The following is a 144,179-nucleotide window of genomic DNA, read 5'->3' as shown; positions in this document are numbered from 1 at the left end:
GCTGCCCCTTGCCTTTATTTGTGGGGGACTACTGCATCGTGCTAGTGCATCTGTCATCAGACAGGTTTTGGGAAGGCTGTATCTGTATGGTAGGTGTTTTTTCAATTTTTCTATGTTAGCCGTTCCCTGTATTTAATAACATTTGTCAGATTGTAATACGATGTTTTCTCACATCGCACTCTTCTGTATTATACGCCAGTGTAAGCAAGCTCTAAGGATAACATTTGTACGACTTCTAATGAAATCAATGACAGATGTTACTCTTTGCGGAGATGCAAGTAAAAGATTTAGAGCAGAGAGATTCAGTCATTGTATTATGTCAGTTGTTTGGTGTTATTTTGTTATAACATATCAGACAGAGACCCATATTTATTAATCTCCATTTCCACTTTGTTCTGATGTACCCCTTGAAGCGTAACCAGTGGTTTCCAGCTGTACAGAAATTACTGGACAGTCAATAAAAATAGGGCACTTTTTCACCTTGTCCGTAAAAAAAAAAATTGAGGCATCTGTGATTATTTTGAGGCTGTACACAAGAAGATGGGTGGAGGGCACCACAAAACATATGATAAGAAGGAAGGTTCACTGTGGGCTTGTAACAGAACATGAAAAAACGGCCAAAGAAAAGATCATGCCCACATATACAAGGAACACCTCCAAACATATATAATATCAAAATATATACTTTTAATTGGCAAAAAAACTTCAAAAAATGCACATACAAACATGCAAAGAACAACACCACAAAACATGTAAAAACATTTAAAATTGCAGGAAATGCAAAGACAACATGCCTATACTGAAATTATAGTCAAATCCTATAATAAGGAAAATGACACCCCACAAATAGTTAGCTTCCCTAAATGAAATAATGACAGAGATCTGACCACAAAGTTAAAGATGCAGTTATAACTGACCACTCAATACTGTGGTGTGGATGTTGCAATACCATAACCACCAAAAAAGTGCATGATGCATGTGCAAACAAGCTACAACCATGTGGAGATCATGGTCCCATGGCACAAAAAAGAGGCCCTAATGAAAATGTGCCAGAAATACAAATATAGAATGAGATTCAAAAACATATATATAATGATGATGACTCAAAAATGTGCACATATGGCCTATCAGGGGAAGGGAGAGGGAGAGCTGAAAGATACAAGAGCCCAAACAACCTCAATCCCATAAAAAAACCCCATCATACCACTGCCATGACCATGAAAAGGACTCTGTTTTGGAAAAAGGGAAGCAACATGTGGATAGGCTCCCACGCGTATCGCCGCCCAGATGGCGGCTTCCTCAGGGAAAAGATATCATGTAATGTGACCATCCAATGCAATGACATATATATACATTTCTAAAGACATAAAGCAATTTCACCTGTGTACGGAGATCAGGAGAAGGAGGTGCGCACATGAGATGCCGCCACCATCTTGTCTGTGTTACAGTTAGAGCTAGAGCAATAAAGTTATTCACAGTAGTAAAGGCGCATGCGTGCGTACCTTGATGAAAATATCCCACTGGTCGGAGCTCAGGGTGCCAAACAGTGATTGCGCAAGCGCCAAAATCGGCAGCCTGCGCACGCGCTTGTCATGCCTAAGAGCTCCCTGTATTGGGCAGAAACTAAACACAAAGAGGAGTGACGATTGCTGCGCAAAATATTTTTGAGCGCTCGTGCACATTGCAATCACCCACATACTCTGGTAAGAACATCTTGTATAGCGGGGGAAGTTGCATATGGTCGATTATTCTGATCCATTATTTTTATGCATAACTGAGCGCCTAGTCGCTAAGTGAGAACGCAGCCCCATTACAAAACAAAACAAAAATTACAAAGATGCATAAAATGCATTTGCGCGAAAGAACACATATACCCAAGCGCCGCGAAATTAATTACAAAGACGGACAGATGCAATTCCGATATTTACACTATGTATACCACACAATGCCCAGCGCTACACCGTCTGTATGGGGATATGAAGAAGACTGAAGAGCAGGACATCGGACGCTTTGTTTCACAGACGCCAAATTCGGCGATCTGTGTACACGTATCACACTTCCGAAAACATAACCATATATACATACACACCTAAAGAGATGCTTGGTGCAAAGACAAATAGTTGCTGCACAAAAATGGAGGGTGTTGTTGAGGCACATACGCACCTCAAGTCCCATTCCCCCATATTGTAATAAACACATTTTCCATAACAGAACATAAAAATACATTTGTAAGGAGTTAAGTATATGGTCAATGAGGACGCGCTCAGCCCTAATGTATTACAGTAGCGCCAAAGAGTTAAAGACATAGAAGGGGAAGTGCAGTATTAATGCCTGCACTGTATGTGCCACACAATCTGTGTGGGAGACTCGTAATGCCATACATAACCAACACGTATGTCCACATTATAAGTACCGTAACCTCCTTAGCAGAGGTATGTAACCATGATGTAATAGATAATAAGCACAGAAAGGAGTTTTTTTGGGGGATTCGCCCAACGCGTCAATGGCAGAATTTTCAAAGATATCCTAACAGGCCAAATTATGTCAAGTGCATGATGTAACATACGCAATGGATCATGGCGAATCCAATGTATGGTATTGCAACACCAACCGAAAAAATAAATATTGTGAAAGGATGAATGGAAAGATATTCAATGAGTACAGATACTGTGATTATATTTACATATACAGAAGCAATTTAAACATGAATAGAGTAACTCCAAAAGTTCCACATATTCTCCAAAATATAAGTGGTTTTTCATAACACAATACAAAGTATGAAATGAGTCTGACTCAGCCATAGAAACCAGAGAAAAGAAGTTCCTCATTCAGTCCATTGGGTGATAGGCTTTTTAAGTTGAAAATCCAACGGGATTCACGACGTAGCAGTTCCTTCGTCCGATCACCCCCACGTATATTGCTCAACACTTGATCCAAAACCATGATCCGTATGCCGTCACACTTGCTCGCATGGTTGTTCAAAAAGTGGGATGCCACAGAAGAGATTGGTTTGTCTTTCTCTTTATCACCTTTAGCTCTGCCGATATTAGACATATGCTGTTGGATTCTGCGCCTGATTTCTTGGCTCGTCTGCCCCACGTAGATCTTCGGACATGGGCAGACCAGTAAATACACCACATTTCTGGATCGGCAGTTGGCATAAATCCTTGTTTCGATTCTTCCTGGGAAAACGGAGAGCGTGAGAATGTTAGTGGCAGCCATGTGAGGACAAATATTGCAACCGCCACACGGGAAGGATCCCTTGAGACGGATCCCCGTCCCCAAGTTGGTAGTTGGTCTCCTAAAATGGCTAGTGGTTAGGCAATCCTTTAAGTTTGGAGCCCTCCTGGCAATCAACCTGGGTGTGTTAGATATATGTGGCCTGAGTTTCGCCTCACTTAGCAATATACCCCAGTGTCTGCTCAGGATGTCATAGATGTCTTGCCATTGGTTATTATAAACCGTAATTACGTTGGTGGACGACATCTCATCCCTGACCTTGGGCTGAAGGAGACCCTGTCTATCGCTATACCGTGCGTTCTCAAAGGCGCGTGATATAGTTTTGTGTGGATAGCCTCGCTCAGACAAGCGGGTAGTTAAGTCCCGTGCTCCTTCTCGAAAATCGATATCGGAGCTGCAATTGCGCCTTACCCTTAGGAACTGTCCCTTTGGCAGGTTTCGTCGCAGATGATGAGGGTGAAAACTAGAGAAATGGAGTAAACTGTTGGTGGCGGTGGCCTTGCGATGAATCTTGGTTTGTATATGACACCCGGACTTTATGATTTGAAGATCCAAGAATTTGACTGATGTTACAGAAATGGACGCTGTGAGAGAGATGTTGAATGAATTAGTATTGAGCGTGGTGATGAACTCCTCACATTCAGCTCTAGTCCCTGTCCATAAAACCAGCAGGTCATCGATGTACCGGAACCATCGAAAAACATTGAGCTTGAAGGCCTGCAATGGGCGCACCCGTGTCTCCTCCCACCAACCCATGAAAAGGTTGGCATAGGAGGGAGCACAGCGTGCGCCCATTGCAGTGCCCGAGACCTGTTTGTAAAAAACTCTATCGAATACGAAGTAACTGTTAGTTAGTACAAAAGATAGGAGGTCCACCAAAAAGGATTGGTGTCTACGATCACCTGTAGTTTGTTTGTCCAAGAAGAACGAAACTGCTTGAATTCCCAAGGCATGGTTGATGCAGGTGTATAAAGAGGTAACATCCATTGTCATAAGCAAGGTATTCTCAGGGATCCTCAAGTCCTGTAGCTGACGGATTAGATGGGAAGTATCCTGAATATATGAACCTAAACGGGTGACAAAAGGTTGCAAAAAATGATCCAGATATATACAGGGTCTCTCATAGAGGCTGCCAATTCCCGCCACTATGGGCCTGCCCGGTGGCTCATATATAGACTTGTGGACTTTTGGGAGCAAATACAGGGTGGGGATGATCGGAGAGGCTGTGGACAGAAACTTAAATTCTCTGCCATCCAGTATGCCATTGGATTTGGCTGACAAGAGCAAGCAATCCAACTTCCTCTTAAACGTAGCTGTAGGGTCAGAGGGCAATACTTGGTAACAAGTAAAGGAAAAGATCAAAGCCAAGGAGGTGGAGCTTAGTAGTTTTGATGCACAAACTGTTGTATTACCATTTCAATTACGCTTAAAAGAAATTGTGGAGGCTTTTGAGAAGGACATCACACAGAGGAAAAAGAAAAAGTTTGTACGAGACAAAGGGGACTTTGACAATCAACAAATTTTTAAATGGACACACCATGGCAACACACGGTTTAGTAAATTTGGCGGTCCAAGTGGACAAAAGCCCACTCCATCGGCGATGGCTGGGGATTCTTCCGTAAGCGATTTTTTGTCCTCAGGCGCAAGCGACCAGGAAAGCGCCATAGAAGAGGTCGCCGGAAACCAGCCCGTTCAAAAGAAGAAAGGGCGGCAATACCAAACATGGTCTCCAGTGCGCAGGTATCCACCGAGGGGCAACAGGAGGAAATAATGGGTCAAACGGAAGAAGGCACCACAGGTAACTTACAAGTCATCAATCTGTCTAAATATGTACTGTCCAATGAGGAAGAACAACTATTAAGGAGAGGGCTATCCTTTTCCCCGATGAAAAAATTAGACAAGTTTACCCTGACTAAAGACGTATATCTATTCTGTCGCCAACTTGTTTTTAAGCTATTGTATCATCAACCTTCTCTTGCAGACTCATTACCTACGGATGAGAGACAGGTCTTTCACGATCTAATGTACCTGTTGGAAGAGAATGATGATTTGGCTATTAGGAGGACAGATAAAAGATGGCATCTACCCACACAAGTTACACCACCACTCACCATCTCTCCTGCAATCCAAATCTTTTATGAATTGGTGAGTCAGGATATTGCTTGTCTTAGATTGAAGAATAAACAAGGGGAAAACCTGGGACACAGGGAAAGGATGGTTTTGGCAGGACTTAAGAGCAATCCATCCTTTGTCATTAAGGAGGCAGACAAGGGGGGCAATATAGTGCTTTGGCCGATGGAAATGTACATTAAGGAGGCTCGTCGTCAACTTAACGACACCAGTTGTTACCAAGTATTGCCCTCTGACCCTACAGCTACGTTTAAGAGGAAGTTGGATTGCTTGCTCTTGTCAGCCAAATCCAATGGCATACTGGATGGCAGAGAATTTAAGTTTCTGTCCACAGCCTCTCCGATCATCCCCACCCTGTATTTGCTCCCAAAAGTCCACAAGTCTATATATGAGCCACCGGGCAGGCCCATAGTGGCGGGAATTGGCAGCCTCTATGAGAGACCCTGTATATATCTGGATCATTTTTTGCAACCTTTTGTCACCCGTTTAGGTTCATATATTCAGGATACTTCCCATCTAATCCGTCAGCTACAGGACTTGAGGATCCCTGAGAATACCTTGCTTATGACAATGGATGTTACCTCTTTATACACCTGCATCAACCATGCCTTGGGAATTCAAGCAGTTTCGTTCTTCTTGGACAAACAAACTACAGGTGATCGTAGACACCAATCCTTTTTGGTGGACCTCCTATCTTTTGTACTAACTAACAGTTACTTCGTATTCGATAGAGTTTTTTACAAACAGGTCTCGGGCACTGCAATGGGCGCACGCTGTGCTCCCTCCTATGCCAACCTTTTCATGGGTTGGTGGGAGGAGACACGGGTGCGCCCATTGCAGGCCTTCAAGCTCAATGTTTTTCGATGGTTCCGGTACATCGATGACCTGCTGGTTTTATGGACAGGGACTAGAGCTGAATGTGAGGAGTTCATCACCACGCTCAATACTAATTCATTCAACATCTCTCTCACAGCGTCCATTTCTGTAACATCAGTCGAATTCTTGGATCTTCAAATCATAAAGTCCGGGTGTCATATACAAACCAAGATTCATCGCAAGGCCACCGCCACCAACAGTTTACTCCATTTCTCTAGTTTTCACCCTCATCATCTGCGACGAAACCTGCCAAAGGGACAGTTCCTAAGGGTAAGGCGCAATTGCAGCTCCGATATCGATTTTCGAGAAGGAGCACGGGACTTAACTACCCGCTTGTCTGAGCGAGGCTATCCACACAAAACTATATCACGCGCCTTTGAGAACGCACGGTATAGCGATAGACAGGGTCTCCTTCAGCCCAAGGTCAGGGATGAGATGTCGTCCACCAACGTAATTACGGTTTATAATAACCAATGGCAAGACATCTATGACATCCTGAGCAGACACTGGGGTATATTGCTAAGTGAGGCGAAACTCAGGCCACATATATCTAACACACCCAGGTTGATTGCCAGGAGGGCTCCAAACTTAAAGGATTGCCTAACCACTAGCCATTTTAGGAGACCAACTACCAACTTGGGGACGGGGATCCGTCTCAAGGGATCCTTCCCGTGTGGCGGTTGCAATATTTGTCCTCACATGGCTGCCACTAACATTCTCACGCTCTCCGTTTTCCCAGGAAGAATCGAAACAAGGATTTATGCCAACTGCCGATCCAGAAATGTGGTGTATTTACTGGTCTGCCCATGTCCGAAGATCTACGTGGGGCAGACGAGCCAAGAAATCAGGCGCAGAATCCAACAGCATATGTCTAATATCGGCAGAGCTAAAGGTGATAAAGAGAAAGACAAACCAATCTCTTCTGTGGCATCCCACTTTTTGAACAACCATGCGAGCAAGTGTGACGGCATACGGATCATGGTTTTGGATCAAGTGTTGAGCAATATACGTGGGGGTGATCGGACGAAGGAACTGCTACGTCGTGAATCCCGTTGGATTTTCAACTTAAAAAGCCTATCACCCAATGGACTGAATGAGGAACTTCTTTTCTCTGGTTTCTATGGCTGAGTCAGACTCATTTCATACTTTGTATTGTGTTATGAAAAACCACTTATATTTTGGAGAATATGTGGAACTTTTGGAGTTACTCTATTCATGTTTAAATTGCTTCTGTATATGTAAATATAATCACAGTATCTGTACTCATTGAATATCTTTCCATTCATCCTTTCACAATATTTATTTTTTCGGTTGGTGTTGCAATACCATACATTGGATTCGCCATGATCCATTGCGTATGTTACATCATGCACTTGACATAATTTGGCCTGTTAGGATATCTTTGAAAATTCTGCCATTGACGCGTTGGGCGAATCCCCCCAAAAAACTCCTTTCTGTGCTTATTATCTATTACATCATGGTTACATACCTCTGCTAAGGAGGTTACGGTACTTATAATGTGGACATACGTGTTGGTTATGTATGGCATTACGAGTCTCCCACACAGATTGTGTGGCACATACAGTGCAGGCATTAATACTGCACTTCCCCTTCTATGTCTTTAACTCTTTGGCGCTACTGTAATACATTAGGGCTGAGCGCGTCCTCATTGACCATATACTTAACTCCTTACAAATGTATTTTTATGTTCTGTTATGGAAAATGTGTTTATTACAATATGGGGGAATGGGACTTGAGGTGCGTATGTGCCTCAACAACACCCTCCATTTTTGTGCAGCAACTATTTGTCTTTGCACCAAGCATCTCTTTAGGTGTGTATGTATATATGGTTATGTTTTCGGAAGTGTGATACGTGTACACAGATCGCCGAATTTGGCGTCTGTGAAACAAAGCGTCCGATGTCCTGCTCTTCAGTCTTCTTCATATCCCCATACAGACGGTGTAGCGCTGGGCATTGTGTGGTATACATAGTGTAAATATCGGAATTGCATCTGTCCGTCTTTGTAATTAATTTCGCGGCGCTTGGGTATATGTGTTCTTTCGCGCAAATGCATTTTATGCATCTTTGTAATTTTTGTTTTGTTTTGTAATGGGGCTGCGTTCTCACTTAGCGACTAGGCGCTCAGTTATGCATAAAAATAATGGATCAGAATAATCGACCATATGCAACTTCCCCCGCTATACAAGATGTTCTTACCAGAGTATGTGGGTGATTGCAATGTGCACGAGCGCTCAAAAATATTTTGCGCAGCAATCGTCACTCCTCTTTGTGTTTAGTTTCTGCCCAATACAGGGAGCTCTTAGGCATGACAAGCACGTGCGCAGGCTGCCGATTTTGGCGCTTGCGCAATCACTGTTTGGCACCCTGAGCTCCGACCAGTGGGATATTTTCATCAAGGTACGCACGCATGCGCCTTTACTACTGTGAATAACTTTATTGCTCTAGCTCTAACTGTAACACAGACAAGATGGTGGCGGCATCTCATGTGCGCACCTCCTTCTCCTGATCTCCGTACACAGGTGAAATTGCTTTATGTCTTTAGAAATGTATATATATGTCATTGCATTGGATGGTCACATTACATGATATCTTTTCCCTGAGGAAGCCGCCATCTGGGCGGCGATACGCGTGGGAGCCTATCCACATGTTGCTTCCCTTTTTCCAAAACAGAGTCCTTTTCATGGTCATGGCAGTGGTATGATGGGGGTTTTTTATGGGATTGAGGTTGTTTGGGCTCTTGTATCTTTCAGCTCTCCCTCTCCCTTCCCCTGATAGGCCATATGTGCACATTTTTGAGTCATCATCATTATATATATGTTTTTGAATCTCATTCTATATTTGTATTTCTGGCACATTTTCATTAGGGCCTCTTTTTTGTGCCATGGGACCATGATCTCCACATGGTTGTAGCTTGTTTGCACATGCATCATGCACTTTTTTGGTGGTTATGGTATTGCAACATCCACACCACAGTATTGAGTGGTCAGTTATAACTGCATCTTTAACTTTGTGGTCAGATCTCTGTCATTATTTCATTTAGGGAAGCTAACTATTTGTGGGGTGTCATTTTCCTTATTATAGGATTTGACTATAATTTCAGTATAGGCATGTTGTCTTTGCATTACCTGCAATTTTAAATGTTTTTACATGTTTTGTGGTGTTGTTCTTTGCATGTTTGTATGTGCATTTTTTGAAGTTTTTTTGCCAATTAAAAGTATATATTTTGATATTATATATGTTTGGAGGTGTTCCTTGTATATGTGGGCATGATCTTTTCTTTGGTTATTTTGAGGCTGTAAAAACGTATACAGAATTTTTTTTATTGGAATTATCATTATTTTAGAGTTTACAATGAATTCAGCGAGGCCCCACACGTACGATCAGAATGTGTCCGGAAGTGTGCATATCTCATACTTATGATCACATGATTACCCCCTCTAACCACTGGAATCAGAGAATACTGACGTGTGGTTCGTGCGCTGTGGGGATTCAAAAGTCTACAGTCACATAGAGTAGAGTGACTGCAGACATTTGCCACAAATCTGGATAGCTCCTTTAACTTTACTTGGTTTCATCTGTGTTTTTTTGCTCTTGACAACATGGTGTTTCTTATCCAGATGTTTTAGCCCTGTTCATCATTTGCAACGTTTTGAAAAGTTCCCAAATTTTTGCACTATTGTACTTTAACGGAGTACAAAATCTGTCTAATGTTATTTTTGCGCAGTTGAAAATATTATGTGATGTTTTATTTATTTTACTCACTTATGTAACACCAATTACAAGTAAAATAGAATGATGTACAATAACAAATTGTAGTGGGGTACCGTGCTAGCCAGAAAAATCCATGTGAATACTTGCAAACATATTATTTTCTGGTTAGCCAATAAAGGTATCACTCCTAGAATACTTCTGTCATCATTGGGCAGAAAAGTATTCACATCGAAGTAAAATAGAATAGTTTTACAAATGACCCCTTGATTTATTTAGGTTATTAATTGTTACGGAGGCCTGAAAAAGGAAATACAATGAGCACCTCAACAGGCTGCTCATCCAGTGAATATTCCTTCCAGCAAATGCTAGTAATGCAGGCCTATTTATTGTATTTCTGTAAAGATCTAATGAGCTCCATGGGAGAGAGTAAAACCTTTTGGCTTTCACACTGTGTCCAAGACCTCTAGACTTCATTTGGTCAAATCTAAAGAAAGAGTAATGGACCGTGAGGTCTTGCTTAATAGACCCAGAATTAACACACTAGCAAGAATTTCACACAAAGCAAACTTTAGGGCAACAATGAATGAATCTTTTGTCATTCTTAAATCGTTTACAAAGACTGTTACAGACAAGTAGTGCTATATCAATGTCACCATGGCAAAACACAGGAAATGTTATGGCAATGCAATACCTTTGTTATTTCATGTGTGCTCCTAATATATCTGTAGATTACCTCCAATTCTACATTTATTCACAAATAACTGTCTTATAAAATTAGTGATGAAACAACGGTCATTTCCAGAATGTGCTTTGATCTCTTCTGGCTTTCATTAATGAGACCAGTCATGTATGGAGTCTTACTGGCGAATAACCATTCTCTCAGAGGAACGCAAAGTATTTAGGGCTAAATAGCACTGGCGGTAATTTATAACAAGAAAGGAGAACATTTTTCTGCCAAATTTGGATATTTTTAACATCATTCTGGGGCCACACGAAATTTTTAACTTAAAAATGATCCTCCTATACATTTGGTCAAACATTTCATTAACCCCTTTCTGACATCGGACCTAATATTCCGCCACATGACCTGGGCCTATCTGACCGTGGACGGAATATTACGTCATCGCGATCGGCCGCACTGACGGGGATGCGCAGGCGATCATCGCCGGGTGTCAGCTGATTCTGACAGCTGACACCCCAACACTAGGTGAAAGACCGCTGCCGGCACTTTAACCCCCAAAACACGATCGCAGCATTTGGAACCCGGCAGAGGGCTGGCAGCACCTCTACTTTTGGATCAGAGACCCCACGGCGTGACGCGGGGTCCCAATCGTTACCATGATGACATCCAGGTCACCAGAGCTAGGAAACTTGGTGATCATGCGCAGTGCATGATCAGCAAGTCTCCCTGTCAGTGCAGTGCTTTCAGCTTCTATGGCATGCAGATGTTGCTTCAACTATATGTTATAGAAGCGATCAGCCTGCAAAAAATGATAGTCCCATAGTGGGACAAAGTAAAAAAGTTAGAAAAAAGTTAAATTTTTTTTTATAAATAATTGTAAAAATATTTTAAAAAAATCAAAATAATAGAAAAATCAATATATATTCTATCTCTAAATAAATATTTGAATAAAAAAAAATAATAAAAGTACACATATTTAGTATCGCCCCACCAGTTAAAACCTTTAGTGAACACCATAAAAAATAAAATAAAAAACAAGGCAGAAAACAATGATTTATCATCATACCGCCAAACTAAAAGTGGAATAATACGCGATCAAAAAGACGGATATAAATAAACATGGTACCGCTGAAAACATCATCTTGTCCCGCAAAACACAAGCTGCCATACAGCTCCATCAGCAGAAAAATAAAAATGTTATAACTCTCAGAATAGTGATGCAAAAATAATTATTTTTTTCTATAATTTTTATTGTATAAAAGCGCCAAAACATAAAAAAGATATAAATGAGGTATCGCTGTAATCGTACTGACTCGAAGAATATAATTGCCTCATCAATTTTACCACACACGGAATGGCATAAACCCCCCAAAAATAGAAATTCATGAATTGCTGGTTTTTGTTCGTTCTGCCTCCCAAAAATCGGAATAGAAAGCGATCAAAAAATGTCATGTGCCTGAAAATTGTACCAATAAAAATGTCAACTCGTCCTGCAAAAAACAAGCCATCACTTGACTCTGTGGGCCAAAATATGTAAAAAATTATAGCTCTCAAAATGTGGTGATGCAAAAACTATTTTTTTGCAATAAAAAGTGTCTTTTAGTGTGTGACAGCAGCCAAACATAAAAACCCGCTATAAGGTCTTTCACACATCCTGATATTTCCGGTACCGCAGATGTCAGTGTCCGTGTTTGTAATACGCGAGGCACAAGCGTGGCATGCGTGTTCCGCATCAGTACCACACGGACGGGCGCCAGGGAAGAAGCATTACAGTAAGCGCTGTTCCCCGGCGCCGGGTGCTGAACACAGCTCTCATCATTCTTCCCTGCTCAGCCAGTGATCGCTGCAAGCAGGGGAAAATGATGAGAGTTATATTTAAGTGATGAAAGAGAGTCGGTGGCGGCTGATGTGACTATTACTCCCATCAGCCTAACGCTGATGCTGCTAATAACAGTGACAGCAGGATCAGATGATGGGGATATTCATATAAACAAATAAATAAATAAATGAAAAAAATGGCATGGGTTTCCCTGTATTTTCTATAACCTGCCAGGCTAAACTCACAGCTGGGGGCTGCAGTCCTCAGCTGTCATCTTCAATAAGGCTTGTTATCAAGAATAGAGGGGTCCTCACGCTGGTTTTTAAAATTGGGGGTCCCCCTTATTTTTGACAACCAGCCTTGCTAAAGCTCACAGCTGGGGGCTGGTATTCTCAGGCTGGTAAGGGGCAATGGACATTGACCCCCAGTTTAAAAATAGCAGCCCGCAGCCACCCAGAAAAGGCACATCTATTAGATGCGCCAATTCTGGCGTTTTGCCCAGCTCTTCCCACTTGCCCTGTAGCGGTGGGGTGGGGCTAAAACATTTTAGTGGTAAAAATGTAATTTATTGTTTCTTCGCTTCGTGGTATAAAATTCTGTGAGGCACATGTGGTGTTAATATGATCTCTGCACCCCTAGATGAATTCATTGGGGAGTGTAGTTTGTAAAATGAGTTCACATATAGGGGGTTTCTGTTGTTCTGGCACCTCAGGGGCTCTGCCAATGTGACATGGCACCCTCAAACCATTCAAGCAAAATCTGAACTCCAATATGGGGACTCTTCCCTTCTGAGCTTTGCCCTGTGCCTCAAAAGTAATAATCCCCTACATATGGGGTATCGGTGTACTCAAGAGAAATTGCACAACAACATTTGGGGGCCAATTTCTCCAGTTACCCTTGGGAAAATAAAAAATTGGATGCAAAAAGATTATTTTTGCCTAATGCCTAATTCTGCATTCAGGACCTGAAATTACGTCACGGCTTGCTGTGATTGGTCGCGTCGCGGTCACATGGGCGGCACGCAACCAATCACAAGCCGTGACGTAATTTTAAAATGCGCGCGTTTCCTGCCTCCCGTGACGTCATGGCTTGTGATTGGTCGCGTCGCCCATGTGACCGCGACGCGACCAATCACAAGTCGGAACGCAATTTTAAAATCCTGAATGCCTAGAATTAGGCATTGAGGACCTGAAAATTACGTCACGGCTTGCTGTGATTGGTCGCGTCGCGGCCACATGGGCGGCACGTGACCAATCACAAGCCGTGACGTCACGGAAGGAAGTAAACGCGCGCATTTTAAGCAAAGAACGCTGCCGGTTCCCTCGGTGAGGTCCAGGCTGCGTCGGAGAGGTGAGTATAGCAATATTTTTTATTTTAATTCTTTCTTTTACACATTAATATGGATCCCAGGGCCTGAAGGAGAGTTTCCTCTCCTTCAGACCCTGGGAACCATCAGGGATACCGTCCGATACTTGAGTCCCATTGACTTGTATTGGTATCGGGTATCGGTATCGGATTAGATCCGATACTTTGCCGGTATCGGCCGATACTTTCCGATACCGATACTTTCAAGTATCGGACGGTATCGCTCAACACTAGTGCTCACCATTAGTGATGAGCGAATAGCATTGTGCTCGGGTCTCCCCAAGCATGCTTGGGTGATCTCCGAGTATTTTGTAGCGCTCGGACATTTACTTTTCCTTGCCTCAGCTGCATGATTTAAGGCTGCTAGCCAGGCTGAATACATGTGAGGAATGCGCTGTTTGTTAGGGAATTCCCATATGTATTCAGGCTGTCCAGCAGCTGTAAATCATGCAGCTGAGGCGAAAACTAAATGTCCGAGCACTACAAAATACTCGGAGATCACCCGCGCACAATGCTATTCGCTCATCACTACTCACCATACATTTAGAAAAGTTCCTTGGGGGTCTAGTTTCCAAAATGGTGTCACTTGTGGGGGATTCCACTGTTTAGGCACATTAGGGGCTCTCTAAACGCAACATGGGGTCCGATCTTTATTCCAGCCAATTTTGTGTTGAAAAAGTCAAACGGCGCTCCTTCCCTTCTGAGCTCTGCCATGCGCCCAAACAGTGGTTTACCCCAACATATGGGGTATCCGCATACTTAAGACAAATTGTACAATAACTTTTGGAGTCTCATTTCTCCTGTTACCCTTGGTAAAATAAAAAAAAATGGATCTGAAGTAAAGTTTGTGTGAAAAAAGTTTCATTTTTTTTAAACATTCCAAAAAATCCTGTGAAGCACCTGAAGGGTTAATAAACTTCTTGAATGTGGTCTTGAGCACCTTGAGGGGTGCAATTTTTAGAATGGTGTTATTTTGGGGTATTTTCTATCATATAGAACCCTCAAAGTGACTTCAAATGTGATGTGGTCTCTAAAAAAAAATGGTGTTGTAAAAATGAGAAATAGCTGTTTAACTATTAACCCTTATAACTTCCTATAAAAAAAAATGTGGTTCCAAAATTATGCTGATGTAAAGTAGACATGTGGGAAATGCTATTTATTAAGTATTTTGTGTGACATATCTCTGCGATTTAAGGGCATGAAAATTCAAAGTTGGAAAATTGCGAAATTTTCTAAATTTTCATTTTCTCACAAATAAATGCAAGCCATATCAAACAAATGTTACCACTACCATGAAGTACAATGTCACGAGAAAACAGTCTGAGAATCAGTGGGATCGGTTGAAGCGTTCCAGAGTTATTACCTCATAAATCAACAGTGGTCAGAATTGTGAAAATTGGCCCGGTCATTAACATGCAAAGCACCCTCAGGGGTAAAGGGGTTAACTTGCCCATAATGTGATGGCTGGAACTGCTTATCTTTGATGAGGCTGTGATCTTGGCTCACAACTGCTTTTTCAGGTTTGCCTCAGTCAACTCTTTAAGATAAATTTTGTAAAGAACTGATCGCAGCAGTAAGTTGTTACAAACATAGATGTATATTACACTGCATGTCTCCTCACAGTGGAAAATTCATCACTACTCATGTAATGTTTATTGAACTCAAGAATTTATAGGTCTGAAGTATACATCACATAGGAGACACTGAGACTGCTCTATACATCTCATAGAAGACACTGATAGTGCTGTAAATGCATCATATAGGAGACACTGAGACTATTGTATATAAATCACAAAGGAGACACTGAGAATGCTGTATATACATCACAAAGGAGACCCCGAGACTGCTGTATAAACATCAGATAGGAGATGCCTACACACACACTCTCACCCATGCAAACTCCCACACATTCACACAAAAAAGCTGTCTCTCTCATACACACTTTCTTTCACTCACACATTCATTCTCACACATACTCATACACACTCTCACAAGCACATTCTTACACATATCCTCTCTCATGCACACAAACTCACACGATATCTCTCTCCTACACACACACTATATCTCTCTTACACACATATATTCACACACACACACACTCTCTTACAAATACAAATTCTGTTACGCACACAAACTTTCACATACTTACACAACATATTCTCTCACATGCACTTTTTCTCTCACACTCCTACACACACATTATCTCTCACTATATATCTCTCAAACACACATTATATCTCATACTCTTTCTCACACATACAAACTCACACTCACATACACCTTCAAACACTCTCTCACTCTCAGTCTCTCTCACACATACTCTCACTCACACTCCCTCTTAAACACACAAACATATTCTCTCACACTGTATCTCTCTGTCTCTTACACACACTCTCCTACACACCCACACACACGTACTATATCTCTCCCATACACATTCTCACACATACAAACTCTGACACATAGTCTGTCTCACACACTCACTCACATACAGTCTTTCTCACAAACACACATTCCAACACACACAGTCTCTCTCACATACACTGCATATCACACACACTCTCACACATTCTCTATCTCACACAAACTCAAACACTCCCTCTCTCATGCAGAAATACACTTTTTCTCTCTCACACACAATCTATCTTCTACTCGCACAAACATACACATTCCCTCACATACATCCAAACTTTCTCTCACATGCACACCACACACTCCATTTCTCACACAAGCACACACTTCCTCTCACAAACACACATTCTCTTGCACACTCTCATACACTCACACACGCAATGTCACAATCTCCACTCTGCTATACAAACACACATTCACAGTGTCTGCCTCACACACTCCATCTTAAGGCCCCGTCTCACATAGCGAGATCGCTAGCGAGATCGCTGCTGAGTCACAAGTTTTGTGACGCAACAGCGACCTCAGTAGCGATCTCGCTATGTGTGACACGTACCAGCGATCAGGCCCCTGCTGTGAGATCGCTGGTCGTGTCGGAATGGCCTGGACCTTTTTTTGGTCGTTGAGGTCCCGCTGACATCGCTGAATCGGTGTGTGTGACACCGATCCAGCGATGTCTTCACTGGTAACCAGGGTAAACATCGGGTTACTAAGCGCAGGGCCGCGCTTAGTAACCTGATGTTTACCCTGGTTACCAAAAAAAACAAACAGTACATACTCACCATCTGATGTCCGTCAGGTCCCTTGCCGTCTGCTTCCCACACTGACTGAGCGCCGCAAAGTGAAAGTGAAAGTACAGCACAGCGGTGACGTCACCGCTGCGCTCTGCTCTCACTGTACGGCGGCACTCAGTCAGAGCAGGAAGCAGACGGCAAGGGACCTGACGGACATCAGATGGTGAGTATGTACTGTTTGTCTGTGTGACAGCTCCCCAGCGACGACTTACCAACGATCACGGCCAGGTCGTATCGCTGGTCGTGATCGTTGGTAAATCGCTATGTGTGACGGGGCCTTTAGACATACATTTCCTCTCACACTCCCTCACACTTTCTTTCACACAAACTCTCACACACTCATCTCACACTCTCACTCTCTCTCACATACATTCTCAGACACACACTCACACATTCAAACTTTCTCTCACACACTTTCTCTCATATACACACACAATCTAATGCTCATACTCTCTCACACACTCTTATACTCGCACAAACATACACACTTTTTCTCACAAATACACTCTCACAATCTCACTCACTCTTTGGCCGGCGTCACACCTAACGTATAAAAATACGGTCCTTTTTTTATGGACGTAATACGCAGAAATGTTCCCTTAACAGTGATCCGTATGTCATCCGTTGGCAAGGTGTGGCTGCGTATTTTGCACATGTAATCCTCCGTATGGCATCCGTTTTTTTCTCGCAACCTTGCAAAATGGACATTTAACGGTTTTGAGGCCTGCAAATAATTTAAATCATCATCAGCAACCCTATTTATTGCCTCTAGAACAGGTGGCAGCCTCCAATCTGGCCATTTTGTTGCTGTGCTTGTGTATTGGTGGTTTGTTGGCAACATGTCAGACTTAGGTTCACCCCAACTGAGCGTGTTCTATACAACTGGGTTTTGTCACGCCGCTTAGACCAGCCATACCCAGTGATAGTGGATCCGAGGAGATGAATGTGCGTCCATCCGCTTTTGAGGCAACGCCTCACTAAAGGCCATTTCCACCATCTCTATGCATCTCTGCGGAGACATCCAGACAAGTTTTATCAATATTGTCACATGAGCCTTGCCACCTTTGATCTTTTGTTGGAAACAGTGCGCCCTGGGATCACCTTTCAGGACACCAGGATGCACAAAAGTATATCTGTTGAGGAGCATCTTCTCCTTACGTTACGGTATGTATTCTTCCTCATACTCTATGCTGATAATGTATCTCTAAATGTCTTAGTTCTGCTTACCAATTTTTTATATTTTATTCTTAATATATCTCAAATCTCTACTCTTAGTAATAAGAATATGTTATTAATGTGAAATTCACATAGCCAGTGTTCATTTTTTTTAAGGTAGTGATAGCCTGGCTTGTTAGTTCCACACACTACTTGTGTTCTATATGAATTGTTTAAAACCTTGAACCAGTTTTAATGTTTTGTTTTTTTAAACATTTGTTTTCTTTTAGCTTCCTTACAACTGGTCTATCCTATGCAGCACTCCATCATGAAGTTTTGATTGGGAAGTCTACAATCTCAGGCATAGTCCGGTCTACCTGTTCAGTAATCTGGTCCCGACTTCATCAAATGGTCATGCCTGAGGCCAAGACAGGAGACTGGTTGCGGATTGCCTGGGGATTTGAGGAGCACTGTTAATTTCCCAATTGTATTGGAGTCCTTGATGGGAAGCACATCCGTGTGCGTAAGCCGCCGAACTCAGGGTCCCAATTCTATAATTATGAATATATGAAAATATTTTTCTGCAGTGTTGTTGGCTCTGGTTGACAGTCATTACAGGTTTATAATTGTAGACATTGGGGCCTATGGGAGTACTGGAGACTCTAGAGTCTTCAATTCTTCCATTATGGGTCGGCAGCTGCGCAATAACCAGTTGGACCTATCACCACCTCGTCAGCTTCCAGGCTCCAATCAAGATTCTGTGCCTTATGTCCTTGTTGTAGATGAGGCCTTTCAATTAACCAGGCATGTAACCAGGACATATCCCCGTTAAAACCTGGGCCACCGGTGTAGAATCTTAACTTGGGCCTATCACGCACACGGCGACTGGTGGAGTGCGCCTTTGGCATTCTTTGTGCCAAATGGCGGGTCCTCCAATCAGCTGAGTGAAGCCAACGTAAGTGAGGTCATCAAAGCATGTGTGGTCCTACATAACTTCACCCAACCTTCATGAATGCTCATCATCTGATGGTGCTGAAGGTGTGTTGGGCAATGTGGGTAGGCTTATACCACATGTGATCCCTCAGCATCGTCTGCTTTCCGGACTGAAAGTATGTGATATTTTCACTAATTATTTTGTGACACCTCAGGGTGCTACTCCCAGGCAAGAGCATGCTGTATCTATGTTGTAAGTTTAAAATGTTTGTGTATATAAATATACTTTTTTCATTTAAGTTGTGTGTTCATTTTCTTTGTTATAGATTTTTTTTCATTTTGTATCTTGTATTATTTTAAGAAGAGACAAAATTTGGCCTCCAACATTGGGTCTGTACAAGTGACCATATTGGGCAGGTGAGTTATAGGATGCCATTTGGGCCTGTTGTAGCCAAGGTTGGTTTTGGGGGAATGGGTTGAGTTGTAGGCACCCGTGGAGGAGGTGTGTCAGATCCATATTGCCCATGTACTTCTGGGTTGGGGTTAACTCGGAGCAGGTTACGGGGTGACAGCTGCCACCTCTCCAAGAACTCAAATACCTCATATGGGGTATTGGGGGGGTGTGCGTGCATCAATGAGGATCTGAATTGATCCTCGCACACGTAGCCTCACCACAAGGGGTAGGAGACGGAGGTACCGGGCCAGACTGCAGGAATATTCCCCCTTACCCTCATCCTGTGCAGTCCTGGACAGGTAATTCAGCACCCCCGTGTCAACATGCCTCCTTGTATCAGAGGCAGGGATCTCTCGCCTAACGCGGGATATTACAGCAGGCTGTTGGGAGGCCTCCAGAGGAACAGTAGGGCTGCTGCTGTTTCCTAGTTCATCAAGGCTGCCGGGTGCTGATGCCTGGCACCTTTCTAAATTGTATGTAAACAACTTTGTATCAAGCTTAAAATGCTCATTCAAACTCACCTATGGCAACTAACAGGTGTGAGTAATATGAAAATCACACCAGAAAATAGATAAAAAGGAAAGAAGTATATTTCATCTTTGCATTATGTACAGTTGTGGCCAAAAGTATTGACACCCCTACAATTCTGTCAGATAATACTCAGTTTCTTCCTGAAAATGATTGCAATCACAAATTCTTTGGTATTATTATCTTCATGGTGTATGGTGTCTTCATCACAACCGAAGGATTGAGGAGTACTCCGGGGAACCTCTGAATAAAATCCATTCTTGCCAAGTATGGAAAAAGTTGTCCAAGCTAATTTTATTATGAGCAAAGAGTCTTTCCATTCTACACAAAAAATGCCATTTCAAGAGACCATTCTTGGATAGATGCAGTGATTCTAGAACGCCAGTGTCTGGGAATGAGATAAACAGTGTCTCAGCAATACTCTGATACTTTGATAGATTTAAAAGACCCTGGTATCATAGAAAGAAGTCTGAATCTAGGGAGTTCTAGATGATGATTCCCTTGTAATATGTTTGTGAACATCAAAGACTTTGCTCCAGAGGCCACTTATTTGAAGGCATTCCCCCAGATATGAAGCATAGTGCCTTCAGCATTTTCACATCTCCAGCATTTATTGGAGACAGAGGGAAATATCTTATGAAGATCTGCTTGGCAACGATACCATCTAGTTATGATTTCAGGCTGTTTTTTTAACCTTGATTATTGGATTGTTAATTATTGTTTAAATAAAATTCATGCTTTTTTTATTATATTTTTCTCATATGGTCTTTTGTGCAGCAATCCTTCATACTTAATTATGGCTAAACCCCCAAGACCAGTATAGTGATTTACAAAAGTATTCGAACTTTTAAACCTTTTCCCACATATCATGCTTTAAACATAAAGATACCAAATGTACATTTTTGGTGAAGAATCAACAACAAGTGGAACACAATTGTGAAGTTGAAAGAAATTTGGGTTATTTTAAATTTTTGTGGAAATTCAAATACTGAAAAGTGGGGCATGCAATATTATTCGTCCCCTTTACTTTCAGTGCAGCAAACTCACTCCATAAGTTCATTGTGGATCTGTGAATGATCCAATGTTGTCCTAAATGCCTAATGATGATAAATATAATCCACCTGTGTGTAATCAAGTCCTCATATAAATGCACCTGCTCTGTGATAGCCTCAGGGTTCTGTTTGAAGCACAGAGCATCATGAAGACCAAGGAACACAACAGGCAGGTCCGTGATACTGTTGTGGAGAAGTTTAAAGCCGGATTTGTATACAAAATGATTTCCAAAACTTTAGATATCCCAAGGTCACTGTGCAAGCGATCATATTGAAATGGAAGGAGTATCATATCACTGCAAACCTACCAAGACCCGGCTGTCCCTCTAAACTTTCATCTCAAACAAGGAGAAGACTGATCAGAGATACAGCCAAGAGGCCCATGATCACTCTGTATGAACTGCAGAGATCTACAGCTGAGGTGAGACAGCGTGTCCATAGGACAACAATCAGTCGTATACTGCACAAATCTGGCCTTTATGGAAGAGTGGCAAGAAGAAGGCCATTTCTCAAAGATATCCATAAAAAGTGTTGTTTAAAGTTTGGAACAAGCCACCTGGGAGACACCAAACATGTGGAAGAAGGTGCTCTGGTCAGATGAAACCAAAATTGAACTTTTTGGCAACAATGCCAAATGATATGTTTGGCGTAAAGGCAACACAGCTCATCACCCTGAACACACCATCCCCATTGTCAAACATGGTGGTGGCAGCATCATGGTTTGGGCCTGTTTTTCTTCAGCAGGGACAGGGAAGATGTTCAAAATTGATGGAAAGATGGATGGTGCCAAATACAGGACCATTTTTGAAGAAAACCTGTTGGAGTCTGCAAAAGACCTGAGAGTAGGACGGAGATTTGTCTTCCAACAAGACAATGATCCCAAACATAAAGCACAATCTACAATGGAATGGTTCACAAATAAACGTATCCAGGTGTTAGAATGGCCAATTCAAAGTCCAGACCTTAATCCAATCGAGAATCTGTGGAAAGAGCAGAAAACTGCTGTTCACAAACGATCTCCATCAAACCTCACTGAGCTCGAGCTGTTTGCCAAGGAAGAATGGGCAAGAATTTCAGTCTCTCGATGTACAAAACTGATAAGAGACATACTCCAAGCGACTTGCAGCTGTAATCACAGCAAAAGGTGGCACAACAAAGGGGTCCGAATAATATTGCACGCCCCACTTTTCAGCTTTTGAATTTCCGCAAAAATTTAAAATAACCAATAAATTTTCGTTCAACTTCACAATTGTGTTCCACTTGTTGATTCTTCACCCATAATTTACATTTGGTATCTTTATGTTTTAAGCATGATATGTGGGAATAGGTTGAAAAGTTCCAGGGGGGCGAATACTTTCGCAAGGCACTGTATATGTGCATCCAGATCTGCTTTTCTGTGCAGGTCTACTTACAATTCACCATTTTGAGATGTGGTTTTCATACCAGTTTGCTGAATCTGGAGCTAATGCACCAAGCTGGCAGACAGCCGCGAGCCACAATTCATGGGACTGCAATCCACATGTGGCTGCCGAGCGACAGGTTGGACCATACTCCGCTTGGAATTGCTGTTCCTCATCCTGGTGAGGGGCCTCGCGCATGCCAGGTGACTGAACGCTGTCCAAGTGACAGAACTTCGGGACTCAGTTAGGTGACACTGGTAAGGGCCACACTTCCGCATGTACTAGTCCCCGGGAAAAAGGTGGGGATAAGTTGTATACATGAAGATGCTAAGAACTATCCCACGGCCCAGGTGGACATGTCCCACAAAGGATGCTCAAAGACTTGTTGCATGCTATTGTTTCCTTCAAGATTTTCCTTTCTATGTACTGGCTAGAGAGAAGGATGTAGTGTAATGATCAGACAGGTGGCAGTGCAAGTGTAGCAGAGCTGTGCATGAGGCTGGGTGTCTGCAGAGCAGTATGGTACAGGTGCAAGTGTTGCATGTTGCTTGTAGTACTAGACTGATTGCATGTTGTAAGCAGTGAGTGCAATATGCATATGACTGTGTGAGTGATGTGCAGGTGGCAGATCATCGCATGTAATCTGTAGATAACAGACCCTTTTAGGCTCTATGTGTTGGCAGATGGTGCCCTGTCCCCCGACTCTGGGAAGAGGGAAAATATGTAGCAAAGCCAGCTAGGCTACTGTTAAATCCTAGCCCTGCAGGTTATGATTAGATGCACTTTACTTGCTTTGACCAAGAACCAGGGCCTGTGTTCACTAGGGGTGTCAGTCAGCTGGATGCAGAGTGTGCTGCTGGCGACTGACCAGCCAAAATATTATCTATAGCTGGGAGAAAGACATGCCAGGATCTCAGTCTGAATGGAGATTACATGGGTCAGCTAGGAAAGCTGAGCAGTCTGTGTTTAAGCTGCAAGAAGCGTGTGGAAACTGCAGCCTGTCTAGTGTGAACTGTGCCTGGAGTTGAACATTTTGGTTTGGAGCTGGAAGCTCAGGCTGAAAGGGGTATCGCGACTGGTGGGATCGTACCTCTTCTATGTATGAAGTTTGCTTGGAGAGAAAGGATTGTAATCTGTTCAGGTGAGACCGCACTGACATATGTGCCCTGCTAAATAAACGGTTTATTTTTTGTGATACCGTTCTGCCCAGAAGAGACTTTTTTGGTTCTCTTGGAGTTTTATGAAGGTAATAAAACTACACTTGCTTGGACCAAATCACATTGCCTTTGTGAATGCTAGCTAATGCCTGAGAGGCTGACTCCCCACAGATCCCACAATCCAGAAGATCAACTGGGACATTTGGACCTTGTTTGTTAATAGGTGATCCTTAAACACACACACTCCAAAATCACCAGTGTAGGCCTTCCCTAATTTTTCTTACATAGAAAGGGCAACCCCAGTCTGATAATGGGTACTCCTTGAGTCACGTTCCATATTTTCCATCAGTATTCGTAAGCCAAAACCAGGATTGGGTGATAAATACAGAAGTGGTGACGTGTTTCTATTATACTTTTTCTCTGACTCTTCCACTCCTGATTTTGGCTTACAAATATTGAGGTAAAACACTGACCAAATACTGCTAGTGTGAACATGCCATTACGTCTCGTGATGAAACTCAAATTAAATACATTAGAGAGTGGCTTTAAACGTTCTTTGCAAAACTAGAATTAAAAGGTAATTTAGTTTAGAATATCTATTGGTAAGTATAGGACCTTCAATTAGATGTAGCGGAGAGCGGCTTCAATAGCGACTCTTCCCCCTTAGCTGGACCCATGTAGAACAGACAGCACAACGACTTCATTGTGTTATCATGTAAAGCTTCAGTTCCTTCTGGTTATACAGAGGGATTAGACACTACAGGTTACATCTGATCTCTGGGGAACTCAGACATTCAACAAATTGTCAACTCCTGCTAATAATGAGGTATTCTAAAAGTGGACAATCCCTTAAAGCACTTAACGAAATAATGTTAACAACTAGTAAAGTGTTTCTGCCTAGTGTTGAGTGAAAGTGGTCACTACTCGAGTTATCATTGGTGCGCCAAGTATGGTAGGGATTGCCTGCCATATACGAGAAATCCCGACATGTTTTTTGGCTGTCCATCAGCTGTGACACATGCAGGGCGGAGACTTTAACATGTGACTCAAGCACCTGCAATACTCTGTGCATACCCGAGCACCAGATGTAAACTCGAGTAGTGAGCACTTGTACTCTATGAATTGCTATCATTTTTATGTCTTTACTACATTGGAACATTATACATTAAAAAGGATGATGGCATTCTAATATAGAAAAGGAAATTATTCATCTTAGGCGGTTGATTTAGTAATTTATTTATATTTGGTACACAAAGTAGGAGATGTATAAAATCAAGAACAGAGAAAACTGGAGGAGATACATACAGCAAACGACACTGCACTTTCCTATTACACTAGTTCTTGTACAAGGGCAAAGATGTTAGCCTTAGTTTCCTCTCAAGGCCTCTTTACCAATTTTATCTGCCTGATTCTTTAAAAATAAATTGTTACAGTAAGTGTAATTTAAAATGTAATAAATATATGCACTGAGAACATAGCACAAGTCAGAAACCAGAATGGATGCTGGTAAAGTTTTCCAAATCATGGAGCACCTGTAGAATGAAATATAATGTTACAGGTTAACTGTGCAAACTGATGAAAAATATGCAATCTATTCTGCAAAATAAGTTGCCTATATATACCGTGTCAATGTTTGGTCTCTTATTCTTCGTTTGGTTCAGACACCGGCTAGAAATACTGTACATTTTTTCTACTAAGTGGAGCTCTGCATCTTTCATATTTTTATCCACATACTCCTCAAGTGTTTTTTCTTCCTCTTCAATTTCTTCTTTCATCTCAAGCTGAGGGGAACAAAAAGAAAAAAAAAAAAAAAAAAAAGAAGCTTTTTCTGCATGTAAAGGAACTGAAAAAACTGCCTTAACCCCTTTATGGACAAACTAAACCATGCAAGAAGAAGTTAAAAAAAAAAAAATTGTTACCAGTAATACTGGATTCCGATCCTCATCAAATGGTGCAAGGCCAGAAATTATTTCCAACAATACCTAAAAATACAGTGTTGAATGAAGTGAGATTTACAAACATTTTGTAGTTACATTTCAGTGATATGTGCAAATATACGATGTACAGTTAGGTTCATATATATTTGGACAGAGACAACATTTTTCTAATGTTGGTTATAGACATTACCACAATGAATTTTAAACAAAACAATTCAGACGCAGTTGAAGTTCAGACTTTCAGCTTTCATTTGAGGGTATCCACATTAAAATTGGATGAAGGGTTTAGGAGTTTCAGCTCCTTAACATGTGCCACCCTGTTTTTACAGGGACCAATAGTAAGTGGACAATTGACTCCAAGGCTATTTCATAGACAGGTGTGGGCAATCCCTTCGTTATGTCATTCTCAATTAAGCAGATAAAAGGCCTGGAGTTGATCTGAGGTGTGGTGCTTGCATTTGGAAGGTTTTGCTGTGAAGTAAACATGCGGTCAAAGGAGCTCTCCATGCAGGTGAAACAAGCCATCCTTAAGCTGCGAAAACAGAAAAAGCCTATCCGAGAAATTGCTACAATATTAGGAGTGGCAAAATCTACAGTTTGGTACATCCTGAGAAAGAAAGAAAGCACTGGTGAACTCATCAATGCAAAAAGACCTGGGCGCCCACGGAAGACAACAGTGGTGGGTGATCGCAGAATAAGCTCCATGGTGAAGAGAAACCCCTTCACAACAGCCAACCAAGTGAACAACACTCTCCAGGAGGTAGGCGTATCAATATCCAAATCTACCATAAAGAGAAGACTGCATGAAAGTAAATACAGAGGGTTCACTGCACGGTGCAAGCCACTCATAAGCATCAAGAATAAAAAGGCTAGACTGGACTTTGCTAAAAAAAACAGCTAAAAAAGCCAGCACAGTTCTGGAAGAACATTCTTTGGACAGATGAAACCAAGATCAACCTCTACCAGAATGATGGAAAGAGAAAAGTATGGAAAAGGCGTGGTACAGCTCATGATCCAAAGCATACCGCATCATCTGTAAAACACGGCGGAGGCAGTGTCATGTCTTGGGCACTGGGTCACTAGTGTTTATTGATGATGTGACACAGGACAGAAGCAGCCAAATGAATTCTGAGGTATTCAGAACCATACTGTGTGCTCAGATCCAGCCAAATGCAGCAAAACTGATTGGTCATCGTTTCATACTACAGATGGACAATAACCCAAAACATAAAGCCAAAGCAACCCAGGAGTTTATTAAAGCAAAGAAGTGGAATATTCTTGAATGGCCAAGTCAGTCACCTGATCTCAACCCAATAGAGCATGCATTTCACTTGTTAAAGACTAAACTTCAGACAGAAAGGCCCACAAACAAACAGCAACTGAAAACTACCGCAGTGAAGGCCTGGCAGAGCATCAAAAATGAGGAAACACAGCATCTGGTGATGTCCATGAGTTCAAGACTTCAGGCAGTCATTGTCAACAAAGGGTGTTCAACCAAGTACTAAAAATGAACATTTTATTTAAAATGATTGAATCTGTCCAATTAGTTTTGGTCCCTTTAAAAACAGGGTGGCACATGTTAAAGGGAACCTGTCACCTCGTTTTTTTCGGTATGAGATAAAAATACTGTTAAATAGGGCCTGAGCTGTGCATTACAATAGTGTAGTTTGTGGACCCCGATTCCCCACCTATGCTGCCGAAATACGTTACCAAAGTAGTCGTTTTCGCCTGTCAATCAGGCTGGTCAGGTCGGATGGGCGTGGTGTCTTCCCCCAGATCTTGCGTAGTTTTCCGTTGGTGGCGTAGTGGTGTGCGCATGTCCAAGGTCCCGAATCCTGCACAGGGGTGTGAAAATAGCAGCGATGTCCGTTATTCCATTGGTGATCGGTGGGCGCGGCCATCTTGCTTTGGCCGCGCGTGTGCAGAAGCGGCGCTCTGCTGGCCGCGGCTTCAGGAAAATGGCCGCGGGCATCCGCGCGTGCGCAGATGGCTATCGCGGCGGCCATTTTCGTGAAGCCGAGATGCGAACTCTGCTTCACGAAAATTGCCGCCGCGCTAGCCTTCTGCGCACGCGCGGATGCCCGCGGCCATTTTCCTGAAGCCGCGGCCAGCAGAGCGCCGCTTCTGCGCACGCGCGGCCAAAGCAAGATGGCCGCGCCCACCGACCACCAATGGAATAACGGACATCGCTGCTATTTTCACACCCCTGTGCAGGATTCGGGACCTTGGACATGCGCACACCACTACGCCACCAACGGAAAACTACGCAAGATCTGGGGGAAGACACCACGCCCATCCGACCTGACCAGCCTGATTGACAGGCGAAAACTACTACTTTGGTAACGTATTTCGGCAGCATAGGTGGGGAATCGGGGTCCACAAACTACACTATTGTAATGCACAGCTCAGGCCCTATTTAACAGTGTTTTTATCTCATACCGAAAAAACGGGGTGACAGGTTCCCTTTAAGGAGCTAAAACTCCTAAACCCGTCATCCAATTTTAATGTGGATAACCTCAAATGAAAGCTGAAAGTCTGAACTTCAACAGCATCTGAATTGTTTTGTTTAAAATTCATTGTGGTAATGTCTATAACCAATATTAGAAAAATGTTGTCTCTGTCCAAATATATATGGACCTAACTGTATATAGTCATCAAATTTATTCAACCCCATCACAAATTAGGTTTATTAGAAATAATTACAAACTTTCTGCTGTTTACAATAAAGCAAAGAAACAAGAACAATTTAAGTAGCTCAACACAAATAATAAAATAACTGATTTCTCAAAATCCAAATACAAAATGCCACTTTTAATGACTACTGCAGGCTCTGAATTTTTCAGACACTCAAGGCAAGCATCTTTATTACTTAAAGGGAATCTGTCTGTAGAATCAACCCTCCTAAGCCGTCTAGATGAGCATGTAGGTAATAAAAAGCTGAATTATACCATACTTTGATATCTGCGATCTGATGTTTTATACCAGAGAAATCTATGGTTTTTCTTATCTGTTAAGGAGCTGTTCTAGGCTATGGGCTGAACACTAATCTGCATAAGACTCCGCCCCAGAGCTTATTTTAAATGAAAGGGGGTGCTGCCAGTGTAAAATGCGTAATGACTGACAGTCTACTCTCAATGGTAATACCAATGGTAATACCCACTTTCATTAAAAATTGGCTCTGGAGGCAGATTCTCGGGGAGATCAGTGCCCTGCCCATAGATCTTAACAGCTCATTTACATATTAAGAAAAATGTGGATTTTTCAGGAACAAGACATCGGATCGCAGATATCAAGGAATTATTTTAGTCACCTTTCTATTACATGCATTCTCAGGTAAACAGCTTAGGAGGGTTGATCCTGACAGATTCCCTTTAATGGAACACCTTTTGAAAATGTAATGCATGGCCAGACACCAGATTCTAGAAATGTTCCTGAGGAATTGCAGCCTCTAGTTCACCAAAATTCTTGTGTTTGTGTGGTACAACTGCTTTCTTCAAATTCCACCAAAGATTTTCTAGGGGGTTAGGTCAAGCAACTAACAGTCAATCCAGAATCTTCCAGAACATCTGAAAAACCGAGTTTGGGTGTATTTTGAGGAATGCTTGTGGATTATTGTCCTGCTGGAATTTCAGCTTCCACATAAAGGAAAGATCATTTCTCTTAGGCCGGGGTCACACTTGAGAGTGCAATGCGAGAAACTCGAGCAAGTCTCTTGTATCAACACCAGCAGGGCCGGACTGGCCATCTGGCAATTCTGGCAAATGCCAGAAGGGCCCGTCTGGTCATGGGCCACATTGCCTGCTACTTGTTAACAAATTGGTGTTCTCAAGATACCCATACTGTTAAGAGTTGTGACCGAGGTATCATTAGAAATATTGGTCTTGTAGTAAATCTTGCCTTCCTCCATCCAGGGTAATATTAGTAATATATCCCATCTGGTGCTTGGGGATGGGGAAAGCTTGGGCCTGTGTGATTTCAAATGCCAGGGCTGAATTTCAGCCCCAGTCCGTACCTGAACACCGGTCACTGCCGCCGGCACTCAGGACTGGAGCGTGCGGCTGCATGTATTTCTATGCAGCTGAACGCTCCACTCCAGAGTGCCAGCGGCAGTGTCGGGTATTGATGCGAGTTTCTCTCACTGCACTCGCAAGTGTGACCCCGGCCTTAGGGTTTGCTGATACTTGATTGAATCCATCTTGCTATTCACATGCTGCAAGTTTCCAGTGCTAGAGCAAGCAAAGCAGAACCCAATGGATCACCTAGCCAGTACTAGGCTATTCTGTAGGTAGGATGGTCTTTCAGTGTATGCTTCCTCCTCTAGACCTACTGCTGATCCAGTTTTAAAATTCTACTTCTGTTTCATCATTCCACGGAATAAAACCCCCAAACATCTGACATATTTTGTATAAGTTTGAGCATATTGGAGACATATTTTCTTGTGCTTTTTGGTCAGTATAGAGACATTCAGCATTTAGTATGCACCTTACTGAGCAATCAAAATTGCCTCCTGATCTTCCTGCAGGTCACGCGAAGGTTTTTGATCACATGCTTCCTAAGGAATATATCAGCAGCCACTGACAGCTTTCTCTTTGTGCCATGTCCACGTAGTATAGCTAAAGTTCATTTAACTTTGAACTTGAGAACTATGCTTCCAACTGCAACTCTAAGAACACAACATTCAGAAGAAGAACTGGAAGATTCTGGATTGGCTGTAACAGTCTTCCAACTTAAACCTCATAGAAAATCATTGGTGGGATTTGATAAAGGCAGCTGAAGCCTAGGAAGAAGGGGCTAGTTTTCCTCAGGAACGGTACCAGAAGCTGGCATCAACCTTGCAGTAGATCATGACAGCCTAAGAGTGTCTACTAAATACTAAAGACATGTAGGGGTTGAACTCTGAGACTACGGTAGTTAGTAAAAGTAGCACTTTGTGTTGAATTTGGAGAACCCACTTGTTATATTAGTTGTGATGAGCAATTTACATTGTTCTTAAAAGACTAACTTTTGCTAATACATTTTCAATGAAGGTTGAATTATTTTGATTGCAACTGTATATTATTCATCTATACAGACACAAAACAGTGTGTACTTGATACATTAGTTATCCATATATATATGTATTATGTGCTGCCAAACAGCCATTATTGTTGGATACATTGGAACATATCTCTGAAGCAGCTATTGCAAAACCATTAAAAGTGAAGCGTGCTACAGTTACTTACCACACCAAAGCTGAATATATCAGATTTTATAGTGACCTCTCCCCGTAGGGCCTCTGGAGCCATGTATGCTGTCGTGCCAACAATTCTTTCCGTCATCATGGTTCGTGCCAGATGTCCAGTAGCTCTCGCAAGACCAAAGTCAGAGATTTTGGGGGTAAAATTATCATCCAGAAGAATATTTGCACTTAAAGAAAAAAAAAAAAATCAACATTGCTCCATAATGAAACAATTTAATTGTAATAATTTCTTTGTGATAATCACCAACCTCTTAATGTCTCTATGGACGTGATTATTTTCATGTAAATATTTGATTCCTTGTGCTGTTCCCAACATAATATTACATCTCCTACTCCATGATAGTGGAGCTGTGTTATTCTGGAAGAAGAAGAAAATGAGTTTCATTCATGTCAGGCACCAACCGTACTTCTACTCACAAAGAATAACATAATGGCCACTCACCAGACAAGCCAGTCGGTCCAGTAGAGAACCATTAGACATGTAAGTGTAAACCAAGCAGTAACTATCACCATCATTGGAGAAGCCGAGTAATTTCACAATGTTCTCGTGATGACATCTAGAGAGTTGTTAAATTAAATGTAAGTATTAATAGGTTTAAAATACCCTGTTGATGCATAGCACATGAAAACCTAGAAATGCCATACTATACAGTACCGTGCAAAGGTTTTTGGAAGCCCGGCTAGAAGTGGTCTTCAAGGAAGAATTTTTGCCAAAAAAAGCCCTACATTGAACATGGAAACAAGGCCAAGAGGCTTAAAAGAAGTCATCCACTAAAATGTGTGGTGGGAAGGTTGATATTAACCTTAGAAATAAGGCTTTCTTCAAATACCTTGCGTTTCCAAATGTGTCTGAGCGGCGCTATTGGTGTCCACTCTTCCCCATCACATGAACAGCTGAAGCTGCCTCTGATGACCGGTGATGTCAAGTCAACGTCTGGAACTGGAAGCTGAACGAGCATCACCGAGGAGGGACCCAGTATCCCTGAGTGACTGGGCTGTGAGAGGAGTTTCACTGCACATCCCAGCTCATAATGGCGCACGCTCTCCTAAACTGCTTTCATTAATAAAGCGCAGCAAGCCCACGTGATGCTGGGCTGGGTCGTGCCGTGAAGCTCCACCCAAAGCCCAGTCACAGGACAATAAGGAGTGTCTATTGGAAACTGAAGTATTGTGGAGGTTGCTTACAATTTGTAGCTGCATTTCGTCAAACTGAGATGGGGATGTGTTTAAGATTAATGGTGTCCTCAATGCTGACATATACAGGCAGAGTCTTTATTAGCAATATCATCAGTGAGGCATCCGATTGGCTCCAAATTTATTCTGCGGCAAGATGACCCTAAACATATGGGTAATGTCATTAACAACCTTCTACAGAATAGGAAAAAAAAAAAAAGGTCCTGGAAGTGATGATATTGCCATAATGGAGCCCTGATCTCAGCATCATAGAGTCTGTCTGGGATAATATATGAGCAAGCCTACATCCATAGAAGATCTGTGGTTATTCCTTAAAGAGGTTTGGAACAACCTCCTCCTGAGTTCCATCAAAAGCTGTGTGAGTGTTCCTAGAAGAACTGATGCCATTTTGATTCAATTTAGATTTCTCTTTTGTTCATTCACGGTTTACTATTAAAAATAAAACTTTTGACACTTCTATCTTTAAAAGCATTCTTACTTTGCAGCATTTTTTCCACACCCGCCTAAAACTTTTGTACAGTACCTTTATTAGCCATGTTTTTTTTGTGCGCACAACAGTGAATTCCTATGACTAAGCAATAGGATTATACTGGATATTAATACTCCAATTTTCCCAGTGCACATATTAGACTATTCAAGATGAATATTAGGCAAACTATTGGGATCATTATATAATAAGGCAAACTAACCATAATTAAAAGAAAAGTTTGCCATGGTATGAGCCATAAGGAGAAGCAACCAAATGTGTTCAAAACACCACAAATGAAAACAAAATTAAAAAGTGAAATTCCAGCCTAAAATAAAACCACCTTTTACTTACCTATTTCTTTTTAATGCCCATAACATACCGTACTTCAAAATAGCTATCCCAAGGTAGCAAAAAAAATAAAACAAATAGATTTGTATAATACAGTGAACAGGGTCTTAAGACATATATTCGATTAATATTGAATTGTAGGGACACACACACTCCATGGCGTACATATATGAAGAGTATGATTGTAGGAGTAAACTTTCTCCTCTAAGTGTGCTTTCACATTGCGTTCTGTGTCCCAGTTGGGGCATACATCTGAAATCCCCCGCAAAACAGGTTCCGGACGCATATGCCGACGGGGCCCAATCGACTCCAATGGTGACGGCAGAGTGAAAGTGCACTCTGCCGTGCACTTTTTTGGGGGAGTGTACGCCTACAGGCAATCTATTGGCCCCGTCAGAGCATGCGTCCACACCCCGTTTTGCGGGGGATTTCGGACGTATGCCCTGACGGGGACACAGAACGCAATGTAAAAGCACCCTAATATACTAGTTTGCAATATGAAGTGCACACTGCAATCATTTAATGGGTTTACTACAGATATGCTATATGTCATACAATAAAAAAGCACCATGGAAAACGATGCTACTATAAAATTAAAGGGTTTGTCCTGGTTCATAGCAAAACGGCTCTCAGGCTGGATCTGCAGTGGCATAATAAAATCCCCTGCTGCCCCAGCGCCACCGCTCTCTGCTATTCTTTGTTTACAGGGCTGCAGTAGTAAATGTCCCATCTACAGTATGTGACCACTGCAACTAATCACTGGGCTCACAAATCATGGCAACAGACAGAACAAGTTAGCTCAACTCAGTTGTTTCTAATAAAACCAAAAAACACTTACGAACAGTAACAAGCAGTTGCAAAAAAATACAGGAAAAATAAGAGACAAAACAGTGAGAGCAATGCAGCCATATATTTAAACTACAAAAGCTTTACGGAATCATTTAAACTACCGCACGGTATACACAGAGGTAGTATTGGTTACATGTACTCACTGAGCCATTGTTTTTATTTCCTGTTCAAACTGATCTTTAAGGTCCTGTAAACTTGCATCAGCAATCTGCGAAAATAGATAATTATGCACTGAGGACATGTCACGTGCTCAAAACAAAAAAACAAAAAAAAAACTTGGAAGTGGGATTATCTGGGACTTTGTTTTATTTATTTATTTTTTTTTTTACTACCGGATTAAGACCTTACAGGCAAACTACAGCTTTTTCTGCCCGGTGCCCATCTCTGCTGGCTCAGAGCGGTCACAGACCGCTCCTGACAGTGATTCTGCAACATCCGGTGACATCAGGTCAACAAAGCATCTTCTGCTCCACTTTGCTCTGTTGACAGGGCATTTCTGTGGGTGTTATGCTGACTGACAGCCATATCCCCACTGCCTAACAGCAGGGTTCAGCTGTCAATCAGCATGACATTGGTAGTTACCCCTCTTTGACAGACAGACTAGATCAGAAGAGGAAGAGCTGCTCGGTAGACCTGAGGTCAAAGGAAGCAGCGGAATCACTGGCAGGAGTGGTCCGTGACACCTTAGTTGACATCTAATTGCCTGTAAGCCCTTAGCTCCACACCTAGAATTCTTTTCTTTAAATACCCTGTAAAAATCCCTGCGATCCCCTGATTCTGACACTTTTTCGTTTTATGTTGCGTCACTCCAATACAGAGAAATGCATGGTTGTTGCTTTTGGAGAGCAGTAGGAAATCGCTGGGCTCAGCATTCATGGCAAGATAGACAGCACAAGTTCTCTAAACCCAGATGTTTTCAAAGGAACCAGACAACACCATAGTAGTCACAACAAGTTGCAGAAAAATAAAAAGACAAACCAGTGGGAGCAATGCAACACTATATTTAACCTCAAATACTGTGTGTAAACCCATGGGACGTTTCGTCAGCATGTTCTCTGGGAGTGCCTTCCTCCAAGGCGCTGTCAATCAAAGCAAAGCAATGATCTAGCAGTCTAAGGGCAGGTGCAGACAAGCGTATTTTTGGTCCGAGTGTGATCTGACAAAACATTAAAAAAAAAATAAATCACAGCCAGACCAATGTTATGCTTTGGGGCACTGCAGATTTTCATTTTTTTTCCCTTGGACAGTGCCTGCCCGAGGAAACGATCACTTAATGCCCGACTTTGATCCGATATTCAGATCGCAATCGGCTCTGCAAGTCAAGGAGGGTGTGGGAAACATTGGACTGCACTCGGATGACATCTGAGTGAAGTCCGATTTCCATGGCCTCATATAATTAAGATGGATACTTTTTTTTCCTCAGTCTTCTGATCCGAAAGAATCGGAGTACACTATAATCACACTCTGTTCAATCTCTGATAAGAGTTTGATTAGAATGACGAGCATAATCGGCCAGATTCTCTCAGATGAGAACATCTACGGCCGTCTGCACCTGCCCTAAGATGCTGCTGAGCTGTTATTAATAGCATCTGGGAGGGAGGGGTGAAGAAGTAAACGCTCATACACTTGAATGGGAAATACTGCAATACTCAGCAGTAACTACTAACAATGTGCTGTTCCACTCTGTATACGGCTTTCATCTGGCCACGGACAAAACAGATATCAGCTGATCAGTGGGGGAACAGGGTGTCAAATTCCCACTGATCTAATGCTGATGGCCAGTCCTTCAGATCACTATGAGAGTCCCAGACAACTCCTTTAACTTATAAAAAGTATCTCAAACGTGCAGTAAGTAGGGATGAGCGAGCGTGGTCTGATAAGGCGTTTTTCGAGCATGCTTGTGTGCTAATAGAGTGTCTGCGGCGTGCTCCAATAATACGCTCCAAGTCCCTGCTGCTGCATGTCTCGTGGCTGTACAACAGCAGTAACACATGCAGGGAGTGCCTAACAAACAGGCCGTGAGACACGCAGCAGCGGGGACTTGAGCGCAGAGTATCTTTGGCGCACTCAAGTACTAATAGCACATGAAGAGTGCTCGGATAACACCTTACCCGTGCATGCCCACTCTTCACTAGTAGTAAGTATATTACCTCTATGTATACAATTTTACCTGTGTAGTGGAGTTAAAAAAAAAAAAGAGGATATAAAACAAAGTATTTTTTTGAAAATAATTACTGACCCGGCTGTGCAAACTTGTGGACACAGACATCAAATTACTGTTTAGTTACAACGACTGCAAATATATAAAGGTGTTGTAACCTGTTATTAAGGGAAGTCTGTCACCCCCAAAATGCATTTTAAGCAAGCTATATCCTCATATAATGGAATTAAACCTTATAAAAATCATACTAGCATTGTAACTATTAGTGTTACAATGCATGAGAAAATAACTTCATTTGCATGCAAATGTATGGCTGGGTGCAACCTTGGCGCGGCCAAGATCTTGGTGCCCTGTTACAACCCCTTTCTTGGGGTGAACTCTGTCTTAAGTGAGCCAGGGTGTGTGCGAGTGCCTGTGACGGGCTGAGCATGCGCATGCAGTGGATGTGCGCTTTCTCCTCCCTGCTGACGCCACTCGCTACACTCCAGGGTGTAACAGTGTAGTGGAGTGGCGTAGCGAAGAGCCAAAGATGAGAAGAAGCCCAGCCACTGTGTGTGCCTGGCCGAGCACGGCGGTGTCACCCGCCGCCTGACTTTAGGTAGCACTCTAAGAAGTGAGCACTGTGAACCAGAAGCACGGAAAGCCCCAAACATGCAAAGTGAGAGGCTGTAAGGGTGAACTCTTAAGAATGCCAGAAGGTGCAGCGAAGCCCTTTCATGTGCAGAAAACTCAAAGTTGTTTTCTGAGGCATCGTACCACTAGCAGATACAGTGCTAGTAGGACTTTTATAAGAGCCAAGCCCCCGGTATCGTGGTATAGCCTGATGCATATTGGGGGTCACAGATTCACTTTAAGTCAGGGAACAGATGATATGACAAGAACTAAGTCACGCAGTGAGAATTAACCCTTAGAGTAAGACAGGATTCTATCATCCCCCTCTATCTAACTCACAAGGACCCGGTTTGAAAAGGCACCCAACCCCAGCAAGGATGAATTATCATTAATTTACATATTTGTTTTGTAATTTAGTAAAATAAAAGAAAGACAAGACTGATACCTACATTTGTTAGCTTTTTCACTGCCACATACTCATTCTTTAAGTGGCCCTGGAAAACCATCCCAAAGCCACCCTCTCCAATCTTACTTCCTCCATTAGAAAGTGGTCGATCATCAAAGTCTCTTGTAATTCTCTTCAGAAAATTAAAGGAAAAAATGCCAAAACCTGCAACATTCCATAAGAAACAGAGTTAGAACCCCTGTGCAATGTGTAAGCACTGTACTTTCCACAGAGTGAGAGAGGATTATACCAGCTATGGCCACAGACCAGCCGTGTGTCCGGGCAGAGCGCGGAGCCCGGGGATTGGGCGCAGGTCACGTTGTGGGGCACTTGTGATGCCACTGCTGCAGTGGTAGTGGGCGCTGGAGCCGGTGAAGGCGAGCAACACGGATTTTATTAATATTAGCTATACAAGGCCCAAGGGCTGAAGAAAAATGCAGAAAATAAAAATACCTTCATTTTATTTGCTTCTTGTAATTTCTGGTAATATTACAGCAACTTTGTTTTTCCTCACATTGTTCCAAGAGCCAGAACTTTTTTATTTTTCTGTCAACATAGCCCTATGAAGGCTTGATTTTTACAGAACGACTGCCACTTTTGGATGACACCATCCATTTTATTAGATAATGTATTTCAAAAAGGGAAAAAAAAAATTCCAAGTGCAGTGAAATAGAGAAAAAGTGCAATTCTTTTTTTGTTTTTTTATTTTCAGCATTTATTATACTGTAAAGGTGACCTGGAAGTGTGACTCTCCAGATCAGTACAATTACGGTGATTTCAAACAAAATTGTTTTTTGTTTTTTTATTTCGGTGGTTTAAAAAAGAAAATTTGTATATTCTGAGATCTGTCATGTTTTCAATATTCACATGACGGAGCCGAGTGAAGGCTTGTTTCTTGGGCCGACATTTTTATTGATAGAATGCTTTGATCACCTCTTAATATGCTATTTTTTTGTGCTGTTGCATTGGCGGAGAAGCCGTAAGTCTGACATTTTGATTTTTTTTTTAAATTTTGCGGATTGGATTAATCATATTTTGATAGTACCAAAGTAGCGATACCACATGTGTATTTATCTAATGTATTTATTTTTTTTAAAGTATTTTGTAGCAGAAGACTTAACCCTGCGATTGCCTAATTGCTTACACTATATACAGAAATACAGAAGTATGGATGTTTACAGCGAAAAAAATAAAATCACAGTCTCCTATGAATGCGAGCTACAGGCTGGCTTTCACAGACGCACCATCATGATATGTAGGATAGCTGCGGAGACACCATCACGTGTTTCTCAACGCAAGCAGTGAATAGCCAGACCTTTCCCCGGGAAGGAACAACCACGGGAAGGGCAGCGTCCAATAAAGGAAAACATCCAATACAGGAAAACCACCTATGCCAAGCATGGTATCCATCCACAGACAGCTGTCTCCACGGTGTTGGATGTTTTGGTCTCCCCGAGGCCAATCATCTGTTCCTTCACAGCCTTTTACTAGGCACTGCTCCTAATAGCCAGATTCCTACTCCACACTGATGAGGGGCAAACACCCCGAAACAGCTGTCTGTGGATGGATACCATGCTTGGCATAGGTGGTTTTCCTGTATTGGATGTTTTCCTTTATTGGATGCTGCCCTTCCCGTGGTTGTTCCTTCCTGGGGAAAGGTCTGGCTATTCACTGCTTGCGTTGAGAAACACGTGATGGTGTCTCCGCAGCTATCCTACATGCATTTGCATATTTCCCATAAGGGATGGGGGCAGTGTTCTGGATCACTGCGTTGAGAAACACGTGATGGTGTCCCCGCGGTGTTGGATGTTTTGGTCTCCCCGAGGCCAATCATCTGTTCCTTCACAGCCTTTTACTAGGCACTGCTCCTAATAGCCAGATTCCTACTCCACACTGATGAGGGGCAAACACCCCGAAACAGCTGTCTCTGGATGGATACCATGCTTGGCATAGGTGGTTTTCCTGTATTGGATGTTTTCCTTTATTGGATGCTGCCCTTCCCGTGGTTGTTCCTTCCCGGGGAAAGGTCTGGCTATTCACTGCTTGCGTTGAGAAACACGTGATGGTGTCTCCGCAGCTATCCTACATGCATTTGCATATTTCCCATAAGGGATGGGGGCAGTGTTCTGGATCACTGCGTTGAGAAACACGTGATGGTGTCTCCGTGGTGTTGGATGTTTTGGTCTCCCCGAGGCCAATCATCTGTTCCTTCGCACCATCATGATAGTCACGGAAGTCTTCAGTAGACCCCGAGTTGTCATGGCAACCAACCTGCACCCTGCGAATGAGTCACGGGCACGCCGATTGGGGATTAGAACTGAACCCACCCAACATGAATGCTGTAAATGCCGCTGTCATAGTTTGACAGCAGCATTTAATAGGCAAAAAGATGCAGCTCCGCTCCACATGGAGCTGTTAGAGGCAGAAGATGGCTGAATATTACAGCCATCATCTGCCAGGAAAGATGTGGGCTCAAGAGGTGACATATGAAGTACTAGTATGTCACATGTCGGTAAGGGGTTATTGACCCCTTATTCTTTCAGTTCTCATTTAAAAAGTATTGAAACAAAAAAAAAAAAAAAAAAAAAAAAAGTTGAAAATTAAAATAAAAAGAACCGATTGTGAAAAGCATTATAGCCAGAGGTATGAATCCACTACCTGCTGTCTCTTCATCATTTTGCTCAGGTTCTGTGCTCTGTAACACAGGGTTGCCACGTTCTGTTTTGCTACTTGTCTCAGAAGTTTGTGGCTTCTGCATTTCATCCATAGGAAGTGTTCGGCAACTGGAGCTTGGTGATGGCTCTGTTTTCAAGCAAGACAATCAAGAAACACAGTATCATGGTAAGATAGATCACGGTCAACTAGTAGTATCTAATCCAAGTTTACATAAAAGAATTCTTGAATAGTCAAATATTAGTAAACTTCGAACTTAAAGAGTAACTTTTTTAGGCTACGTTCACATTCGCGTTGTTGGGCGCAGCGTCGTCGACGGATACCGACGCATGCATCATGCGCCCCTATCTTTAACATGGGGGGCGCATGGACATGAGCCGGTATGCGTTGTAATGAGTTTTACGACACATGCGTCATATTGACGCACAAGACAGGGCGCAGGGAACGCTACTTGTAGCGTTTTCCCTGCGCCAAAATTCCTGCTCCTTACTATCTTATGACTACGCATGCGTCGCAAAACGCGGCATTGTGTACATGCGTTGTTGGTTGCGTCGCCGACGCTGCGCCCAAAAACGCAAATGTGAACGTTACCTTATATGTTAAATTTTGTCCTGCATGGAAAGCTATGAAACTTTTCTAATAAATATATTCGGGGATTTGTATTTATTCCTATAACAAAAATGCATTTAAGTGACTTCTAAACCCCTATTTTTACCCTGTTTATTTGCTGCCTTCAGCAGAGGGCAGGTATGATCTACACTCATTTATAGTACTCGCCTATTTTACGCCATTCATTTCCAAAGCGCTTTTACAATCATTTCCCCTGTGATGATTGGGGCACAAGTCTGTCAGAGAACCTGGAGGAAACCCCCGCAAACCTGGGCAGAACATACAAACTCCCTGCAGATGTTGTCTTTGGTAAGATTTGAAACCGGGCCTCCAGCGCTACCGCGGTCCATGTACAGAATTGTTCCTATTCCTTGACTAAACTAGCAGTTTATTTTGAGAATTCAGGGAAACTGTTAAGTAAAAGTTATAGAGGATGATCTAACAAAGGGTGATCTATGTGGAGACAGAAATAAAGAAATAAGGTCAATTATAGGGAGGAAGGAAGGTAAATGAAAACAGTCTATCCTCTTTATATTCCATAATTTCTATTTAATACGATTTGACCGATAATGCAGACATTATGAAAGGGGATATACTGTACATCATATGCATCTTCATTTATTGTTCCAATGCATCCATATGCCATGGTAAGTACACTCTGCACATAACCTGGACCCAGAAGCCAATGAAATGTGTGGGATTCCTGAAGGGTTTGGGATGTACACTGCTTTCAGACGTCACTAAAAGCCAGATTTGGAAGGGTCAGGAAGCGAGTTTTGACATCTCTCAACCTCCTTGACTGCAGACAGGTCATTTGTCTGTTATGAGTGCCACATTTATTTATTTTATAGAATTAGGTCATTGCTGGGGCAAATAAACAATGATGTAGAAATTACTGGGGCAGAAATGGATGGTAGCGGTAGGAGACCAAAACACTTGACAAGTTCTTTATAATTCAAAATCTCCATTCACTTTGAGCTTACAGCTCTTAAGGAAACCTACATCTCCATGGTAACAGACTACAAACAAACCTACTGTAGTCTGATCCTGCAGTCATACTCCCTTCTATCTGTTCACCAGTTTTTTCTAACCTTAATTGAGCACAACACCAAGAACAGACTACACATTTAGTTTGTAGCCTGTACCCATGTAATGCAGAATTTTATGGCACCTGTAGCACAAAACAGGAGTATATTGTTAGTTCAGACAAGTGTGAAATGAGTTTCTTCATTAGTCACGTTATATGTATTACAACATCTTAAAAAGATAAACCTTCCCAATTTGGCAAAGTCTGCCATTTCCCCCATATCACACACACATAAGTGATATGATTTACTATGAAACTAGCCAAAGTGTACGAAATGTGACATTTATGTAATATACAATCTGAACAGCTCTCCAGTACAAGTTAATGCGATATAAACAAAGAAAAATCCATGAAATAGCATTTTAATACCATATGGAAAAAGTGAAGCAACTGTCAAAAATTCATTCCTCAGCAGCAGGTCCGTAAGGTCTTGTACGGTGCAGTTTGTTGTACCCCAGTCATAAAGTAACTCATGTGTAGGGCTTTTCCCCTTCTGAATGACTCCTTCAAATCGTCTGTAAAATATAGGAAACTGAGTTAATTGCGGATAATCAAGTATTGTACTATACCATGGCATCATGAAGGCCGTATGACTAGAAAATACCACGCATTTATTGTTGTTTTTTTTGCTTTATAAAAAATGTTAAGGAGTAACAAATGGGAGCTGACAATTCCCTATCAGATTCCTGCAAGGAAATGGTCTGTGTAGCAATGCAGCCATATTGGAAAAGGGGACCGAGTACTTCAGATCCACTGTCAACCTTCACTCTGACCCAGTTTTCACCTTCCTGACCAGGCCACATTTTACAGTTCTGACTAGTATCACTGTGTTAATAACCCTGGAACGCTTCAACATACCCTAATGATTCGTTTTTTGTGACACATTGTATTTCATGTTAGTAGTAAATTTAGGCCGATATTTGTGTTTATTTGGGAAAATATTTGAATTGTAAAGTTTTCACCAAAATTAAAATGTTGATGCCCTTAAACCAGATAGTTATTAACTAACATTTCCCACATGTCTACTTTATACAAGAATAATTTTTTTAAACATTTTTTGTTAGTAAGTTAGAAGGGTTAAAAGTTGACCAATGATTTCTCAATTTTTCAACAAAATTTACCAAACTGATTTTTTGTAGGGACCACATCACATTGAAGTGACTTTGAGGGGCCTATATGACAGAAAAGATCCAAAAGTGACACCATTCTAGAAACTGCACCCCTCAAGGTGCTCAAAACCACATTCAAGAAGTTTACTGACTCTTCAGGTGCTTCACAGGAAGAAATGGAACGTGGAAGGAAAAGGAAAAAAAAACAACTTTTACTTTACCTCAATAATGTTGATTTAGCCCCAAATATTTCATTTTCACAAAGGTAACAGCAGATAATGGACCATACAATTTGTTGTGCAATTTCTCCTGAGTACACCGATGCCCCATATGTTTACTACAGGGCTCAGGAGAGAAGGAGCACCATTTGACTTTTGGAGAGCAAAATTGGCTCGACTAAATAGCAGACGCCATGTCGTGTTTGCAGAGTCCCTGATGAGCCTAAACAGAGGAAACACCCCACAAGTGACCCCATTTTTGAAAACTACAACCCAATTTATCTAGATGTGTGGTGAGCACCTTGAACCCACAGGTGTTTCACAGAAATTTAGAACATTGAGAAGTTTGCCCCCACATTTTTCATTTTAAAAAGGGCAACAGGAGAAAACGGACCACAAAGTTTGTTGTGAAATCTCTCCCGCGTACACAGATACCCCACATGTGGTGGCAAACTACTGCTTGGGCACACGGCAGGGCAGGAGTGCCCACTGAATTCTGGAGATCAATTTTGGCTGGAGTCCTGATGCAATGTCATATTTGAAGAACTGCTGACATGCCAAAACAGCAGAAACCCGAAAAGTGACCCCATTTTGGAAATTGTACCTCTAGAGGAATTCATCTAGCAGTGAAGTGAGCATTTTTAACCTTCAGACGACTCACAGAATTCTATAACATTAGGATAAGTAAATAGAAATTTACCATTTTTTTCCCACTAAAATGCTGCTCTGGGCCCAAGTTTCCAATAGGGATAACAGAAGAAAATGCACAGTATAACTTGTTACGCAATTTCTCCTGCGTACATCAATACCCCATATATGCTAGAAAACTACTTTTGAGGCAATGAAAAGCTCGGAAGGGAAGACGCACCATATTTGAGTTCAGATTTTGCTGGAATGGTTTAGGGCACCATGTCACATTGGCAGAGCCACTGACCGGAGGTGCCAAGAACAGCAGAACCCCTCCATAAGTGACCCCATTTTACAAACTACACCCCCAAATACATTCAACTAGGGGTGCATGGAGCATGTTGATACCACATGGGCCTCACAGAATTGTATACCATTGGGCGATAAAGAAAGCATAATTACATTTTTACCACTTACCGTAACTGTGGTTTGAGCCCCAAGTTTTTAATTTTTATAAGGGCTAATAGACAAAAAAAACGGACCTTGCAGTTTGTTGTGCAATTATTCCTGAGTGCGCCAATACTCTAGATACAATTAAGAACTACTTTTCAGACAGTGTAAAGCTAGAAAGGAAGGAGCGCCATATTGTAGTCCAGATTTTACTGTTGTTGCTTGCGGGTGCCATGACCCACTGGAAGAGCCCTTAATGTGCCAGAACAACAGAACTCCACTACAAGTGACCCCATTTTACAAACTACACCTCTCAATTAATTCAGCTAAGTGATCATATTGACACCACAAGTGTGTAACATAATTTTATACCATTGGGCAGTGAAGGAAAAATAATTTTTAAACACAAGATTGTTTTAGCCACAACATTTTCACGAGGGAAAATAGGTAAAAACAGCACCAAAATGTGTCACACAATTTCTGCTGAACGTGGCAATATGCCATATGTGTCTGTACAGTACTGGTTGGCCACATGGCAAGACACGGGAGAGATGGAATGCTATTTGCCTCTTGGAAGAGTAAATTATTGGGATGATTGTGGTAAATTTGTGCGCTGCTGAATCACTAGAATTCCTGAATTATTAGTACATGTGGCTTTATTATTCTGCGCGTTTCAGAGTTCAAGACTCCATCAGGACGCCAGAGGAACAACCTGATGTTCCTGTGGTGATCCTGATGAAGGAGTCTTGAACTCTGAAACGCGAAGAATAATAAAGCCACATGTACTAATAATTCAGGAATTCTAGTGATTCAGCAGCGCACAAATTTACCACAATCATCCCAATCTGTATCTAACGGCTGGTCCTTCCTGGACTCGTGGATCTGCTGCAGCGAATCCTTTCAATGCTTCAATTCAGCTACATCTGGTGAGTTCAATCCTATGAATTAACCTTTTAACTTTCTCAGATAAGACACTATTTGCACGCTTTCCTTCAACAGTTTTCCTAAGAGTAAATTATTGTAATATACAGGGTGGGCCATTTATATGGATACACCTGGGTGGGCTATTTATAAAGTTGGATCCAAAATGGCTGACTTCAAAATGGCAGCCATGGTCACCACCCTTCTTGAAAAGTTTTCCCCCTCCCATACGCTAATGTGTCACAAACAGGAATTGATATCACCAACCATTCCCAATTTATTTTGGTGTATCCATATAAATAGCCCACCCTATAGTTTGTGGACTCCATATACAGAGCCATCAATTGCCAGAAGAGCAGGATCCCCCTTCAAGCGACCCCATTTATCTAGAGTTGTAGTGACAATTATCTCAATGAAGCGTTTGGAAGAATCAGTCCTAGTGCAGTGACACACCCCAGTGCACTTCCATCATGATTTGCATATAACTTTAGCTTCTATGCTAAATTTCCATGATTATAATGTCGGATCTCTATAATGAATGTACTAAGTCACCAGGATTTTGTCACCTATTCTGAGAGCAGCATTATGTAGAGACTGAAACACTCATTCCAGTGATGTGTCACTAACTGAGCTGCTGGCTGCAGTTTTGATAAAATCACTGTTTTATCAGCAGCAGAATATCATTAGAGGACTAAAACCTGCTCTATATAATAACAACCACCCCACTGATTGGTTGCCTTCAACCTATGCACAGTGTACACAGAAAGCTGCCCATCAGTGGTGTGGGCGTGTTACATGCAACGTTGCGGTAGCCGTCTGTTACATCCCGGCACGTTATGGTGCCAGTATGGCTGGTACTTATGTTCTCTAGTGCCGTCGCTCTGGAACTCCCACCTGGGACAATCTATTCATGTCACGTACTCAGTCCTGCCTAGGCCCGTTACCTTCAAGAGTTATAAACTCTGGGCCTTTCTCTAATACATCACAGTTCACCACATAACATTAAACTCCTCTCAAGGGGGAAAGTGGGCAGCATATCTATCGCCTTACATATACACAGCTCATCATCCAGACAACTGGTGGCTTTATCAAAATGACATCACAGCATGAAGAACAGTAAGTTATATCACGCTGCTCTCGGGGGGTAGCAAAAACCTACGTTTTGGAACAGAGGACAACTCAAGAACACACATTTTCCAAAGAATAATTGGAAAAATATAGTCTTATACCTTATATGAAGCTGTGTATATCGAGGCTCTCCTGAAGATTTCCTTATATCCACAGCCAGCTTTTTCCATCCTTCTTGAGGATCAAGAAAATCAGACAACTGGCGGAAAAGTGCAGGACTGAGGTTCCGAACATAAGTGGACGGTGATATGGTCTTACTCATTTCACAATCCTGTAAGAAAAATATAAAGTGTGATCTGGTCATGTAGAAAACACTTCCTGGCTTATAGTACAAAACACCAGTAGGAAGTTTTAGTTATATCTATTTTCTTTACTCGTTTATATAGCGCCATTACTTCCACAGCGCCTTACAGGCTTCATCATCACTGTCCCTATTGGGGCTCACAACTTAAGTTGTCGATTAGTATGCCTTTCACAGTAGCACCAACATGTTCCGGAGCCCCTTACAATTCAGTGAGTACATGTACCAACAAAAGCGGACATTCAAGAGCAACAAGGTAGGAACCAATTCAAACGATGAATTACAGTACTCGTCACAAGAGCTCACAATCTGTAAGAAAAAGGTGTGACAAACAAAGGGCTAGTTCTGATCAGCGGTCAGGGTGTAGTACCCACGCGCCATTTACTCAGACAGTTTCTGACTATGAACACTTATGAAGTAAATTAGGGTTTTAGGGTTCAAGGAGAATGAATTGTTAGGCCGGATTGACATATTAGTGTTTTGCAGTTTGAGAAAGGAAAGGACCAACCGTGGACCTCCTCACGCACACTTGCGGCCACAGACATAAATGAGGCTGGAGAGGTTGGCTCAGGAGACCCGTGGCCAGTTCATGCATTACTGTCTGTAATAGGAGGGAGTGAGAAACACGGATGTGTGAATCCGGTATTATGGAACTAATCAGGTGGTGAGGAATAAGGTACAAGACGGAGGTGAAGTGTTTTAATTGAAAAGCACCTGTGCTCTAGAGGTTATAGTATGGTACAGCAGTTGTATACTGTAATGTGGAGGTTATAGTATAGAATAGAAAGTCAGGACAAAACTAGGTGGCATCAGCCTGGGGCTCAGCCCGCAGAGGGGCGCTGTCAGGCTGCCTTATGCGGTGGTATGAAAGGTCTCTGTAGGGGCAGCAAAATGCTGCTCCCCGGAACTTGGATTTGGCCATTTTTCGAGTCAGTTGTTACACTGTAGAAGGAGCATAGTATAGAGCCTAGACATGATAGGAGGCACACCGTGTGAAGAGGGGACCCAATGTGGAAAGGGACACTTACAATAGGGGCAGTGTGGCAGTTATAGCCAATAAGGGGGGACACTGCGGTGGTTATAGATAATAGAGACAAACGGTGGCAGTTATAGTCCGGAAGGGATATGCGTGCAGGAAATATTTTAAAAAGGAGAAGACTGCGTGGTTGCCATGTACAAGAGAGACAGTCTGGAGGTCATATTTTGGGCAGGGGGTACAATGAGAAGCAATTAGTCAGCAATTGTATACAGGGCTGACTTGATGTTGCAGTTGAGCGATGTACTAAGCTTGGTGATTGTAGCCGCTAATGGTCCACTTCACCCTCACTGCCTTCAAATGTAACATCAGAGAGCAGCAGATCTCACTTCTCACAGGTACAGCTTCATCCGAAGGAAGAGAGAATGCAGGTAACCATTAGCGGCCACTGTTTGGCTGAAGGGCCCACATGACAAAATAGCGTCCCGTTAGACTCGGCACTGGTACAGGCTGTTATTTTATGTGGGGAACAGGGACAAACATATCATTGGTGCAACCTGTGTGCTCCCACAGGGGCCCAACAGGTAACGGGGCTCATTTCTACTTTCAAAGTATGTGCAATTTTGCATTTTTAGTAGCTCTTGGGAAGCAAAGAACTCATATACTGTTCTTGCACAGGGGCCCTTTTCTGTCTGTGTCCACCAGTGGTGGGGAAAATGGTGCTTAAGAAGGGATTGTCAAAGTAGTGGATAACACCTTTAATATATGTATCGGAGGGGCAGCAGACTGAATTTTTGCCCGAGGTGCAGGAAAGCAGAGATTTGTCTTTGCTTATAGTATGGAGGTTGTAGTAAAGTGTTGTATACTAAAGTCTGACCTAGTCTGGAACAGCAGTATGCACTCTGCAGCCCAGGCAGACGGTGTAGTGTACACAGGCAGAGCACGGAGCCTGACCTAGGTAGCCGTACACTCAGCAGCCCAGGCAGACGGTGTAGTGTACACAGGCAGAGCACGGAGCCTGACCTAGGTAGCCGTACACTCAGCAGCCCAGGCAGACTGTGTAGTGTACACAGGTAGAGCACGGAGCCTGACCTAGGTAGCCGTACACTCAGCAGCACAGGCAGACGGTGTAGTGTACACAGGTAGAGCACGGAGCCTGACCTAGGTAGCCGTACACTCAGCAGCCCAGGCAGACTGTGTAGTGTACACAGGTAGAGCACGGAGCCTGACCTAGGTAGCCGTACACTCAGCAGCACAGGCAGATGGTGTAGTGTACACAGGTAGAGCACGGAGCCTGACCTAGGTAGCCGTACACTCAGCAGCACAGGCAGACGGTGTAGTGTACACAGGTAGAGCACGGAGCCTGACCTAGGTAGCCGTACACTCAGCAGCCCAGGCAGACGGTGTAGTGTACACAGGTAGAGCACGGAGCCTGACCTAGGTAGCCGTACACTCAGCAGCCCAGGCAGACGGTGTAGTGTACACAGGTAGAGCACGGAGCCTGACCTAGGTAGCCATACACTAAGCAGCACAGGCAGATGGTGTAGTGTACACAGGCAGAGCACGGAGTCTGACCTAGGTAGCCATACACTAAGCAGCACAGGCAGACGGTGTAGTGTACACAGGTAGAGCACGGAGCCTGACCTAGGTAGCCGTACACTCAGCAGCACAGGCAGACGGTGTAGTGTACACAGAGCATGGAGTCTGACCTAGGTAGCCGTACACTCAGCAGCCCAGGCAGACGGTGTAGTGTACACAGGTAGAGCACGGAGCCTGACCTAGGTAGCCATACACTAAGCAGCACAGGCAGATGGTGTAGTGTACACAGGCAGAGCACGGAGTCTGACCTAGGTAGCCATACACTAAGCAGCACAGGCAGACGGTGTAGTGTACACAGGTAGAGCACGGAGCCTGACCTAGGTAGCCGTACACTCAGCAGCCCAGGCAGACGGTGTAGTGTACACAGAGCATGGAGTCTGACCTAGGTAGCCGTACACTCAGCAGCCCAGGCAGACGGTGTAGTGTACACAGTTAGAGCACGGAGCCTGACCTAGGTAGCCATACACTAAGCAGCACAGGCAGACGGTGTAGTGTACACAGGCAGAGAACGGAGTCTGACCTAGGTAGCCATACACTCTGCAGCCCAGGCAGACGGTGTAGTGTACACAGGTAGGGCATGGAGCCTGACCTAGGTAGCCGTACACTCAGCAGCACAGGCAGACGGTGTAGTGTACACAGGTAGGGCATGGAGCCTGACCTAGGTAGCCGTACACTCAGCAGCACAGGCAGACGGTGTAGTGTACACAGGTAGAGCACCGAGCCTGACCTAGGTAGCCGTACACTCTGCAGCACAGGCAGACGGTGTAGTGTACACAGGTAGAGCACGGAGCCTGACCTAGGTAGCCGTACACTCAGCAGCCCAGGCAGATGGTGTAGTGTACACATGCAGAGCACAGAGCCTGACCTAGGTAGCAGCACACTCATCACATCAGGCAGACGGTGTAGTGTACACAGGTAGAGCACGGAGCCTGACCTAGGTAGCAGCACACTCATCACATCAGGCAGACGGTGTAGTGTACACAGGCAGAGCACGGAGCCTGACCTAGGTAGCCATACACTCTGCAGCACAGGAAGATGGTGTAGTGTACACAGGTAGAGCACGGAGCCTGACCTAGGTAGCCGTACGCTCAGCAGCCCAGGCAGACGGTGTAGTGTACACAGGTAGAGCACGGAGCCTGACCTAGGTTAGCAGCACACTCATCACATCAGGCAGACGGTGTAGTGTACACAGGCAGAGAACGGAGTCTGACCTAGGTAGCAGCACACTCAGCAGCCCAGACGAGGCTGAAGTTAGTTTCTTATTCTGTTTTTTATAGGTTCAACAACAATTAATAATCATCACAATAATAACACACAATGCTGCGAGGTGCCATGACGTGAATACAAAAAAAACAACTACAAAAATTATAAAACTGGCACTTTTTGGAAGTGCATTGAACACCAAGGTGGATTGCTGCTGAGGGGAAAAAAAATCTCTTTATCTTCAGCTTAGCGAGTGTGAACGAGCTGAGTGTGACCTGAGCGTAAGTGTGAACGGCGGTAAGTGTGACTTGTGATTCAGTGACTTTGGATTCACGGAGTTTCCAAAGGGGGAATTACTGAATTGCTGTTTGTGTTTTATTGATACTTTGTATTTATTTTTTATTTAACGTTTCTGTCTGGTGCAATCCCCATTAGGAAATGTGCACCACTGTTGTTAATGCCATCCAGTGCACATCTTGCCTCATGTATGCAGTCCTTGATCAGCCGGTCGAGGGTGCATACTGCTGTGCGAGATGTGAGCACGTTGTGCATTTGGAAACCCAGATTCTGGATCTAAATGTGCAGATGGCAACACTGAGATCCATTGACAATATGGAAAGGAGTCTTCTGCTCACTGAGCAGACGCTCAATGGGATAGATGAGGGGGGGATGGTAGGATGGAGCTGCAGGACAATGGAGTAGCAAGCTGGGTGACAGTTAGAAAGCAGGGTAGGGGGAAGAGTGCCAGGGAGGCTAGTCCTGATCTGGCACACCCCAATAAGTTTGCTAAGTTGGCAGATGGGGGGGGTGCTAGTACAGGGGTAGCACTGCTGCAGCCAGGCATGTCCTCTGAAAACCGGAGGAGTGACTGCTCCAGTAAGGAGGGAAATAGGAGAGCAGGGCAGGCCAGACAGGTGTTGGTAGTGGGGGACACAATTATTAGGGGAACAGATAGGGCAATCTGTCACAAAGACAGGGATCGTCGAAGAGTGTGCTGCCTACCTGGCGCTCGAGTCCGACACATTGCTCATTGGGTGGACAGATTACTGGGAGGGGCTGGTGAGGACCCAGCGGTCATGGTGCACATTGGCACAAATGACAAAGTTAGAGGTAGGTGGACGGTGCTAAAAAACGATTTCAGGGAATTAGGCTGCAAGCAAGGACCTCCAACGTGGTATTTTCCGAAATACTGCCTGTACCAAGCCAGACAGGCAACGGGAGATTAGGGGGGTTAATAAGTGGCTCAAGAATTGGTGTAGGAAGGAGGGGTTTGGGTTCCTGCAGAACTGGGCCGACTTCTCAGTTGGCTACAGGTTCTACGCTAGGGACGGGCTGCACCTCAATGGAGAAGGTGCAGCTGTGCTGGGGGAGAAAATGGCTAGAAGGTTGGAGGAGTGTTTAAACTAGGGATTGGGGGGGGGAAGGGCATTCATTTTATAGCAGGGGAAGATAGTGCAGATAGAGACCTGGGCACAAATAAGGAAGTTGGGGGTGGCAGTGGCATTAGAACAATTAATAATTTAAGAAAGAATAGAGGTACAGAGAAAGATACATAAAATGTATGTATACTAATGCCAGAAGCGTCGCCAACAAAATGGAGGAATTAGAATTAATGTTGTTGGAGCATAATTATGACATGGTGGGGATATCTGAAACGTGGCTGGATGAGAGCCATGACTGGGCTGTTAACTTGCAGGGCTATAGTCTGTTCAGAAATGACCGAACGGATAAGCGAGGGGTGTGTCTATATGTAAAATCATCCTTAAAACCCATCCTGCGTGATAATATAGGTGAATCTAATGAAAATGTAGAGTCCCTGTGGGTGGAGATAAGGGGAGGGGTAAAAAAATAGAATTATTCTTACCGTTAATTCGGTTTCTAGGAGCCTTCCACGACAGCCCAGCCCAGGAGGTTGTCTCCATACCCTAATGGGGGACAGGAAAAACAGGAGGTTAAAAACCCCTCCCACCTCCCATTAACCAGTGACTTACAACTGAACCCATAGCACCAGTTACCTTTTAGGTTCTCAGAAAAATATCCAAGAATGTCGGGAGGGAATTAACGCTGTTGTGGAAGGCTCCTAGAAACCGAATTAACGGTAAGAATATTTCTATTTTCTCTAGTTGCCTTTCACGACAGCCCAGGAGGAATGCCAACCAATTCTGTATTTAGGGAGGGACCACAGCCTGGAGAACCTTCCGGCCAAAGACTAGATCCTGGTTGGACCAGAAGTCCAATCTATTATGTTTAGTGAATGTGTGTAGAGAAGACCATGTTGCAGCCCTGCAAATCTGCTCCGTGGATGCACCAGCCCTTTCAGCCCAGGAGATGGAAGTAGATCTGGTGGAATGAGCCTTTAGGCCTGTAGGTACCGCGACATCCTGAGCTAGATATGCTTCAGTTATGGCCTTTTTTATCCAGTTGGCAATGGTACTCTTCGCTACCTTCTTGCCTTTGTTTCGCCCAGATAAATGAACGAAGAGATTTTGGTCAATTCTGAAGGATTTAGTTTGTTCCAAATAGTGTAATACTATACGACGTACATCCAAGGTATGGAATCTATGTTCTTGCGGATTTGTAGGATTGTGACAGAACGATGGAAGGACTATGTTCTGTGATCGGTGAAATTCTGACACCACCTTTGGAAGAAAACATGGATCAGGTCGGAACACAATGGAATCGTCCCTTATGCTGAGATAAGGTTCTCTGATTGAAAGAGCTTGTATTTCCCCCACTCGTCTTGCAGTAGATATGGCAACTAAGAAGGCAGCTTTGCAGGACAGGAGCTGTGAGTAACAAGAAGATAGCGGCTCAAATGGAGGAGCCGTAAGGCCCTTTAGGACTATGTTTAAGTCCCATGATGGTACAAAGATTTGTTGTTTTGGATAATGTCTTGATGCTGAGACCATAAACCTTTTTATCCAACGATGACCTGCAAGGTCTTGGTCAAAGACAGAACTCAAGGCTGATACTTGAACTTTTAATGTACTCAGCCTTAACCCCAATTCCAGCCCTTTTTGTAAAAAGTCTAATATTTGTGAGATATTAGGGTGGAAAGGGTCAGGATTATAAGGGTGACACCACGAGGAAAACCTTTTCCAAATTTTGCTGTATATAGCGTTAGTGACAGGTTTTCTGGACTTTTGTAAAGTGGAGATCACCGACTCTGAAAGACCTTTAGCTCTTAGTACCTGGGCTTCAACAGCCAGGCTGCCAGTTTGAATTTTTGGGGGTTCGGATGATAAAAGGGACCCTGGAGGAGAAGATCCTCTGACGCTTGTAGAAAGACTGGACCATCCACTTGTAATTCTCTGATGAGGTGGTACCAGCTCCTCTCCGGCCATGCCGGAGCTACCAGGATAGTTGGGAATTGATCGTCTCGGATCTTCCGAAGGGTCTTTGCAAGCAACGGTATTGGAGGAAATAAGTACGCTAGCCGGAACCTCCATGTATGAGCAAAGGCGTCTACTCCCTGAGACTTGTCTCTGGGGTCTAGAGAGAAGTAGGTCTCGACCTGTGCATTCTGACTTGAAGCTAAGAGATCTATGTCGGGAAGGCCCCACCTGTTCGTCAACATCCTGAAAACGTCCGTCTTCAGGCTCCATTCTCCTGGTTGTAAGTCGTGACGACTTAGGAGATCTGCTTGAACATTTACTGACCCTTTGAGGTGTATTGTTGATAATGAGAGATGTTTCTCTGCCCAGCAAAAAAATTCTGCTTGATACAGCTCTCAGGTAGTTGAATTTTGGACTCCCTTGGTGTTTGAGATGCGCTATAGTCGTTATATTGTCCGAGTACACTCTGACATGTTGACCTACAATTAGACTGTTGGCGGCTAGAAGGGCCTTCTCCACTGCCATCAATTCTCTGAGGTTGGAAGAACTGGAGCTTTCTTTCTGATTCCAGTGACCCTGAAATGGGACCTGCGACACAACCGCACCCCAGCCTTTTTGACTGGCATCTGTTGTTACTGTCACCAGTGGATTTTGTATCCAGTCCACACCCTTGAGAAGGTTTGTTTGGATCACCCACCAGGTTAAGGAGGCTTTTACCTTCCCTGGAGTGTATACTCTTCTGTTTAGGAAGTTTGGATTTCCATTCCAGTTTTCCAGAATGTGTGCCTGCAGAACTCTGGAATGGGCCTGAGCCCACTGGACTAACTGTATGCAGGCCGTCATTGACCCCAGAAAAGACATTGCTGTCCGCAGAATAGGGGATCTTTGTTTTTTTAAGTCTAGGACTTTGGATGTCAAGTTCTTCCGGTGATCTTCTGGTAGGAAAGATTTTTGATTTTCCGAGTCCAATAGGACCCACAAAAATTTTATCACTTTTGATGGCAACAGATGAGACTACTTTAGATTGGGTATCCAACCCAAGAGTCGTAGGATGTTCAGAGTTCTGGCAACCCTCTGATTGAAAATTTCGGCGGAAGGACCAATGATTAGAAGGTCATCCAGGTAAGGTACTATGGCGACGTCTTGGTTTCTGATATGAGATACAGCTTCCGCCATGACTCTGGAGAAAACCCTTGGGGCCGAGGAGATCCCGAAGGGAAGAACATTGCATTGGAAATGTAGAATCTTGTGATTCAACTGAACCGCAAATCTCAGATACTTCCTGTGACAAGGATGTATCGGGATATGAAAATAGGCATCCTTGAGATCTATTGTTGCCATATATGAATGAGGAGCTATCAGAGGGATGGCTGATTTTACTGACTCCATTTTGAATTTGCAGTAAGTGATGTATTGATTGAAAGCTTTTAAATTTATTATGATCCGGGCTTGTCCGGAAGGCTTTTTTACCATGAATATATACGGGAATAATGCCCCTTTCCCTGCTCGTTTACTGGGACCATAGAAATTGCTCTCGAGGTCATCAGATCTTGTAATCCTGACATCATCAGTTTTTGAGTCTCCCGAGATGACGGGGAGGTAACTCTTAGGATCCTGGGAGGAGGCGCCTCGAACTCTATAAGAAGACCCTGCTGGATAACATTTACGACCCAAAAGCTGTTGGAGATATTCCGCCAACTGTGAACAAAGTTCGAAAGCCTCCCCCCCACCGGATCGGAGTCATTGTTTTTCTTGCTGTGATTGCTGGGGAATAAGGATATTTTGGGGTTTCCCCTTGGCATAGCTCCATCTACCGGATTTGCCTTTACCCTTAACCTGGAAGGGCTGAGACTGGGAGGCCCGAAAAAAAACGCTTCCTGGGAGGTCTCTGTTCAGGAAGAGTCTTTTTTCTGTCCGTGGCATTTTCCAGGATGTCATCTAATGAAGGCCCGAACACATAGTCACCTTTAAAGGGAATGGAACACAACTTTATTTTTGAAGTGACATCTCCACTCCACATCTTTAGCCAGAGAGCTCTTCTGGCCGAATTTGTCTGGACTAAAGATCTGGCGGCTACACGGATGGATTCCAGGGAGGCTTTTGCAAGAAATCCGGTTGCTCTATGTAAAATAGGCAAGGAGTCCAACACCTCATCTCTCGGAGTACCCTGAGAGATGTGGTTTTCTAATTCCTCCATCCAGCGGAAGAGAGACCTGGCTACACAGGTGGATGCAACATTGAACCTGAGAGCCAAGGTGGAAGTTTCCCAGGATTTTTTGAGTAGACTTTCAATCTTCCTATCTAAGGGGTCCTTTAGCTGGGAGGAGTCTTCGAACGGCTGGGCAGTCTTTTTTGCCACCTTAGCCACCTGAACATCTATTTTCGGGATGTTCCATTTAATTGAATCCTCATCCAGAGGGAACCTGTGTTTAAAGTCTGACGGGGTGGTTAGCCGTTTCTCAGGAAGTTCCCACTCATTATTAATCATATCAATGATACTTTTATGTACGGGAAAACCAAGTTGTTTATCAGTATGTATGCCGAATAACTCATCCTGTATAGACTGAGGAACGGGTTCCTCCTTTAGCCCCATAGTACTCCTCACCGCGGACACCAATTCCTCAATATGTTCAGAAGAAAAAAGGTATTTTCTGATTTCAGCAGTTTTATGAGGTAGGACATCTTCCCATTTAACTGAGGATGACGCATAAGAGCCATCAGATTCGGAGTCAGAATATTCCTGGATCTCTCTTTTCTTGGGAAGTGATGGACCAGGTGAGGGTGGTTGTGGCGGTGGAGGAGGAGTAAACATGGTCAAAGAGGTCTGAACCTCCTGTCTAACCAAGGAAAGTATCTCTTCAATTAGTGAAGGATGTTCAGCCCGGATTATTTTGTCCGTACAGGGTTGGCACAATTTTTTTCTCCCATTTTAAGGGCAGTTTTTCATTACATGTAGCACATTTGCGCTTAGTAGTGGATTTATAGCCAGGCTTGTCTCCCTGAAATGAGAGAGGAAGCAGTATGAGAAGGTATTCTAAAAATCCACCCTTAAATGGGACCAGTCCCTGCCACACTTACTGGGGCTTGGGGAGAACTGGGCTCTGTAGCTGCAGGGCAAGACATATCCATGCTGAGCAGGCTTACCCGAGACGTCTTCTGCAGCTTTATATAGAAAATAAATGCTGCTCCAGCGCTTGGCAATTAGCCGTCCCCTCCCCCTCCGCAGTCCCAGGCAGGCGTGCGAGGATGCAGCGTGCCTCACACACCGTTCGGAAATCCAGCAATCCGGGCATAGTAACGCTCCTGCACAGGAGCGCCGACCCGGAAGTGAAGACCGCAGCACCACGTGACTTCCGGGTCGCCGAACAGCGCACACAGGAGGGGGAGACACCGGAGAGCTCAGGGAGGCCTCCGGGAGGGGATCACTGGTCCGCTTTACCCCCGCAAGGGGACGCAGGAGGACCAGGAATGCGGTCCCGGAATCCAGAGGAGACGGGAGCAGAAAAGGAGGAGGAAGCCAAGGGGCCCGACCACCACTGCCCGGCACGAGATTAAGGTACCACTGCCAGAGCCGGCCGTGCAGATTACCAGGAACCTCTCCATGCCCCATGGGGAACAGGAAAGACACTGGTTAATGGGAGGTGGGAGGGGTTTTTAACCTCTTGTGCTTCCTGTCCCCCATTAGGGTATGGAGACAACCTCCTGGGCTGGGCTGTCGTGGAAGGCAAGTAGAGAAATAATACATTACTGACAGGGGTTTTTTATAAGTCTCCAAAAATAATGGAAGCAATGGAGAATATCCTCGTAAAGCAAATAGATGAAGCTGCGACTCAAGGAGAAGTCATTATTATGGGGGACTTCAACTACAATGAAATAGATTAAGGTAATCGGTTTTTGACAACTAAGAGAGACAATTACCTTTCACAACTGGTTCAGGACCCAACAAGAAGGGAGGCACTGCTAGACCTAATATTAACCAACAGGCCAGACCGCATATCAAATATAAGGGTTGGAGGTCACTTGGGGAATAGTGATCACAAAATAATAAGTTTTCATGTATCCTTTAATAAGATGTGTAGTAGAGGGGTTACAAGGACACTAAACTTCAGGAGGGCTAATTTCCAACGGATGAGAGAGGATCTTGGTGCAATTAACTGGGACGATATCCTGAGACATAAAAATACACAAAGAAAATGGGAGACATTTATTAGCATCCTGGATAGGACCTGTGCACAATATATACCGTATGGGAATAAACATACTAGAAATAGGAGGAAACCAATATGGCTAAATAGAGCTGTAAGGGGCGCAATAAGTGACAAAAAAGAAAGCATTTAGAGAATTAAAGGAAGTAAGTAGTGATGAGGCATTAAAGGGAACCTGTCACCCCCAAAATCAATGATGAGGTAAGCGCACTGTCATCAGGGGCTTATCTACAGCATTCTGTAATGCTGTAGATTTGCCACCGGTGTATCCTGAAAGAGAAAAAGACGTTAGATTATACTCACCCAGGGGCGGTCCCGCTGCGGTCCGGGTCTGATGGGTGTCTCAGGTCCGGTCCCTCCTATCTTCATTCCATAACGTCCTCTTCTGGTCTTCATGCCGCGGCTGCGGCGCAGGCGTACTTTGTCAGCCCTGTTGAGGGCAGAGCAGAGCACGGCAGTGCGCAGGGACAGGTCAGAGAGGCCCGGCGCCTGCGCACTGCAGTACTTTGCTCTGCCCTCAACACGGCAGACAAAGTACGCCTGCGCCACAGCCGCGGCGTGAAGACCAGAAGAAGACGTCATGGAATGAAGATGGGAGGCGCCGGACCGGACCTGAGACACCCATCGGACCCGGACCGCAGCAGGACCGTCCCTGGGTGAGTATAATTTAACGTCTTTCTCTCCTCCTTCAGGATACATTGGAGGCTTATCTACAGCATTATAGAATGCTGTAGATAAGCCCCTGATGACGGTGAGCTTACCTCACCATTGATTTTGGGGTTGACGGGTTCCCTTTAAATAAATACAGAAAATTAAATAAATTCTGTAAAAAGCAAATCAAGGCTGCAAAGATTGAGACAGAGATACTCATTGCCAGAGAGAGTAAAAATAATTCCAAAATATTCTTTAACTACGTAAATGGTAATAAACTAAAAAATAATAGTGTTGGCCCCCTTAAAAAATAGTCTGGGTCAAATGGTGGATGAGGAAAAAGCCAAAATGCTAAATGACTTTTTTTTCATCAGTACAGTTAGTCCTCGGGTTACGCCGCTCTCGAGTTACGTTGTTTTGTGGTTACGACGCCTCATTCCGACTTACGCGGTTTTGCGTCGTAAGTCGAACTACGTGCAGCGGCGGAAGAATTGAGTCCAGTAATGTACACTGTACCCGGTTACATGAGGAAAACGAGTCTCCTGCACGCCATAACACCTTTCATTATGGCTCCCAAACGTAAGCTACACTCATCTGATACCAGTGCATCAAAGAAAAGGAAGGCCATCACCATGGAGGTGAAAGTGGATATCATAAGGCGATCTGATAAGGGGGAAACACCGACAGAAATTAGCAGGTCATTAGGACTTAGTCGTTCGACTGTATGGTACAGTACTGTATGAACGTATGGCCCGACTTAGGTCGACATTCGGTTTACAACGCCGCGTAAGAACGGATCAATGTCGTAAGTCAAGGACTACCTGTATTTACACAAGAAAATTCCATGGCAGACAATATGATCAGTGATAACAAAAATTCCCCATTGTCACCTGCTTAACCCAGCAGGAAGTACGGCGGCGTCTAAAAAACCGCTAAAATTGACAAATCTCCGGGCCCGGATGGGATACACCCCTGAGTACTGCAGGAATTAAGTACAGTCATTGATAGACCATTATTTTTAATCTTTAAAGAGTCCATAATAACAGGGTCTGTACCACAGGACTGGCGTATAGCAAATGTGGTGCCAATATTCAAAAAGGACACAAAAACTGAACTCGGAAATTATAGGCCAGTAAGCTTAACCCATACTGTGGGTAAAATCCTGGAGGGAATTCTAAGAGATACTATACTGGAGTATCTGTAGAGGAATAACCTCATGACCCAGTATCAGCACGGGTTTGATAGGGAATCGTTCCTGTCAGACTAATCTGATCAGTTTCTATGAAGAGGTGAGTTCCGGACTGGACCAAGGGAACGCAGTGGACGTAGTGTATATGGACTTTTCAAAAGCTTTTGATACGGTGCCACACAAAAGGTTGTTACATAAAATGAGAATAAGGGGGATAGGGGAAAATATGTGCAAGTGGGTTGAGAGTTGGCTCAGGGATAGGAAACAAAGGGTGGTTATTAACGGAGCACATTCGGACTGGGTCGCGGTTAGCAGTGGGGTACCACAGGGGTCAGTATTGGGCCCTCTTCTTTTTAACATATTTATTAATGACCTTGTAGGGGGCATACAGAGCAGAATTTCAATATTTGCAGATGACACTAAACTCTGCAGGGTAATCAATACAGAGGAGGACAATTTTATATTACAGGATGATTTATGTAAACTAGAAGCTTGGGCTGACAAATGGCAAATGAGCTTTAATGGGGATAAATGTAAGGTCATGCACTTGGGTAGAAGTAATAAGATGTATATCTATGTGCTTAATTCTAAAACTCGGGGCAAAACCGTCAATGAAAAAGACCTGGGTCTATGGGTGGATGACAAACTCACATATAGAGGCCAGTGTCAGGCAGCTGCTACAAAGGCAAATAGAATAATGGGATGCATTAAAAGAGGCATAGATGCTCACGAGGAGAACATAATTTTACCTCTATACAAGTCACTAGTTCGACCACACTTAGAATACTGTGTACAGTTCTGGTCTCTGGTGTATAAGAAAGACATAGCTGAACTGGAGCGGGTGCAGAGAAGAGCGACCAAGGTTATTAGAGGACTGGGGGGTCTGCAATACCAAGATAGGTTATTACACTTGGGGCTGTTTAGTTTGGAGAAACAAAGACTAAGGGGTGATCTTATTTTAATGTATAAATATATGAGGGGACAGTACAAAGACCTTTCTGCTGATCTTTTTAATCATAGACCTGAGACAGGGACAAAGGGGCATTATCTACATCTGGAGGAAAGAAGGTTTAAGCATAATAACAGATGCGGATTCTTTACTGTAAGAGCAGTGAGACTATGGAACTCTCTGCCGTATGATGTTGTAATGAGTGATTCATTACTTAAATTTAAGAGGGGACTGGATGCCTTTCTGGAAAAGTATAATGTTACAGGGTATATACACTAGATTCCTTGATAGGGCGTTGATCAAGGGAACTAGTCTGATTGCCGTATGTGGAGTCGGGAAGGAATTTTTTTCCCCAGTGTGGAGCTTACTCTTTGCCACATGGGTTTTTTTTGCCTTCCTCTGGGATCAACAGGTTAGGGCATGTTAGGTTAGGTTATGTGTTGAACTAGATGGACTTAAAGTCTTCCTTCAACCTTAATAACTCTGTTACAAAAATGGACATCAAAGTGGGCAGCGAAGGGCATTAATGAAAGGGTTAAATGACTTTGGGCCACTGATCTCACACTTAGAATACACATAGTGATGCCCTGGATGCCCTGCATCAAACCCAGGTCCCGTTAACCTGGCCCAAATGTGTTTTGGGCATCAGAATTGGCATCAAACAGCCAATTTTCACAGATTTGAATAAGTAACTGATGTTTTTAAAGGGTTAAATGACTTTGGCCACTGATTCTGCATTCCTAGTGAGATCAGTGGCCCAAAGTCATTTAACCTCTTAAAAACACCAGTTACTTATTCAAATGGTCAAAATCGACTGTTTGCCCACTTTGATGGCAGCTCTGATGCCCAGAACCCATTTGGGCCAGGCTGCAGGGCACTGGAATTGATGTGGGGCGCCCTGTTCCATACATCTGCACCATACCTCCCAACTTTTGAGGAAGGGAAAGAGGGACGAAGTCAGCGGCGCGCGCAGTGCCCTGCGGCAAATTTTAGGCCACACCTCTGACCACACCCATTTCACAACTAGTCACGCCCCAACCACACCCATTTAGCACTTCTGATCACAATGTTTCATAAACAATAATTATAAACAAAAAAAAAATATGGCCACACATGATGCTCCATACTGTATAATGGCCACACACGACGCTCCATACTGTATAATGGCCACACGACGCTCCATACTGTATAGTGGCCACACATGACGCTCCTTACTGTATAATGGCCCCAAATGATGCTGCGTACAGTGTACTGGCCCCACGTGATGCTCCATACAGTATAATGGGCCCACATGATGCTGCATACTGTATAATGGCCACACATGATGCTCCATACTGTATAATGGCCACATGACGCTCCATACTGTATAATGGCCATTGGCCACATGACGCTCCATACTGTATAATAGCCGCACATGATGCTTCGTACTGTATAATGGCCACACATAATGCTGCGTACTGTATAATGGCCACACATAATGCTGCGTACTGTATAATGGCCACACATGATGCTGCGTACTGTATAATGGCCACACATAATGCTGCGTACTGTATAATGGCCACACATAATGCCCCATACTGTATAATGGCCATTGGCCACACATGATGCTCCATACTGTATAACGGCCACACATGATGCTCCATACTGTATAATGGCCACACAGTTCTCCATACTGTATAATGATCCCACATGATGCTTAATACTGTATAATGACCCCCCTCCTGTATGCATGGCTCATATTCCCCCTCCCCCTGTATGCATGGCGCATATTCCCCCCCCCCGTATGCATAGCTCATATTTCCCCCCCCTCCTGTATGTATGGCTCATATTACCCCCTCCTGTATGCATGGCTCATATTCCCCCCCTCATGTATGTATGGCTCATATTTCCCCCCCTGTATGCATGGCTCATATCCCCCCCTCCTGTATGCATGGCTTATATTTCCCCCCCCCTGTACGCATGGCTCATATTCCCCCTCCCCCTGTATGCATGGCTCATATTCGCCCCCTCCTGTATGTATGGCTCATATTTCCCCCCCTGTATGCATGGCTCATATCCCCCCCTCCTGTATGCATGGCTCATATTTCCCCCCCCCCTGTACGCATGGCTCATATTCCCCCTCCCCCTGTATGCATGGCTCATATTTCCCCCTCCTGCATGCATGACTCATTTCTCTCCCCCCCCCTGTATTCATGGCTCATCTCTCCACCCCACCCCCTGCTCCCATCTTGAATGGCGCGGCTTACCGTCCTCCTTCATCCCCCCTACCCTGTCCCTCATACTTACCTGTTCCTCACCACGTGGCCATCCCTCTCGCTCTGTCCCGACTCCCGGCTCAGCACCTTCTTCCTGCGTGAGCGGTCATGTGATACCGCTCATTAAGGTCATGAATATGCAGGGGGGGGGGGGAATCGGTCGGGAGGTTTATAAAAAAAAACAAAACACAGCAACAAACCTTGCTCAGGTGCCGCCCCCTGCATTGTCCCCGCTCTAGGCACGTAGTGCGGGACAACTAATGTCCCGCCCGGGATCGCGGGGCTGATTGTCAAAATCGGGACAGTCCCGCTGGATCCGGGATGGTTAGGAGGTATGTCTGCACTGTGAGATCAGAGGCCCAAAGTCATTTAACCCTTTCATTAACGCCCTTCGGTGCCCACTTTGAAGCCCATTTTTGTGCCAGTTTTATAATTTTTGTAGCTGTTTTTCAGTGTACTCACATCAGGGCTCCTCGCTGCACTGTATGTTATTATTGTGATGCTTATTATTTGTTGTTGTTACAGTTAAACCTATAAAAACAACAGAAAAGAAAAAAATTGCTGAATAAGAAACCAAGTTCAGCCAGGTGCAGCCGAGGTGGTGCCGAGCTGTCACTCCCACCGAGACCCTACTGCCCACGGCACTCACCCGCTGCCGCCCCAGCACCGACCACCTCCAGCAGTGATGCACGCACACATACGGGACATTTCCGCATCCTCTCTGCTGCTTTCACAAGCGGCCGGCACCCTTTCAGTGCTGCAGCCGCGCTAGTTCCCACACATAATCCGCACAGAGAGCGTCCAGGGCCGCGGCCACATAAACCCGGAGTCCGGCCAATAGTGACTCCATACAGCCACAAGTGTATGGTCACTGTCATTACACATCGTCCTTGTATTACACGCTGACCTGACCCTGTGCCTTTAAGGCGCTCTGGGTGACACAGCCATCTAATTGGTTCCTGGAATCCGTAATGGGCGTGGTCTGCGGGCAGGAAGCTGAGGAGCGCTGAGGATCCGTACAGCAGTCAGGTTAGGTTACACGTGTTTGGTCATTCACAATGTGACTAGTGGACTACAAGTCACAGCATGCATCGCGTCTGGGGTGTCATGTGACTATTACACTGAGGGTTCAAGGTTACACACTTTATTGGTTTGGAGTCTGGACTAATCCAGTCCTCGTCAGCAGTCATCTCTATGGGTCAGCGCTTGTACCGCAGCTTGTCACTGCGCTGGCCAGTGTGCCCATGGATGTGGCCATCGGCGGGGACGTTAAAGGAAAACTATTATGATAAAAAAACCACTGAGCTTTATGTACCATCTCCACTAATGCCCCGGCCTCAGTTGTTTGGCTGCAGCAGTAATGTCACGTAGACAGCACTGCAGCCGATCACTGAGGTCAACAGCTGAAGTAGTCTACACAAGCAGAGCCCCTCAGCCTAGTCATTGGCTGCAGCGCTGTCCATGTGACATCAACGGTGCAGAGATGGTTAAAGTCACGGGAGATGCAGGGAGCGGTTACAGTCACAGGGGAGATGCAGGGAGCGGTTACAGTCACAGGGGAGATGCAGGGAGCGGTTACAGTCATGGGAGATGCAGGGAGCGGTTACCGTCACAGGAGATGCAGGGAGCGGTTACAGTCACGGGAGATGCAGGGAGCGGTTACAGTCACGGGAGATGCAGGGAGCGGTTACAGTCACAGGGGAGATGCAGGGAGCGGTTACAGTCACGGGAGATGCAGGGAGCGGTTACAGTCACGGGAGATGCAGGGAGCGGTTACAGTCACGGGAGATGCAGGGAGCGGTTACAGTCACGGGAGATGCAGGGAGCGGTTACAGTCACAGGGGAGAGATGCAGGGAGCGGTTACAGTCACAGGGGAGAGATGCAGGGAGCGGTTACCATCACAGGAGATGCAGGGAGCGGTTACCGTCACAGAAGATGCAGGGAGCGGTTACCTTCACAGGAGATGCAGGGAGCGGTTACCGTCACAGGAGATGCAGGGAGCGGTTACCTTCACAGGAGATGCAGGGAGCGGTTACCGTCACAGGAGATGCAGGGAGCGGTTACCGTCACAGGAGATGCAGGGAGCGGTTACCTTCACAGGAGATGCAGGGAGCGGTTACCGTCACAGGAGATGCAGGGAGCTGTTACCGTCACAGGAGATGCAGGGAGCGGTTACCGTCACAGGAGATGCAGGGAGCGGTTACCGTCACAGGAGATGCAGGGAGCGGTTACCTTCACAGGAGATGCAGGGAGCGGTTACCGTCACAGGAGATGCAGGGAGCGGTTACCGTCACAGGAGATGCAGGGAGCGGTTACCGTCACAGGAGATGCAGGGAGCGGTTACCGTCACAGGAGATGCAGGGAGCGGTTACCGTCACAGGAGATGCAGGGAGCTGTTACCGTCACAGGAGATGCAGGGAGCGGTTACCATCACAGGAGATGCAGGGAGCGGTTACCGTCACAGGAGATGCAGGGAGCGGTTACCGTCACAGGAGATGCAGGGAGCGGTTACCGTCACAGGAGATGCAGGGAGCGGTTACCGTCACAGGAGATGCAGGGAGCGGTTACCGTCACAGGAGATGCAGGGAGCTGTTACCGTCACAGGAGATGCAGGGAGCAGTTACCGTCACAGGAGATGCAGGGAGCGGTTACCGTCACAGGAGATGCAGGGAGCTGTTACCGTCACAGGAGATGCAGGGAGCGGTTACCTTCACAGGAGATGCAGGGAGCGGTTACCGTCACAGGAGATGCAGGGAGCGGTTACCGTCACAGGAGATGCAGGGAGCGGTTACCGTCACAGGAGATGCAGGGAGCGGTTACCGTCACAGGAGATGCAGGGAGCGGTTACCGTCACAGGAGATGCAGGGAGCAGTTACCGTCACAGGAGATGCAGGGAGCTGTTACCGTCACAGGAGATGCAGGGAGCGGTTACCGTCACAGGAGATGCAGGGAGCGGTTACCGTCACAGGAGATGCAGGGAGCGGTTACAGTCACAGGAGATGCAGGGAGCGGTTACAGTCACAGGAGATGCAGGGAGCGGTTACCGTCACAGGAGATGCAGGGAGCGGTTACCGTCACAGGAGATGCAGGGAGCGCTTACCGTCACAGGAGATGCAGGGAGCGGTTACCGTCACAGGAGATGCAGGGAGCGGTTACCGTCACAGGAGATGCAGGGAGCGGTTACCGTCACAGGAGATGCAGGGAGCGGTTACAGTCACAGGGGAGATGCAGGGAGCGGTTACAGTCACAGGGGAGATGCAGGGAGCGGTTACAGTCACAGGGGAGATGCAGGGAGCGGTTACAGTCACAGGGGAGATGCAGGGAGCGGTTACAGTCACGGGAGATGCAGGGAACGGTTACAGTCACGGGATAGCAGGGAGCGGTTACAGTCACATGGGAGATGCAGGGAGCGGTTACAGTCACAGGGGAGATGCAGGGAGCGGTTACAGTCACGGGAGATGCAGGGAGCGGTTACAGTCACGGGAGATGCAGGGAGCGGTTACAGTCACAGGGGAGATGCAGGGAGCGGTTACAGTCACAGGGGAGATGCAGGGAGAAGTTACAGTCACGGGAGATGCAGGGAGCTGTTACAGTCATGAGGGTAGTCCTGGGATTGGTTACAGTCATGGTGTCGGGAAGGGATCAGTTACAGTCAAGGGGATTGGTAACGGCCACGGGACCAGTGCAGGGATCGGTTACAGTCACGGGGACAGTGCAAGATGCGGTTACAGTCACTGGGGGCAGTGCAGGAAGCGGTTGCAGTCAGTCGGTGGCCCTGGGCGTCCAATAAAAGGAGTTTAAAGTGTAATGGGGAATAAAGTCTGAAGAGTAGTAATGTTCGTGACACCACCTGTGGTACTCGGCCAGGGATGGCCGACGCTGCTTAAAGGGGTCCACTGGAGCTGATGGTATTGCAGCAGAGGTGGTATATCTCCCCACAGGTAGAGCTTAGTCCCCAGGGCTCCAGGTGCAGTTGGTAAGGATGATAGATGGTGAAATGCAGGAAAGAACTGGAGGACACAAAGTTGAAGTCTCTTTACCTTTTACTCTGATGACGTTCAGGTACACAGGTTACAGGTGCTCTTTGGAATCCGGGCAGCCTAGAAGCGATTCAGAATCCTCCTAGCCAGGTGGGATTGGAAGCCTTCCTTTCTGTGTTCTCAGTCCCTTGCTGCTTGAGGCTTCATACCAGGTCATCACTCACTCTGTCCTCTTAGGTGGACACTACCCGCATGGCAGACTTGGAATCTCCTGGCCGGTTTCTGCTGTGGGGCATACAGTTACCCCCACAACCTCGGACTTCCGGCCTCTGGTTTCTTGCACTTGAACCTGGACGGAGCCCACTCGCAGCTCCACTCCAGTTTCTCTCTCCTCCTGTGCTCTTTCTCTCCTCACTGTCTCCTACAGACTGACTGCTAACTCCTCCTCCAGCCAGAATATATAAGGAAGCTACCCTCAAACCGGGTCTAGAGCTCCCCATTCTGGCCTGGAGTCAGAACAGTGTTGTATGTACGTGTTACCTGTTAAGGGGATCGTTCTCGCTTCCAGGGATAACATCACCCTGCCCGTGAGGAAGGCAATACCACTGTGACAACCGGATTCCTGGGGTGTCACAGGAGCGGTGCAGGGAGCGCTTACAGTCACCGGGACAGTGCATGGAGCGGCTACAGTCACTGAGACGGTGCAGGGAGCGGTTACAGTCATGGGGCCGCTGCAGGGACCAGTTACAGTCTCAGGGCGGTGCAATGAGCGGGTATGGTCTCGGGGACGGTACAGGGATCGGTTACAGTCACAGGGAAGGTGTGCGGATTGAATACAGTCGAGGGGAGTGGAGCGCCCGCTAGGACGCTGGGGTACTCAGAACCGGGCCGGTTCTTAAAGGGATGTGTCACAGTGGCAGTAACTCAGTCGGTGGCCCTGGGCGTCCAATAACAGGAGTTTAAAGTGTAATGGGGAATAAAGTCTGAAGAGTAGTAATGTTCGTGACACCACCTGTGGTACTCGGCCAGGGATGGCCGACGTTGCTTAAAGGGGTCCACTGGAGCTGATGGTATTGCAGCAGAGGTGGTATATCTCCCCACAGGTAGAGCTTAGTCCCCAGGGCTCCAGGTGCAGTTGGTAAGGATGATAGATGGTGAAATGCAGGAAAGAACTGGAGGACACAAAGTTGAAGTCTCTTTACCTTTTACTGTGATGACGTTCAGGTACACAGGTTACAGGTGCTCTTTGGAATCCGGGCAGCCTGGAAGCGATTCAGAATCCTCCTAGCCAGGTGGGGTTGGAAGCCTTCCTTTCTGTGTTCTCAGTCCCTTGCTGCTTGAGGCTTCATACAAGGTCATCACTCACTCTGTCCTCTTAGGTGGACACTACCCGCATGGCAGGCATCTCGAGCCTTTTTACAGGTGTCCCTTCTCGTGGTGACTCCTGGCTCTAATCTGCTGCTGTGCCTTCAGGTGTAACTGTGGCCAGGAGACTTAGAATCTCCTGGCCGGTTTCTGCTGTGGGGCATACAGTTACCCCCACAACCTCGGACTTCTGGCCTCCGGTTTCTTGCACTTGAACCTGGAGGGAGCCCACTCGCAGCTCCACTCCAGTTTCTCTCTGCTCCTGTGCTCCTTCTCCCCTCACTGTCTCCTACAGACTGACTGCTAACTCCTCCTCCAGCCAGAATATATAAGGAAGCTACCCTCAAACCGGGCCTAGAGCTACCCCTTCTGGCCTGGAGTCAGAACAGTGTTGTATGTACGTGTTACCTGTTAAGGGGATCGTTCTCGCTTCCAGGGATAGCATCACCCTGCCCGTGAGGAAGGCAATACCACTGTGACAACCGGATTCCTGGGGTGTCACAGGAGCAGTGCAGGGAGCGCTTACAGTCACCGGGACAGTGCATGGAGCGGCTACAGTCACGGAGAAAGGTGCAGGGAGCGGTTACAGTCAAGAGGAGCGGTTACAGTCATGGGGCTGGTGCAGGGAGTGGTTATAGTCAATGGGGGGTATGGGGATCGGTTACAGTCACTCAGGCGGTTGTATTGAAAAGTTTTTAACACTAATTTTCAGATACGGCTATAAAGAAGGCTACTACTTGCGATATAACACAGTTTTATTTCAAAGTACTAAATTAGATGCAGAGAGCTGTTACAATCACTGTGGCAGAGCAGGGAGCGGTTACAGTCACGGGGTGGTGAAGGGAGCAGTTATAGTCACGGAGGCGGTACAAGGATTGGTTACAGTCACTGGGCCCTACAAGGAGCAGTTACAGTCACGGGTGGTGCAGAAAGTGGTTACCGTCAAAAGGAGTGGTTACAGTCAGGGGGCTGATGCAGAGATCAGTTGCAGTCACGGGGGTGGTGAAGGGAGCTGTTACAATCAAGGGGGTGGTACAGGAAGCAGTTATAGTCACAGGAGCGGTACAGGGATTGGATACAGTCATGGGGCAGTGTGGAGATCTTTTACAGTTACGGGGCGGTGCGGGGAGCAGTTACAGTCAATAGTAGTGCAGGCAGTGCTTACAGTCTCGGGGGTGGTGCAATGAGTGGTTACAGTCATGAGGGCGGTGCAGCGAGAGGTTAGTCACTGGTCACTATACTGTGAGCGCGGCTGTAATCACTCACTGACTGACATTCTGCTGTCGGTAGTATGTGTGTGTGTGTGCAGAGCAGTCTGTCAGTCACTGTGCCGGGGTGTGAGGTCAGTGCAGTCACTGTATAGTGAGTGATTATAACCGCTACCTACACTGCCCCTAGGACTAGAAGTGTGCAGCTCTGGGGAGAATAAAAACAACATTTTCTCCCTGTAGCTGCTGCTCCAGTAAGTCCACCAGACAGGACCTGCCTGCAGAAGACCACTGAATCTGTAATGTTTCTGAAGGTGACGGGTTCCCCACAGAGCTTTTAAAAACGCAACAGATTTTCCACTGTATATTCACTTGCAAAAAATCCGCTGCATTTTACAGTGCTAGTGACGTGGGTGAGATTTTAAGAAATGTCATGCACATGCTGCACAATATATCTGCTGCGTAAAGTGAGAGGAGCTGTGGGTTTATGTTGCAGAGGTAGGTGCGAATTTCCCCCTTTGCAGCCTCCCTGCACCTTTTTGGCAGTGTTACTACAGCAGTATATACCTCCGATGCTGATGGTCCATGGATATGTTCTGTGGGAGAGAACACGGCCGGGAGCGTTAAGGGGCTTGCTCCAATATTAAATATCTTATTCACTGATCAGATTGTAGAACAAAATCTTGTCAGTATATACAGTATGCTGCTAAGAAATAGCTTCCTTGTAGTGTGGCGCCATCGAGTGTTCACAGTGTGTCGCACGTGTCTAGTGTGTGCATGTCTATCTGAGGCAAGTTGTTTGGTCTGTGCACTGTAGGTGATGTCAGGGAAAAGAGCTGAGTTGCACTGAGTACCTATACCATACCTTGGCTAAGGCCACGTTCACACATTCAGTATTTGGTCAGTATTTTACCTCAGTATTTGTAACCTAAAACCAGGAGTGGAACAATTAGTGGAAAAGTGTAATAGAGACATATGCACCACTTCTGTATTTATCACCCACTCCTGGTTTTGGTTGATAAATACTGAGGTAAAATACTGACCAAATACTGATAGTGTGAGCGTGGCCTTAGTAATTTACTTTCAGAGACAAATCAAATATACTAGGAGAATAACCTTCGGCACTCAACAAGTCCACAATGTTGTTCTCTCAGAAAGGATGGATTTATTAGTAGACAGCCGGCAACAAAATAACAGTGTTAAGTCCTTCTCAGTCCCTGGCTTACTAGAGGTAGGGATCCGAGTGAAATGACACGCAGCACAAAAGGTTGTGTGATCATATACAGGGGAAGCCCAGGAGCACGTCTGACTCACTGGACTCTACCCCTCCTTTATATAGAAAAGAGTCATACATTTACAGACATGCGCACAAGCGCTCATATTTCACATCCTTTTACAAAAACAGTCTATACTAGAGATAAGGTACAGCTTCTGGTATGTAGGTAAAAGGTTACCATATCAAGAAGGAATGCGTCCATAAAAGGAAATGTCAACTTTGCTTAAGTTTCCTGATATAAGCCAGATGTCTCAGGAGAAAGACACAATGGATTCTTTCAGTCTGATCTCCACAATTCCCCCCTTTGACATATTCTTTTTTTATTACCACAGGGCCAAAGACAAAGCCTTTATTTTTGGTATTACACATGCACACACTTATATTATTAATAAGAGAATCAAATCTAGTATTAATTCTTCTATCGCAAATTATTTTCTTCTTTAGCAGTATACTAAAATATAAAAACAAAAATTAGTACGGTAATATTAATTAGAATCACTAGAGGATAACATAAGAATAAAGAAAAAAAAAAAAAAAAAAATTTATACTCTTGCATCTATTACACAAAGTTTATCTGTGCATACTGAGATACCCTTGAGCACAATCTGGAATAGTACGTATATGACTACAATAATCATAACTATATGTATTATGCTCTGCATAATCCCAGCAACCCACCCACCGATTCCTCTGAACCAGTTGGCTGGGTTAAGAAAAGAAAAGGTATCTGACCACCAGCTATCCTTATTCTGGTCATTATCTTTGTCATACTGATCTCTGAGTCGTTGTACGTCCTTTAATTTAAATGTCATACTCATAGTACTATTCGGGTCTATATAATGACAGCAGGTGGGTCCGATGATTTGACACATACCCCCTTGTCAGGCAGTTAGGTAATCCAATACCAGGGTATGTTGGTTGACGACTATTATAAGCTGATTCTGTACAGCTATACTAGTGTTTAGTATATCCAATATATCCCAGATCTGATCATCTAAATAATCCGTGGCTCTAACTAATTTATCCCACATTTGTGTTAACATAGGATAAATAAAAATGGTACTAGCAATTTTGTTAGGAATTCCCATTTGTACTATATGTGGCCTCCCCGAGGGACGTGGTGAGTTATCTGCAGCTCTTTTATATAGTGTGTGCTTGGGCACGGCTTGCATATTCACTTGTTTATTTGAAATTATGAATGTAGCTGGGGTTAGGCGTCCTAATGTACAAGTACCCTTTATACCTACGGGAAGCCATTTATATGCTCCTTCTCCGCATATCCAAAATGTACCTTCAGGCAGATCCCATAGAGCTGAGTGCTGCAATACCAATCTGTGAGCCAAATCCACAAATCTAGATACATCCTGAAGCATACACCAAGAGGGTTTTTGTCCCAAGGGGCTACAGTACCCGGCTGCGGGATTTCCACATACAGGCATTCCATTGACATACTCATCAGATTCATTACAAACCAGGTTCCCCGGTTTGCTTGTACAATCGCTTGCATTACCTTGAGGGAACAACTCAGAATGTTCCCAATTTCTATTGTGTATGTATCTTTCCAATACTACAGGTTTGAAAGCATCAGAGGGATCGGCGGTTGTACTGAAACTGAGCTGTAGATTTTCTGTGGGGACCTGTCCTAAATTAGTTAATCCAGTCTTATTCCTAGGTACCCAGGCCCCACCCTTATAGGCCAAATATTGTAGATGTGTACCAGTCCCTGAGAGATTACCCTGCCACCAAGGAAATTCTACCCATCCCACAATTGGTATGGCGATTGTAGTATTCCACAGCCTAGCATTACCAGTTTGGTTGTTGGCCAGGTTGTCTGAACAATTAGGCCAAGCGAATATTTCTTCTGCTGATACGGGAACTGCTAGAAAAGGTATACTTGTGGCTGATACCGGTGAATGGGTACAGATCCAACAATCTGTCAGGGTTTGTGTATTGTTTAACAAGTCATGCACTAATTTTTTATGATGTTGTACGAATCTATTGTTCAAAGGGGCTAGAGAATTCAGTCTATCCCATGCCTCCGTTGAGGTTATCATTATTAACATCAATATCATGAGTTTATACTGCTTTTTTTGCAATGGCTTGCATGTATCCATGATGCCTTTCCTTCAAGCTTGACTGATGTAGGTGTTGTCAACAGGACTTGGAAGGGTCCGTCAAACCTTGGTTCTAGAGCCTTTCTGGTGTGTCTTTTTACATAGACTTGATCACCTGGTTCCAACTTGTGACTTCCTTCTGTGTTGTCAGGATCTGGAAGGGAAGCAAAAACTTGTGCATGCACCTTAGTTAATTGTTTCTGAAGATTTTGCACATAAGAAGTCAATGACTCAATATTTAACACAAGCTGCTGTGGAAAATAACATCCTAAATTGGCAGTCCTGCCAAACAAAATTTCATATGGAGACAGTTTAGTCTTACCCCTTGGGGTATTGCGTATTGAGTAAAGGGCCAGTGGAAGGCATTCTGTCCAAGGCTTTCCTGTTTCAGCCATGGCTTTCTGTATTTTTAATTTTAAAGTTCCATTCATGCGTTCCACCTTACCAGAACTTTGAGGATGGTACGGAGTGTGTAACTGACTTTCAACACCCAACATTTTCAGTACATTTTGAAATATTTCTCCAGTGAAATGAGTACCCCTATCTGACTCGATCACTTCAGGGAGACCGTAACGGGGTATCAGTTCGGCAACTAGCTTTACAGCAGTGTTTTTAGCTGAAGCCTTCCGAACTGGATAGGCCTCTGGCCACCCTGAGAACATGTCCACACACACCAACACATACTCATACCCATTACTTTTTGGCAGCTGGATAAAGTCTATTTGTAATCGCTGAAACGGATAGAGAGGTCGGACGTGGTGCTTCATAGGGGTCTTTGTTGTCTGTCCGGGATTATGTGCCAGGCATATAACGCATGCAGCACAATAGTCTCTTGCGTAGTTGCCAAAACCTGGAGCCAACCAGACTTGCTTTGCCAGTAGTGTCATTGCATTTGCAGACACATGAGTAGGGTGGTGTAGTCCACCAACTACAATCGGGTACCAGGCTCTAGGTAGACATATTAGTCCATCTTTCTTCCAAATTCCCGCTTGTTCTTCTGCCCCTTCCTTTTTCCACCTGTCCCTCTCCTCTTCTCCTGCATCTTCCTGTGCTTGTCTCAGTCTATCTTCAGTATTTTCTGTGGGATTTACAGTATGAACCTGTTGTAAGGGTTTGACCGCTGCTGCTTTGGCTGCTTTGTCAGCCCTATCATTTCCCCTAAATTCCCTAGTGTCGAGTCTCACATGTGCAGCTACCTTAATTACTGCTACTTCTTTTGTTTCTTGTGCAGCCTCTAAGATCTGTTTGATCAAAGAAGCATGTTTTACAGGTTGTCCTGATGCTGTCATGTAACCTCTAGCTCTCCAGATTACTCCAAAGTCAAACACAATACCATGTGCATACCTAGAATCAGTGTATATATTAGCTGTCTGATTCTCAGCTATTTTTAGCGCTTCGATCAATGCTGTTAGTTCTGCTTCTTGTGCAGACTGTTTTGGTAGAAGTGGTTCTGCTTTGAGAGTTTCAGATTCTGACACAACTGCATACCCTGTATGGAAGTTACCTGTGTCATCTGCAAACCTACTACCGTCTATAAACAGCTCTAAATCTGGATTTTGAAGTGGTGTTTCGGATACATTGGGTAAGCCTGCCGTTTCTTGTAAAATGAGCTCTGTACAATCATGTGTGTCTGTAGGGAAAAAATTTGCGTGTGGATCAGTGTCCTTATTCCCCCCTTCAGACTCGAGAGGTAGCAGTGTTGCTAAATTAAGAGTCTGAAGCCTTGCAAATGTGATAGTAGAGGGGAGCAGCAAAGAACACTGTAGCCGCAAATGTCTGGCCATGGAAATGTGTTTTGGTTGGACCTGGTTTAATATCCCATAAACATCATGCGTAGTTTGAACTGTGAGTGGATACTCTAGGACAATTTCTGATGCTTTGTCCAACAATAGTGAGACAGCAACAACTACACGTACACAGGTTGGCGCTGCTCTAGCTACGGGATCTAACCTTGCTGAAAGATATGCAATTGGTCTGTGTTTCCCTGCATGCTTCTGGGTAAGAACTCCTGTAGCATGAGAATCAACTTCTGCAGCCATAAGCTGAAATGGTTTGGTGTAGTCTGGTAGCCCTAACGCTGGAGCTGAAACAAGGGCATCTTTTAATTGTTGGAACGAAATCTGACCTTCTTTTGTCAACAAATAAGGTTCACTTTTTACACAGTCATACAGTGATTGCATTAGTTGACTGGCATGTATAATCCATTGTCTACAATGAGACACTATTCCTAAAAATGCTCGTAGCTGTTTATGATTTCTAGGCTCATTCATCTGTCTTATTGCTTCAGTTCTTTGAGGCGTAAGATGCTTTTTACCTTGAGAAATGCAATGACCTAGAAAGACCACTTTGGTCTGACAAACTTGTAGCTTTTGTCTATTCACTTTACACCCTTCTTTTTCTAGAAAACATAGTAAACTTACAGTGGACCTTTCTGCGGTTTCTAGATCTGGGCAGCAAAGTAGTATGTCATCCACATACTGTAAAATTACTACCTGTGGTTCAGGTTCAAACCTCTGAAGAACTGTTTGTAGAGCATTTGAATAAAGAGTAGGGGAGTGTATCATTCCCTGTGGAAGGCGTGTCCACGCCAACTGTTTGCCCTTAAATGTAAATGCAAACAAATGCCAACTATCTTGGTGTAAAGGAACCGAGAAAAATGCATTTGAAAGATCTATTACAGTAAACACTTGAGAACTGGCTGGTATCTGTGATAGTAACGTATGAGGATTGGGTACAACTGGGGTGATTGGATCTAGAACTTTGTTTATTTCTCTTAGATCATGTACCATACGATATTTGGGCATAGAACCCTTATCAAGAGTTCTCTTCTTGACTGGATACAGAGGAGTGTTAGCAGGTGATTGTATCTCTACCAAAACTCCTTTCTCTCTATATCCCTCTATCTGTTTTGTAATCGCTAATTCCTGCTGGGCACTCACAGGGTATTGTCTGAGCTGTGGGAGAACAGTTCCTGGTTGCACAGATAATTTTACAGGAGAAATATGCAATAATCCCACATCAGTGTCACCCTGTGCCCACAGTGTTTCTGGGATCATTGAGAGGTCTAGATCTGTAGTGTACTCTTTTTCTTCAGTATAATCCTCAAAAGCCTGAATTCTGACATATTGTTCTAATGATTCTGCATCATCAGGGATAGTCAGCATAACTGTGCCATCTTCCCTAAAATTGATGTTAGCTTCTAATTTCTTTAGTACATCAGTTCCTAACAGACATGTTGGGGCACCTCTGGCATACAAAAATCTGGATGCAAAACATTTAGGTCCTAATGAGACCTCTAGGGGCACAGTATATGGCAGTGTTCGAATTACCCCATCATAACCCTCAGCAAAAGTTGTTTGTTCTGAAATATCTTCCGGATTCGGAAGAAAATCTTGATTCAAAATTGAGGAAGTTGCACCTGTATCTATCAAAAATGGAATCTCTCTCCCCCCCACATTCACCTGTATCATAGGTCTTCTAGCTGGTAGGGAAGTTTGTAACACATCGAGTCAATCTGAATCTGGTATGGGACCGTCTATGATGGTAGATTTCTGCTGGTTGTCCGTTTGGGGAGGGTTATTTCTGGGAACAAATTTGCCTGACTTTATATCTGCCAACTTCTTCCTGCACTCTCTTTGAAAATGACCTGGCTTTTTACAGTAGTGGCAAGGAAAATCGTGTCTCACTCTTCCTCCTGTATTAGCTTGTGCTATTCTAACAGGCTTACGATTCTCTCTCATATCCATGGCTATTCCTAAACATCGTTGTTTCACAATATTTGGTTGTTCAATTGTTCTCCAATCTGGAGTAGAGGATTTAAATTTTTCTCTGATTTTCGGATCTAGCCCCTCTATTAATTGTTTTGTAAAAAGTCTCCTTACTGAAGCATCAGTCAAATCCAATCCTTCATCCCTAAAGCTATTTTCTAGTTCTTGACTATATTCTTCAATACTTTGCCCAAATTTCTGCATAATCACACCTGTAGACCCCCTTTCCCTCTGTTTTCCTCTCATGAAAATTATTAATGCCTCTGTGAACTGGGTACCTGATGCTTCTGTCTGTAAGGCACCCCCTTCTGCCACTGGTCTATTGGGCTGTAGGTGTGTCAATAATTCCTGAAAAAGTCCGGGGGACATTTTCATTCTACATAATTCTTCCCCGTCCGCCCAGACCCCAGCATGAGTCTGCATGATTTGTTGTATGTATTGTGCAAATCGGATAGGATATTGAGTGGGATCAGGCGCATTATGCAGGAGGGACATACCCTCGGCTGGAGACCATGGAAAATACTGTCGGGTCTGATGATATCTAGTTCCCATTACCCCGTCAGCACCAGGTTCCCTAAAGGGTCTTGGTACTACCCTAACAGGGGCAAGTACAGCGCCATATCTAGGTGTACCACAGGCTAGGCAATCATTTCTCCAATCTGGATTTTGTTGTCCACAGTGTGAACATTCCCATCCTCCTACCCCACCAAGATTGGGATACAAGGCTGGAAATTGTTTTCCTCCTTCTGCTCTTCCAGATGGTACAAATGATTGGGCTTTTGGATCTAGGTAAGGTGGCGGGATTATGTCACAACTTTTTCCCTTCCCCATGATCCATTTGGAAGTGTCTGGATCGTACTTCCAATTCTCCTCTTTAGCTGTTTTTGAGACCTCTATCATACAATGTATGATTTCTTCCCACCCGTTGTCTTTGATAATTCCACCTCGTTCTTTACTCAGTTTTTCCCATTCTGTACTGAACATAAGTGCTTCTGAAATTCCCAATTTTTCTCTTACCCTCCTAATCTGCCTTCTGACTATCTTTCCACATCTTTCCTGTATGATATCTGCTGCTTCCACTTGTCCTAAGACGGTTTTTGTCTGTTTATTTCCCATTTTTCTCTTCAATATTAGCTATTTCTACCCCAGGTGACGTTTGGACAATCACTTACTCTATGGTGATGTCTCGTTGCCTTCTCTCCTAGGGAGCTAAAATATTGAAAGGCTTGTCTGCTCCGTTCTTCCTAACGTGCAGAACGTACTTAAGTGCTATTATGCACGCAAACAGACCCAGCAACACCATACAGATCACAAAACTTTCTGTGTCAGTTAGCATACTTGTCCCAGGCTCATGAAACCGCGTCCTGGGCTCATTCTATCAAACCTTATCCAGAAATGAAGGAGGTTAAGCACTTAATGAGAGTCAAGCATGGGCGGAGGTCTCCCAGAAGGACGCAACCACATGACCCAGTTAGGCTGACTTCCGTGTATAAGGCTTATACCCCAACTATTTCGGCTTATTTTTCTACGCACTTTTGCTCTTCTTTCACAACATACCACAACCTTCACACTGTTCACACACTGCCAGGGACAGGACTCATAAATCTATACAATATGGTAACCCGAGTTTTATAGGTATCTACTCACTACTAGACTAACCCAGCGTGACACGGCTCATAGAGATCTTTCGGATAATACAGGGCAGATAAAAGAGAACTAATAATGTCTCTTACCTGGCCAGGTTTTTCAGTTCATTTGCCGTCCATTATCCCAGATCTCCGTTGTCCGTATCCGCAGGTAAATCTCGAGCAAATACTCTCACCTCGAGTCCCTGTTCGGTGCACCAAAGAAATGTTAAGTCCTTCTCAGTCCCTGGCTTACTAGAGGTAGGGATCCGAGTGAAATGACACGCAGCACAAAAGGTTGTGTGATCATATACAGGGGAAGCCCAGGAGCACGTCTGACTCACTGGACTCTACCCCTCCTTTATATAGAAAAGAGTCATACATTTACAGACATGCGCACAAGCGCTCATATTTCACATCCTTTTACAAAAACAGTCTATACTAGAGATAAGGTACAGCTTCTGGTATGTAGGTAAAAGGTTACCATATCAAGAAGGAATGCGTCCATAAAAGGAAATGTCAACTTTGCTTAAGTTTCCTGATATAAGCCAGATGTCTCAGGAGAAAGACACAATGGATTCTTTCAGTCTGATCTCCACAACAGACATCAAAATTCCAACGTTTCGGCACACTCTGCCTTTTTCAAGGAAGTCTGTATATGATTAGTAACGTGCATAATATGTCACCTGCCAATATGGCATACGGGAAAGCAGCGTTACTGCAGTAGATGATGTACCGGCGTGCGTCCAGTGGCTCAGGGCGCACTTCTAGCATCACATCCCTGTCTGCGAATTGAGATACTGATTTGGCTTTCATCCTAAGTCATATTGCACGACTCGTTAGACGGTTGATTGTGACTTGTAGGATCGCTACTTCCAACAGGTGGCGCTATAGAGTTAAGTCCTCTTTTTCTCAGAAGAGGCAATTTGCATCTTGACACAAGAACACTCAGCTTACACGGTTTATGTTCTTAGACCCCTAAAAGTGGTTGTCCTTGTCCACTACTCAGACTAGCCCTTCTTACATACTAGATTTCCACCCCACCACCTTTCAAGCGATGTCGACTCCCAATCTCCCAGGGCTTGAGTGACATTGTTATGTGACGTAAGCACTACTGCCAGTCATTGGCTGCTGATAGGCTGCAGTTGTCACACTTTCTTTGGACATCCAAGGTTCATCCGAAGGAAGTGTGAGTGAAGCTCCTCATTAGTGACTTCTTATTACCTGTATTCTTCACATGGTATAACAAAGTCACATGAGCCCTGGGAGAACCGCCAGCACTATCACTGGAACGGCACTGAAGTGATGTATGTGGTCAGCGGTGTTCCACACTGCTGGCGCACCAGAAGTGGCACATGTGGTTCATCATGCTTTGGGGTCCCCCGTTTTTCACCAACAGTGCCTGCATGCTGGATTTGACACATGCGGGTCACCAAATTCTGCGGTCCACTGACCAGTAATGCAGCAATTGTGAAAGTGATTACATTGCACCCATAAGAGGTCCATTAGTCAGGTGACCGGAAATAGAGGTATTGCCCGGTAGCTTTCCTATTTAAATGGATCTACTTTAGGGACATATACTCAACAGGAGGCCTTGTATATGCAACACCCACTAGAGCCGTGGGGTACTTGGAAACCAGGTCAGACGGTTCTTAAAGGGGTGGTCACGGCAGCGGTGACCCGGTCCGTGGTCCTGAGCGTGCAATGAAAAGGGATGGATGATGGAAAGGACTAAAGTTTATATAGGAAAAGGGGATTATTAGTGACGCCACCTGTGGTACTCGGCCAGGGATGGCCGACGCTGCTTAAAGGAACCGCTGGGGACGATGGTGATGCAGCTGGGATGGTTCTGCTCCCCACAGGTGGAGCGGGGGCCCCAGGGCTACCAGAACAGTTTATGAGGGATGGTGTACGTTGGAGTGCAGGAATGAGGGTGCAGGAATAACTAGAAGACTCAAGGGTTACAGTTTCCTTTACCTTTAATCCCAGGTTGCAGGTGCAGTCCAGGGCACAAGTCACAGCTGGTGATGGAGATCCTGGCAGCCTGGAAGCAATTCAGGATCCATGTAGCCACGTGGGGTTGGAGGCCTTAGAAACACTACCCGCATGGCAGGCAGCTTGAGCCTGTTCCAGGTGTCACTCCCTCATGGTGACTCCGGGCTCTCGTATGCTGCTGTGCCTTCGGGTGTCCAGTGGGGCCAGGAGGCCTGCAATCTCCTATCCTCTGGATTTGGTTGCGGGATCTGCAGTTCCCACACAGCCATGAACTCCGGTGTCCAATCTTCGGCGCTCAGTCCTGGGGTGAACTCAGTCACAGCTCTTATCCCACAGATTCTCCTCACTTCTTGCCTCTTCGTCCTTCACTGTCTGCTCCCTGACTAACACTAACTAACCCTGCCTCCAGACCAGAACTTATAGGGAAGTTCCCCAGAAAACCAGGTTAGAGCTCCCCCTTCTAGTCTGGAGTCAGGAAAGGTGTTGCATGCTGATTGTATTACCTGCTAAGGGCATCCCTCTTGCTTCCAGGCATGGCATCACCCCCCCCCCCCCAGAGGAAGGCAATGCCACTGTGGCAATCGGACTCCTGGGGTGCCACATATACTGCCTGATGTAGCCGAATCCTCCATCCTGGCTGCTATATCCCCGATGAGTCCCAGGTGGGATGAAACGCATGTGATACTGCTTCTGGCCAGCAGAGGGAGCCAAATTGCTGTGAATGCAAGGAGACCTGACAGCGATGCAGATTTGTGTGTGAGAGCCCATTCACTTGCCAACTCTATTGTTTAAGGTACCGTCACATTTAGCGAAGCTGCAGCGATAGCGACAGCGATGTCGATCGCTGCAGCGTCGCTGTTTGGTCGCTGGAGAGCTGTCACACAGACCGCTCTCCAGCGACCAACGATGCCGAGGTCCCCGGGTAACCAGGGTAAGCATCGGGTTGCTAAGCGCAGGGCCGCGCTTAGTAACCCGATGTTTACCCTGGTTACCAGCGTAAAAGTTAAAAAAACAAACAGCACATACTCACCAGCGCGTCCCCCAGCCTCTGCTTCCTGACACTGACTGAGCTCCGGCCCTAACAGCACAGCGGTGACGTCACCGCTGTGCTTTCACTTTCAGTTTAGGGCCGGCGCTCAGTCAGTGTCAGGAAGCAGAGGCTGGGGGACGCGCTGGTGAGTATGTGCTGTTTGTTTTTTTAACTTTTACGCTGGTAACCAGGGTAAACATCGGGTTACTAAGCGCGGCCCTGCGCTTAGTAACCCGATGTTTACCCTGGTTACCAGTGTAAAATATCGCTGGTATCCTTGCTTTTGCTGTCAAACACGGCGATACACGGCGACCTAGCGACCAAATAAAGTGCAGACCTTCTAGCAGCGACCAGCAATTTCACAGCGGGATCCAGATCGCTGCTGCGTGTCAAATACAGCGATATCGCTATCCAGGTCGCTGCAACGTCACGGATCGCTGGCGATATCGCCTAGTGTGACGGTACCTTTAGGGTCTAGTAAGTGCAATTCTTTTTTTTGTCGGGGGGGGGGATTCTGCTTACTTTGGGGGCTAAACAGTAAATAGAGAATAATACATTTAAAAATGGAAATTCAATTATAAATACTGTATGTATTTAGCCAGTAGATGGCACCACATACAACAAATAAATAGGGAAAGGAATGACCATATAAATTACTGTAATAACCCTGAGTGGAGTATTCATCAAATGATATACAGCCATGAATAAATTATAACAGGATATCACTTGTATTAAATATCACAAAAGGTTAAAAACAAGAGGACTACTTTATGATTTAATCATGGCTATACCTAATTTGTGAATACCGTACATCTGTTTAACATTTTTACTTGTACCATAGACCGGTATGGTAACTGGATACTTTTTTTCCTGATTCCGCTTTTCTTGATGGTATAGACATCCACGAATTGCTGTGGCACAGTTCATGTAAAAATATAAGACACCCCCTGAAAATAAGCTCTAGCTCATTTTTCGGTCCAAAAAATATAAGACCCTGTGTTATTTTTGGGAAAACACAGGCAGCGGCAGGGATCTTAAGTTAGTGGCACTACTTCAGCATTGGAATAAAAAAAAAACACTGGAGTGGTGCTTTAACATGACGTGAGTACATACAGGTATACAAACCAATCATATGCTGATCTTAAGTCACATGATACCACTATGCAAATTTATTTAAAAAAAAACTTTTTACGTGAGGGCTATATACTAGCATTTCTCAGTATTTATCGATCATTCTTAACTTTATTTTTCTGGTTTTAGATTGTTTATTAATAAAATGGAGGAAAGACCCCTGGACCTTGGCTCTCTTTCCTATATCAATGATCACACTGGCTTTTATGGAACCATTAAACATTCTCCAGCTGACTTTGTGGTAACAGAAATTGATGTCACTGGTCAACTCGTTACAGAAGTCTACACGGGAGTAACTGAAGAATTACAAACACAGCAAAGTAATGAGCAAAACCTCAAAAAAGCCAAACTCTGCCCAAATCCTACTAAGACTAAAGACAAAGCTGATGGAGCTTCCAGTGATAAATGTGAGGCTGTGATTGAAAAAGTTGATAATGTTCTGGAGGATCAGGAGCTTCCCAGTTGTGAGGAAGACCAATATAACATGCTTAACACTTTGTTGTGTCTAGATGTACAAGAGTCCCTCTTTGACTTTGCTTCCTCGGTAAGATCTGCCTTCAATTCGAATGAATCCAGAGGTGAGCATTGTGAACTTTCTTTGGGCCTATTTCCGGACAAAAATGTCAGAGCCAGTCTCCACAGTGCTGTGCGTCAGACATTCCCATTCCTCCTTACTTTTACCAGAAGCACTGAGGTTCTCGTAAAACCAAACCAGGATTACCAAGAGCTTTCCTTGCTGACGTCTGAAGAGGAAGCAGACAAATTCTTTGCGTTTTTAGATGCAAAAGTAGAAGACTCCAGGTTTGCATTTCTTCCAGATGTGTGTAAAGAACATAGGACATCTGTGCATCATTTCATCAGTAAAAAATTCGGGAAGCTGGTAGAAACCAAGTCTTTTTCCGAGAAAGGTGCTGATGGACTGCAGAAAGTGTGCATAACTGTAAGATTCAGGGAGAGGAAGGGCTCATCTGGAAAGAGACACCGATCAGAGGAAAATGCTGAGATATTTACAGGTAGGAGTTACTCCGCTGCTGCGATTTTCATCACGCAGGACCACATCGTCAATTTTCTCTCAGTGGAAAATGTGTATTTTTTTCCATTATTTTATAATATATAAATGTTAATTTTTTTTTTAGCTTTTACTCTTGAGAAAGAGAACCTGGAAACTCTAGAAGCTCTTGGATACTTGGCCTCTTCACTAGGAGTCCTCCCTTCAGACTTTAGCTATGCTGGTATTAAAGATAAGAAAGCCATCACGTACCAGTCGGTGGTTGTGAAGAAAGTTACTCCAGAGAGGTGCAATATTTTTCTTCTTTTTCTATATTATTTGCATATGATAATCTGAAGAATATTACTTCAAGATGTACATTATGCTTTCAGCAATCCTTATTGTCTAGTCTACGGCAATTTGATCTCGAGATCACATGCGACATAGCTAAAGCTCCAGTCACTTTACACTATTTATCTGTTTAGAATTTTTTCTTCAGGCTACGTGAAGCAGAAGGATTACTAGAAAAAAAAGGGATGAAGATTTATAATGTACACCCTACTAACCAGCACTTACATCTTGGTCAGTTAAGTGGAAACCATTTCACCATTATTGTGAGAGACGTAAGATGTCACATTTGTGATAAAACGGAAGACCTGAAGAAGAGAGTTGATGAGGCAGCTCATAACGTCAAGGTATGTTGAGTGGCACAAGTGAACTTTCTCTAACATCTCTAACTTATAATAACTCTGACAGAACTATTATTGAGCAATAGTGTTAATATAGTAATTAAAAACTATAAGGTCTTTCATTGCTGTTTACTTCTACTAGTTGCAGTAGAGAAATTGATTGTAGTAAATCTAGTCCAATATCTACCTTAGTCTACTTTCTTTCCCCCCCTGACAACGCTTGAGAGAAACGAATAAACTTGCGCTGGAGTCATTCAGTCAACATTACTTTTTTAGTTGAGTGTTGCTTGAAAATGTATTTTCATCTGTCCAATATTATCTTATCACAGTTGTTATATTTTGTTTATAGCATTTTCACTGCTTTTGTTAGCTTGTTTGCTAGTGCAGTTCTTTTCCAATGTTGGTACCAGGCAGGAGGGCTTATGAATATATTCTTTGTTCCCTTATACCATTATTGTGTGATATTTTTAGCCCCCTATAGAGTGATGGTCTCCATTTCTATCAATTTAATTTTCACTTTGTACACTTTATAAGGGAAGCTATTGTTTTTTACTACATTCTGTAAAGTACATGTGATTTTTGCATTTTTGTATAGGTTGTCTTGCATAATTATTTAGGCAATCTCTATAGGATGTTATTTATATAGGTGCTGGGCATGGCTTTTTTTAGGTTGGCATTTCTTACATTGTGGTCTACTTTGGTTATCACTAGATAAGGGAGATTCAATTTACAAGACTCTGTTGTATCGTCTAGTTCTAAAGTCTCTGCTGGATGAGAGGCCTCCGAATCTCCTTACCTCTCGGCATTCCATGCTCTTTATTCCAGACTGGTGTGGCATTGTGTGTGCATCACACCACAGTGAAGACATTGCTGAAGCCTGGCTAGGCAGAAGAAGAACCAGTAATGCTGAGAGGTAAGGAGATAAACAGGCCGATGGACCAGAGTCCTGCGAATCGATTCTCCCATCTTAAGTTATCACATGTAGTAAACAGCTCAGTTTTCTTAGTTTCAACTTCGACACAAAATGTTTGTAACTAGAAATTTGGAGATAAATGAGAAAAGAAACGGAAAACATATTGCTGCAGTTGTTTTTTTATTTACACAATCTGGGATCATGTACAATGGATATAAAAAGTCCACAATTACCTGTTAAAATGCCAGATTTTGATCATGTAAAAAAGTCATACCAAGAAGAATAATTTCAAAATTTTCTCCATCTTTAATTTATGTACAAATCCGTTGAGAAACAAACTGAAATTCTTTTGTGGGAGAAAATAAAACTAGCAAAACTAAGAAGAGGTTGAAGTGTGAACACCCTCTTATAATTGGGGATGTCAATCACATTTAAATGCATGTTAAATAGTAGTGAGTACACAGCTGCCATTATTTATTGTGATTGTGATTGACCCCATAAAGTTTAGCTGCTCCAGTAGGATTTTCCTGATATTTTCTAAATTACATTTTACAGCAATAGTCATGGTCCATAAACAGCTTACAACACAGCAAGTGAATCTCACTGGTGAAAGTTATAATCCAGGAGAGGGGTACAAAAGACTTTCTAAAGCATTAGATAGCTCCAATGAAACAAAATCTTAATAGCCCTCATCAGGGGTTGTAAGCTTGATAAAGACTGTGAAGGTCGAAACATTGCTTTGTGTATGGAGAAAAAAAACTTTTTGATTATTTTACAACCCCTGGTGAGTGCCATTGAAATTTTTTTCATTGGATTGTTTTGAGACTAGTGTGTTTTGGTCTATTTTTGACTGTCACTTATAACTGAGTGAGATGCAGATAGTTTTACTTTTTTATAGTGTGTAGAATTAGAAAAATATTGTGTATAGTACTATATATAACTCAAAAATGTGTAGATTTGTCAAAAGTTTTTGTTTAGGTTAGGTAGTCCTAAATTGGTAGTCCAGATTGCTTTAGCCAAGGATAACTTACAGACTTTTGCAGTGCTACAGTTTTAATTTTAACTTGTGTTTTTAGTAAGACCTTCTCTTTTTTCACATGATGTCTTTCTTATTAGCATATTTGATACACTGAAGTTTCATTGGAATCTTTTTATTGTTTTTATTTTAATTTTAATCATGTCCAAATAAACTTTTTACATTTTAACTGGTCATTGTGCCGGAAACATATCCTTTCCTTTTCCTATGGAAGAATTGTATTTAGTCTTATTGCCATATTGAACATTATTTTACTAAGTATCTCTGAAGCCTTCGAAATAATTCCAAATAGTGGCCAGAACACAAAGGGGTACATGAAAACTCTTTTGTTTGGATGAAATCACATTTGCTAAGCCATTACAGTTGTATGTGTTACAGAATATCTTTTGTTTTTCTTTCTATCATTTCAGAAAAGAGGCTTTATAAACTATTATGGACCACAAAGATTTGGGAAAGGGCAAAATATGCAGTCACATAAAATTGGATTGGCTTTACTGAAAGAAGAAATGGTATGTACCATCTTGCTGCTGTTGAATTTCTGTAACTCCTTTACCTAGCTCTTTGTTTTTTTAAAGCTGATGCAAATTAGAGTTCATGCTCCTGACAACTCTCTATGCGCCCTCTTCCCTTCTCTCAGTGTCAGACATACCAGGAGGGAAGGGCGAAGTTGTACCCATATCTCCAGAGTCTATGGACGAACGTTTTTAAAGTCTTAGGCCTCTTTCATGCATCCTGATATTTCCGGTACTGGAAAAAACAGTACTGGTGCTGTCTGTGTGTTACATATGTGTGTCATAATTGTGACATCTGTGTGCCATCCATGTGCTGTATCAATGTGACACGTACCGGCGCCAGGGAAAAGCAGTACATATAGTGCTGTTCCTAGGCGCCGAATGAAGAATGCAACATTCATCAATGTCACCTAGTCTCCCTGGCAACACTGATGAAACTTGTAGTCAGCACGGCCGTCAGTGTATTGCATGAATAAATTAAATTTAAAAAAAAAACGGCGTGGGGTTCCCTTCATTTTCCTAATCATCTGTTTGAAAGCCAATGGCTGGGAGCTGATGTTAATATTCTGGCAAGGGGGCAATAGCCATAAAGGTGCCTATGCTATTAATAACAGCTCAGAGCTGCTTGCTTAGGCTTTACTGTTTATTATAGTGAGATCACCCTCTCCCCCACAAAAAAAAAAATGATGTGGAGTACTCTTATATCTACTAACCAGCAAAGGCTAAACAGACAGCTGTGGGCTGATATTAATAGCCTAGGAAGGGGCCATGGATATTGGCCTGCTCCCAGACTAAGAACATCAGCCCTCAGCAGCCTCAGAAATGGCGCATGCATTAGATGCATCCAAATCTGGCACTTAGCCTCTTCCCACTTGCCCTGGTGCAAGTGGGGTAATAGTTGTGGGGTTGATGTCAGCTTTTAATTGTCAGCTGACATCAAGCCCATAGGTTAGTAATGGAGAAGTGTTTATCAAATGCCTCCATTACAAACCCCATAGTCATATTTTAATAAACAGCCAGAGTAAAGTCCTTTATTTGAAATAAAAACTTCTCACACCCACTTTTATCCATTTATTCAAGAAAAAAGAAAAGTTATACTCACCTTTCCACCAATAATCCATTAATGCCCATGTCCCACAACGATCCGGATAGTATGGTGAGCAGTCACATCAGTGATGCGACCGCTCACCACGCCAGCTGAAAAAGTGAGCTGAGCATGAGAACACGCCTGCATGCAACCGGTAATGACATCATTAAGGTGACTGCCGGTCACAGGCAGCACTTCTCACACTCAGCTCAATGTGTTCCTGCTGGTGAGGTGAGCAGTTGGGTCACTGATGTAAACTCCCACCAAACCATCCAGATCTTCTTGGGACATGGGCGTTAATGGGTTATTAGCATAATGTAATAATTATAGGGGACAATTCAGGAGACTCTTTGCGTGGAACAAGACAACAGGACACAGTTTTATAAGTGGTAAAGTTTATATTATCACATGGTGATCCAAACAGGTGCAGAGAGAAACTCAAGTCCACAACACTTGGTGCAAATAATAAACACAGCTCAGCAGTCTATAGGAAACTTTAGAGGTAGATGCAAACAAACAGAAAGTCTATGAAGCACAGTTATTCTTGAGGAAACTTGACACGAATAGATCCTTGACTTAGTCCAGACACAGATAGAGATGCTTATAAGGCAGTTCAAATCATATCTTAGCTCAACCAGGGAGGCCTGGTTAATAGTCTCAGGTTTTGCAGAGCAGCAAACTGCTTACATGTCCAGCAAATGCAGATGGAAGTACCACGAGCAGCAGATGAAGGAGGATTACTGAACACTGGTGTATGCAGCAGGAACTCAGAGCAGAGTGGCAGGATCTCCAACACATGTTCACAGGAGCAGGTGCAAGGCCAGGGAGTAATCAGGAGCTGGATGCAAAGCAGAATAATCTAGCACAGACTGAAGGCTCGGGTGGAGTTTTATAGCAGGAAGACAAGTGCACATGAGACCAAAGACGCCATGTTGGAAAAGGGCAGTAATGCACAAAAGGTAAAAAATGTTCAGAGTCCTGACACATAAAGGTGAGTATAACTTTACTTTTTTATTTTTTGTTGAATAAATGGGTGTTTATTTCAATTAAAGAGCCTTACTCTTTCTGTGTCTTTATTAAATTGGACTATGGGGTTAGTAGTGGGGGTGTCTGATAGACACTTCTTTATTACTAACCCATGGGCTTGATGTCAGCGAACATAAAACAGCTGACATCAACCCCACAACTATTATCCTATTTGCCACCGCACCAGGTCAAGTGGGAAGAGCAGAGGCTAAGCTCCAGATTTGGAGCACCTAATGGATGCGCCATTTCTGGAGCGGCTGAGGGATGATGTTCTTAGTCTGGGAGGGGGCAATAAGCATGGCCCCTTCCTAGACCATTACTGTCAGCCCACAACTGTCTGTTTAGCCTTTGGTGGTAAGTAAATAAAGGGGCGACTCCACATAATTTTTTGGAGAGGGTCTCCCCTATAATATCTACTAATGGCTAAGCAAACAGACATGAGCTGATATTATTAGCTTGAGAACCTTTATGGCTACTGGCCTCTCCCAGAATATTAACATCAGCCCCCAGCTGCCAGGTTTCCCTCAGCTGGTTTTGAAAATGAAGGGGGACCTCACACCGTTTTTAAATTGAATTATTTATTTTACATACGCTATACACAGTCAGTGAGTGCTGACTCCAGCTCCCATCAGCGTCGCCTGGTCTCACTGATCGGAGGGAGACCAGGCAACAATGATGAGAGCTGTATTCAGCACTCGGCGACTGGGAATAGCGCTAATTGTACTGCTTTACCCAGGCGCTGGTACGTGTCACACTGATGACACACAGATGTCATCAGTGTGTCATCAGTAAGCAGGTGTACGGGACGTTTTACGGACCGTGCTGCCGGAGTAAACGGACATGACTACGTGTTTTGCACACGGTTTGTGTGAACACACATGCATGTGCCCAGACCAATAGATTATAACGGGTCTACATGTGTAAGTGTCTCCGGTACGTGTGGAAACTGTTACCACACATATCAGAGACACATATGTGTGAAGGAGACCTTATGTAGAGTAGAGAAAACAGGCTAGAGACAAGGAGGAAAGCACATGCAGGAGAATGTATATTACTGGAGCTTTGATGTTACATGTAAGCAAGTGCAGACAGCAGTATCATGGATATACACAGACCTCATATCCAGCATGTAGGGACACTCCCACAAGAAAAAAATCTGAAACTTGGATTAGGTTGCAAAATTATGTATGCAGAACACATCCAAATAGATGAACAGTGTGGCTCAGTGGTTAGCACTCCACCAAGGGCTGTGGAGTCGTGAAGCCAGACTTCCGACTCCACATTTTCCCTGACTCCAACTCCTGACTCTGTGAGTCCGACTCCACAGCACTGGGAGAGGAGCTTCACTACTGAGCATGGACTTAAGAGCTACACAGATTCATCTCAACTAAAAGCCTAGATCCTTAGATCAAGAACAGAGCAGACATTTATAGGACATTTCAGAACTTTCCCAAATTGTTATAAAAACATTCATCTCATACTGCATTGAACTACTGTACTCAATTTATTATATATTTTAGGAGTCTAAGTCGGTCCGTTTTATACCAACTCTGACTCTAAGAAAATGAACACTGACTCTGACTCAGGCTCCACAGCCCTGCTTGCAGCGCTGGAGTCCTGGGTTCCAATCCCACCAAGAACAACATTTGTAAAGAGTTTGTATGACCGCCCCATGTCTGGTTTTCCTCCGGGTTCCTTCTACACTCCAAAGACATACTGAAAGGGAATTTAGATTGTTATCCCCAATGGGGACAGTGATGGTGATCTCTGTAAAGTGCTGTGGAATTAATGGTGCTGTATAAGAGAGTAAAATACATAATAGTAATGTTTTTGTTAGATCAGACTTTTTATTGATGGTTTTGTTGTGCCATTAGATCTGCATTCATTGAATATCATAATTGTAATGAATGTACTTTGTTGAGTTCTGAATTTAGTCTGACATTGCATCTTATAAAAAGTCTTTTTATATTTTATGTTCAAAAAAGCGGAAGGAGGTGCTACTTCGTAAATATGGGTATGTTTCACAGTGTCTAAAGCTGTACAACAGATTCTGTAGTTCTCCAGTTACAAAGTCATCTAATTTATTTAGTAATTGGTTTTCATTTTAATTCTGTGTAATTGATAATAATGGACCATTCATTAAAATGAAAACTTTAATTTCCAGACAAAGGCTATCAAATTGTTTTTTATCCCTGAAGAAGGTGATGATCCAGTAAATAAAGCAAAAAGATATTTTTCCCAAACCGGTAAGCACTAAATACAGTGTGTGCAAAATATGCTTATTTATGTAATATTTTCTGTATTTTTGTATCTGCTTACATTTATACACCTAATACACACTAGTCAAAGAAATTTGAATCAAGTATGTTCAAGGCTTATACTTGGATTTCACCTCTGAATCTGACAGTGAATTTGCACTAAAGTTCTAGTTCTCTTCCTCTCTGAAGAGAAAATTTGCATATTGCTTTCATAAAAAAAACAGCCTCTTCTAGGCACAAAGGTGTCACCGCAAATAAATAGTTCATTTAGAAGGGTACATATGTCAGTGCAGGCTCACCAGAACGGATTAGAGTCCTTTCTACTGAAGCAAACTTCATATACAGAAGAGGTATGATCCCACCAGTCTCTATATCCCCTTCAGCCTGAGTTCCAGCTCCAAGCAGGCATAATTCCTAGGCATAGTTCACACTGAACAGGCTGCAGCTTTCACATAGTTCTCTGCAGCTCCAACACACAGACTGCTCAACCTTCCTAGCTGACCCAGGTGTTATGATCTGGTGACCTTGGAGCCGCATGAAACTTTCTCTGGAGTCGGTGGAACCTGTACTGACCGCAAATCCTGAACTAACACCGCAACTAGAAGTAGCCGTGGGGTGTGCCTAACAAACCCTAGACACCTCGACACAGCCGGGGGACTAAATACCCCTATAGATGGAAATAGGAATGCTACCTTGCCTCAGAGCAGACCCCCAAAGGATAGGCAGCCCCCCACGAATAATGACTGTGAGTAGGAGAAGAATAGACACACGCAGGTAGAAAACAGGATTTAGCAAAAGAGGCCACTCTAGCTAAATAGGAAAGGATAGGACAGATTACTAGGCGGTCAGTATTAAAACCCTTCCAAAAATATCCACAGCAGATAATACAAAAAGTTCCACAATCTAACTAAAGACATGGAATGTATATCTGCCACTCCAGAGAATTCAACAAGACTGAGAAAATACTGACACAATCTAAGCTGGACAAGAAAACACAAAGAATAGCACTGAATTGTGAAGCACACAGCATGTGTGCCACAGAAAAAAAAACAGACACTTATCTTTGCTGATTTGGCAGAAAGGCAGGAGGAACCAGGCAGAGGTCCAACACCTCCCAACAACAATTGACAACTGGCAAGGACTAGTGAATCCTGCACACCTAAATACCCCAGTCAGAACTGCAATCAGCAGACACACCTGACCAGGACTGCAACCCAGGGACAACTGCATTACCACCTACTACCACCGGAGGGAACCCAAAAGCAGAATTCACAACACCCAGGCAGTCTTCATTCAGAGAGTCCCTGGCATGTCTCTCCTCCAGCAAATAGCTCACATATGGGCTGGTCACTTGCCAGCAGCACACACGACTCAACATGCAGCAGACTGACCCACCTAGTGAACACAGGCCCTGGTTCTTAGTCAAAACTAGGCAGGTTCGTTTAATCAAGACCTGCAGTGATAGGATTTAACCCTGCCGTGCTGTGAAAACTGTAGAAAAACACTGCAAAAATTGTTTTTTCATCATACTGCCACAAAAAAAGTGGAATAAAATCAGATGAAAAATTTGCATTTGTAGATAGATAGGGTTACTGAAAACATAATTTTGTCCAACAAAATTCCAGCCCTCTCATGGCTCTGTTATCGGTCTTATAACCAGCAAACACGCATCTGGTTGCCCTGCATTTACAGACATGTGGCGCGTCTTTTTAGAATGCAGCATATCTGTTTACCTTGTGGCGATGCTCCGTCGCCGCGAGGTAAATCACAGGGCCCTATGTATAGGGTGTGGCGATTCCGGATGTGTGCAATGAACACATCTGGAATCACCGCCCATACAGAAGGGGGCGGAGCTGGTTTTCTGTTCCGTCCAAAGCGCCGTCAATCCGGACAGTGGACATGCACCATTAAAGCTAAATGCGAGGCAGATGTAGGTCCTATATCAGTGGAGCAATGGAGAGAGATTCTAGGATCTGTTCCCATATTATCTCCCTGTGAGACCCAAAGGCTCTCTCAACTATAGTTAATTCACAGAGAACACAAAACTACAACCTTTTTACACAAGATAGGATATGGCCATGATGCAATGCCCTAGGTGTGGGATTGATGAGGCACATTTGATGCATATGTTGTGAGAATGTAGACCGATAGACCCATTTTGGAATGAGGTCATCTCATTGATAGAAAGGGTGTTTGGGGTAAAATTGTTAGCAGATCCCCGTATACAGTTGTGCTCAAAAGGTGCGGAAACACGCTTCGGGGTTTGGCACCACACACTGGGAGGTAAGGTCTATTTTGCTAATCACTTACAACTATGCTGTCTGTCATCATATTCCCCCTCTTCTGAGGGCATGCTTTATACCCTGTGGTTCCTCTTTACTATATTGTAAAACAGCAAGCATATTCTGTATTATTTATTAATCCAAGGTGTTTAATCCTTTATTATTATATATTTAAATTAGGCCATTGGGCCATATGCTTTTTACTGCTCTTAAATAACATAGTATATTACCGTATATACTCGAGTATAAGTTGACCCGAGTATAAGCCAACCCCCCTAATTTTGCCACAAAAAACTGGGAAAACTTAATGACTCGAGTATAAGCCTAGGGTGGAAAATGCAGCAGCTACTGGTAAATTTCAAAAATAAAAATAGATACCAATAAAAGTAAAATTAATTGAGACATCAGTAGGTTAAGTGTTTTTGAATATCCATATTGAATCAGGAGCCCCATATAATGCTCCATACAGTTCATGATGGGCCCCATAAGATGCTCCATACAAAATATGCCCCATATAATGCTCCATACAGTTTATGATGGGCTCCATAACATGCTCCATATTACAATATGCCCTATATAGTGCTGCACAAATGTTGATTATGACCCCATAAGATGCTCCATAGACACATTTGCCCCATATAATGCTCCACAAATGTGGATTATGGCCCCATAAGATGCTCGATACAGATATTTGCCCCATATAATGCTGCACATGGCCCCATAAGATGCTCCATACCGATATTTGCCCCATATAATGCTGCACATGGCCCCATACAGATATTTGCCCCATATAATGCTGCACATGGCCCCATACAGATATTTGCCCCATAGAATGCTGCACATAGCCCCATTTGATGCTCCATACAGATATTTGCCCTATATAATGCTGCACATGGCCCCATAAGATGCTCCATAGAGATATTTGCCCCATATAATGCTGCACATGGCCCCATACAGATATTTGCCCCATATAATGCTGCACATGGCCCCATACAGATATTTTCCCCATAGAATGCTGCACATGGCCCCATAAGATGCTCCATACCGATATTTGCCCCATATAATGCTGCACATGGCCCCATACAGATATTTGCCCCATATAATGCTGCACATGGCTCCATACAGATATTTTCCCCATAGAATGCTGCACATAGCCCCATAAGATGCTCCATACAGATATTTGCCCCATATAATGCTGCACATGGCCCCATACAGATATTTGCCCCATAGAATGCTGCACATAGCCCCATAAGATGCTCCATACAGATATTTGCCCCATATAATGCTGCACATGGCCCCATACAGATATTTGCCCCATATAATGCTGCACATGGCCCCATACAGATATTTGCCCCATATAATGCTGCACATGGCCCCATACAGATATTTGCTCTATATAATGCTGCACATGGCCCCATAAGATGCTCCATAGAGATATTTGCCCCATATAATGCTGCACATGGCCCCATACAGATATTTGCCCCATATAATGCTGCACATGGCCCCATACAGATATTTGCCCCATAGAATGCTGCACATAGCCCCATTTGATGCTCCATACAGATATTTGCCCTATATAATGCTGCACATGGCCCCATAAGATGCTCCATAGAGATATTTGCCCCATATAATGCTGCACATGGCCCCATACAGATATTTTCCCCATAGAATGCTGCACATGGCCCCATAAGATGCTCCATAGAGATATTTGCCCCATATAATGCTGCACATAGCCCCATAAGATGCTCCATACAGATATTTGCCCCATATAATGCTGCACATGGCCCCATACAGATATTTGCCCCATATAATGCTGCACATGGCCTTATACAGATATTGTCCCCATAGAATGCTGCACATGGCCCCATACAGATATGTGCCCCATATAATGCTGCACATGGCCCCATACAGATATTTGCCCCATATAATGCTGCACATGGCCCCATACAGATATTGTCCCCATATAATGCTGCACATGGCCCCATAAGATGCACCATAGAGATATTTGCCCCATATAATGCTGCACATGGCCCCATACAGATATTTGCCCCATATAATGCTGCACATGGCCCCATACAGATATTTGCCCCATATAATGCTGCACATGGCCCCATAACATGCTCCATACAGATATTTTCCCTATATAAGGCTGCACATGGCCCCATACAGATATTTTCCCCATATAATGCTGCACATGGCCCCATACAGATATTTGCCCCATATAATGCTGCACATGGCCCCATACAGATATTTTCCCCATATAACGCAGCACATGGCCCCATACAGATATTTGCCCCATATAATGCTGCACATGGCCCCATACAGATATGTGCCCCATATAATGCTGCACATGGCCCCATAAGATGCTCCATAGAGATATTTGCCCCCATATAATGCTGCACATGGCCCCATAAGATGCTCCATACAGACATTTGCCCCATATGCTGTTGCTGCGATTAAAAAAATAAAAAATTACATACTCACTTCTCAGGCCCCCGGCACTTGCTATATTCACCTGCTCCCCGTTCCACCGCCAACCGCCGCTGTGTCTTCCCTGTCCTCCGCACTGACTGTTCAGGCAGAGGGTGGCGCACACTAATCGCTTCATCGCGCCCTCTGACCTGCGCGTCACTGCAGAGGATGCGGAAGACGCAGCTGCGCCAATGGTGGAACGGGGAGCAGGTGAATATCGCGCACAGCCCCCACCATACTCACCTGCTCCTGGCGCGTCCCTGCACGTCTGTTCCCCGGCAGCTTCTTCCTGTAGTGAGCGGTCACATGGTACCGCTCATTACAGTAATGAATATGCCGCTCCACCCCTATGGGAGTGGAGTGGGGTCCATATTAATTACTGTTATGAGCGGTACCATGTGACCGCTCACTACAGGAAGAAGCTGCCGGGGAACCAGGGATGTGCAGGGACCGTGCCAGGAGCAGGTGAGTATTATTACACAGCTCCGCTCCCCCTCCCCTGCCGACTCCTGGGTATGACTCAAGTATAAGCTGAGAGGGTTACTTTCAGCCCAAAAAAGTGGGCTGAAAATCTCGGCTTATACTCGAGTATATACGGTATTTGTTTGTGCCCCATTTGTGATTATATACAGTACAGAGCAAAAGTTTGGACACACCTTCTCATTTAAAGATTTTTCTGTATTTTCATGACTATGAAAATTGTACATTCACACTGAAGGCATCAAAACTATAAATTAACACATGTGGAATTATATACCGTATTTTTCTGACCATAAGACGCACTTTGTTCATCCAAATTTAGGAGGAAAGTGTGGGTGCGTCTTATGGTAGGGATGTAGCATGTGGGGAGGGGGGCAGCAGCGAGTGGGATCGCAATGATATCCCACTTCAGGAGGCAGAAAAATGTCCCCACTGCCGGGAATCAGCTGTTGGGGAAACCATGTGGTCCCGATGAAGTGCAGTGAATATTCATTAGCTACTCCCCGCCCACCTATCAGCTGAGTGGTGAGCCGGGAGCAGCAAATGATTACTGCACTTAAGCAGGGACACACATGGTTTCCTCAGCGCTGATTCCTGCAGCAGCTGCACATCTCCATGTGTCCAGGGGAGGAGGAGATCGCTGCGTACCTTCCTGGGCTGGAGCTGAGTGCTGTGCAGTGTGCACAAGGAGGACCTGTGATGATGTCAGAAGTGGGTGGGCTGGAGCATCACATGGCAGCACAGAGCCCTCCCTCTTCTTGACATCATCACAGGTCCTTCAGACTCCAACACTAGAATCTGCTGGCTTCCATTACCTGTGCTGTGGAGAGGCAACAAGAGGGAGGGCTCTGTGTGTGCAGCCATGGGATGCTTTTACCTCACCACAGTGTGGCTGGCTGCCACAATTAAGAGGTTAGTCTTTTCAAAACACAATAAAGCACTCTGCCACTCCTTTAGTGAACTATAACTCCCAGCATGTCATAGGATCTGCAGGACATGCTGGGAGTTATAGTTCTCCCATGGGATTTTAAAGCAGCACTCCAGTGTTATTTTGCAGTGCTGGAGTGGTGCTTTCAATATAAGCCCTGTGCCCCCATTCTTATACTCACCCTCCAGCATCTTCATATAGTACTGTACAGACACCACACTGGTCCTGCAGCTTCTAACATAATAACATACTATTATATATAATAACACCACATATAATAGTATGTTATTAAATATTTTACCACATTTTTTTGCTTCAAATATTTTTTTCCCTATTTTCCACCTCTAAACCCTGGGTGCGCCTTATAGTCCGGTGCGTCTTATAGTCCGAAAAATACGGTACAAAAAAGTGTGAAACGACTGAAATTATGTCTTATATTCTAGGTTCTTCAAAGTAGCCACCTTTTGCTTTGATGACTGCTTTGCACACTCTTGGCATTCTCTTGATGAGATTCAAGAGGTAGTCACCGGGAATTGTCTTCCAACAATCTTGAAGGAGTTCCCAGAGATGCTTAGCACTTGTTGGACATTTTGCCTTCACTCTGCGGTCCAGCTCACCCCAAACCATCTCAATTGGGTTCAGGTCTGGTGACTGTGGAGGCCAGGTCATCTGGTGTAGTACCCCATCACTCTCTTTTTTGGTCAAATAGCCCTTACACAGCCTGGAGGTGTGTTTGGGGTCATTGTCCTGTTGAAAAATAAATGATGGTTTAACTAAATGCAAACTGGATGGAATAGCATGCCGCTGCAAGATGCTGTGGTAGCCATGCTGGTTCAGTATGCCTTCAATTTTGAATAAATCCACAATATTGTCACCAACAAAGCACCCCCACACCATCACACCTCTTCCTCCATGCTTCACAGTGGGAACCAGGCAAGTAGAGTCCATCCGTTCACCTTTTCTGCGTTGCACAAAGACACGGTGGTTGGAACCAAAGATCTCAAATTTGGACTCATCAGACCAAAGCACAGATTTCCACTGGTCTAATGTCCATTCATTGTGTTCTTTAGCCCAAACAAGTCTATTCTGCTTGTAGCCTGTCCTTAGCAGTGGTTTCCTAGCAGCTATCTTACCATGAAGGCTTGCTGCACAAAGTCTCCTCTTAACAGTTGTTGTAAAGATGTGTCTGCTGCTAGAACTCTGTTTTGCATTGACCTGGTCTCTAATCTGAGCTGCTGTTAACCTGTGATTTCTGAGGCTGGTGACTCGGATAAACTTATCCTCAGAAGCAGAGGTGACTCTTGGCCTTCCTTTCCTGGGGTGGTCCTCAAGTGAGCCAGTTTCTTTGTAGCGCTTGATGGTTTTTGCCACTGCACTTGGGGACACTTTCAAAGTTTTCCCAATTTTTCGGACTGACTTACCTTCATTTCTTAACCCCTTTCTGACATCTGACGTACTATCCCGTCAAGGTGGTATGGGCCCGTATGACCACCGACGGGATAGTACGTCATCACCGATCAGCTGCGCTCACGGGAGGGAGAGCAGCCGATCGGGGCCGGGTGTCAGCTGACTATCACAGCTGACATCCGGCACTATGTGCCAGGGTGTCAGGAGCGGTCTCGTACTGCTCATGGCACATTAACCCCCTGCACACTGCGATCAGAGATGATCGCAGCGTTCCGGCGGCACAGGGAAGCATCGCACAGGGAGGGTCTCCTACCTCCTCCTCCCTGCGGGCACGGATCCAAAATGGCCGCAGGGGGGGCCTTCCAGGTCCTGCAGGGATGTGGCTTGCAAGCGCCGGCAAGCCTCCTGCAGTGCCTGTGTGATCGCTGATCTGACACCGTGCACTGCAAAGTGTCAGATCAGCGATCTGACCCTATAGCATAATGTCCATCCCTGGGGCAATGTAAAAAAGTAAAAGAAAAAAAATTTACAAGTGTAAAAAAATATATATATATATATTGTTGCAATAAATACATTTCTTTATCTAAATAAAAAAAAACAATAAAAGTACACACATTTAGTATCGCCGCGTCCGTAACGACCCGACCTATAAAACTGTCCCACTAGTTAACCCCTTCAGTGAACACCGTAAAAAAAGACGCTTTATTATCATACCGCCAAACAAAAAGTGGAATAACACGCGATCAAAAAGACGGCTATAAATAACCATGGTACCGCTCAAATCGTCATCTTGTCCCGCAAAAAACGAGCCAGCATCATCTACGAAAAAATAAAAAAGTCATAGTCCTCAGAATAAAGCAATGCAAAAATAATTATTTTTTATATAAAATAGTTTTTATTGTATAAAAGCGCCAAAACATAAAAAAATGATATAAATGAGGTATCTCTGTAATCGTTCTGACCCGAAGAATAAAACTGCTTTATCCATTTTACCAAACGTGGAATGATATAAGTGAAATTCATGGATAGCTGGTTTTTGTTCATTCTACCTCACAAAAATCGGAATAAAAAGCGATCAAAAAATGTCACGTGCCCGAAAATGGTACCAATAAAAACGTCAACTCGCCCCGCAAAAAACAAGACCTCACATGACTCTGTGGATCAAAATATGTAAAAATTATAGCTCTCAAAATGTGGAGACGCAAAAACAATTTTTTGCAATAAAAAGCGTCTTTTAGTGTGTGACGGTTGCCAATAATAAAAATCCGCTAAAAAACCCGCTATAAAAGTAAATCAAACCCCCCTTCATCACCCCCTTAGTTAGGAAAAAGTAATAAAATTTTTAAAAAAGTATTTATTTCCATTTTCCCATTAGGGTTAGGGTTGGGGATAAAGTTAGGGTTGGGGTTAGGGCTTAATTTAGGGTTTGGGGCTAAAGTGAAGGTTAGGGTTGGGGCTAAAGTTAGGGTTAGGGTTGGGGCTAAAGTTAGGGTTTGGATTACATTTACGGTTGGGATTAGGGTTAGGGGTGTGGTTAAGATTATGGTTGGGATTAGGGTTAGAGGTGTGTTTGGGTTAGGGTTTCAGTTAGAATTGGGGGGATTCCATTGTTTAGTCACATCAGGGACTCTCCAAACGCGACATGGCGTCTGATCTCAATTCCAGCCATTTCTGTGTTAAAAAAGTAAAACAGTGCTCCTTCACTTCCGAGCTCTCCCGTGCGCCCAAACAGTGGTTTACCCCAACATATGGGGTATCAGCGTACTCAGGACAAATTGTACAACAACTTTTGGGGTCCATTTTCTCCTGTTACCCTTGGTAAAATGAAACAAATTGGAGCTGAAATAAATTTTGTGTGAAAAAAAGTTAAATGTTCATTTTTATTTAAACATTCCAAAAATTCCTGTGAAACACCTGAAAGGTTAATAAACTTTTTGAATGTGGTTTTGAGCACCTTGAGGGTGCAGTTTTTAGAATGGTGTCACACTTGGTTATTTTCTATCATATAGACCCCTCAAAATGACTTCAAATGAGATGTGGTCCCTAAAAAAAATGGTGTTGTAATAATGAGAAATTGCTGGTGAACTTTTAACCCTTATAACTCCCTAACAAAAAAAAATTTTGGTTCCAAAATTGTGCTGATGTAAAGTAGACATGTGGGAAATGTTGCTTATTAAGTATTTTGCGTGACATATCTCTGTGATTTAATTGCATAAAAATTCAAAGTTGGAAAATTGCGAAATTTTCAAAATTTTCGCCAAATTTCCGTTTTTTTCACAAATAAACGCAGGTAATATCAAATAAATTTTACCACTATCATGAAGTACAATATGTCACGAGAAAACAATGTCAGAGTCACTGGGATCCGTTGAAGCATTCCCAAGTTATAACCTCATAAAGGGACAGTGGTCAGAATTGTAAAAATTAGCCCGTTCATTAACGTGCAAACCACCCTTGGGGGTAAAGGGGTTAAATGAGAAGGTGTGTCCAAACGTTTGGTCTGTTCTGTGTTTTGTTAAAAAGTCTACAAAAATGGCCAGATGAATGATGGAAAGCAGAAGCTTTCTAGAAAAGTGGGAAGCAGAATATCTGTTTACAAATGTAAGGACAGACCTGTTTGTCTTGTTTGTACAGCCAACATAGCTGTAACCAAAGAATATAACATAAGAAGACACTATGAAATTCTCTTTTGCTTTTTCCTGTGCCCAGGAGCTGGGCTGTATGTGACCATGTTCCTGCAAGGCTGGACACATGCATTACACAGGGTCACATTTTTAAGATTATCTTGGGACAGGAACATTTTTAACACATGCATTTGTGGAACTTGCTTTATTTTAAGACCTATTAATTAAAATGTACTTTGTTGGTGGAACAACTCCTTTAAGTTTGTCTCCATATGAAAAAGCTCATTGTTATATTTAATGATAAAGGAAAACGACCTTAATTGTAGACCTTTTTTAATAAATATCAAGTGTAGTGCAGCGGTAGCACATTATGCAGTGATGAGGCAGTGACCCAGCAAAGTTCAAAGCAAAACGTGGTTTAATGTCCAACTCACAGCAATGCACAGTACATTATATTCTCTGGATCGCAGCTGGTAACCATATCCTCTAGATTGCAGCTGATAAACACGCCAGTCCACCTCTGAGACCAGTTTCCGTGGGCGACTGCACCACTGTGTACTCTATGGGTGCCAGGCCTTTCAGCTCCGCTTACCTGTGTTGCCTGCGACTTTGTCCAAGATTTTAATTTTGGCTGTCTATAATTTTGACATCCCTGATCTATATGGAGGTGGAAAGTTTATTTCCATCTCAGAGTAGATTTTTGGTGTATGCAAATAAACTTTTATGAGGGATCATATTTACAGCTTTTTATTGCAACTATTCTATTAATTAAAAGATGTTTGATATTATTTTATGCTTCTGTGCAAATTAAGTTACGAAAAAACATAAAAGACAGAAAATATACATTTATGTGCATATAATAATAATGTATATAAAGTTTGTTAAATGCATGATTTCATATATCGGAATATGTGTACATATATGAATTTGATTATAAACATAAAAAAGAGACCCTCGGTAATATTAACAATGGAGACTAAAGAGAGAAGAAAACTGAGTTATGATCATATTAATGTCTAAAAATAAATACATTTTATTATAAACAGATCAAGATATAGGCAGTGGATATGCAACAAAAAGCTGAAGGAGGCGCATATCATGATGAAAGATAAAAATAAATGTAAAATAGAAAGTATAAAGCATCAAAAAAAGAGGAAGGGGAAGCTAGTCTAGTCTAAGTATCCACATAATACCATGACTTATATATTGTGCATATTAAAGTGCAAGTGCAAATAAAAATGTAGTAATCCATACTATATGATAATCCCCGTATGTTATGGTGCAGATAGATCCAAGTCAGATTAGTGAGCTATCAATATGGATATCACAATGTAGCTCTAAATATTGAAATACAGTGGTAGAGAGGGAACATTTACCTGAGCCTGTAGTTTCAGCCTGTGTGTAAGGTATGCTTATTAGTGATGAGCGAATATACTCGTTACTCGAGATTTCTCGAGCATGCTCGGTGTCCTCCGAGTATTTTTTAGTGCTCGGAGATTTAGTTTTCATCGCCGCAGCTGAATGATTTACATCTGTTAGCCAGCATAAGTACATGTGGGGGTTGCCTGGTTGCTAGGGAATCCCCACATGTACTTATGCTGGCTAAGAGATGTAAATCATTCAGCTGAGGGGAGGAAAACTAAATCTCCGAGCACTAAAAAATACTCGGAGGTCACCCGAGCGTGCTCGAGAAATCTCGAGTAACGAGTATATTCGCTCATCACTAATGCTTATATCTTGATCTGTTTATTTCACTATAAAAATTATTTATTTTTATACATTAATATGACCCCATCTCGGTTTTCTTTTCTCTTTCATCTCTGTGCAAATTAAGCCTTTTTCCTAAATTTGTTTCATATTTGTTTGAAATGCTTCTATGTAATTCACAGGTACACTTTTTCATTTAGTGTTTAATGTTTTACAAGTAAAAAAAAGGCCAGATATTGTAAGAAAATAGGTAAATGAACTTATGCCTTTTTTTCAACCTTACAATATCGTAAACTATTGGATTTGGCAGATTAATAACATGAACTATTTATGACATTCTGCAAACTGAATATGAGATTTTAAATACGGTATATATTTTGAACAAACTGTTTTGCAAGGATATTGCCATCAATTTGTAATCTTACAGTGCTTTAATAACTGTATAAACAGAAGAAGGGGTGTTGAATGTGAAGAAGAGCTCCTTCTTCTCTAAAGATATAAAATGAAATAGCCAATTTTTCCCCTTTGACTTGCTTTCTGAACTCATCACCCACTTTGAAAAAACAGCAAAAATCATTTTTAGTCAAAGCAAAAAGGGCTGCCATCACAGTGAGGTGTCTAATTATGCATCCTTTTATACTATATGTAGAGGGTAGGAGGAAAAAGAAAGATGAGCACTCAGCACAGTGAGGAGCCAGGCAGCCAGACACATGCAGATCGAGCTGTAGCATCTAGCAAATTTATTTCACTGTCTTGCTGGATTCACAGCTACATAGCTCAGTACTGTGGTCTAATGTATTTTCTGCTGCTGTTTCTGTCTGAGTGCTACAAAGAAAGAAGAGCAGGATAAAAAATGTGCTAATATTCATAGTTTGACTTGAGAGTGTAGATTTCTTAATGTTTATCGTTATTTGCTCTTCTTATTTCAGAGGATATTAAAGGTACCCTTCAACTAATGCCAGCATATAAAGTCCGTGAAAGAATGCTACTGCGGGCACTGAATAGATATGGGATGAGTGATGAGGGATGTGTTCGAGGATGGCTCAGTATTCCACATTCCATGCGCATCTTCTACATCCATGCTTATTGCAGTAAGGTCTGGAATGAAGCTACATCTTACAGAATAGCAACCTATGGCTCAAAAGTTGTAGAAGGGGACCTGGTGCTTCACAAGCAGGATGCAAATGAAATCACTTTATTAATTGACAGAGTAAGCTCTTTTTGGGTCATTGTATAAGTATACCGTTTACAGATTTATTTATACTGTGCAAGCCGTAACAAATTATTGATTTTATACAGGTTCATATTGTTACGATGGCAGAGGAAGAACAAGAAGTATATTCTATACATCAAGTAAGTACCGTATATTAATTTTAGGAGTCATCCTGGAGTTCATTACTCTAAATGGCACAATACCTATTCCACTTGCTGCTATTAACTCCTTAAATGCCACTGTGATTTAAAGCTCATAAACCAGTGTGCACGGCGTTTCTCAAGTTAATTGACCCAGCTGGAGAATGGGTCAGCATGATAGCCAGGAGCCTGCTGAAGAACTACTATGCCTACCATGATGGTGGCCCTGTGAAGACCAGCCTGTGCCTGGCATTAATAGGAAATAATGATTTGTACTATTCAGTTGCATGTAAAAGTTTTGGCATCTCTGGTCAAAATTAATGTTATTCTGATCTTAATTAGCTAGTTAGGGCTATGGCTTATTCACTATCATCAGGAAAGGCCAGGTGATGTAAATTTCCCAGCCTTATAAAAAAACAACCTCATCTAACCTTGTGCCAAAAACTGCAGCATTGGGTTCAGCTGCCTAGCACTCTGAAAATGAAAATGTTGGAGGACCACAATGCAGGAGAAGGCTATAAGAAGATAGCAAAGCGGTTTCAAGTTGCCGTTTTATCTGTAAATGTAATTAAGAAATAGCAGTGAACAGGAACAGTGGAGGTCAAGATAAGGTCTGAAAGACCAAGCAAATTTTCAGTGAGCGCTGCTTGTAGGATTGTTAGAGAGGCAAATTACAACCCCTGCTTGACTGCAAAAGACTTTCAGAAATATTTAGCAAACTCCGGAGTTGTGATACATTGTTCTACTGTTCAAAGACACCTGCACAAATATGGCCTTCATGGAAGAGTCCTCAGAAGAAAACCTCTCCTGTGTCCTCACCATATATATAATTCACCTTCCAAAGTATACAAAAGAACATCTAAACAAGCCTGATGCATTTTGGAAACAAGTCCCGTGGACCGATGTGGTTAAAATAGAACTCTTTGGCCATAATGATCAAATATGTATGTAGAGAAAAAAGACACAGAATTTCAGGAAATGAACATCTCGCCGACCGTTAAGCATGGGGGTGGATCAATTATGCTTATGCTTTGGGGTTGTGTTGCAGCTAATAGCATAACATTTCACGGGTAGAGGGAAAAATGAACTCAATGAAATTTCAATACATTCTTGATGCTAACATAACACCATCTGTAAATAGCTGAAGTTGAAAAAGGATAGCTTCAACAAATGGATAATGATCCTAAACACATGTCAAAATCCACGACAGACTACCTCAAAAAGCTCGTTTTTACAATGACCCTCACAGTCCTTTGATCTGAACATCATTGAAAATCATTGAAAATCTGTGGCTAGACCTTAAAATAGCAGTGCATGCAAGACAACCCAGGAATCTCACAGAACTAGAAGAATTCTCCAAGGAAGAATGGATGAAATCCCTTAAACAAGAATTGAAAGACTCTTGTCTGGGTAAAGAAAGCCTTTACTAGCTGTAATACTTTAAAAAAGGGGGTGCTACTAGTTTTTAACCATGCAGGGTACCCAGATGTTTGCATAGGCAGATTTTCCTTTTTCTAATGTTAAAATGTATAAGATGAAAAAATAATTTTATTTATTTTTGCCTAAAATACAAAGTAAATGTGTCGTCTTCAACTTTAGCACTTATAGAAATCAGGTCATCTCAACTTACGGTACTTAACTGTTCACAATAGCAGTAATTTTGACCAAAGGTGCCCAAACTTTTACATGCCGCTGTATACTGCAAAACTGGTATTATAATATATAGTAAAAATGATCAGACAATCGCATATTCAAGTCCTTCAAGAGGTTTAAAAAATGTGAAAAAAATGTTTTCTTCTTTTAAATATAGATAAAAATAACCTCCCTTTCCCTTAATAAAAATGACAAATTCCAAGTCTGAGGTCCAGAGCACTCTGGAAGAGGTTTTCATCCAGGATATCTCGGTACTTGGCCGCATTCATGTTTCCTTCAATGACAACCAGTCGTCGTATCCCTGCAGCTGAAAAACACCCCCATAGCATGATTCTGCCACCACCATGTTTCACTGTAGGGATTGTATTGGGCAGGTGATGAGCAGTGCCTGGTTTTCTCCACACATACTGCTTAGAATTATCACCAAAAAGGTCTATCTTCGTCTCATCAGACCAGAAAATCTTATTTCTCATAGTCTGGGAGTCCTTCATGTAGTTTTTAGCAAACTCTATGCAGGCTTTCATATGTCTTGCATTGAGGAGAAGCTCCCGTCAGGCCACTCTGCCATAAAGGCCCGACTGGTGGAGGGCTGCAGTGATAGTTGAATTTGTGAAACTTTCTCCCATCTCCCTACTGCATCTCTGGAGCTCAGCCACAGTGATCTTGGGGTTCTTCTTTACCTCTCTCACCAAGGATCTTCTCCCACGATTGCTCAGTTTGGCTGAACGGCCAGGTCTAGGAAGACTTCTGGTGATCCCAAACTTCTTACATTTAAGGATTATGGAGGCCATTATGCTCTTGAGAACCTTGAGTACTGCAGAAATCCTTTTGTATCCTTGGCCAGATCTGTGCGTTGCCACAATTCTATCTCTGAGCTCCTTGGCCAATTCCTTTGACCTCATGAATCTCATTTGGTCTGACATGCACTGTGAGCTGTGAGATCTTATATAGACAGGTGTGTGCCCTTCCAAATCAAGTCCTATCAGTTTAACCCCTTAGCGACCTTTGACGCATACGCTGCGTCATGAAAGTCGGTGCCAAAACGACCTATGACGCAGCGTATGCGTCATGGAGGGATCGCGCTCCTGCAGATCGGGTGAAAGGGTTAACTCCAATTTCACCCGATCTGCAGAGACAGGGGGAGTGGTGCTTCAGCCCAGGGGGGGTGGCTTCACCCCCTCGTGGCTACGATCGCTCTGATTGGCTGTTGAAAGTGAAACTGCCAATCAGAGCGATTTGTAATATTTCACCCAAAAAAACGGTGAAATATTACAATCCAGCCATGGCCGATGCTGCAATATCATCGGCCATGGCTGGAAAACCTAACCTGCCCCCACCCCACCCCACCGATCGCCCCCCCGGTGCTCTGTTACGGGGTCCGGTCCCCTCCGTCCGCCTGCCGGCTCCTCCGTCCTCCTGCCCGCTCCCCCCGTGCTCCGGTGCCCCCTCCCTGTGCTCCGGTCCCCCCCCCCGTGATCCGATCACCCCCCCCTACATACTTACCTGGCCTCCCGGTGTCCGTCCGGCTTCTCCATGGGCGCCGCCATTGTCCAAGATGGCGGGCGCCTGCGCACTGCGCCCGCAGAGTCTGCCGGCTGGCAGATTCGTTCCAGATCTATTTTGATCACTGCGATATAGCCTATCGCAGTGATCAAAATAAAAAAAAGTAAATGACCCCCCCCCCCCCCTTTATCACCCCCATAGGGAGAATAATAAAAATAAATAAAATATTTTTATTTTTTTTTCTGCTAGGGTTAGGGTTAGAACTAGGGTTAGAATTAGGGTTAGAATTAGGGGTAGGGGTAGGGTTAGGGGTAGGGTTAGGGCATATGCACACAGTGCAGATTTGGCCGCGGATCCGCAGCGGATTGGCCGCTGCGAATTCGTAGCAGTTTTCCATCAGGTTTACAGTACCATGTACACCTATGGAAAACCAAATCCGCTGTGCCCATGGTGCGGAAAATTCCGTGCGGAAACGCTGTGTTGTATTTTCCGCAGCATGTCAATTTTGTGCGGATTCCGCAGCGTTTTACACCTGTTCCTCAATAGGAATCCGCAGGTGAAATCCGCACAAAAAAACACTGGAAATCCGCTGTAAATCCGTAGGTAAAACGCAGTGCCTTTTACCTGCGGATTTTTCAAAAATGGTGCGGAAAAATCTCACACGAATCCGCAAAGTGGGCACATAGCCTTAGGGTTAGGGTTGGAATTAGAGTTAGGGTACCGTCTCACAGTGGCACTTTTGTCGCTACGACGGTACGATCCGTGACGTTCCAGCGATATCCATATGATATCGCTGTGTCTGACACGCAGCAGCGATCAGGGACCCTGCTGAGAATCGTACGTCGTAGCAGATCGTTTGGAACTTTCTTTCGTCGCTGGATCTCCCGCTGTCATCGCTGGATCGTTGTGTGTGACAGCGATCCAGCGATGTGTTCACTTGTAACCAGGGTAAACATCGGGTTACTAAGCGCAGGGCCGCGCTTAGTAACCCGATGTTTACCGTGGTTACCAGCGTAAAAGTAAAAAAAAAAAAAAAAAAACGTACATACTCACATTTCGGTGTCCTTCAGGTCCCTTGCCGTCTGCTTCCCGCTCTGACTGTCTGCCGGCCGGAAAGTGAGAGCACAGCACAGCAGTGACGTCACCGCTGCGCTCTGCTCTCACTGTACGGCGGCACTCAGTCAGAGCGGGAAGCAGACGGCAAGGGACCTGAAGGACACCGAAATGTGAGTATGTACGTTTTTTTTTTTTTACTTTTACGCTGGTAACCACAGTAAACATCGGGTTACTAAGCGCGGCCCTGCGCTTAGTAACCCGATGTTTACCCTGGTTACCCGGGACCTTGGCATCATTGGTCGCTGGAGAGCGGTCTGTGTGACAGCTCCCCAGCGACCACACAATGACTTTCCAACGATCACAGCCAGGTCGTATCGCTGGTCGTGATCGTTGGTAAATCGTTATGTGAGACGGTACCCTTAGGGTTGGAATTAGGGCTAGGGTTGGAAATAGGGTTAAGATTAGGCTTGTGGTTAGGGTTAAGGATAGGGTTAGGGTTGTGTTGGGGTTACAGTTGTGGGTAGGGTTGGAATTAGGGTTAGGATTAGGGTTGGATTTAGGGTTACGGGTGTGTTGGGGTTAGGGTTGTGGTTAGGGGTGTGTTGGGGTTAGGGTTGTGATTAGGGTTATGGCTACAGTTGGGATTAGGATTAGGGGTGTGTTGGGGTTAGTGTTGAAGTTAGAATTGAGGGGTTTCCACTGTTTAGGCACATCAGGGGTCTCCAAACGCAACATGGCGCCACCATTGATTCCAGCCAATCTTGCGTTCAAAAAGTCAAATGGTGTGCCCTCCCTTCCAAGCCCCGACGTGCGCCCAAACAGTGGTTTACCCCCACATATGGGATACCAGCGTACTCAGGACAAACTGGGCAACAACTATTGGGGTCCAATTTCTCCTGTTACCCTTGCAAAAATAAAAAATTACTTGCTAAAACATAATTTTGAGGAAAGAACAATTATTTTTTATTTTCACGGCTCTACGTTATAAACTTATGTGAAACACTTGGGGGTTGAAAGTGCTCACCACACATCTAGATAAGATCCTTTTGGGGTCTAGTTTCCAAAATGGGGTCACTTGTGGGTTTTTTCTACTGTTTAGGCACATCAGGGGCTCTGCAAATGCAACGTGACGCTCGCAGACCATTCCATCAAAGTCTGCATTTCAAATGTCACTACTTCCCTTCCGAGCCCTGACGTGCGCCCAAACAGTGGTTTACCCCCACATATGAGGTATCAGCGTACTCACAACAAACTGGGCAACAAATATTGGGGTCCAATTTCTCCTGTTACCCTTGTGAAAATAAACAATTGCTTGCTAAAACATCTTTTTTGAGGAAAGAAAAATGATTTTTTATTTTCACGGCTCTGCGTTGTAAACTTCTGTGAAGCACTTGGGGGTTGAACGTGCTCACCACACATCTAGATAAGTTCCTTGGGGGGTCTAGTTTCCAAAATGGGGTCACTTGTGGGGGGTTTCTACTGTTTAGGCACATCAGGGGCTCTGCAAACGTAACATGATTCCCGCAGACCATTCCATCAAAGTCTGCATTCCAAATCGTCACTACTTCCCTTCCGAGCCCCGCCATGTGCCCAAACAGTGGTTTACCCCCACATATGGGGTATCAGCGTACTCAGGAGAAACTGGACAACAACTTTAGGGGTCAAATTTTTCCTGTTACCCTTGGGAAAATTAAAAAATTCTGGGCTAAAAAAATATTTTTGAGGAAAGAAAACACATTTTTTATTTTCACGGCTCTGCGTTATAAACTTCTGTGAAGCACTTGGGGGTTCAAAGTGCTCACCACACATCTAGATAAGTTCCCTTGGGGGTCTAGTTTTCAAAGTGGGGTCAATTGTGGGGAGTTCCTACTGTTTAGGCACATCAGGGGCTCTGCAAACACAACGTGACGCCCGCAGAGCATTCCATTAAAGTCTGCATTTCAAAACGTCACTACTTCCCTTCCGCTCCCCGACGTGTGCCAAAACAGTGGTTTACCCCCACATATGGGGTATCAGCGTACTCAGGAGAAACTGCACAACAACTTTTGGGGTCCAATTTCTCCTGTTACCCTTGGGAAAATAAAAAATTGTGGGTTAAAAAATCATTTTTGAGGAAAGAAAAATAATTTTTTATTTTCATGGCTCGGCGTTATAAACTTCTGTGAAGCACTTGAGGGTTCAAAGTGCTCACCACACATCTAGATTAGTTCCTTGGGAGGTCTAGTTTCCAAAATGGGGTCACTTGTGCGGGAGCTCCAATGTTTAGGCACACAGGGGCTCTCCAAACGCGACATGGTGTCCGCTAATGATTGAAGCTAATTTTCCATTCAAAAAGCCAAATGGCGTGCCTTCCCTTCCGAGCCCTGCCGTGCGCCCAAACAGTGGTTTACCCCCACATATGAGGTATCATCGTACTCAGGACAAACTGGAAAACAATATTTGGGGTCCAATTTTTCCTATTATCCTTGGGAAAATAAAAAACTCCGGGCTAAAAATCATTTTTGAGGAAAGAAAAATATTTTTTTATTTTCATGGCTCTGCGTTATAAACTTCTGTGAAGCACCTGGGGGTTATAAGTGCTCACTATGCATCTAGATAAGTTCCTTGGGGGGTCTAGTTTCCAAAATGGGGTCACTTGTAGGGGAGCTCCAATGTTTAGGCACACAGGGGCTCTCCGAACGCAACATGGTGTCCACTAACGTTTGGAGCTAATTTTCCATTGAAAAAGTCAAATGGCGCGCCTTCCCTTCCAAGCCTTGCCGTGCACCCAAACAGTGGTTTACCCCCACATATGAGGTATCGGCGTACTCAGGAGAAATTGCCCAACACATTTTAGGATCCATTTTATCCTGTTGCCCATGTGAAAATGAAAAAATTGAGGCAAAAACAAATTTTGTGTGAAAAAAAAGTACTTTTTCATTTTTACGGATCAATTTGTGAAGCACCTGAGGGTTTAAAGTGCTCACTATGCATCTAGATAAGTTCCTTGGGGGGTCTAGTTTCCAAAATGGGGTCACTTGTGGGGGAGCTTCAATGTTTAGGCACACAGGGGCTCTCCAAACCTGACATGGTGTCCGCTAACGATGGAGATAATTTTTCATTCAAAAAGTCAAATGGCGCTCCTTCCCTTCCGAGCCTTACCATGTGCCCAAACAGTAGTTTACCCCCACATATGAGGTATTGTCTTACTCAGGAGAAATTGCCCAACAAATTTTAGGATCCATTTTATTCTGTTGCCCATGTGAAAATGAAAAAATTGAGGCTAAAAGAAAATTTGTGTGAAAAAAAAGTACTTTTTAATTTTTACGGATTAATTTGTGAAGCACCTGAGGGTTTAAAGTGCTCACTATGCTTCTAGATAAGTTCCTTGGGGGGTCTAGTTTCCAAAATGGGGTCACTTGTGGGGGAGCTCCAATGTTTAGGCACACGGGGGCTCTCCAAACGCGACATGGTGTCCGCTAAAGATTGGAGCCAATTTTTCATTCAAAAAGTCAAATGGCGCTCCTTCCCTTCCGAGCCCTGCCGTGCGCCCAAACAGTGGTTTACCCCCACATATGAGGCATCAGCGTACTCAGGACAAATTGGACAACAACATTCGTGGTCCAGTTTCTCCTTTTACCCTTGGGAAAATAAAAAAATTGTTGCGAAAAGATCATTTTTGTGACTAAAAAGTTAAATGTTAATTTTTCCCCTCCTTGTTGCTTCTGCTGCTGTGAAACACCTGAAGGGTTAATACACTTCTTGAATGTGGTTTTGAGCACCTTGAGGGGTGCAGTTTTTAGAATGGTGTCACTTTTGGGTATTTTCAGCCATATAGAACCCTCAAACTGACTTCAAATGTGAGGTGGTCCCTAAAAAAAATGGTTTTGTAAATTTTGTTGTAAAAATGAGAAATCACTGGTCAAATTTTAACCCTTATAACTTCCTAGCAAAAAAAAAATTTCTTTCCAAAATTGTGCTGATGTAAAGTAGACATGTGGGAAATGTTATTTATTAACTATTTTGTGTCACATAACTCTCTGGTTTAACAGAATAAAAATTCAAAATGTGAAAATTGCAAAATTTTCAAAATTTTCGCCAAATTTCCGTTTTTTTCACAAATAAACTCAGAAATTATCGACCTAAATTTACCACTAACATGAAGCCCAATATGTCACGAAAAAACAATCTCAGAACCGCAAGGATCCATTGAAGCGTTCCGGAGTTATTACCTCATAAAGGGACACTGGTCAGAATTGCAAAAAACGGCAAGGTCATTAAGGCCAAAATAGGCTGGGTCATGAAGGGGTTAATTAAACACAGCTGGTCTCCAATGAAGGAGTAGAACCATCTCAAGGAGGATCACAAGGAAATGGACAGCATGTGACTTAAATATGAGTGTCTAAGCAAAGAGTCTAAATTCTTATGACCATGTGATATTTCAGTTTTTCTTCTTTAATAAATATGCAACAAATTCTACATTTCTGGGTTTTTTTCAGTCAAGATGGGGTGCAGAGTGTACATTAATGAGAAAAAATGAACTTTTTTTAATTTACCAAATGGCTGCAATGAGAGAAAGAGTGAAACATGTAAAGGGGTCTGAATACTTTTTGCACCCACTGTACATGATACACTGCTGATTTTGCAAGTTTTCCCACCTACAAATAGTAGATAGGTCTGTAATTTTTATTGTAGGTGCATTTCAACTGTGAGAGACAGAATCTAAAAATAGCAACCAGAAAATCACATTGTATGATTTTTAAATAATTAAATTGCATTTTATTGCATGAAATAAGTATTTGATCCCCTGCCAACCAGGAAGAATTCTGGCTGTCACAGACAGACCTGTTTTCTTTAAGAAGCCCTCCTGCTCTGCACTAATTAGCTGTATCAATTGCACCAGTTTGAACTCAGTACCTGTATAAAAGGCATATGTCCACACACTTAACCCTAGAACGCATACCTGGGGCCTCGCAGGCCTGCCAGGCTACTTGTTTTCTATTTTCTGTAAAAGTACTTTAGTTAGAATTTTGAAAATCTAGGTAATCCTCAGGTATATAGTTGTTAGTAATTTCCAGTTATTCAAATATTTTTATGTTACAGACATTTCGGTATAACAACCTTTTTTTGGGACTACCCCATATTCACGCACCTGGGGACTTTTAGGCCTGTACTAGGTTTATATGTGATACTCAGTCTTTTTGTCTGTATTGTTGCTGGGGAAGAACTTTTATGACTCTGATATTGCTGGGAAGAGTGTGGATTCTGCATGACAACATAAAAATAAGAAAAATAAGAAAAAAAAAGAATAAAAATATTACAATGGATAATTACTTTACCAATTTTGAAATTGCCAACTTTTTGCTTCAAAAGCAACTTACACTTGTTGGTACTATGAGGCCAAACCGCTGCGAAATTCCTCCAATCATGAAGCACAATGCACAGCGAACAATCTACGAGAGTGTATTCGATTTCTGCAATCAAGCAACAATGGTGTCTTATAAAGCCAAGAAAGAAAAATCCGTGATATTACTGAGTACAATGCATCTTAATGGAAGTATTGACACCATTGACAGGAAAAAAAACCTGAAATCATACTGCATTATAATAAGACAAAAGGAGGTGTCGGCAAGATGGACAAAATGATTGGAGAGTATTCGTGCAAAAGGCAGACTAAACGTTGGCCTGTTGCCCTTTTTTCCAATATCCTTGATGTGTCAGCCCTCAATAGCTACATTGTTTATTGTCAAACTAATCCAGAATTCCATGCCAACAGGAAAGACAAGAGACGTCTATTTTTGACAGAACTTTGTTATGAACTTTTGATGCCTACTATGATGGAGAGAAGCAGCATGATATGCTTATCAAGGCAAATTATGGAGGCAATGATCCGATGTGGAATACGCTTTCTGGAACATCCAGAGCAAGGAGAAAAAAAAGAAAGCGCTGCTATATTTGTCCAGCAAAGAAGGAAAGAAAATTAGAGCGTTTCTGTTCTACTTGCGGACAAAATGTGTGCAAGGAACATTCAGATGAAAAAATAATATGTGAGAATTGTCGGGGGAATATGTAAAGTTACAAATAAATATTCCTGCACCAAGTTTGCTACAACCAAAAAATGTTTTCATAAAAAAATTGCATATAGAATGCTTATATTTGGCGTGCCCGTTTACTTACTTTTTTGTTGTTTTATGCACATGATTATGTTTTGAAATATACACATCTTAGGCTGTGTTCCCAGTAGCGCTGGGGTTCGCCAGAAGGGGATCCATAATGGATCTGACCTCCTGGTAACTCCAGCTAAGGCTGCCGGAATGGCGGGATTCCGCCAGCCTTAGCTGGGGTCACCAGGAGGTCAGATCCATTACGGATCCCCTCCTGGCGGACCCCAGCACTAGTTGGAATGCATCCTTACCTTGCAATTGTAAAATAAATTTTGAAAAGTATTTTTATTTGAGTTATTCTGTGTTATTTGCACACAGGCCTAAAAGGCCCCAGGTGCGTGAATACGGGGTAGTCCCAAAAAAAGTTTGTTATACCGAAATGCCTATGACATAAAAATATATGAACAACTGGAAATTACTAACAACTATATACCTGAGGAATACCTAGAGTTTCAAAATTCTAACTAAAGTAATGTTACAGAAAATAGAAAACAAGTAACCTGGCAGGCCTGCGAGGCCCCAGGTATGCGTCCGCCAGCCTTAGCTTGGGTCACCAGGAGGTCAGATCCATTACGGAATCCCGTCCTGGCGGACCCCTGCGCTAGTGGGAATGCATCCTTACTTTGCAATAAACTTTGAAAAGTATTTTTATTTGAGTTATTCCATGATAATTGTAAACAGGCCTAAAAGGCCCCAGGTGCGTGAATGTGTAGATTTCTATGGGTATGCATTCTAGGGTTAATCGCACTCCAACCTCTGCACCATGGCCAAGATCAAAGAGCTGTCTAAGGACACCAGGGACAAAATTGTAAACCTGCACAAGGCTGGAATGAGCTACAGAACAATAGGCAAGCAGCTTGGTAAGAAGGCATCAACTGTTGGCATAATTATTAGAAAATGGAAGAAACACAAGAAGACTGTCAATTTTCCTCAGTTTGGGGCTCCATGCAGGATCTTGTCTTGTGGGGTAAGGATGATTTGGAGAAAGGTCAGGAATCAGCCCAGAACTTCACAGGAGGACCTGGTCAAAGATCTGAAGAGAGCTGGAACCACAGTCTCTACCATTAACGTTAGTAACACACTATGCCACCATGGATTAAAATCCTGCAGGGAACGCAAGGTCACACTGCTCAGGCCAGCACATGTCCAGGCCCGTTTGAAGTTCACCAGTGACCTTCTGGATGGTCCAGAGGAGGCATGGGAGAAGGTCAAGTGGTCAGATGAGACCAAAATAGAATTTTCTGATATCAACTCCTCTCACTGTGTTTGGAGTAAGAACACTTCCCCACCGTGAAGCATGGAGAAACATCATAATTTGGGGGTGCTTTTCTGCAAAAGAGACAAGACAGCTGCACCGTATTGAAGGGAGAATGAAAGGTATCACATATCGCAAGATTTTGGCCAACAACCTCCTTCCCTCAGTAAGAGCACTAAAGATGGGTAATGGCTGGGTCTTTCAGCATAACAATGACCCTAAACAAACAGCCATGGCAACTAAGGACTGGCTCCGTAAGAAACATTTCTGTACCAAATATTAAGTTCTGTTTTCCTATTGTATCAAATACTTATTTCATGCAATAAAATCCAAATTAATTATGTAAAAATTATACAATATGATATTTTCTTAAGATTCTATCTCCTCGTCGTTGAAGTGTACCTACAATAAAAATTGCAGACCTCTCCATTCTTTGTAGGTGGGAAAACTTGAAAAATCGGCAGTGTATCAAATACTTATTTTCCCCACTGTTTATATCGATAACTCAAGATCCATCATTAACAATAGGTGGTGGTCACAGCTCACCTCTTCCCCTTCTCTGCACAATGACCTCTTTTCTAGGCATGCTCAGTGTACGTTGCACTCTTTTACAGAAGTCAGTAAGTCATCTCCAGTCTACTATTTCCTTTGATCCATATGGCTGCTGTAAAGCATATTTATAAGTGCTGTTAATAGCATTGGCACAGTGGGGAAAAAAGTATTTAGTCAGCCACCAATTGTGCAAGTTCTTCCACTTAAAAAGATGAGAGAGGCCTGTAATTGACATCATAGGTAGACCACAACTATGAGAGTCAAAATGAGAAAACAAATCCAGAAAATCACCTGCCTGATTTGACAAGATTTATTTTGCAAATCATGGTGGAAAATAATTATTTGGTCATTAACAAAAGTTCATCTCAATATTTTGTTACATATCCTTTGTTGGCAATGACAGTGGTCAAACGTTTTCTGTTAGTCTTCACAAAGGTGGCACACACTGTTGGTGGTATGTTGGCCCGTTCCTCCATCCAGATCTCCTATAGAGCAGTGATGTTTTGGGCCTGTCACTGGGCAACACCGACTTTCAACTCTCTCCAAAGGTTTTCTATGGGGTTGAGATCTTGTGACTGGCTAGGCCACTCCAGGACCTTCATATGCTTCTTGACGGTGTGCTTGTGATCATTATCATGCAGAAAGACCCATCCACATTTCATCTTCAATGCCCTTGCTGAAGGAAGGTTTGCACTCAAAATCTCACGATACATGGCCCCATTCATTCTTTACACGGATCAGTCGTCCTGGTCCTTTTGCAGAGAAACAGCCCCAAAGCATGATGTTGCCACCCCTATGTTTCACAGTAGGTGTTGCATTCTTTGGATGCAACTCTGCATTCTGTCTCCTATAAACACGACAAGTTTTGTTTCTACCATCAGTTCTACTTTGGTTTCATCAGATCATATGGCATTCTCCCAATACTCTTCTGGATAATCCAAATGCTCTCTAGCAATCTTCAGACAGGCCCGGACATGTACTGACTTAAGCAGGGGGACACTCTGGCACTGCATAATCTGGGTCCCTGGCAGCGTAGTGTGTTTCTGATGGTAGCCTTTGTTACAGTGGTCCCAGCTCTATGCAGTCCATTCACTAGGTCCCCGTGTAGTTCTGGGATTTTTGCTTACTGTTCTTGTAATCATTTTGACCCCAGTGGGTGAGATTTTGCGTTGAGCCCCAGATCAAGGGAGATTATCAGTGATCTTGTATGTCTTCCATTTTCTTATTATTGCTCCCACAGTTGATTTCATCACACCAAGCTGTTTGCTTATTGCAGATTCAGTCTTCCCAGCCTGGTGCAGGGCTACAATTTTGTTTCTGGTGTCCTTTGACAGCTCTTTGGTCTTCATCATAGTGGAGTTTGGAGTGTGACTGTTTGAGGTTGTGGACATGTCTTTTATCCTGATAACAAGTTCAAACAGGTGCCATTACTACAGGTAATGAGTGGAGGGCAGAGGAGCCTCTTAAAGAAGAAGTTACAGGTATGTGAGAGCCAGAAATCTTGCATGTTTTTAGGTGACCAAATACTTATTGTCCACCATAATTTGCAAAATAAATCTTGCCAAATCAGACAAGGTGATTTTCTGGATTTGTTTTCTCATTTTGACTCTCATAGTTGTGGTCTACCTATGATATCAATTACAGGCCTCTCTCATCTTTTTAAGTGGGAGAACTTGCACAATTGGTTGCTGACTAAATACTTTTTTTACTCACTGTATATTTTTCTCTGACATGCTTCGACATTTCAGAGAAAATATAGGTAGAAGATTCGGGCACCATAGACAGATACCAGACTAATCTGGTGCCACCCCGGTTGGCTTTTACGAGTGCCATTTCACGTGATTGGCAGGTCACTCCCGGGGGGGAGCGGGACTAGTCCTATCTTTGGATATAATCCGTGGTTAAATACTCTAACTGTTTTTTATTTTTTTGAAAAGCTGGAGCATTTCTGAGAAAATTATATTTGACTGCAATCATGCAGCCAGGCTCTAATTCATGTTGCTCGTGGTTTGGGGATCTTGAATAACCAATAGGTTCTCTTTCAGATGTTGTAGAAAACTCGTAACTCTTAAACACTTAATCCTGCATATCAATTAAATTGATAAAAGTCATCATATTTAAATAAGTTGTACAAGGCTACTAATATGTGGCTGGAGTCTTGTGGAACCATTGCCGCTGTAGTCCTTGGGTCTGGGGTGTGCATTGCACTATAGAAGGGACTAATATGTACACTACAAGACACAGTCTATGAACATCAGTGGTGCTGTTTCTGTAAGTCATGTTTTTCTTTTGCCATGTTTCAGACCTGTCATTATATTCTAGGTAGTCCTTCCTATGCCTGGACACAGCATCAGATATCCTCCTAACCAGGTTGGACAGTGGTACAAAGACGATCTTGCCAGTGCTGGTCTTCAGTCTTGTAATTTTCGAGTTGGGACATTACAGATGAACATTCCCGGTTGTTACAGACATATAATAAAATATCCACAGAACTTTATTTATGAACCTATTGTACAAATTAATGAGCAGAATCAGGAGAAAGATTCAGAACAAACAACATCACAGAAGGCAAGACTAAAATTGTCCTTTACATTAGATTCTTCCTGTTATGCTACTATTTGTCTCCGAGAGATGATGAAGTGCAACTTCTAATGCTCATTATTTTACTATAATTGGATGGTAAATAAACAGGTTTATCAAATCTTTTTGTGCTGTGCCTATAGTTTTTTGTTTGTAGGAAATTAAGTTTCTTACGATTACATGCATTATTAGTGCAAAGTTTAGACTAGAATTACTGTGAGTCTTTCAATACTAAAATGGGCCAACTTATAATAATAACATTGTGATTTAAAGGAACTTTTATATTGATGTACTTAGGATGGGTCATCAATACTAGATCGGTGGGGGTGCAACTCCCCACACTCCCGCCAGTCAGCTGAACCCGCTGCAGGTGGCAGCCGAATGCGCCCAGTTGTGGAGTGGAACAGCACAGCTTAGTCAACTGTATAGTGGCTGCAGCAAGTTACTGCAAATCCACCTCTATTTATTTGAATAGGTGAGCTTCTGAAGATGCAAGAAGAAAATATCATTTTAGGAATCGAGCATATGATCACAGAGAAAGTCATTATTAGAGAGGACGGACATTTTTTTCCCATTTTGTTCTCCCATTTTTTTCTAAATTGCATCTTGGAATAGACATGTGGAAATCTGTACAGGAATCCAAGGGGTAATGTTTCTCCGTGCGGTGAGTGACATGTCAAACATGCCGAGTTGAGGAGACTTTTAAGCCGCAATGCTCCTCTGGGAAATATGCAAATTGTCTATTCAGTGAGGAAGAGGACTAGAAATCTATTGCCCCCGATAGGAAGTAGCAATCCTAAAAGTCAATATTAACCCTTTAACGAGACTTGTCACATGATTTGGGATAAAAGCCAAACCAGAAATCTCAATTGCAGACACTGTATTTCGGGGTACTGCCCCTGTCACTCTTCGCAAGGAGAAATGTTACCACTTGGATCCCTTTAAGATGCCACGAGGGGCAGTATTTGGCTTTTATCCTAAGTCATGTGACAAGGCTCGTTAGAGGGTCGATATTGACTTTCAGCATTGCTACTTCCTATAGGTGGCGCTAGAGTTCTAGTCCGCTTCCTCTCTGAAGAGACAATTTGAAATCTGTACAGTCACAGGCTGACATTGGTAAAGGGAGGTCCAGTATTTGTAGCTACACCAAGCTCAAGATTAACACCATAGGGTACCAAAACCACTACATTAAAGTAGTTATTTGGCACCATTCAGTTTCACATTGGATGTCAGCGGTGCCAAGGATTTTAAGACCGCAGACATCTGACTAGATACGTGCACGATCTGTAGTTATCTAGTGCAGATCCTCTTCTAAATAAAAGGACACAACAAGGGTCTCGGCAGTTGTTTAGGGTCATAACATCATCAGGGCTGCTCACCTCTGATGTGGATGTGAGCAGTGCTGGATAAATACTTTTTAAATTAAATATTTTTTTTCAAGATTATGACTTTCTACAGCATCTGCTCTGCTCTGTGTGCACTCTTCTAAAAGTTTTTTCAACTGTTGTTGATTTCTTACTATTATTGGGCATAAAACATTAAAACCACTCACAAAAGTTCAGATAATCTTCAAGATGCATTTTCAATTCTGCCAATAATTGGAAACTTTAGTGGTCTACCTAAACAGGTTGTCAATCAATTGATGCACAAGCAAAATGTTCATTTGTCTGGCTAAATAATTTTTCAGCTTACCTAAAAGTAAACTGCATAAATACTTACAGTATATACTGGATGTAGCCCCTATAAAAATCATATATTGTTTAACTTAAAAGGGGTGCCACCACTAGGCGGGTCCTGGCCGGTAGTTTGCATATTGCATACTTGTCTGCTCTGGGAGGATTCACAAGTCTGCAGTCACACAGAGTAAGTGCAGACTTATTATTCTACACTATACAACCCCTTTAATAATTGCTGAAAAATCTACTTTTTAATATGCAAATGAGGGAGCTTCGGTGTACCCTTGGCATGGCCTATGCCTTGGTTCACCCTTATATTTGCATATGAAGCCAGTCCCTTGTCTTGATTGACAGCGCTCACTTAGTAAAAGCGGCAGCTTGCGAATAAGAATTGTTATTGGAGGAGCACAGCAGCACAGGTGTGCATAATGTGTCAGCACAGGTGTGCAAAATGTGTCTGCGCAGGTGTTCATAATGTGTCAGCGCAGGTGTGCATAATGTGTCAGCGCAGGTGTGCATAATGTGTCAGTGCAGGTGTGCATAATGTGTCTGCGCAGTTGTGCATAATGTGTCAGCGCAGGCGTGCATAATGTGTCAGCGCAGGTGTGCATAATATGTCAGCGCAGGTGTGCATGTGTCAGTGCAGGTGTGCATAATGTGTCTGCGCAGGTGTGCGTAATGTGTCTGCGCAGGTGTGCGTAATGTGTCTGCGCAGGTGTGCGTAATGTGTCTGCGCAGGTGTGCATAATGTGTCTGCGCAGGTGTGCGTAATGTGTCAGCGCAGGTGTGCATAATGTGTCAGCGCAGCGCCCCAGGGTCCTGGTCATTGCAGTAATATCATTCTCCTCTAGGTGGGAGTGATGTTATGTTTGGAGGCAATAAAGGAGATCTCACTACCAGGTAACACAAACACACAACACATTTCACACTCCAGTCCACCAGGGGGAGTTATGCTCCTATTTATTAGGGCACTCTTCACAATTACGTAAAACTGGTGGTCTGGAAAGGAAGTTAGTGTGATGCTGGCTGGGCTTCTCCCAGTTAGTTGCTGCCTGAGCTCCGCTCATGGAGTTGGTCCCTGACAGGGGTGGGATCCTGTCAGAGGCCTACACAGAAGGTCACGGAGCTGTGCCTGCCCCACGTGCGGCAGCTTCCAGAAAGAGACACGAACAGAGAACTGTATTGTAGAGAGTGAGAAGAAGTCATAGCAAAAAGGAGAGGAAACCAGAAGGAGTTCTGCCCTACACAGGCTGCCTCCTTCTGAGGCACAGGATCCCGGTAGCCGGTACACCGAGGGAGCAACAGTTCTCTATGCCTTGCTCCAGAGACCGGCAGGACAGCTAATTCCACGTTACCTGCCCGCCCTATACCCAGGAGGCAAGGTGGCACCCACGAGAGGCTGGGGCATGATATTGTCCCTGTAAAAAGCCTCACGCCACCGGTCATATGGGTTTGTCCTATCCATCTGGGGTACAGAGAGAGACACAACATCTAGAACATCTACAATAGTTGTGAGGACCTTATGAGAGGCTCAACAATAAGGTACTACAACACCCAGGCACTAGAGGAAGGCTACTGATTTCCACCTGGACAAGCGAACTCTGGATTTGCCTCCAAACCGGCCGGACTCTGCCTGCCCTGTGATCTGGACCCTGGACTGTGGATGCTGAAGCCTTCAGTAAAAAGGTAAAGAAACTGCAACCTTGTGTCCTCGTTCTTCACTGCGCCCTTCACCATCCACCATCTACGCACTGGGAAGCCCTGGGGACATACTTCACATGTGGGAAGGTATACCATTTAGCTGCCATAACATCACCCCAGCGGACCCCTAAGCAGCATCGCTCACCCTGACCGAATACCACAGGTGGCGTCACGAACATATCCCTTTAAAGACCTTTCCCTTTTACAATGGACCTCCCGAGGGCCACGGACCGGGTCAGCCACCGTGACATCCCCCTTGAGAACCTGAAGGACCCGGTACCGAGTACCCCACTGCCCTACGGGGGCGCTCCATCAGCGCAGGTGTGCATAATCTGTCAGCGCAGGTGTGCATAATCTGTTAGCACAGGTGTGCATAATGTGTCAGCACAGGTGTGCATAATGTGTCAGCGCAGGTGTGCATAATGTGTCTGCACAGGTGTGCATAATGTGTCAGCGCAGGTGTGCATAATCTGTCAGCGCAGGTGTGCATAATGTGTCAGCGCAAGTGTGCATAATGTGTCAGCGCAGGTGTGCATAAAGTGACTGTGGGAGCGTACTGATGCCAGATTCCTGCGTGCCTGCAGCCGACACGTGATGCCCTGGAAGAGAAGTAATCAAATTGACTCAGTGAGGAGGAAATGGCCCTTGTGATATGGACATGTTATCTGCTCATTTAACACCCCTCATCTTTATTGAAGCCATTCAAAGGACAGACAAAAACCAGGTGTCAGAACAAGCCTGCAGCCACATTGTGTGCACACTTGGAGCACACTGCTGCGCTCATCCAGTGTCAGTGTGCAAGCTGATTTTAGCACTCAATTTTACCAATAGAGTGCTGTCAATAAAAACAAAAAATAATATACAAATAAGGAGGGATGGTACACCAAATCATAGGCTAGCCAAGGTGCACCGATGCATCCTCAGTTGCATATTAAATAAAATAATATTTTTCGACAAATATTAAAGAAGCACTCCAGTAATTTTTCCCCTTAAACCTGTGTAAATGTTAGTGTAGTGTAAGGTCTATGTTATGATATACTCACCGATCGCTGTCTTCTCATATACCTGACTCCATAATGACTTCACACCTACAAAATATTCCCATTCCACCTTATATACTATGACCGCCATACTGTCCGTTCTTGTGTACTATGACCATCACACTGCCCCATTAAAAACTAAAACACCACACTGTCCTCTTATAAATTATACCCACCCAGCACACCTTCCTCAGTTATGAGCTATGATCTCCACACTGTCCCCACATCATGCTGCCTCTTCTTTAATGTCTCACTCATAATGAGCCCCACACGCGGCTTCTCTCCGTACTGCACCCCTACACTGTCCCTCTCTCTACTGAACCCGCAATGCTGCATTTTCTCCATACTGACTTTTCCATTCTGCCCCTTTTCCTTAATGAGCTGCCTCCTCTGCATACTGAGGCCCTTCGCACTGCTCCATTTTTCAGTCACCTACGTTGCCTCTCTCCATATTGCCCCCCATGTTGCTCTCTCCATACTGAGCCCCTCACTCTGTCTCCCAACCATACTGAGTTTTACACTGTTCTCCATCCATTTTGTCTTTGCACTCTTCCCTCACTCTGTAAACCACCATAACCACCAATCTACAGTAATAACTGTTGTGAATTCTGCTCTTGGGTTCCCTCCGGTGGTTGTTGGTGGTAATACAGTTGTCCCTGGGTTGCAATCCTGGGCAGGTGTCCCTACTGATTGCAGTGCTGACTGGGGTATTTAAGGTTGCAGGATTCATTAGCCCTTGCCAGTTGTCCATTGTACTTGGAAGGTTTGGATCTCAGTCTGGTTCCTCCTGCCCATCTGCCAATTCAGCAAAGATAAGTTTCTGGTTTTTGTTTCTGCTCCACACATGCTGTGTGCTTTACAGATCAGTGCTATTCATTGTTTTTTCTTGTCCAGCTTGACTGTGCCAGGATTTTTCCAGTCAAGTTGGATTCTCAGGAGATGCAGAGATATGTTCCATGTCTTTAGTTAGATGGTGGAATTTTTGTATTTTCTGCTGTGGATATTTTCAGGGTTTTATTACTGACCGCTTAGCATTCTGTCCTATCCTTTCCTATTTAGCTAGAGTGGCCTCTTTTGCTAAACTCTGTTTTCTGCCTGCGTGTGTTTTTCCTCTAATACTCAGTCAATATTTGTGAGGGGCTGTCTATCCTTTGGGGGTCTGCTCTGAGGCAAGATAGGATTCCCATTTCCATCTATAGGGTTATTTAGTCCTCCGGCTGTGTCGAGGTGTCTAGGATGGTTAGGTACATCCCACGGCTACTTCTAGTTGCGGTGTCAGTTTAGGGATTGCGGTCAGTATAGGTTCCACCTACTCCTGAGAAAGTCTCATGCGGCTCCAAGGTCACCGGATCATAACAAATAACCCCAATTAAAACCCAGTCTACAGTTAAACCCCCCTAAATGCCAGTCTACAGAAATATAAACATAAGGATGAATGACCTCGGGGAGATCAAAACATCCAACACGTGTTTCTCAACGCAGTGATCCAGAACACTGCCCCCATCCCTAAAGGGAAATATGCAAATGCATGTAGAAATGCCGCGGAGACACCATCACGTGTTTCTCAACGCAAGCAATGAATAGCCAGGTCTTTCACCGGGAAGGAACAATCATATTTCCCTTTAGGGATGGGGGCAGTGTTCTGGATCACTGCGTTGAGAAACACGTGACGGTGTCTCCGCCGTGTTGGATGTTTTGATCTCCCCGAGGTCATTCATCCCTATGTTTATAGTCTTTTCACCAGGCACTGCTCCTAGTAGCCAGTTTCCTACTCCACACTGATGAGGGGCAAATACCCCAAAACAGCTGTCTGTGGATGGATACCATGTTTTGGCATAAGTGGTTTTCATTTATTGGATGCTGCCCTTCCCGTGGTTGTTCCTTCCTGGTGAAAGACCTGCCTATTCATTACTTGCATTGAGAAACACGTGATGGTGTCTCCGCGGCTTTTCTACATGAGTCTACAGAAATAGACCCACTGAACCCCAGTCTATAGCAATAGGCCCCCCTAACCTGAAGTCTGTAGTAGTAGTCACCACTAACCCCCAGTCTACAGTAATAGCCCCCCTAACCCCCAGTCTACAGTAATAGCCCCCCTAAGCCCCAGTCTACAGTAATAGCCCCCCTAACTCCCAGCCTACAGTAATAGGCCCACTAAACCCCAGTCTACAGTAATAGCTCCCCTAACCCCCAGTCTACAGTAATAGGCCCACTAACCCCCAGTCTACAGTATTAGCCCCCCTAACCTCCAGTCTACAGTAATAGCCTCCCTAACCCCCAGTCTACAGTAATAGGCCCACTAAACCCCAGTCTACAGTATTAGCCCCCCTAACCTCCAGTCTACAGTAATAGCCTCCCTAACCCCCAGTCTATAGTAATAACAATAACAAATCTTCAGTTCTATGAACACTTACCTGTTCCAGTGTCTGTTTTCCTCCTGTCTCCTGTCTTCCCCCTGGTTCCGGTGTCTGTTCTCCAGTTTCCAATCTCTGTCCTCCTCTGCGGCACCCTGCTGTAATGCCTGCAGCATGTTGATATGACTTAATTGCGCTGCGGATTCATCAGCACCGTTTGGACGCCACAGTACCTCGGAGCAGGAAGCTGATTGTCTCTCTTCTGACCACGGAAGTGCCGGTGTTAGTACTTCTGGGGTCAATCAACTCAATCAGAGTCCATGATTTATTTGTATTTGGTTCTTAAAGACACAAATACAAATGGTGTTCTGTGACATCTGCAGCATGGTGAAATGACTATTGCACTGCAGATATGTCAGCAGCCTTTGGACGCGATTACACCTCGGAGCAGGGAGCTGATTAGCGTTCTTCTGACCCCAGAAGTGCTGACGCTAATACTTCCGGGACCAATCATCTCCCTGACTCCATGGTTTATTTGTATTGTGTCTTACAGATGCAAATACAAATGAATGGAGTTGCGTGATCCCCCCCCCCCCTCCTCTGAAAAGACTGCAAATTTATCACATTGTCTAATAGAGGAGAGGGGAGGTAAAAGAGAAAAATCCTCCCTCTCCTTGCACTACCCTAGGCAGAACACCCTGCCCATCTTGTAATAATGTTCCCTATCCTGTAATAATATTTCACATCCTGTAATATTTTCCCATGTTCTGTAATAATATCCTTCATCATGAACCCTATCCTGTAGTATTGTCCCCGATTCTGGTCCCTTTCTTTAAAGGGGTTATCCCGGACTTTTATTATTTTTATGTGTGGGCCTAAGAACTTACAAACAAGAATTTGCTAGCTACCTATCTCTTTTGCCTGGTGCCAATCTCTGCCAGCTCAGAGTGGTCACGGAACGCTCTTTGCCTGTGATCCTGAGGCTTCCTCTGACATCACGTCAACAGAGCAATGTTTTCTGTTCCGTTCTGCTGACCGGGTGTAGCTTCCAATGTCATGCCGATGGCAGCCAGCTTCCCGATGCCTAACTGAATGGAAGAAGCTGCTCTGTTGACAAGAGGTGAAAAGAAGACGGGGAATCTGTCACTGAGCCGGCAGAAAACATTCCCATGCAGAGCAGGGCAACTACCTGCCTGTTAATTCTTTGCACCATAAACAAAAATAAAAAAGTCCTGGATAATCTTTTTAACCCCTTGTGACAGAGCCAATTTTGACCTTAATGCCCAGGCGAAATCTTTGAACTCTGACTAGTGTCACTTTATGTGATAACTTTGGAACGCTTCAACAGATCCCAGTATTTCCGAGACTGTTTGTTTATTTTTTGACATATTGTACTTCATGGTAAAAATAAAATTTATTTGATATGACTTGCGTTTATTTGTGAAAATGTCAGAAATTTGGCAAAAATTTCAAAATTTTCAAACTTTTAATTCGTATACCCTTAACCCCTTCCCGACCCATGACGCCTATGTGGCGTCATGGAATGATCGCGTCCCTGCAGATCGGGTGAAGGGGTTAACTCCTATTTTACCCGATCTGCAGGGAGAGGGGGAGTGGTACTTCAGCCCAGGGGGGGTGGCTTCACCCCCCCGTGGCTACGATCGCTCTGATTGGCTGTTGAAAGTGAAACTGCCAATCAGAGCGATTTGTAATATTTCATCTAAAAAACTGGTGAAATATTACAATCCAGCCATGGCCGATGCTGCAATACCATCGGCCATGGCTGGAAAACCTGAAGTGACCCCCCCCACCCCACCGATCGCCCCCCCAGTGCTCCGTTATGGGGTCCGGTCCCCTCCGTCCTGTGCTCCGCTCCCCCGTCCTCCTGCCCGCTCCCCCCCTGCTCCTATGTCACCCCCCGGTGCTCTGACGCCCCCCCCCGTGCCCCGATCTCCCCCCCTTATACTTACCTAGGCTCCCGGTGTCGGTCCGTCTCCTCGCTGGGCGCCGCCATCTTCCAAAATGGCGGGCGCATGCTCAGTGCGCCCGCCGAATCTGCCGGCTGGCTGATTCATTACAGGTACATTTTGATCGCTGTGGTAGGTTCTAACACAGCGATCAAAATAAAAAAATAATAAATAAACCCCCCCCCCCCTTTATCACCCCCATAGGTAGGGACAATAATAAAATAAAGAAAATATTTTTTTTTCTTTTTCCACTAGGGTTAGGGTTAGAACTAAGGTTAGAACTAGGGGTAGGGTTAGGGGTAGGGTTAGGGTTACGGGTAGGGTTAGGGTTAGGGGTAGGGTTATGGCATGTGCACACAGAGCGGATCGGCCGCGGATCCGCAGCGGATCGGTCGCGGATCCGCAGCGGATCGGCAGCGGATCGGCAGTGGATCCGCAGCGGATCGGCAGCGGATCGGCCGCGGATCCGCAGCGGATCCGCAGCGGATCGGCCGCGGATCGGCAGCGGATCGGCAGCGGATCGGCCGCGGATCCGCAGCGGATCGACCGCGGATCCGCAGCGGATCGGCCGCGGATCGGCCGCGGATCCGCAGCGGATTGGCAGCGGATCCGCAGCGGATTGGCCGCGGATCCGCAGGGAATTGGCAGCGGATGGGCCGCGGATCGGCAGCGGATCCGCAGCGGATCGGCAGCGGATTGGCCGCGAATTGGCAGCGGATTGGCCGCGGATCCGCAGCGGATTGGCCGCGGATCCGCAGCGGATTGGCCGCTGCGAATTCGAAGCAGTTTTCCATCAGGTTTACAGTACCATGTACACCTAAGAAAAACCAAATCCGCTGTGCCCATGGTGCGGAAAATTCCGTGCAGAAACGCTGCATTGTATTTTCCGCAGCATGTCAATTCTTTGTGCGGATTCCGCAGCGTTTTACACCTGTTCCTCAATAGGAATCCGCAGGTGAAATCCGCACAAAAAAACACTGGAAATCTGCTGTAAATCCGCAGGTAAAACGCAGTGCCTTTTACCTGCAGATTTTTCAAATATCGTGCGGAAAGATCTCACACGAATCCGCAACGTGGGCACATAGCCTTAGGGTTAGGGTTGGAATTAGAGTTAGGGTTGGAATTAGGGCTAGGGTTTGAAATAGGGTTAAGATTAGGCTTGTGGTTAGGGTTACGGATAGGGTTAGGGGTGTGTTGGGGTTACAGTTGTGGTTAGGGTTGGGATTAGGGTTACGGTTGGGATTAGGGTTAGGATTAGGGTTGGAATTAGGGTTACGGGTGTGTTGCGGTTAGGGTTGTGGTTAGGGGTGTGTTGGGGTTAGGGTTGTGATTAGGGTTATGGCTACAGTTGGGATTAGGATTAGGGGTGTGTTGGGGTTAGTGTTGAAGTTAGAATTGAGGGGTTTCCACTGTTTAGGCACATCAGGGGTCTCCAAACGCAACATGGCGCCACCATTGATTCCAGCCAATCTTGCGTTCAAAAAGTCAAATGGTGCTCCCGCCCTTCCAAGCCCCGACGTGCGCCCAAACAGTGGTTTACCCCCACATTTGGGGTACCAGCGTACTCAGGACAAACTGGGCAACAACTGTTGGGGTCCAATTTCTCCTGTTACCCTTGCAAAAATAAAAAATTACTTGCTAAAACATAATTTTTGAGGAAAGAACAATTATTTTTTATTTTCACGGCTCTGCGTTATAAACTTCTGTGAAGCACTTGGGGGTTGAAAGTGCTCACCACACATCTAGATAAGTTCCTTCGGGGGTCTAGTTTCCAAAATGGGGTCACTTGTGGGGTGTTTCTACTGTTTAGGCACATCAGGGGCTCTGCAAATGCAATGTGACGCCCGCAGACCATTCCATCAAAGTCTGCATTTCAAATGTCACTACTTCCCTTCCGAGCCCTGACGTGTGCCCAAACAGTGGTTTACCCCCACATATGGGGTATCAGCGTATTCACAACAAACTGGGCAACAAATTTTGGGGTCCAAATTCTCCTGTTACCCTTGTGAAAATAAAAAATTGCTTGCCAAAACATCTTTTTTGAGGAAAGAAAAATGATTTTTTATTTTCACGGCTCTGCGTTGTAAACTTCTGTGAAGCACTTGGGGGTTGAACGTGCTCACCACACATCTAGATAAGTTCCTTGGGGGGTCTAGTTTCCAAAATGGGGTCACTTGTGGGGGGTTTCTACTGTTTAGGCATATCAGGGGCTCTGCAAACGTAACATGATGCCCGCAGACCATTCCATCAAAGTCTGCATTCCAAAACGTCACTACTTCCCTTCCGAGCCCCGGCATGTGCCCAAACAGTGGTTTACCCCCACATATGGGGTATCAGCGTACTCAGGAGAAACTGGACAACAACTTTTGGGGTCCAATTTCTCCTGTTACTCTTGCAAAAATAAAAAATTCTGGGCTAAAAAAATATTTTTGAGGAAAGGAAACACATTTTTTATTTTCACGGCTCTGCGTTATAAACTTCTGTGAAGCACTTGGGGGTTCAAAGTGCTCACTACACATCTAGATAAGTTCCCTTGGGGGTCTAGTTTCCAAAATGGAGTCAATTGTGGGGAGTTCCTACTGTTTAGGCACATCAGGGGCTCTGCAAACGCAACGTGACGCCCGCAGAGCATTCCATCAAAGTCTGCATTTCAAAACGTCACTACTTTCCTTCCGAACCCCGACGTGTGCCAAAACAGTGGTTTACCCCCACATATGGGGTATCAGCGTACTCAGGAGAAACTGGACAACAACTTTTGGGGTCCAATTTCTCCTGTTACCCTTGGGAAAATAAAAAATTGTGGGCTAAAAAATCATTTTTGAGAAAAGAAAAATTATTTTTTAATTTCATGGCTCTGCGTTATAAACTTCTGTGAAGCACTTGGGGGTTCAAAGTGCTCACCACACATCTAGATTAGTTCCTTGGGAGGTCTAGTTTCCAAAATGGGGTCACTTGTGCGGGAGCTCCAATGTTTAGGCACACAGGGGCTCTCCAAACGCGACATGGTGTCCGCTAATGATTGGAGCTAATTTTCCATTGAAAAAGCCAAATGGCGTGCCTTCCCTTCCGAGCCCTGCCGTGCGCCCAAACAGTGGTTTACCCCCACATATGAGGTATCGGCATACTCAGGAGAAATTGCCCAACTCATTTTAGGATCCATTTTATCCTGTTGCCCATGTGAAAATGAAAGAATTGAGGCTAAAAGAAATTTTGTGTGAAAAAAAAGTACTTTTTCATTTTTGCGGATCAATTTGTGAAGCACCTGGGGGTTTAAAGTGCTCACTATGCCTCTAGAGGAGTTCCTTGGGGGGTCTAGTTTCCAAAATGGGGTCACTTGTGGAGGAGCTCCAATTTTTAGGCACACAGGGGCTTTCCAAACGTGACATGGTGTCCACTAACGATGGAGATAATTTTTCATTCAAAAAGTCAAATGGCGCTCCTTCCCTTCCGAGCCTTACCATGTGCCCAAACAGTGGTTTACCCCCACATGTGAGGTATTGGTGTACTCAGGAGAAATTGCCCAACAAAATTTCGGATCCATTTTATCCTGTTGCCCATGTGAAAATGAAAAAATTGAGGCTAAAATTTTTTTGTGAAAAAAAAGTACTTTTTCATTTTTACGGATCAATTTGTGAAGCACCTGGGAGTTTAAAGTGCTCACTATGCTTCTAGATAAGTTCCTTGGGGGGTCTAGTTTCCAAAATGGGGTCACTTGTGGGGGAGCTCCAATGTTTAGGCACACGGGGGCTCTCCAAACGCGACATGGTGTCCGCTAAAGATTGGAGCCAATTTTTCATTGAAAAAGTCAAATGGCGCTCCTTCCCTTCCGAGCCCTGCCGTGCGCCCAAACAGTGGTTTACCCCCACATATGAGGTATCAGCGTACTCAGGACAAATTGGACAACAACGTCCGTGGTCCAGTTTCTCCTTTTACCCTTGGGAAAATAAAAAATTGTTGCTAAAAATCATTTTTGTGACTAAAAAGTTAAATGTTCATTTTTTACTTCCATGTTTCTTCTGCTGCTGTGAAACACCTGAAGGGTTAATAAACTTCTTGAATGTGGTTTTGAGCACCTTGAGGGGTGCAGTTTTTAGAATGGTGTCACTTTTGGGTATTTTCAGCCATATAGAACCCTCAAACTGACTTCAAATGTGAGGTGGTCCCTAAAAAAAATGGTTTTGTAAATTTTGTTGTAAAAATGAGAAATCACTGGTCAAATTTTAACCCTTATAACTTCCTAGCAAAAAAAAAATTTGTTTCCAAAATTGTGCTGATGTAAAGTAGACATGTGGGAAATGTTATTTATTAACTATTTTGTGTCACATAACTCTCTGGTTTAACAGAATAAAAATTCAAAATGTGAAAATTGCGAAATTTTCAAAATTTTTGCCAAATTTCCGTTTTTTTCACAAATAAGCTCAGAAATTATCGACCTAAATTTACCACTAACATGAAGCCCAATATGTCACGAAAAAACAATCTCAGAATCGCTAGGATCCGTTGAAGCGTTCCTGAGTTATTACCTCATAAAGGGACACTGGTCAGAATTGCAAAAAACGGCAAGGTCATGAAGGGGTTAAACCAGAGTCATCTCACACGAAATATTTAATAAATAACATTTCCCACATGTCTACTTTACATCTGCATCATTTTTTAAACATAATTTTTTGTTAGAAGGGTTAAAATTTGATCAGCAATCTTTCATTTTTCCAACAAAATAAAAAAAAATATATATTTTTTCTAGGGACCACATCCCATTTGAAGTGACTTTTTTTGGGGGGGGTCTATAGCCCCCCAAAATATCCACAAGTGACACCATTCTAAAAACTGCACCCCTCCAGGTTCTCAAAACCACAATCAAGAAGTATATTAACCCTTCAGGTGCTTCACAGAAACTAAAGCAACGTGGAAGGAAAAAAATACATTTTCATTTATTTTAATATCTTTTACTTTAGCCCTCATTTTTTTATTTTCACAAGGGTACCAGGAGAAAATAGACCCCAAAATGTGTTGTGCAATTTCTCCTGAGTACACTGTTAACCCAAATATGGGGGAAAGCTATTGTTTGGGCTCATGGCAGGACATGAAAGGGAAGGACCGTTTGGAGAGCACCTGATGTACCTAAACAGTGGAAACCCCCCACAAATAACCTCATTTTGGAAACTAGACCCCTCAAGGAATGTATCTAGATGTGTGGTGAGCCCCTTGATCCCCCACAACAGAAGTTTATAACTTAGAGCAGTGAAAATAACAAAAATTTGCATTTTTCCCACAAAAATGTACTTTTAGCCCTAAATTTTTTACTTTCACAAGGGTAATAGTAGAAAATGGACCACAATATTTGCTGGTCAATTTCTCCTGAGTACGCTGATACTCCATATGTAGGAGAAAACTATTATTTGGGTGCACGGCAGGGCTCGGAATAGAAGAAGCGCCATTTGACTTTTGAAGCCCAAAATTGGCTGGAATCAGCTGAAGCCATGTCACATTTGGAGAGCCCCTGATGAGCCTAAACAGTGTAAACCCCCCACAAATGACCCCATTTTGGAAACTTCACCTCTCAAGGAGTTTATTTAGATGTGTGATGAGCACCTTGAACTCCCATATGCTCACAGAAGTTTATAATGTAGAGCCGTGACAATAAAAAAATAACATTTTTCCCACACATTTCTCCTCCAGGCCCTTGGGAACCATATTTCTATTAAAAAAAGAATTAAAATAAAAAATATTGATATACTTACCTTCCAATGGCCCCTGGAGTCCTCCCGATGGCCCCAGGAGTCCTCCCGCCTCTCAGCAGTGCACGCGGCCACTTCCGTTCCCAGGGATGCATTGCGCGAAGGACCTGGGATGACGTCACGGTCACGTGACCGCAACATCAGAAAGGTCCTTCGCGCAATGCATCCCTGGGAACGGAAGCTGCCGGGAGCACCGCTGAGGGGATGGAGGCCGTCGGAAGGTGAGAATAGCTATTTTTTTTTTTTATTATTTTTAACATTCTATGCTTGACAAGTGTGACCAACCTGTCAATCAGTTTTCCAAGCGATGCTGCAGATCGCTTGGAAAACGCTAGCATTCTGCAAGCTAATTACGCTTGGAAAACGCTAGTGTTTAGCGGGAAAACGCATGCGAATTCTGCAACGTGTGCACATAGCCTTACAGTTCTGGCAAATATTAAGAGACCACTACAAAAATGTTCAGTTTCTCTGATTTTTCTCTTTATAGGTATATTTTTGAGTAAAATGTAAATTGTTCTTTTATTCTATAAACTTCTGACAACATGTCTCCGAATTTTCAAGCAATAAATTTTGTATTTTTTTTCAGACAAAGAAAAATGGTCAAAATTTAAAAAAAAACAGTGCTTTCAGACCTCAAATAATGAAAAGAAAACAAGTTCATAATTATTTAGAAACAACAATATTAATGTGAGTTCAGAAATCAATATTTTGTGGAATAACCATGATTTTTAATCACAGCTTTCATGTGTCTTGGCATGCTTTCCACCAGTCTTTCACACTGCTTCTGGCACAAAAATTTAAGCAGTTCTTTGTTTGATGGCTTGTGACTCTCCATTATCCTCTTGATTACATTCCAGAGGTTTTCAGTGTGGTTCTGGTCTGGAGATTGGGCTGCCACTGACAGGGTTTTGATATGGTGGTCTCTTAATTTTTGCCAGAGCTGTAGATGTGAGAACCAAACATCAATTTTTTCCACTAAAATGCTGTTTTAGCACCAAATTTATAATTTACACAAGGAGGAATGGGAGAAATTGGACCCCACAATTTTTTATGCAATTTTTCCCGAATGTAGCAGTACCCCATATGTGGTTGTGCACTATCCTTTGAGCATTTGGCGGGGATTAGATGGAAAGGATTGCCATTAGCTGAGCAACTGAGGTGCCAAAACAGCAGTACCATCCCCCCAGGTGACCTCATATTGGAAACTTCACTGCCTAAGGAATTCATCTAGGGGTATAGTGAGTATTTTAAACCGATAGGTGCCTCACAGAATTTATAACTTTGAGATGTGGAAATATGACATTTTGGTGGTAAAAAAGTATTTATTGTATTTGCTGCAAAATTTTCAGGTATGCAAGGGTTAATGGGTGAAACTGAACAGTATAATTTATTGTGCAATTTCTTCCGAATGTGATGACAACTGTTTGGCCACAAGTCAGGGCTGAGAAGGAACTGGCACTATTTGGCTTTTGGAGCAAAGATTTTGCTAGAACAGTTTTACGTGCGACATTTGCAGAGCCCGGAAGGTGCCAAAACAGCAGAAAAACCCCAAAAGTGACCCCATTGTAGAAATTACTTCTCTCAATGTATTCATCTATGACTGCAGTGACTGTTTTTTAACATCCATGCCAGGCTTTTATTCTGGAGAATTTCAAATATGCCAGTTTAATACTCATACATTGTGCCCCCATGCAGTGTAGAGCCCCCGTATATTATAGTGCCCATACATTGTGCCCAGCTTGTGCTTCTCGTGACAGGCACCCTGTAAATTAAGTGCTCTCTCCCTAGTACAATAATGCCAAACATGTGGCCGCTTACTGTGGTTTAGGCACGGTGTGGCTCAGGAGAGGGCATTTGAATATGGGAGTGCAGAATTCACTGGATTTTATTGGAGGGGGTGCTGGAGCTGCGTCACTTTTCCAGAAACTTTGATCTACCAGTAACGTGGGAGCCCCCTTTAGTTCCAGTGACAGATGACAGACCTGAGTGGGGGCTGGTTTTGTGCTGGATCATGTAGGGGTTTTATTGATAGCATTTTGGGGTACATAACATTATTTGATCGCTTCCAGAATAAGACTGAATCACATTCTCCTATACTGAGCACTTATGTTGAGGTTGCCATGTAAATCCCATAAAAATGCAATTCAGACAAAACCCCTAACAGAGCCACCCAGCATAATGAGGCAGATGAAGACTCCAACTATCTCATATGTGAGTGGTTCCTGATTTTGTCTGAATCGCAGTTTTGGGGAATTTACACGGAAAACCCCGGCGTAAAGCGTTCAGCGGAGAGCGCCGAATAAATGTGAGCCAAACCTTATTCCAATTTTTGGGAGGTAGAATGAACAAATAGACAGTAGTACAAGAATAGTTCTTATTTTTTAACTGTTCACCATGCGGTATAAGTGATAAGACGAATTTATTTTTCAGGTCGGTGCGATTACAGCTATACCAGATTTCTATAGTTATATTTTAGGTTTTGCTGCTATCACACAGTAAAAATACTTTTTTACAAAAAGTTTTTTGTCACCATATTCTGAGAGCTGTAACTTTTTATTTTTTGTCAGAGTTGTATGAGGGCTTATTTTTTGTGGAACAAGTTTCAGATTTTTTTGGTACCATTTTGGGGCACATACTATTTTTTATCGCTTTTTATTCAGATTTCAAACACAATTATTGTTTTTTGGGGGGGTTTTGCGCCATTCACCAAGCGGTAAAAGTGATAAGATCGATTTGTTCGTCGGGTCAGTAGGATTACAGCGATACCAGATTTGTATTTTTTTATGCTTTGCTATTTTCACACACTAAAAACAATATTTTACAAAAATGAATTTTGTTTTTACATCATCATATTCTGAGTGCTGTAACTTGTTATTTTTTTTGCCAAGTAAGCCAGGATTTGTCGTTTGAGGGATGGTTTGGGGTTTTCATTTATAGGGGGAAAGAATAGGGACTAATGTACCCAAATAATCTATGTAGATTAAAGTAGATTGGGAACTTAAAAATTAACTTTTATTGGGACTATTTTTTAAATAAATCCACATACAACATATAATAAGGTGCAATTGTGCAAATATTACATACAAGATATTAGTAGCATTCAGTTCGTCTTTCATTATCTTTGATACATTTCTTATTATTGAGTACAGTTATTGATGTACCTAGCCTATATTTGAGGCCATACTTACTGTACCTAACTGACCATTCAGTGTTTTTAGTGACTGACCCATATGGTAGGCACCTTTGTGCTGAGACTGGACCTATTGGCATTATCCAGTACTTAGCAGGCGCGTACATCGGTAGCAATAGTGATTGATACAGAGAGTTCGCTACATTGCTACTAGGATCTTGTATGTATCTTTTGGTCAATGGCAACTTGCACCTTATTATATGTTGTATGTCGATTTAAAAAAAAAAAATAGTCCAATAAAAGTTAATCTTGAAGTTCCCAATCTGGTTTAACTGTTTTCATTTATACCATTTTTTACATACGACTTTTTGATAGCTTTTTATTCACTTTTTTGAGTCAGTATGATGAAAAAACGACTGTCATGAACCGGGGGTGTTTGGTTGCCCCCAGTTCTTCATCAGGGATTTATTTATATCCCACTTCCCAGTTCCGGTTTGGAACTTGCAGCTCTCCGACTTATCCGAAGGTCAGTCAGGGAACTGCACTTACGGTAATTAGTCGCCAGAAAGGCTGCCTTACTAGGTACTGGCTATTGGGCACACTGCAGTGAGGGCGATATAGCTACTCCCGCTCAGGCGGGAAATATAATTATCAAACGCTGTCTGTCGCTGCCAGTTTCCCCAAAACTCAGGACACTTTGCTGCCACCAGCTCCTATTACTTTGATTAATAGAGGGTCAGGAATCAACCCAATCAGTAGCATAATTTACTTCAGAGGATGTTAAAGGTACGTTTTAGAACAAGGAAAATAAAATGAGTAAATGCTATAACTTTTACTCCAAAAAGAAATAGGCAGTGTTTACAAAAGTCTAAAAAAAATTTACAAAAATGAGACAAATACAATATGTACACAATAAAAGGGATTAAAGATTAAAAAAATGCTTACAGTCATCTCAGACATTAGCAAGCCATGTTGTGAGGGGAAGTGTGACACATCACAATGCATCAGAGCAGATTGCACAGCCTCTGTCAGCTGACTTCCTGGGCAAAGACCACTCCTAAAATGAGGTTCCATATTTTATACCCTCTGATTCATGACCTCACTGAGTGGGGGAAGCTTTGGGTGCCCTCCCTTTTTCCAAAGAGGCTCAGAATTTTATTAAATCCTCACATCCATTATAATTGGAGCTAGAAACCTCATAGAACGATGACGAAAGTATTACCTGTCTTCTCACGAGTTTAGATTGGATTCTGCTGAAGTTGGAGTCTAGAAATTCACTGGTGTAATATAACAGATCCCAAAGTCATGTTATTGGTCTGGGGCAACACATGTGTGTTGTCTCCAACCAGACCCGTCAATTAGCTCCAAATCGCATAAGAGAAAAACAGGAGAAGCCGGAGCATGATTATATAAGAAAAAAGTACTTTATTGTAACAAAATAATTAATTAAAATCAGCAGTAGCATTTAAGAGGTGTATAGTAAATACCATGATATACACATAGGAGGGCACCCACCCCTCTAAAATCCCCTATAGGTATCCTCAAAGGGAGATCCCTTCCATATCATATAACCTGGTAAGGTGGCTAGTAAGTAATCAAGTAAAAGTCAAAAAGGCACATTTTATATACGATATCTAATTAATAGTTTAGAGCAAGTCCGCTTACCAGGATGCAAAAGGGGAAGATGGGGGGGCAGGGTCCCGCCAGAGTACCGGCTCCCGACACGTGTTTCGCGGCCGAAAAACGCCGCTTTATCAAGGAAGTGCCATTGTGACCGGGAGGACCTGTTTTTGAGCCATCTGACCAACATCACATGTCCGTAATGGACCAATACTAGCGGCGCCAGCGGCGCATGCGCGCGGCGACGGACGGGTCCGCCATGGGGGCAGGGCGCAAAGCCGAGCGCGCACGCGCCGGGAGCGAACCCGGAACGCCCGCACAAGGCTCACAAGCGCCCGCCCACATGGGGGAGCCGCCCACCAGCCGAGCGATGCGCACGGCCGCTAGAAGAGAGTAAAACTGAAAGTCCGGACTAAGGAGTATATCGTGGTGGCTTCCATATGTGAGGACAAAAAGGGTTATAGGTACGCCACAGGGATGAAAGTCCACTGGTGTGTGGGTCTATTAATGCACTTTCCAAAATATGTAACTTTCACACCTATATCACTACTTGGGGTCGAGTTATTTCTTCTTGAATAGCTATCATACAACAAAGGAGCACATGTTTCCAGAACTGCTTTCAGCCATTTTCACAGCTGCCAGGAGGGAGGGGGGAGGAATCACACACTGGAGTCTCACGTTACAGCTGTATTGTCAGCAGGGTGAAGGAGCTGGGGGAAAGGGGGGGGTCAAATATGCTGCGTGTGTCTGGGCTGGCATGTCACTTACAAAGACAGGAAGATGCTGCAGCCCTGAATGTGTATGTGTGCCAGTAAAGCTATAGAACGTTCTAGAGGGATACTTTGAATATGAGCATATTCGTAATATCGTTACTGCAACATTTTTCACATGTTTTTTATAACTTTTTCATGGTGTTTGCCAAGCAGAATAAATAACATTCCAGATTTATAGAGCCGGCCTTTCCGGACGCAGCGATACCAATTATTGTGTACTTTTTTTTGCTTTATCACAAACGCTGCGTTGTGACTGGCAAAACAGCTTTTTCTGACTTGTGTACCCTTTTTTGTGTGTTTTTTTACTTTTCTGCATATTTTACTTTTTTTCTCTTTTTCAGTGTGGGACATGTATAATTTTTACTTTGATCACTGGACTCATATACAGCTGTACTTGTGTACTGCAGTGCATGAGACTGTCAGTGTCTCACTGCTGACAATCAACTGGGTCCCAAAGTAGCCTGGGGTCATCACATCAGGACCCGCGTTTCTCATCGCAAAGGTCCGATGGTTACTAAGGGTGTCTTATCACCCCTTTGGTGTAACTTGAATACTGCTGGCGCGATTGTTAAGGGGTTAATTGGCCCTGATCAGTCGCAAAACTGGCCAGGTCCAATACTGCAGGGTGTCAGCTGTCATGTACAGCTGACACCCACAGGAATTGTGGCCGCCGGTCAATGCTATTCCCTTATTCGCCATCGCGGTTTCAAAATGGCAATGAGGAAATAAGGCCCTTTAACAAGAGCCATGTTAATGCATCTCGGCAGTCGTTAAGGGGTGAATAATATCCCCTGTCCAAACACTCTTCTCCAATACATTTAATACATTTAAAAATAAACAAAAAACAATTCCTCTTACCTCTCCCTTCTCCCACGATAAGCAACGTCTCTTTCCTGCTCCATAGCTGTTGCAGTGCGTAGGGCGGTACTTCACGCGACGTCAGCTACCGGCCTCTGATAGACTGGAGGCCTGCATAGCCATTGCGGTGCACAAAACTGATGGCTCTTTGCTCTGCAATACATTTCAACTGAATGTGCGCCTGAGGACACATGTCCAGCTGAAGTAGGTGGGTCCTCCGCAGGCCCGGTTATAGATGCCTCCTCTGTGACTGCTATAACTGCTCCCTTGCTTTACCCTCATGCAGTGATGACATTATAAAAAAGGAGGAAAACTTCTGCCATATCATGTCATGGAGACTGCAGACTTCACAGAATTTTGGGGCCGTGCAGCATTAATCATAGCCATTTCTATGGTGTGATTTAGGAACTGCTTTAAGAAATCTGTGTATGTGCCTGCAAAGGAACACCAGAGCTTGAATTGGAATTTATTTAAGCTGCAATCAATGTTTTATCCAGCAGATGGCAGTAAATGTTTGTATTTCAGATTTACTGATCATTTAAATAAAAGTTTGTTTTATCATAATAAAAAGTAAAAGAGAGTTTGAAACCATGTTAGACAGTTGATAGGAATCTTAGCACCTTCACACCAGAGCTTGTTTTTTCTTTCCTGACAAGGCCAATTTTTTCAATTCTGATCCGTGTCGCTTTCTGTGGCATTAAATCTGGAATTCTTCACTGTATGCCAGTGATTCTGAGGTTGTTTTTTGTGATACAATGTACCTTATGTTAGTGCTAAACTTAGGTCTATATGATTTGCATTCATTTATGAAAATATCAAAAATTTCACAAACATTTCAAAAAATGTGCAATTTTTCAAACATTTAATTTTTATGTCCTTAAAACAGTCATACCCCACAAAATAATTAATATCATATACCACATGCCTCCTTTACATTATTATCCTTTTTGACATACATTTTTTTTTTGTTGGAATGGTAATTTGCGATAATTTAAAAAAATCTATATTTTTAGGTACCAATTTGAAAGTGACTCAAACCCATAAACAATACCCCTTTTAAAAAAACTACAACCTTTAAAGATTCTAACCACATTCAGAGAGTTTTTTAACCCTTCAGCTGCTTCATAAGATTTCATGCAAACTAGAATAAAATCATGAAAAATATATATTTTTTTGTACTAAAATGTTACTTTAGCCTCAAATTTTTCATTTTTGCAAGGATAAAAGGAGAAAATGGACACCAAAATTTCTTATTTAATTTATCCTGAGTGCACTGATACATATGGTTGGAAACTACTGTTTGAGGATAATACAGATCTCGGGAGGTAATGAGCACTGATTGATTTTTGCTTACAAATTTGGATGGAAAATTATGGACACTTTGTTGCATTTGCAGAGCCCCTGAGATGCCAGAAATTCAAAATAAATGACTAGATTTTGGAAACTACACCATTCAAGGAATTCATAGATAGTGTGATAAGCATCTTAAATCTTCAGGTGCTTCTCAGAATCTTACGATATTGTGCTGTGAAAATTAAATATTACATGTTTTTACACAAAAATTTTGCATTATCCCCAAATTTCCACAAGGGTAACAGGAGAAATTGCACTATGACTTGTGTGGCCATTATCTCCTGAGTACACTGATACCCCACATGTCGTCAGAAACTCTTGTTTGGACACACGTCAGGGCTAGGAAGCAATGGAGCGTGTTTTGACTTTTGCAGCACAATTTGCTCCAGAATAAATTGCGGGCGCCATGTCAATTTGGAGAGCCCCTGAGGTGTCAGATCAGCAGAAACTCCCACAAGTGACTCAATTTTTGAAACTGCATCTATCGTGGAATTCATCTAGTGATGTGCTGAGTATTTTAAACTCACAATTTATTAAAAGAATTTTAAAACATTGGGCTGTGAAAATGAAATATTATGTTTTTTTCCACAAAAATGTTTCTCTAGCCTAAAATTTCTCATTTTCACAAGGGTAATAGGAGAATATGGACAACATACTCTATTGTTCAATTTCTCCTTCATACACAGATGTCCCACATGTGGCCGGAAACAGTTTTTGGTCACAAAGCAGGGCTCAGAAGGGAAGGATCACTATTCGATTTTTGAGAGCAAATTTGGTCAAAACAGAGTGCAGAAGCCATATCGCATTTGCAGAGCCCCAGAAGTGCCAAAGTAATAGAAACCTCAAGTAAGGCTTCTTTTACACATACCATTGTTTTGCGGCCCGTTTTTGCTGCCCCAATAGATTTCTTTGGGGCCGCAATAATTTCACAGTGCGCCGTAAGGCCGTGAGGGCCGTATTTACAGCCGCGAAAAAAAGATTGAGCCTGCTCGATCTTTTTCACGGCTTACAGACACGGCCCCTATTGAAAATCAATGGGGCCGCAAAAACAACGGAAGCTTTTTGCGGTGCACTGTGACTACCGTTTTGCGGAACACCGTTTTTTTCCAATACTATTTCCATAGTATTGAAAACCTAAAAAACGGTGATCCGCAAGTTGTTTGCGGTCCGTTATTGCGGCAGACCTTGAAAATTGCGGCGATACAGCCTGTTATGATCCTAGTGGCTGAGGATCACAAAACGGACTAGCTAAGTTTATGAACATAGACACGAGCTCTAGGAAGGTGGCAACTGAACTGACCGCAAACCTGATCCTAACCAACACACTAAAGGTAGCTGGTGAACGTGCCTAAAATTCTGGACGTCTCGACGCAGCCTGAGAAACTATCTACTCCTGGAGGGAAAGTAAGACCTCACTTGCCTCAAGAGAAATCACCCCAAAGATATAGGAAGCCCCCAACAAATAATAACGGTGAGGTAAGGGGAAAACACAAACGTAGAAATGAAAACAGATTCAGCAAATGAGGCCCGCTAATACTAGATAGCAGAAGACAGATAGTGAACTGTGCGGTCAGTAAAAAACCCTATGCAAAATATCCACGCTGAGAATACAAGAACCCCCACACCAACTAACGGTGTGAGGGGAGAAACTCAGCCCCCTAGAGCTACCAGCAAGCAAGGAAATCACATATTAGCAAGCTGGACAAGAAAACAAAAATAAACCAAGAAACATATGATCACTGATGGTCAAAAAATGAATCAAGCAAAACTTAGCTTCTCTTGAAGAGACTGATAATGAAGGACTGTAGGAGAGCTCCAAAATAGCACTGAAGACATTGACAGCAGGCAACAACTGAGAGTCCAGGTGAACTAAATAGGAAACCAGCTAAGAGATAACGAGACAGTTGATCCTGCCTCAGACCTGCAGAATGACACAAAGAACCACCAGAGGGAGCCCAAAGACAGCACTCACACAGTAACAGTTGTGACCACAAGAGGGAGCCCAAAAACAGAGTTCACAACAGTACCCCCCCTTGAGGAGGGGTCACCGAACCCTCATCAAAACCCCCAGGGCGATCAGGATGAGCCACATGGAAGGTGTTGTGAACTCTATTTTTGGGCTCCCTCTAGTGGTCACAAGCGGTACTGTGTAGTGTTGTCTTTCTGCAGGTTGGCTTCATCACCTGGTTCGTTATCCTTGGTTGGTTTCCTATTTAGCTCACCTGGATACTCAGTTCCTTGCCTGCTATCAATGTATTCAGTGCTCTTCAGATTCCTGGTGACTACCTTGCTCCCAGTCTCTCCAAGACAAGCTAAGTTTTTGTTTGTTCAGTTTCTGATTATCAGCGTTCATCATGTTTTTTTGTCCAGCTTGTTAAAATGTGATTTCTTACTTGCTGGTTGCTCTAGGGGACTGAGTTTCTCCCCTCACACCGTTAGTTGGTGTGGGGGTTCTTGAAATCTCAGTGTGGATATTTTGTAAGGGTTTTTTACTGACCGCATAGACCCCTTTTCTATTTTCTGCTATCTAGAATTAGTGGGCCTCTTTTGCTGAATCTGCTTTCACCCCTGTGTATGTGCCTTCCTCTTACCTCACCGTTATTATCTTTTGGGGGCTTCTATATCTTTTGGGGATTATTTCTCTGGAGGCAAGAGAGGTCTTTCATTCTCTCTAGGGGTAGTTAGTTCCTCAGGCTGGCTCAAGACGTCTAGGATTTTAGACACGTTCACCGGCTGCCTCTAGTGTGGTTGGATAGATTCAGTTTTGCGGTCAGTCCAGTTTTCCACCTCCCTAGAGCTTGTCCTACGTTTAGTCACCTTGCTGGAGTAATTTGTGATCCTCAACCACTAAGGATCATAACAGGAAGGCACGAACCAAATCGGCCGCATGAACATCAGAGGCGACAACCCAGTAATTATCCTCCTGACCATAGCCCTTCCACTTAACCAAATACTGAAGCCTCCGTCTAGAAATACGAGAATTCAAGATCTTCTCCACCACGCACTCCAATTCGCCCTCAACCAGCACCGGAGAAGGGGGTTCAACAGAAGGAACCACAGGCACCACATACCTCCGCAACAAAGAATTATGAAACACGTTATGAATGGCAAACGACGCTGGGAGGTCCAAACGAAATGACACCGGGTTAAGGATTTCCAACATCTTATAAGGACCGATGAAGCGAGGCTTGAATTTAGGAGAGGAAACCTTCATAGGAACATACCGAGAAGACAGCCATACCAAATCCCCAACAAGAAGTCGGGGACCCACACCGCGACGGCGGTTGGCAAAGCGCTGAGCCTTCTCCTGTGACAACTTCAAATTGTCCACCTCATGTGTCATGATCTCAATGGCAAGAGATCATAGCATCAGCATATAAAGGAACTAGCTCTTGGAAGATGGGAACTGAGCTGACCATGAACTAAACCTAACGCACAACTAGCAGTGGCCGGGTAGCATGCCTACGTTGATTCTAGATGCCCAGCACCAGCCGGAGGACTAAA

General features: G+C 43.7%; 2 protein-coding genes across 6 annotated transcripts; one reads left to right on the top strand and one right to left on the bottom strand.

The window, feature by feature from the left end:
- Positions 1–24,923: 24,923 nt before the first annotated feature.
- Positions 24,924–63,487, bottom strand: IRAK4 (interleukin 1 receptor associated kinase 4). Of its 4 annotated transcripts, XM_077265129.1 has the most exons (14): positions 63,119–63,206; positions 62,932–63,000; positions 51,750–51,810; positions 45,908–46,077; positions 41,723–41,868; positions 39,643–39,786; positions 36,989–37,149; positions 33,910–33,974; positions 31,349–31,463; positions 31,155–31,264; positions 30,890–31,073; positions 25,650–25,712; positions 25,353–25,511; positions 24,924–25,262 (listed from the first exon to the last, which is right to left on the bottom strand). In XM_077265129.1, coding segments are annotated over exons 2-14 (1,428 nt in total). In that variant the 5' UTR covers positions 62,934–63,000; positions 63,119–63,206; the 3' UTR covers positions 24,924–25,214. The 4 variants fall into 4 exon arrangements, with proteins under 4 accessions (XP_077121244.1, XP_077121245.1, XP_077121247.1 ...); XM_077265130.1 differs by lacking the exon at positions 51,750–51,810 and having other exon boundaries at positions 63,119–63,195; XM_077265132.1 differs by lacking the exons at positions 51,750–51,810; positions 62,932–63,000; positions 63,119–63,206 and adding an exon at positions 63,377–63,487.
- PUS7L (pseudouridine synthase 7 like) lies at positions 63,370–118,590 on the top strand. 2 transcript variants are annotated; one of them, XM_077265128.1, is made up of 9 exons: positions 63,370–63,498; positions 82,091–82,974; positions 83,098–83,257; positions 83,449–83,644; positions 85,998–86,096; positions 90,377–90,458; positions 103,300–103,580; positions 103,670–103,723; positions 118,208–118,590. In XM_077265128.1, exons 2-9 carry the CDS (start codon positions 82,107–82,109, stop codon positions 118,535–118,537), a joined length of 2,070 nt encoding a protein of 689 aa, XP_077121243.1. In that variant the 5' UTR covers positions 63,370–63,498; positions 82,091–82,106; the 3' UTR covers positions 118,538–118,590. The 2 variants fall into 2 exon arrangements, with proteins under 2 accessions (XP_077121243.1, XP_077121242.1); XM_077265127.1 differs by lacking the exon at positions 63,370–63,498 and adding an exon at positions 80,528–80,556.
- The last annotated feature ends 25,589 nt before the right edge of the window (positions 118,591–144,179 follow it).

This window comes from Ranitomeya variabilis, chromosome 5 (assembly GCF_051348905.1).
Source record: "Ranitomeya variabilis isolate aRanVar5 chromosome 5, aRanVar5.hap1, whole genome shotgun sequence".
NCBI classification, from domain to species: domain Eukaryota; kingdom Metazoa; phylum Chordata; class Amphibia; order Anura; family Dendrobatidae; genus Ranitomeya; species Ranitomeya variabilis.
The sequence above is the reverse complement of the archived record's forward strand: the minus strand, read 5'-3'. Positions and strand labels throughout refer to the sequence as shown.

Excerpts from the sequence above, each read along its gene's own strand:
- IRAK4 (XM_077265129.1), bottom strand. Across the intron at positions 31,464-33,909 it reads GAAATAAAAACAATGGCTCA|ATGTCATCACGAGAACATTG; the intron begins GTGAGTACATGT and ends ACAACTCTCTAG. Across the intron at positions 25,512-25,649 it reads ATCGGAATCCAGTATTACTG|CTTGAGATGAAAGAAGAAAT; the intron begins GTAACAATTTTT and ends TGTTCCCCTCAG.
- PUS7L (XM_077265127.1), top strand. Across the intron at positions 86,097-90,376 it reads CTTTACTGAAAGAAGAAATG|ACAAAGGCTATCAAATTGTT; the intron begins GTATGTACCATC and ends TTTAATTTCCAG. Across the intron at positions 103,581-103,669 it reads TCACTTTATTAATTGACAGA|GTTCATATTGTTACGATGGC; the intron begins GTAAGCTCTTTT and ends GATTTTATACAG.